The sequence below is a fragment of the Medicago truncatula genome, chromosome 1, assembly GCF_003473485.1.
Source record: "Medicago truncatula cultivar Jemalong A17 chromosome 1, MtrunA17r5.0-ANR, whole genome shotgun sequence".
Taxonomy (NCBI): domain Eukaryota; kingdom Viridiplantae; phylum Streptophyta; class Magnoliopsida; order Fabales; family Fabaceae; genus Medicago; species Medicago truncatula.
In genome coordinates, this window is record NC_053042.1 from 10,767,337 (window position 1) to 10,911,515 (window position 144,179).

The 144,179-nt window shown below is 30.4% G+C and overlaps 12 protein-coding genes, 1 long non-coding RNA gene and 1 pseudogene across 25 annotated transcripts; 9 read left to right on the forward strand and 5 right to left on the reverse strand.

Moving 5' to 3' along the window:
- Positions 1-28,679: 28,679 nt before the first annotated feature.
- LOC25482486 (uncharacterized) lies at positions 28,680-31,100 on the forward strand (annotated as a pseudogene).
- An 83-nt stretch (positions 31,101-31,183) lies between these two features.
- Positions 31,184-40,987, reverse strand: LOC25482487 (uncharacterized). Of its 7 annotated transcripts, XM_039833845.1 has the most exons (11): positions 40,653-40,985; positions 40,027-40,135; positions 37,332-37,425; positions 37,046-37,214; positions 36,488-36,962; positions 36,078-36,195; positions 34,988-35,109; positions 34,285-34,370; positions 33,695-33,804; positions 33,590-33,622; positions 31,184-33,193 (listed from the first exon to the last, which is right to left on the reverse strand). In XM_039833845.1, exons 4-11 carry the CDS (start codon positions 37,134-37,136, stop codon positions 33,131-33,133), a joined length of 1,098 nt encoding a protein of 365 aa, XP_039689779.1. In that variant the 5' UTR covers positions 37,137-37,214; positions 37,332-37,425; positions 40,027-40,135; positions 40,653-40,985; the 3' UTR covers positions 31,184-33,130. The 7 variants fall into 7 exon arrangements, 5 of the variants coding, with proteins under 5 accessions (XP_039689779.1, XP_039689781.1, XP_039689777.1 ...); XM_039833847.1 differs by having other exon boundaries at positions 34,285-34,361; positions 37,046-37,425; positions 40,653-40,987; XM_039833843.1 differs by lacking the exon at positions 37,332-37,425.
- A 479-nt stretch (positions 40,988-41,466) lies between these two features.
- Positions 41,467-44,438, forward strand: LOC112421824 (uncharacterized). The gene is made up of 2 exons (XR_003012146.2): positions 41,467-41,859; positions 42,975-44,438. It is a non-coding gene; the product is annotated as an uncharacterized lncRNA (long non-coding RNA).
- Positions 44,439-51,797: 7,359 nt separating this feature from the next.
- On the forward strand, positions 51,798-54,600 carry LOC25482488 (uncharacterized protein At1g66480). The gene is made up of 2 exons (XM_013611054.3): positions 51,798-52,594; positions 54,353-54,600. Exons 1-2 carry the CDS (start codon positions 52,019-52,021, stop codon positions 54,410-54,412), a joined length of 636 nt encoding a protein of 211 aa, XP_013466508.1. The 5' UTR covers positions 51,798-52,018; the 3' UTR covers positions 54,413-54,600.
- Positions 54,601-55,031: 431 nt separating this feature from the next.
- LOC25482489 (nicotinate-nucleotide pyrophosphorylase [carboxylating], chloroplastic) lies at positions 55,032-60,727 on the reverse strand. Its single transcript, XM_013611055.3, has 11 exons — positions 60,597-60,727; positions 60,476-60,511; positions 58,877-59,019; positions 58,530-58,663; positions 58,382-58,445; positions 58,184-58,266; positions 57,465-57,548; positions 57,210-57,362; positions 56,609-56,785; positions 55,712-55,779; positions 55,032-55,537 (listed from the first exon to the last, which is right to left on the reverse strand). The coding sequence occupies exons 1-11, from the start codon at positions 60,680-60,682 to the stop codon at positions 55,441-55,443; spliced, it is 1,125 nt and encodes a 374-aa protein (XP_013466509.1). The 5' UTR covers positions 60,683-60,727; the 3' UTR covers positions 55,032-55,440.
- A 3,955-nt stretch (positions 60,728-64,682) lies between these two features.
- Positions 64,683-66,166, reverse strand: LOC25482490 (uncharacterized). The gene has a single exon (XM_013611056.3). The coding sequence runs from the start codon at positions 66,061-66,063 to the stop codon at positions 64,954-64,956; it is 1,110 nt and encodes a 369-aa protein (XP_013466510.1). The 5' UTR covers positions 66,064-66,166; the 3' UTR covers positions 64,683-64,953.
- A 2,216-nt stretch (positions 66,167-68,382) lies between these two features.
- LOC25482491 (disease resistance protein RGA2) lies at positions 68,383-72,266 on the reverse strand. Of its 3 annotated transcripts, XM_039833859.1 has the most exons (4): positions 72,118-72,266; positions 70,277-72,010; positions 69,156-70,000; positions 68,383-68,791 (listed from the first exon to the last, which is right to left on the reverse strand). In XM_039833859.1, the coding sequence occupies exons 1-2, from the start codon at positions 72,162-72,164 to the stop codon at positions 70,333-70,335; spliced, it is 1,725 nt and encodes a 574-aa protein (XP_039689793.1). In that variant the 5' UTR covers positions 72,165-72,266; the 3' UTR covers positions 68,383-68,791; positions 69,156-70,000; positions 70,277-70,332. The 3 variants fall into 3 exon arrangements, with proteins under 3 accessions (XP_039689793.1, XP_039689794.1, XP_039689792.1); XM_039833860.1 differs by having other exon boundaries at positions 68,383-68,786; positions 69,156-72,010; XM_039833858.1 differs by having other exon boundaries at positions 69,156-72,010.
- Positions 72,267-81,423: 9,157 nt separating this feature from the next.
- LOC112418740 (uncharacterized) lies at positions 81,424-82,605 on the forward strand. The gene is made up of 2 exons (XM_024775534.2): positions 81,424-81,712; positions 81,821-82,605. The coding sequence occupies exons 1-2, from the start codon at positions 81,578-81,580 to the stop codon at positions 82,601-82,603; spliced, it is 918 nt and encodes a 305-aa protein (XP_024631302.1). The 5' UTR covers positions 81,424-81,577; the 3' UTR covers positions 82,604-82,605.
- Positions 82,606-82,665: 60 nt separating this feature from the next.
- On the forward strand, positions 82,666-83,513 carry LOC120577942 (MLP-like protein 34). Its single transcript, XM_039830036.1, has 2 exons — positions 82,666-82,753; positions 83,236-83,513. Exons 1-2 carry the CDS (start codon positions 82,666-82,668, stop codon positions 83,511-83,513), a joined length of 366 nt encoding a protein of 121 aa, XP_039685970.1.
- A 3,288-nt stretch (positions 83,514-86,801) lies between these two features.
- Positions 86,802-88,931, forward strand: LOC25482492 (MLP-like protein 28). Its single transcript, XM_013611058.3, has 2 exons — positions 86,802-87,054; positions 88,503-88,931. The coding sequence occupies exons 1-2, from the start codon at positions 86,871-86,873 to the stop codon at positions 88,778-88,780; spliced, it is 462 nt and encodes a 153-aa protein (XP_013466512.1). The 5' UTR covers positions 86,802-86,870; the 3' UTR covers positions 88,781-88,931.
- Positions 88,932-94,410: 5,479 nt separating this feature from the next.
- Positions 94,411-96,102, forward strand: LOC120575843 (MLP-like protein 28). The gene is made up of 2 exons (XM_039833863.1): positions 94,411-94,651; positions 95,283-96,102. The coding sequence occupies exons 1-2, from the start codon at positions 94,468-94,470 to the stop codon at positions 95,558-95,560; spliced, it is 462 nt and encodes a 153-aa protein (XP_039689797.1). The 5' UTR covers positions 94,411-94,467; the 3' UTR covers positions 95,561-96,102.
- Positions 96,103-101,402: 5,300 nt separating this feature from the next.
- Positions 101,403-102,661, forward strand: LOC25482494 (kirola). Its single transcript, XM_013611060.3, has 2 exons — positions 101,403-101,637; positions 101,994-102,661. Exons 1-2 carry the CDS (start codon positions 101,451-101,453, stop codon positions 102,302-102,304), a joined length of 498 nt encoding a protein of 165 aa, XP_013466514.3. The 5' UTR covers positions 101,403-101,450; the 3' UTR covers positions 102,305-102,661.
- Positions 102,662-106,025: 3,364 nt separating this feature from the next.
- LOC25482495 (leucine-rich repeat extensin-like protein 1) lies at positions 106,026-107,053 on the forward strand. Its single transcript, XM_013611061.3, has one exon. It carries the CDS (start codon positions 106,209-106,211, stop codon positions 106,668-106,670), a length of 462 nt encoding a protein of 153 aa, XP_013466515.1. The 5' UTR covers positions 106,026-106,208; the 3' UTR covers positions 106,671-107,053.
- A 1,534-nt stretch (positions 107,054-108,587) lies between these two features.
- Positions 108,588-113,656, reverse strand: LOC25482496 (uncharacterized). Of its 5 annotated transcripts, none has more exons than XM_024775539.1 (6): positions 113,459-113,656; positions 112,844-113,171; positions 111,620-111,728; positions 111,240-111,448; positions 109,836-110,087; positions 108,588-109,263 (listed from the first exon to the last, which is right to left on the reverse strand). In XM_024775539.1, exons 4-6 carry the CDS (start codon positions 111,435-111,437, stop codon positions 109,003-109,005), a joined length of 711 nt encoding a protein of 236 aa, XP_024631307.1. In that variant the 5' UTR covers positions 111,438-111,448; positions 111,620-111,728; positions 112,844-113,171; positions 113,459-113,656; the 3' UTR covers positions 108,588-109,002. The 5 variants fall into 5 exon arrangements, with proteins under 5 accessions (XP_024631307.1, XP_024631305.1, XP_024631304.1 ...); XM_024775537.1 differs by having other exon boundaries at positions 111,620-111,696; positions 112,844-113,262; XM_024775536.1 differs by having other exon boundaries at positions 112,844-113,262.
- Between the last annotated feature and the right edge of the window lie 30,523 nt (positions 113,657-144,179).

The following is a 144,179-nucleotide window of genomic DNA, read 5'->3' on the forward strand; positions in this document are numbered from 1 at the left end:
AACACATGATATGTTGATTGCTTATCTAATCCTTATCGTATCATATATTTATCCAGATCTATATTCTATTATGTCTTTATCAAATTCTGACCATCAAACGAACATGTTTGGTGTCTTATCGAAATCTTTATCATTTTTTACGATATATCTAATTTTTATTTTATTAATTTTTTTATACAAATTATCTAAATATTCTTAACTAACATATTTCTCACATTTTATACTTTATTTATTTTGACTATGCCGCTGTTTATACTTAATTTAAATCCAAATAATTTATTTCAATTAGTTTTATGTTGTTCAACCACATCTATCCATCCATCTATCTATACTATAGTATATTGACTTTTAAACTTTTTGGCTTGGATTGTGCCAATATGGTACCTCTAAATAACATATCCACCTTTTATTTCTCATTAAAATTAAGTCTTCTTCACCTTTTTTTTATCTCTTGAATAGAAATTAAATTAAATGTCAAATTCATGAGTTATAGAACATCCTCATTTTTTCTTTAAAAAATTTCACCTTACATATTTTACACTTACTTTTGAGGTAGTTTTTCCGGTGGCCCTCATCGGTGAGCTCCTTCCCCACACAACTCAACCAATATAACATCTCATCCTTATATAATCATGTTCTTCGCTTCACTCATTCTCTTTTTCACCTCACACACCTCAGGTGCAATTGATTTATAGTCTCAGGACTATAGTCAATGGTCTTTCCCCGACAGAAGGATGTGTATTGCTTTGTGGAAAAATGACCATATGCGTGGAATTATAAAGTAACTGATTGATTACTCTCTTCAAAAACCATGATGTTGATGTTCTCCTAACCCCTTTATTTGATCATGGTGTCAAACATGGGGTATGATATTAGATTCACAACATCAAACCTTGTTTCTCTGACAACTTCAAATTCTTTCATCTCATCGAGTCTTGATCATCTACTGATATGAACCTTTGGACTATTCTACGTGTTGTCGAGGTTGGCTTCTGGACGCTTTGGTGGTGGTGGCTTTCTTGGAAGGTGCTTTGTTTTTGTGGTTGGAGTCATTTTGCGAGTTTGGTGAAAATGAGTTAATTTTAGGGAAGGGTTGGTGTAGATTTTGTGGAATTGATATGAAGTCTGATGATTGGGGTAGGTATTTGGTGTTAGAACTTAGAAATGGGTTAAATATGAATATAGCTTGTGGATTTTTGGTTTAGATGAGGTATATTGATATTTTGGCAGTAACAGTGTTTTGGAAGCAAAATTTCGAGTGGGTTATTTAAAGGTTAGGTTAAAATCATGTCACGATGGGGAAAAATCACGACACGATGTGGTTGTAACAGTCAAAAATTTGAAAAGTCTGGAAAAATTGTGTCTTGATAAGAAGAATTCGTGACAAAATGTTGATAGCAAGAGAAAATTGTAATCCTGGACTTGAGAAATTGTGTCATAACAAGGTACATTATGACACGATTTTTGAGGCTGAGAGAATAATTTTATGGGCTTACAATTGTGTCACGGTTTTACTGATAGTAGCAAAGTTTTGTAGACTTGAAATTCTTACTGAATAAATATATGAAATATTTCTATAACCATCTCAATAAAAGCAACATTATAAGCTCATATTGCCTCATTGATTTCATTTTCTAGTGATACATCTTCTTTACTTATCTCAAGAGCCTTCTTAGAAGGCAGGGCCTCGAAATTAACAACTTATGGTTTCTTAGGCACATGTTTCTGTAATGATCTTTGCAAGGTTTAACCCTAAGTTTCCTATGATCTCTTTATGGATTTTCCTTATTCATGTATTTCAATTTTTTACAAATCTCCACATAATGACTAATACATTGACAATGAGTACAAAAATTAGGCAGAGTTCCATATTCAATATCAATAAAAAAATGCACAACATTTCCTTTCAACCAAAACCCTATTTATCAAATTTTCATTCAAGTCTAACTCCACCATATAACACGAACATAGTGGCCGAAGTTTCTATCAGTTCTAGCTTTGATAGTAATAAAATCAATGCAAATGAGAGTTCCAATACTACTAGAAATAGCAAAAAGGATTTTTTTTCCTCCAATATTCTTGAGAGAGACAAAAAATACGGATCCAAACCTGAGTAGAACTTTGTTATTGCATGTAGGGATTAAAGTCTTTAGACCATGCAAAAAGCTTCAAAATACCGAGATTGAAAGACCATGATCCTACAACTCTAACCTTTATGCGATCTTCAATAGATGTGAAGGTGAATTCATAAAATCCTTTCCCTAATGAGGTGATTTCCACAAAACAGACAACTTAGAGCGCAAAGTATCAATGGAAAAAGGTGACTACCCTTTTCGCCATAAGATCCTCCCATGCAAATTATGTTTACAATCTTCAAGGCCAACAAGATACTCTTCTTCAGGTATAGCTATCACCTTTCATGCATGGCTGAGGAAGTTGTCTGATTATAATATTACAAACGTTGCTAAAAGCTTGAGCGAACTTTTTTGTTGGTTTTTGGTCACGATGACAATGTTAGGAGTTTCTTGGTAGCAAATGTGGGCTTGGTAGGCATATCTGGTTGTGAAATTAGGCATGGCCAAGGTATAATGATGTTAAAGGTAGTGGTTGTCATGGCTGATGTTGGTGGAAAACGGCGGTTTAAGATTATTTTGTTACTCTCTCCGTTTTACAATGAGTGTCGTTTAAGGTTTTGCCACACATATTAAGAAATGAAATGAAATAATCATTAGATATAACATTTTTACTAAACTGCACTTACTTCGTAAGAAAAAGACAAACTTAAAGTTGCATTGAAAATTGTGTGAGATAAAAGTTGAAAGAAAAAAATTATAGTTGTATTGAAAATGTAAAGTGACATTCAGTTTAATTTTTTTTTTGTTAAAGTGACACTCATTTTAAAACAAAATGAGTAATAGGTAAGCTTAATAAACTGTAACAAATCACCTAGAAATTGCAAGAGCATATTGTTCAATCCCTCTTTCTCATATCAAAATTTATCATAGATTTCAATGTCTCTTATTAACTTTAGAGAAATATATATAGATTTTTTTCTAAGATCGAAAACAAAAATGACAATAGAACCAAAAAGTACTCGACATTGATTCCGTCATCATGGATGATTTAATCTAAAATTCAAAAAGTTCCATAAATACATCATATGCTAGATACTTCCAACAATCTTGTGAATAAACCTTTTTATAACATTCACAACATATCTTTCAATATATATGAAAATGCCTTGATTTGGAATTAAAACTTTAGAATCTAGAACTTCATTTGCTAAACTTTTTAACTTCTAATAAACTTTGACTTCATCTCCATTATGAAACTAACATGTACGTCGACGAAGAGACATATGATTTCATTTCTTTTATCAGGGAAAAGGTGCCTCAGAAGTGTGTAACTCTATAAATTGAACTTTGTTTAGTTTTAGTTACAAAAATAGCCACACAAGTGCTTTGTACATGAGATTCAATAAATACTTAATCAAATTACTTATACCTAAATGCATTTTGTGCACTTTATCATTCTTTAGCCTCAAAATTTCCTAGATGCTGTAGGCAGAATGAGGATTTTCGGTCCTTTCGAAATCTTTTAACTTGATTATTTCATTTGTGTGACAACCGTTGGTTTATCAAATCAAATGTAAGTTAGAAATCTCACTTTAGATTGAAAAGTGGATGATGAGAAATATTTGAGTCAAGGAAATCATATATCAAGTAAGTTAAAGATTTATTTAAGATGTGACGTTCAATTCTACTTATATGGTTTCTCATAGTTCGATATGATGATCCCGCAAACCACCCTCATGATCCAAAGGTGGTATTAGAGTTGAAGGTTTGAAAAACCGACCCCCTATATTGAAAGTATTCCTTACAAGCAAGTGTACGTGGATGAAAAATTTGTACTTGAGGAGGGAGAGCATATCCAAGTGAATGGATAAACTCACACTTAAGAGAGACAATATTGGTGTATGTCAAGTATGATTTAGAAGTACAACATTAAATTAAAAAATGAATCTTGAACAGCGTATTGATAAGAGGACACATGTACACAATGATTTAAGTTTTGTTTTATTATTATTAAGATTTGATATTCAATTTGATTTGTGTGGTTGCTTAATATCCAATGTGATAATATTTTCAGCTTTCATGATCCAAAAACAATGTCAACCAAACATGGATGAAGAAAGTACCTTTTCAAAATGTGGGACATAGCTTTAAATCTCGAACCGGACCGACGGGGAACCAATGGGTTTGCCGATTCGATTCACTTATTGGATTGGTTATGTTATTGAACTGCTGTAAATCGGTTCAACTCGACCAAAACCGGAATAAACCGGCAACTCGTAGGTCTCCTCAAACCGGCCGAGTCTACACTTGTCCGTTTTTTTTTTTTTTTGACAAGAAACAAGGGACTATCATATTTAAAATAAAATAAAATTTCAATTTAGCATAGGCGAGAGAATCGAACCAGCAACTATGCTCTCAATTGTGTTTCTGTTTTACTTCTTACTAGTTACAAACCCGTGCTTCACACGGGTTGTTTTACCTTTTTTCGAAAATTATTAGTTAAACATATTCGACAAAAATATGTAGTATTGTATTTAAAACTAATGTCAATATAATCTCTTACCATAAATTGTGAGTTGAAGTATATAACTTGATGTCAACTACCAACTATACTATTATGTTTATACACATCAACTTAGTTGTAAATAGAATACTATTAATATAGTAGTAACATTATAATAACATACCAAATTTAAGATATGTCCACCATGGTGGTTAATTTAAAGTACAAAACATGGTTGGAAACTAAACCAAAATATTCAGATTTTGTGATCAATACACAAGCTCTACAACACAAATTTTAAAGTACTCATGCATTACGGATTACGAAATTACATTTCCAAAACTACCTGACCATCTTCAATTCGAAAACTAACCACTCCCTCCCTGTTGTTTACTGGATGCGGACATGCTTGACATACATTTTGGTCGGCATGGATCCTCCAAATCAAAGATCAATAAGTCATTCTCCTGTAAGCCGCGGTCTATGACGAAGTCAAACCATTCACACCCAAATTTTTCTCAGCATTCCTCCTGTCAGCAGTCCTAACCTTGAAATTATATGTCTTATGTGTCTCCACATCTTCCAAAGTCATCCTTAGATATTTCCTCTTCAAGACCCTTTTGGATATTTGATTAGGAAAATGCTACATAAAATCAAAAATCAAACTGTTAACTTAGATAGAATGCTTCAGCATAATTTTTTGGAGGAAATATTTATCCGTGTGTTATTTGTTACTCTTAAAGTAATGATGATCCACGCCGCCAGCTTCTTCCACGTTGTCGACAACACCTACATTCGCTTGAATTTCATTTCCAGCTCCTACTTCATCCTCATTGTTTATTTGTTCAATCTCAGCTTCATCGTCCGAGATAATCTCAATAGGTTCCTACTTAACTTGCATGGGGAAAACATTTGGAATGTGAATTGCTCCTAGTTGTGTCAACTTATATATATTCTTCACGCCCTCGTAGTTGAGCCTAATCTTTGTTGGAACTAAAAACCCAAACTCCTCAGCAATTCTGATTCCACTACCCATATAGATCCCCATCTCATCCCTACCAAAATGTGTGACATAATCTATCCCTTCATCAGAAAGAAGCAATCCAGGAGCATTGATCTTGATCTCTCTGCGATGTTCATTGTAGTACTGGTTTCGAATACGGACCCTACCCTACATTGACATAAAAAATACATTGTTCAGTAAACATATAAGAATGTAATTTATAACATTGGTATTCTAAAAGTTGTACTAAAAAAGATAGAATATATTCAATTATCTAATTTATTTCAAGCTAACTTTATATAAATTATCACGGGTTCAATAACGTATTCGATAAAAAAATTATTCGAAAGAAAAGATGTTAAAACGACGAAACATTGTGATTCATCATAAAATACGTATGGGCTGATTAAGAGATCATATAATCAGTTTATGAGATTAAGAATTGACATAATATTTAGGATGAAAACAATTGGAAACAAAAAGGAACCAATGATGTGTGAATTATGATTACATATTATCCAAAATTATAAAAATAAAAAAAAAATAAAAAAAGAGTGTTGTTGTTGTAGAGTTACCAAAAAAGAATTGATACCCATATTTACATGAGATGAAATCAAGCAAAGAAGTAGCACCGGTGAATGAAGATAATATTGTCTAGGATTAGAGTTAAGGTGATCTGTTGAAAGTGCGGATCATGAACACCAAATCTTTATTTGGGAACGACTTGAACATGCATATTTTTAGGTGGCTTCTCTAGATCAAAAATTAGCTTATCACCTACCTCTAACATATGTTCTCGGCAAAAGTTGAACCATTGACCGCCTAAGTATTTTTCGTAACTTGCTCTCTTTGCCGTTATCAAGCGACACTTATACCTTTTTTGAGTTTGCTTGTCGATGAGTGTGATTGTTTTGCACCTTCCTTTTAGAATTGTTCTTGACACCTTGTTTGAGAAATGCTAAACAGTGAAATAACAACAATATTAGTCTAATGCATATTAACATGGATAAGACGTATGCGAATATAGTTACATATAATTTATAAAATAAATGTAGCATAACTTACTTTAAGCTAAAGAAAATGTATCATGACCTCTAATTGATCTTCCTATTATCTTCCTAAAAAGGCTAGATAAATGCATTCATGTGCATTATATGAACCTCGTTGACCAATTAACATTGTTGAAACAAATGGAAACTAAGCATTACTCCCGCATGTGCATCTATAGCTAGCACCATTTGACATTGATGTCTTCGAACATTTAGTGCAACTCTCATAATATCATCCAAATTGGTTAAGATTGAATTGAGTTGCTTTCCAAATAGTGATGCAATATGTACCGTAACACAAATTATGCACATGAAATAAAGAATAATGCAATATGTATTTTTAATTTGTGCATAAAAAAATTTAAAACATGTTTCTGCATAAAAAAAAGGAGGTCTTTACTAAGTTTATAAATTCAACAATTGGCCTAACCTGAGACAGATTGGAAAAATCGTTGTACGAAGTACAATGAGAAGAAGCCGAACTCTGACTTAAGTTTTGACTGATGCTTTGACTATGAGCTTGAGAAGTGTTAAGGTCACGACAACAATTCAAGAAACATGGTCAAAAAACAATCAAATCAGATTGTGAAATAATAAGTTCTCTAACACTGTATTGTGAAATCATAACGCAAACTTACTAAGTCTTAAACTTCCCAACAACCGGATAATGTAGGTTGATGAGCAGCCTCGAACCTGACCAATTGTTACATATATTTGAGTTTTCATTGACTACAAAATGGAAGCAAAGAACTCAAGGTAAATATATGGTAAATGATAAAGCTACAGAATATTTTTCCCATAGTGTTACATCAACTATATTCTCACTGCATAAGGAAAGATATCTTTCAGGTCATTATCAAACTTATACAAAATTCTATCATCTGATGTTGACAAATTAGAAAATAATACCTTTTATCTTTCAACACAATGTTCGTACACAGTTTCTTTCTAGTCCCAATTGACATTGTCTTGACAATCTCATGAAGAAGCCAGATGATTTCTTAAAAAAAAATTATTATTATAAATGTTGAAATTTAATTAATGCCATATTTTTGTATAAGAATACCATTTTTTTGGTGTCTTTCAAAAAGATGAGAATTTATATTATATGATATTATATTTGTTACATTGTTGGTGTCATGGAAACATATATGTTTAGTTTTTTTGAATAAGAAGATATGCATAGTTTGTTACAACTCTTCGTCTTTCCCTGCACACGCTTCTCAATGCAACTTGTACAGAACTCTTTAGCTGGCGATGGCGATGCGATGCTTACTGCTTTTGTTAGAAGATTTCTATGGCCACCTAAATCATTCATACCCCAATTGAATGTTTTTTTTTCTTTCTATTTTCCATTTTCGTGACCTGTTTCTTATCAATTGATTGAATTTTTTAAAAAAAGGTTAATTTAAGTTGGATTTGAACAATAGTAGAACTAAACTATAATTTTACTCCTAACTAAATCAGCTTGTGATTATTTGTTAGTTTTCTATGAAATTACTTTAACTAATTGGAATTTCTCTCCCAAAGCTATCATAATCTTTCTTTTCTTTGACAAAATCTTATTATGTTTTCTTTCTATTGAACCTAAATTGAGGGAAAGGAACAGAAGAGATCCTTTCTATAGAGAGAAAAATCAAGGAAGAACAATACATAGAAGAGGTAAAAAAAGCAGTCACCTATGACTTATGCAATATAGAGAGAGAACGGGATAAAGGAAATGGAGAAAGCCAATTTACTCTTAACACTCTTCTCATTTGATATGCCCTATATATATAAAATTTTTAGGCATATGGACATTTTTTGAAGAAAAGACATCTACAATTTTAGTTTTAATTAAAATCAAAATTTTATAAAAATAATCATACGCATTATGCAACGCCAAAAAAAAAAAAATTATACGCAGTAGCGTAATAAAAAAACAAACACACATAAAGTATTACTCTAAACGCTAATGTGTGTGTATATATTTGTGAGGTTGAAGAAAGAAAATAAAAATATTTGGTATCATTAAATGACAACGTGAATAAAAATATTTGTGAGGTTATGATGATTAAACGATATTGAAATTAAATATATAAGTGATAAAAGATAATAAAATTTCTTTGAAAAAAAGGTAACAAAATTAAATGGGACCTTCTTAAAAAAAATTAAATGGAAGAAAAAAAATGTATTGAAATATAATATTAAAAAATAAAAGAAAATGTTCCCAACGTGAATTGAAGAGAGATACTTGTGAAATAAATTGTCGAGAAGTAGCATTCAACAACTTTTGGCCAAAGCTCGTTCCATTCAATTTTATTCATTCAAAAAAGTACATTATTTAGTAAGTACTAAATTGATATTGTATTTGGCCTAACTTCTCCTTAAAAATGTAGAGAAGTTGAAAAAAAAATCGGGTCAAACAGTATCTTATTCGCCTACAACAGCAGTGTAGAAGCAACTGAATTTGGGAGAAAAAAATTAAAAAATAGTTAAAAATAAAAAATTGTAAAATAGTTAAAAGTGTTTAAAAATATAAAAATAGTTAAAAAAATTGGTGAGGTAGCACTCAACCAAGCAACACTAAAAAAATTATATGCATTAGCATAACAAAAAAACAGACAGACGAACATAAAATATTACTCTAAACGTTAATGTGTGTATATATTCGCGAGGTTGAAGAAAGAAGATAAAAATATTTGGGATCATTAAATGACAGCGTGAATAAAAATATTTGTGAGATTGTGATCATTAAACGATATTGAAATTAAATAAATAAGTGATAAAAAGACAATAAAATTTCTTTAAAAAAAAGATAAAATTAAATGGAACCTCCTTAAAAAATTAAATGGAATGGTTAAAAAAAAAAATTTAAATGGAAGAAAAAAAACATATTGAAATATAATATTAAAAAATAAAGAAAAGGTTCCCAGCGTGAGTTGAAAAGAGGTGTTTGTGAAATAAATTGTCGAGAAGTAGTTTTTTAAAGTAACATTCAACATCTTCTGGTCAAAGCTCATTCCATTCAATTTTATGCGTTCAAAAAAAATATTTTTTTTAGTAAGTACTTAATTGATATTGTGTTTGGCCTAACTTCTCCTTAAAAATGTAGAGAAGTTTGAAAAAAGTCGGGTCAAACGATACCTTAATCTCCCACAACGGCAATGTATAAGCAACTGAATTTGGGAGAAAAAATTGAAAAATAGTTAAAAATATAAAAATTGGAAAATAATTAAAAAAAATTGTTAGGGATAAAAATGGAAATTCATAGATCAACCTTAAAAAAAAAAAAAAACTCTCCAATTGTTAATTTACCAAAATGCCCCTTCTAGGGGCAAAATGGTAAATTTATTGGACATTTCTTTTTATGTTAGCATATAGATTTAATTGCAAAAGTTCACTATAATTCACATTTTTTTATTAATAAAACACAGAAATTCACATTTCAATTATCTTTTCTTTATAACTTTAGCTCAATGATATATTGAAAAATTATATTTAAAATTATATAAAAATATTTTTATGACTAAAAAAATACACTTGCTTGTAAATATTGTTGTGGTTAATAACATAGTTCATTTGTCAAAAATAAAAATAGTGTAATTTCTTTTTATGATAATCAGTTTTGTCCTTAAAATTATTTTTTGTATTTGATTGGTAATTGTATCATGGTCAATGGATTAAATTTAAAAAATGAACTTGTGAAATTATGTTTTTTCTTTTTACTTTTTATAAGTGCAATAATTTTTTTTAGAGAATCATCCAATGTAATACAAGATTTTTGCTATAGAGATCGAGTCAACCGATTTAATCTGATTCTTTCATGCGGTTCGACCAATGATCCAATGGTTCGACCATTGATTCAATGACCTAATACCCTTACCGAGTCGATGATCGGTCCGAATTTTAAACTACGGCCGTTTACTTCCCATATTTCTTGTTTTAATTTTCACTTTAAACTTACTAGCAAAATGACGGTCACGTCCGCTTTTCTACTATATTTAATCGTATATAGAAAAATATATTCATATTGACAATAATGTGACAAAATATATTTTTGGCAAATAAATAAAAAATAATATATTTTTTAAGCTTTAAATAAGCTCTTTTAATAGTGTCAAACATTATTCACATAAGTGTAGTTCCTATTTTAGTTGGATTATTATTTTTTTAATTAATTAACTAAATTCCTATTGTAGTGGTGTTGTTTCTATTTTAAAGGGGCTTAATATTTTTTAACTGATAATTTAAATAGTAAAATAAAAGGGTTAAAATTGTATATATAATAGTTTTTTTTTTGTCAAGTAGGCTAGTGGCTAGAGGATAGATACGTGGCAATTTAATTCTGGAGAAGTTAGGTGTCCGGGATTCGAACCCCGGCCCCTACATATAATATGTAATATCTCTAACAACTGAGTTAAGCTGACGAGGACATAAATATAATAGTTTAAATAAAGAATAAAGTTGGAAGTGAAAAAAGCACCTCAAAATCATGTGTTTTCTTTCTATGGAGGATAGATAAACATTTGACACACCAAACATGAATCGAATCATTCAATGTTTTCCCCATCAGAAATAGAATTAAGTTTGATAAAAGAGACAAGTTGTTGGTGATAAAATAATTTTTGTTTAGTGGTCATTAATAAAATAATATTTTTTATAGACATATTTTTTTAGGAGCAAATATCACCATAACGATATTCTTATAATTTATACCATAACTTTTATTATACATTGCTATTAAACTCTCTTTGAGTAAAATACATGAAAAAAGTGATAAGTTGTCACTAATAAAGTTAAACTTCATACGGCAGACAAGTTTATTTTAAAAGCAAATACGCTATACAAGTTGTCACTTATAAAATCTTCGAAGTAACTCAAATATACGCGATAAATTGTCACAAATGAAATTAACTTTGATAAAAGCGACAAACTGTCGCTGATAAAATAATTTTTGTTGAGTGGTCATTCATAAGGACGTTATTTTTTATCGACGTATTAAATAAGATTCAATGTAAAGTATATTCTTTTAATGATGTATAAAAAAATAAACATGATATCACTATAACTATATTCGTATTATTTATACCATAATATTTATCATACAAAGATATTCAACTCTCTCTAACTAAATGCATAAAAAAAAAAAAAAAAAGTTGTCACTAATAAAGTTAAACAACATCATACGACAGATAAGTTTTTTTTAGGAGCAAATACGCTAAGCGAGTTGTCACTTATAAAATCTTAGAAATAAGTCAAATATACGGGATCAGTTGTCACAAGTGGAATTAACTCTGATACAAAAGACAAGTTGTCATTTATAAAATCTTTGAAATAACTCAAATGTACGAGATAAGTTTTCACAACTGAAATTAACTCTCATAAACTTTTATTATACAACGATATTAAACTCTCTTTAACTAAAATACATGAAAAAAGTGATAAATTGTCACTAATAAAGTTAAACTTCATACGGATGATAAGTTTTTTTAAGGAGCAAATACGTTAAGCGAGTTGTCACTTATAAAACTTTAGAAATTAGTCAAATGTACGGGATCAGTTGTCACAAATGAAATTAACTATGATAAAAAACACAAGCTGTCACTTACAAAATCGTAGAAATAACTCAAATGTACGGGATAAGTTGTCACAAATAAAATTAACTCGCATAAACTTTTATTATACAACGATATTACACTCTCTTTAACTAAAATGCATGAAAAAATGATAAGTTGTCATTAATAAAATTAAACTTCATACGACATACAAGTTTTTGTTAGGAGCAAATACGCTAAACAAGTTGTCACTTATAAAATCTTAGAAATAATTCAAACGTACGGGATAAGTTTTCACAAATGAAATTAACTTTGATAAACTTTTATTATACAACGATATTAATCTCTCTTTAATTAAAATGCATGAAAAAAGTGATAAGTTGTCACAAATAGAATTAACTTTGATAAAAGAGACAAGTTGTTGCTGATAAAATAATTTTTGTTTAGTAGTCATTGATAAAATAATATTTTTTAAGGACATATTTATTTAGGAGCAAATATCACTGTAATGATATTCTTATAATTTATACCATAACTTTTATTATACAACGATATTAAACTCTCTGTGACTAAAATGCATGAAAAAAGTGATAAGTTGTCACTAATAAAGTTAAACTTCATACGGCATACAAGTTTTTTTTAGGAGCAAATAAGCAAAACGAGTTGTAACTTCTAAAATCTTAGAAATAACTCAAATGTATGGGATAAGTTGTCACAAATGAAATTAACTCTGATAAACTTTCATTATAATACGATATTAATCTCTCTTTAATTAAAATGCATGAAAAAAGTGATAAGTTGTCACAAATAGAATTAACTTTGATAAAAGAGACAAGTTGTTGCTGATAAAATAATTTTTGTTTAGTGGTCATTGATAAAATAATATTTTTTAAGGACATATTTATTTAGGAGCAAATATCACTATAATGATATTCTTATAATTTATACCATAACTTTTATTATACAACGATATTAAACTCTCTGTGACTAAAATGCAAGAAAAAAGTGATAAGTTGTCACTAATAAAGTTAAACTTCATACGGCATACAAGTTTTTTTTAGGAGCAAATAAGCAAAACGAGTTGTAACTTCTAAAATCTTAGAAATAACTCAAATGTACGGGATAAGTTGTCACAAATAAAATTAACTCTGATAAACTTTCATTATACAACGATATTAAACTCTGTTTAACTAAAATCCATGAAAAAAGGGATAAGTTATCACTATTAAAATTAATTTTCATTAGATTAGAAATTTTTTTAGGACCAAATACGGTAAAGAAGTTGTCACTTATAAAATCTTAGAAATAACACAAATGTACGTGATCAGTTGTAACAAATGGAATTAACTCTGATAAAAAAAAACAATTTGGATCTTCTAAATTCTTAGAAATAACTCAAATGCACGGGATAAGTTTTCATAAATGAAATTAACTCTGATAAACTTTTATTTTACAACGATATTAAATTCTTTTTAACTAAAATGCATGAAAAAGTCTTAGAAATAACTACAATCCACGGGATAAGTTTTCACAAATGAAATTAACTCTGATAAACTTTTATTATACAACGATATTAAATTCTGTTTAACTAAAATGCATGAAAAAGTGATAAGTTGTCACTAATAAAGTTAAACTTCATATAGAAGACAAGCTTATTTTAGTAGCAAATACGCTATACAAGTTGTCACTTATAAAATCTTAGAAATAACTCAAATATACGAGATAAGTTGTCACAAATGGAATTAACTTTGATAAAAGCGACAAACTGTCGCTGATAAAATAATTTTTGTTGAGTGGTCTTTGATAAGAACATTATTTTTTATCGACATATTAAATAAGATTCAATGTAGAGTATCTTCTTTTCAAAGATGTATAAAAAAATAAACATGATATCACTATAACTATATTCGTATTATTTATACCATAATTTTTATCATACAAAGATATTAAACTCCCTTTAACTAAATGCATAAAAAAAAAAAAAAAGATAAGTTGTCACTAATAAAGTTAAACAACATCATACGACAGACAAGTTTTTTTTAGGAGCAAATACGTTAAGCGAGTTGTCACTTATAAAATCTTAGAAATAAGTCAAATGTACGGGATCAGTTTTCACAAATGGAATTAACTCTGATAAAAAAGACAAGTTGTCATTTATAAAATCTTTGAAATAACTCAAATGTACAGGATAAGTTTTCACAACTGAAATTAACTCTGATAAACTTTTATTATACAACGATATTAAACTCTCTTTAACTAAAATACATGAAAAAAGTGATAAGTTGTCACTAATAAAGTTAAACTTCATACGGATGACATGTTTTTTTAAGGAGCAAATACGCTAAGCGAGTTGTCACTTATAAAACTTTAGAAATTAGTCAAATGTACGGGATCAGTTGTCACAAATGAAATTAACTATGATAAAAAAACACAAACTGTCACTTACAAAATCGTAGAAATAACTCAAATGTACGGGATAAGTTGTCACAAATAAAATTAACTCGCATAAACTTTTATTATACAACGATATTACACTCTCTTTAACTAAAATGCATGAAAAAATGATAAGTTGTCATTAATAAAATTAAACTTCGTACGACATACAAGTTTTTGTTAGGAGCAAATACGCTAAACAAGTTGTCACTTATAAAATCTTAGAAATAATTCAAACGTACGGCATAAGTTTTCACAAATGAAATTAACTTTGATAAACTTTTATTATACAACGATATTAATCTCTCTTTAATTAAAATGCATGAAAAAAGTGATAAGTTGTCACAAATAGAATTAACTTTGATAAAAGAGACAAGTTGTTGCTGATAAAATAATTTTTGTTTAGTGGTCATTGATAAAATAATATTTTTTATGGACATATTTATTTAGGAGCAAATATCACTATAATGATATTCTTATAATTTATACCATAACTTTTATTATACAACGATATTAAACTCTTTGTGACTAAAATGCATGAAAAAAGTGATAAGTTGTCACTAATAAAGTTAAACTTCATACGGCATACAAGTTTTTTTTTAGGAGCAAATAAGCAAAACGAGTTGTAACTTCTAAAATCTTAGAAATAACTCAAATGTACGGGATAAGTTGTCACAAATGAAATTAACTCTGATAAACTTTCATTATACAACGATATTAAACTTTGTTTAACTAAAATCCATGAAAAAAGTGATAAGTTATCACTATTAAAATTAATTTTCATTAGATTAGAAATTTTTTTAGGACCAAATACGGTAAAGAAGTTGTCACTTATAAAATCTTAGAAATAACACAAATGGACGTGATCAGTTGTAACAAATGGAATTAACTCTGATAAAAAAAAACAATTTGGATCTTCTAAATTCTTAGAAATAACTCAAATGCACGGGATAAGTTTTCATAAATGAAATTAACTCTGATAAACTTTTATTTTACAACGATATTAAATTCTCTTTAACTAAAATGCATGAAAAAGTCTTAGAAATAACTACAATCCACGGGATAAGTTTTCACAAATGAAATTAACTCTGATAAACTTTTATTATACAACGATATTAAATTCTCTTTAACTAAAATGCATGAAAAAGTGATAAGTTGTCACTAATAAAGTTAAACTTCATATAGAAGACAAGCTTATTTTAGTAGCAAATACGCTATACAAGTTGTCACTTATAAAATCTTAGAAATAACTCAAATATACGAGATAAGTTGTCACAAATGGAATTAACTTTGATAAAAGCGACAAACTGTCGCTGATAAAATAATTTTTGTTGAGTGGTCTTTGATAAGAACATTATTTTTTATCGACATATTAAATAAGATTCAATGTAGAGTATCTTCTTTTCAAAGATGTATAAAAAAATAAACATGATATCACTGTAACTATATTCGTATTATTTATACCATAATTTTTATCATGGGAGCCCCTAATATGGACCCTTTATTTTAAGGTCCATCCATGGACCTTGCAAATTGAGTGGCAATAGTGGGTGGACACACCCCTTCTAGTTTATATCGGAACATCAATTTTTTTTCCTTTATTTCTTCTTCAACTAGCAATGTACATTCTCCTTCCACGTGAATCATTCGCACAACAAATCCCTTACTCACTTTTTCTTCCCAAATTCAATTCCATCATTCACGCAATGATTTAATTAAATTCAGTGTTAACAAACTTCATCATCCAAAAGTAAGCAACATCTAAAGAAGAAATAGCACATTCTGCAACAGAGCTTTCATTGCAACAATAGCATATGGACTAAACAGAAAATGATAGGCTTCAATTTATTTTCGACAAACAGAATTGTAAATGCCAACACTATTATTGCAACCATTAACTCTTGCCAATAAAACAACCACCATAAACATCTTCACCATATAGACTTCATCCAAACCTGGAATCCAGTTTAATTGGAATAAAATTTTATTGTAGTATTTTCTCATATTAAAGGACTCGACCTTGGAAATTCTGCAAAGAGAACATCATGAATGGTGGTTCTGAAATCGGTGGGGGGAAAGGTGACCAGATATAAGGGCAGCAAATATAAGGATTTTAGAATTTTGGAGATTGACGTTCAACAAAGATTTATGAATTGCTGAAATTCGGATGACTATTTTTCTTCTTTTATGGAAACGACATACCCAAGAATCAAAATTCACATATTTACATGGAATGAAGTTGTACGGTAAGAGTTGAAGAAGAAATGGATGACCAAAATTAGGAAAGTAATTTGTTACGGTGTAAACTTGAAAGTGTATTACCCATTGTTCAAAGGAGGGTGTACAATGCATTATCCATTATTGCCGGTCAATTAACAAGGACCATGAGTGGACCTTAAAATAAGGGGTCCATATTAGGGGCTTCCTTTTATCATACAAAGATATTAAACTCCCTTTAACTAAATGCATAAAAAATAAAAATAAAAAGATAAGTTGTCACTAATAAAGTTAAACAACATCATACGACAGACAAGTTTTTTTTAGGAGCAAATACGTTAAGCGAGTTGTCACTTATAAAATCTTAGAAATAAGTCAAATGTACGGGATCAGTTGTCACAAATGGAATTAACTCTGATAAAAAAGACAAGCTGTCATTTATAAAATCTTTGAAATAACTCAAATGTACGGGATAAGTTTTCACAACTGAAATTAACTCTGATAAACTTTTATTATACAACGATATTAAACTCTCTTTAACTAAAATACATGAAAAAAGTGATAAGTTGTCACTAATAAAGTTAAACTTCATACGGATGACATGTTTTTTTAAGGAGCAAATACGCTAAGCGAGTTGTCACTTATAAAACTTTAGAAATTAGTCAAATGTACGGGATCAGTTGTCACAAATGAAATTAACTATGATAAAAAACACAAGCTGTCACTTACAAAATCGTAGAAATAACTCAAATGTACGGGATAAGTTGTCACAAATAAAATTAAGTCGCATAAACTTTTATTATACAACGATATTACACTCTCTTTAACTAAAATGCATGAAAAAATGATAAGTTGTCATTAATAAAATTAAACTTCATACGACATACAAGTTTTTGTTAGGAGCAAATACGCTAAACAAGTTGTCACTTATAAAATCTTAGAAATAATTCAAACGTACGGGATAAGTTTTCACAAATGAAATTAACTTTGATAAACTTTTATTATACAACGATATTAATCTCTCTTTAATTAAAATGCATGAAAAAAGTGATAAGTTGTCACAAATAGAATTAACTTTGATAAAAGAGACAAGTTGTTGATGATAAAATAATTTTTGTTTAGTGGTCATTGATAAAATAATTTTTTTATGGACATATTTATTTAGGAGCAAATATCACTATAATGATATTCTTATAATTTATACCATAACTTTTATTATACAACGATATTAAACTCTCTGTGACTAAAATGCATGAAAAAAGTGATAAGTTGTCACTAATAAAGTTAAACTTCATACGGCATACAAGTTTTTTTTTAGGAGCAAATAAGCAAAACGAGTTGTAACTTCTAAAATCTTAGAAATAACTCAAATGTACGGGATAAGTTGTCACAAATGAAATTAACTCTGATAAACTTTCATTATACAACGATATTAAACTCTGTTTAACTAAAATCCATGAAAAAAGTTATAAGTTATCACTATTAAAATTAATTTTCATTAGATTAGAAATTTTTTTAGGACCAAATACGGTAAAGAAGTTGTCACTTATAAAATCTTAGAAATAACACAAATGGACGTGATCAGTTGTAACAAATGGAATTAACTCTGATAAAAAAAACAATTTGGATCTTCTAAATTCTTAGAAATAACTCAAATGCACGGGATAAGTTTTCATAAATGAAATTAACTCTGATAAACTTTTATTTTACAACGATATTAAATTCTCTTTAACTAAAATGCATGAAAAAGTCTTAGAAATAACTACAATCCACGGGATAAGTTTTCACAAATGAAATTAACTCTGATAAACTTTTATTATACAACGATATTAAATTCTCTTTAACTAAAATGCATGAAAAAATGATAAGTTGTCACTAATAAAGTTAAACTTCATATAGAAGACAAGCTTATTTTAGTAGCAAATACGCTATACAAGTTGTCACTTATAAAACCTTAGAAATAACTCAAATATACGAGATAAGTTGTCACAAATAGAATTAACTTTGATAAAAGCGATAAACTGTCGCTGATAAAATAATTTTTGTTTAGTGGTCTTTGATAAGAACATTATTTTTTATCGACATATTAAATAAGATTCAATGTAGAGTATCTTCTTTTCAAAGATGTATAAAAAAATAAACATGATATCACTATAACTATATTCGTATTATTTATACCATACTTTTTATCATACAAAGATATTAAACTCCCTTTAACTAAATGCATAAAAAAAAAAAAAAAAAGATAAGTTGTCACTAATAAAGTTAAACAACATCATACGACAGACAAGTTTTTTTTAGGAGCAAATACGTTAAGCGAGTTGTAACTTATAAAATTTTAGAAATTAGTTAAATGTACGGAATCAGTTGTCACAAATGAAATTAACTCTGATAAAAAAGACAAGTTGTCAATTATAAAATCTTCAAAATAACTCAAATGTACATGATAAGTCTCCACAAATGAAATTAACTATTCTAAACTTTTATTATACAACGATATAAAATTCTTTTTTAACTAAAATACATGAAAAAAGGGATAAGTTGTTACTAATAAAGTTAAATTTTATATAGTAGATAAGTTTTTTTACGAGCAAATACACTAAACGAGTTGTCACTTATAAAATCTTGTAAATAACACAAATGTAGAATATAAATTTTTACAAATGAAATTAACTCTGACAAAAAACACAAGTTGTCACTTATAAAATCGTAGAAATAACTCAAATGTACGGGATAAGTTGTCACAAATAAAATTAACTCGCATAAACTTTTATTATACAACGATATTACACTCTCTTTAACTAAAATACATGAAAAAAATGATAAGTTGTTATTAATAAAATTAAACTTCATACGACATACAAGTTTTTGTTAGGATCAAATACGCTAAACAAGTTGTCACTTATTAAATCTTAGAAATAATTCAAACGTACGGGATAAGTTTTCACAAAAGAAATTAACTTTGATAAATTTTTATTATACAACGATATTAATCTCTCTTTAATTAAAATGCATGAAAAAAGTGATAAGTTGTCACAAATAGAATTAACTTTGATAAAAGAGACAAGTTGTTGCTGATAAAATAATTTTTGTTTAGTGGTCATTGATAAAATAATATTTTTTATGGACATATTTATTTAGGAGCAAATATCACTATAACGATATTCTTATAATTTATACCATAACTTTTATTATACAATGATATTAAACTCTCTATGACTAAAATGCATGAAAAAAGTGATAAGTTGTCACTAATAAAGTGAAACTTCATACGGCATACAAGTTTTTTTTTTAGAAGCAAATACGCAAAACGAGTTGTAACTTCTAAAATCTTAGAAATAACTCAAATGTACGGGATAAGTTGTCACAAATGCAATTAACTCTGATAAACTTTCATTATACAACGATATTAAACTCTCTTTAACTAAAATCCATGAAAAAAGTGATAACTTATCACTATTAAAATTAATTTTCATTAGATTAGAACTTTTTTTTAGGAGCAAATACGGTAAAGAAGTTGTCACTTATAAAATCTTAGAAATAACACAAATGTACGTGATCAGTTGTAACAAATGGAATTAACTCTGATAAACTTTTATTTTACAACGATATTAAATTCTCTTTAACTAAAATGCATGAAAAAGTCTTAGAAATAACTACAATCCACGAGATAAGTTTTCACAAATGAAATTAACTCTGATAAACTTTTATTATACAACGATATTAAATTCTCTTTAACTAAAATGCATGAAAAATTGATAAGTTGTCACTAATAAAGTTAAATTTCATATAGAACACAAGCTTATTTTAGTAGCAAATATGCTATACAAGTTGTCACTTATAAAATTTTAGAAATAACTCAAATATACGAGATAAGTTCTCACAAATTAAATTAACTTTGATAAAAGAGATTAACTGTCGCTTATAAAATAATTTTTGTTGAGTGGTCATTGATAAGAACGTTATTTTTTATCGACATATTAAATAAGATTCAATGTAGAGTGTTTCTTTTCAATGATGTATAAAAAAATTAACATGATATCACTATAACTATATTCGTATTGTTTATACCATAATTTTTATCATACAAAGATATTAAACTCTCTTTAACTAAATGCATAAAAAAAAAAAATAAGTTGTCACTAATAAAGTTAAACAACATCATACGACAGACAAGTTTTTTTTAAGAGCAAATACGCTAAGCGAGTTGTCACTTATAAAATCTTAGAAATAAGTCAAACGTACGGGATCAGTTGTCACAAATGAAATTAACTCTGATAAAAAAGACAAGTTGTCACTTATATAGTAGACAAGTTTTTTTACGAGCAAATACACTAAACGAGTTGTCACTTATAAAATCTTATAAATAACACAAATGTATAATATAAGTTCTTACAAATGAAATTAACTCTGACAAAAAACACAAGTTGTCACTTATAAAACCGTAGAAATAACTCAAATGTACGGGATAAGTTGTCACAAATAAAATTAACTCGCATAAACTTTTATTATACAACGATATTAAACTCTCTTTAACTAAAATGCATGAAAAAAAATGATAAGTTGTCACTAATAAAGTTAAACTTCATACGACAGACATGTATTTGTTAGGAGCAAATACGCTAAACGAGTTATCACTTATAAAATCTTAGAAATAACTCAAATGTACGGGATAGGTTTTCACAAATGAAATTAACTCTGATAAACTTTTATTATACAACGATATTAAACTCTCTTTAACTAAAATGCATGAAAAATGTGACAAGTTATCACTACTGAAATTAAATTTCATAAGATTAGAACTTTATTTTAGGAGCAAATACACTAAACAAGTTGTCACTTATAAAATCTTATAAATAACTCAAATGTACGGGATAAGTTGTCACAAATGGAATTAACTGTAATAAAAGAGACAAATTGTCACTGATAAAATAATTTTTGTTGAGTGATCATTTATAAAATAATATTTTTTATTGATATATTAAATAAGATTCAATTTAGAGTATATTTTTTATCCGCAAGTGGTGTAATCCACATATAAATTTGTTCATTAATGAAGTTGCATTTTACTTTGTGTTACCATTAATTTACCTATTTAAAATCATATATCCAATACTACTAATCTTGCTTAATGCTAAGTACCATGTTGACTCAAAAATATATTTTATAAGACTTCCCATCTACTTTGTCAAAACTTACGATGGGAACATTGCTTCCTGTTACTTCCTCACCAAGCTATCATTTATATAAATTTATGATAATTATACGTTAGCCAAATCTTACTTATTCCAAAACAAAATAGAATTACTGACAAAGAAAATTATTTTCAAAAAAGTTAGCTTTTTTAAAAAATTTGCGAATTAAATTATAAACATTGACAAAAAAACATGCATCAACGATGCAACCTGTGCGAACGCATCGCACAGGTACAGCACTAGTACATTTTAACATGTATTATACTTCTTTTTATAACAAATATTATCAACATAAATTAAAATATATATAAAAAATTCAGCACAAGTTTTTCCGTGCAAGGCACGGGTTTCAAACTAGTATGAATGTATACAAGCATTTATATAAGTATGATAAAATTTTGCTACACAAGAAAACTTCAAGTTTCCCTTCTTTTTTTTACTCCCACCGTCTCTCAAATTTCCCTCCTCGAATGAAGTAATCTTTTGATACTCAATATTAATTCTCAAATTTTACAAAATGAAAAAATCATTGAAAAAATGTTGGTCAATTTAGTTCTTTGAACTAAGGAGTGTGTATTTGATTTGGATTTCATTATCGACGATAGTTTAGAGAGTGGTGGTTTTCATGACAGATTAACTAACTAAATTGGTTGACATTTTTCGATTAAATGAATAATTTTCTGTTATATAAATTTTGGAGAACTAAATTGTATGATCTTTATGATTTTAAGAATTAAAAGGCATTCATGGCTTTTTACTCATAGTCTCAAATTTTGTATCATCCAATTTTTTTAGGTTTAATTGCACTTTTACACCAAAACAGCAGAAAACACACCACATACACCTGGAGGAATTAAAGCAAATCCTGTACCTTTCATACCACTTTTTCTTGCTGCAAACAGCAACAATTTATCAAGTAAAATGATATAATTTAAGAACATTAATTCATCTCTCTTTGTTCCATCTCTTTAGGAACATTATAAATTTATAATAAAGTAGCTTTAGGTGGTAAGTTTAAAGTTGTTCAGTCTTATACGTTGTTATGGGAAAACAACAATATGTAGAGGTTGAGAAAGAAAATAATTGAAAGATAAGGAAGTTAAAAGTGGAACTTCTAATGGAAAATTGTTGTATCAATGATGACTTTGGTCATTTATTCAAAAAAAAAGATGATGATTTTGGTCATGCTTAAACAAAAAGGTTAAAAGGACAGACACCACGCTACAATTCGATCGTAGAAGTGCAACTAAATAATGCCTTTAACTGGAGAGTACATTGTAGAAATAAATAAAGTCTTGTAGTCACACATTGTTCCAAAGAAACATTGCATACATCGACATGGTTTATATAACTGCCTTTAACCATGCCATATTCTAACTACTTTCTACACTCCTGACCCATCTCGATTGGTATGCTGTCTTATCCCGCGGCAGCTGGTTTTGGAGACATTGCCGGATTTGGAGATGGAGATGGTGACACGAGGTGGGTGCAAAATTTTTGATTGTTGCTACAGATATTTTTGCATCACAGCATTGTCTCTATATCTTTAGCCGCTGATGTCCCTGGTGCCGTAATTGCTGAGTTCAAAATCTTGTAAATCCTGAGTTTAGATTTCTTTTGGATATCACATTACTCTTCATACTTTCGTTTTGTTTTTTCAATTTTGCCTCTTATACCACCATTGTAATAAAACATTGTTCCAAAATAACTGGCACATTTATTATCCACTATAATTAATATTACTTTAATCATTCACAATTCAATATCTTCAACTTTGCATTTATGATAAGGCTTAAATATGTAAAAAGTCCCTGTAAGTTCGCGTGTTTTTGGTTTTAGTCTCTAACGTTAACCTCTGTTAGAAAAACGCTTAGTTGGCAAACGGAGTCACACGTGGCAATCGTTGACATGGCAAAAAACGCATAATTGCAACGGGATGAAATTGAAAAAACATAAACATCAAAATTGACATGGCATTGCATGGGAATGAGAAGGTTGTGTTCGATGATATCAAAGGTATCGGTGAGGTTATTGGTGTTCAGTTTAATGGGAACAATTGTAATATGTTTAAGGTTTTAGCTAGAAAAGGGAGAGGGAGAAAGGAGGGGCGGCGTGAGGGGAAGGAGGGTGAGGTTGCGGATGTTTGATGAGTGTTAGTTGGGGATTAGGGATTGTGAGGGAGGTAAGGGTGAGGGTGTGGTGATGAAGATAATTTCATGGAATGTGCGGGGGTTGGGTGGGATGGAGAAACGTAAGGAGGTTCGAGCTTTGATTCAAGATAAATGCCCTGATTTTATGTATTCAGGAAACTAAGTTACAAGTTTGTGATGGTGGTTTTGGTGCTGTTCTATGGGGTCTCCAGTTTGTTGCTTTTTCTTTCCGTCCTTCTATCGGAGCATCAGGGGGTTTGCTTACGGCATGGGATAATTCGGAGGTGGAGGTGTGGTCTACAGTTTCTTTTGATGATTATTCTTTACTCATTCATGGGCAATTTCTTAAATCCAATGAGGAATTTGATTTGTTTAATGTTTATGCTCCTTGTGATGCTAGAGAGAGGACTTTACTTTGGGATTCTTTATCTGTCCGATCATTGCCCTATAATTTTGTCGGTTGTAGAAGAGAACTGGGGTCCAAGGTCGTCTCGTATGTTGAAGTGTTGGACCGATATTCCTGGTTATAGGCAGTTTATGAGTTCTAAGTGGAAGTCTTTTCAGGTTTCTGGTTGGGGTGGCTATGTCTTAAAAGAAAAATTCAAATTATTAAAAATTGCTCTTAAGGAGTGGCACGCCTCTTATTCTCAAAATTTACTAGGGAAGATCTTGGCTCTGAAGGAGCGTTTGGCAACTTTAGACGAAAAGGGAGAATCCATGTTGTTGACGGATGAGGAATGCGCAGAGATTCATGGGGTCTCCTAGGACATTCTTTCCTTGTCCCGTCTTAACACTAGTATTTGCTAGCAGCAGTCTCGGGTTCAGTGGTTACATGAAGGAGATGCTAATTCTAAGTTCTTTCATTCTATTTTAGCTAGCAAGCGGCGTCGCAATTCGTTATGCACTATTTTGGTGGACGGGGTTGTGGTGGAAGGTGTTCACCCTATTCGTGAAGCGGTCTTTCAGCACTTTGAGAATCACTTTCGGTCGGTAGTTGTGGAGCGCTCTAGCCTGTCCAATTTACAGTTTCAATCTTTATCCGTCGAGGAGGGGGTAGGTCTCATTAAACCGTTTTCGATTGATGAAGTTAAGGCGGCTGTTTGGGATTGCGATAGCTTTAAGAGTCCAGGACCTGATGGAATTAATTTTGGCTTTATCAAGGAGTTTTGGATTGGTTAAAAGGATGAGATTTTTCGTTTTGTTTCAGAGTTTCACCGCAATAGGAAATTATTCAAAGGTATTAACTCCACTTTCATAGCCCTCATTCCTAAGGTTGACAACCCTCAGCGCCTTAATGATTTTCGTCCTATTTCTTTGGTGGGAAGTCTGTATAAAATTCTAGGCAAATTATTAGCTAATCGTTTGCGTGTGGTTATTGGTTCTGTAATTTCGGATGCGCAGTCAGCGTTTGTTAAAAATAGACAAATTCTTGAGATGGTATTCTTATAGCAAATGAGGCTGTGGATGAGGCTAAGAAACTGAAGAAAGATCTTTTGTTGTTTAAGGTGGATTTTGAAAAGGCTTATCACTCTGTCGATTGGGCTTATTTGGATTCTGTTCTAGGTCGTATGTCTTTTCTGGTTCTGTGGAGAAAGTGGATTAAAGAGTGTGTTAGTACAGCAACAACTTCAGTGCTTGTGAATGGGAGTCCGACAAATGTTCTGATGAAATCTTTGGTTCAGACTCAATTGTTTACTAGGTATAGTTTTGGGGTGGTTAATCCAGTTGTGGTATCACATCTTCAATTTGCAAACGACACTTTGTTGCTAGAAACTAAAAATTGGGCAAACATCCGTGCTCTAAGGGCTGCACTTGTTATTTTTTAGGCTATGTCTGGTTTGAAGGTGAATTTTCATAAGAGTGGCTTGGTTTGTGTGAATATCGCTCCTTCTTGGTTAAGTGAGGCGGCTTCTGTTTTAAGTTGGAAAGTGGGCAAGGTACCATTTTTGTACTTAGGTATGCCTATCGAGGGAAATTCTCGGCGCTTGAGTTTTTGGGAACCTATTGTGAATCGCATAAAAGCTAGGTTGACTGGTTGGAATAGTCGTTTTTTATCTTTTGGCGGCCGTCTAGTTCTGTTAAAGTCGGTTCTGACCTCTTTGTCTGTCTATGCGCTTCCTTCTTCAAAGCTCCATCAGGTATAATCTCTTCCATTGATTCTTTATTTATAAAAAAAAAAAAAATTAGGGGGGGGGGGGGGGGGGGAGTGAGGACCATAGGAAAATATCTTGGATAGGATGGCATGATGTTCACAGGGAGTTTGGAGGTGAGACGGTTGAAAGAATTTAATTTAGCCTTATTAGGAATGTGGTGTTGGAGGATGCTAGTTGATAGGAGTGGTTTTTGGTATCGAGTCTTAGTCGCCCGTTATGGCGAAGTAGGTGGGAGGTTGGAGGTTGGGCGGATTAGAGACGGGGGAGGTGATATTGGTGGAGGCTGGTTTGCGGAGTGTGTGTCTAAGAAGTTGGGGAATGGTTCAGACACTTTGTTTTGGTATGATAAGTGGTTAGGATCGGTCTCTTTTTGTGAGCGATTTCCTAGGTTGTTTGATCTTTCTGAGAACAAATCCATTACGGTGGCAGGTTTGTTCTCTCTTAGTGTAGAGCGGGGTGGGGAAGCATCGGAGTGGAGGAGGAGGTTGTGGGCTTGGGAAGAGGAGGAGTTAGAGGAGTGTAGGACTTTATTAACTGATGTTTCTTTCCAAGATTTTGTTTCAGACAGGTGGGTGTGGTTGCCAGACCCTGTTGAGGGTTACACTGTTCGTGGTTCATATCCAATGCTAACTACTAGGGACGTTCCTCTTAGGGATCCCGCACTATCTATAATCTGGCATAACCACGTGCCGTTGAAGGTTTCTTTATTTTCTTAGAGGTTGCTTCGTGATAGATTGCCTACTAAAGTTAATATGGTTCAAAGATGGGTGCTTGACACAGAAGCTTCCATGTGTGTTTCAGATTGTGGCATGAGTGAAACGGCGCAACATTTGTTTCTATCTTGTGATGCTTTTTCATCTTTATGGCCTCTGGTGCGCCATTGGCTGGGTATTATAGGTGTTGATACCAATGTTCTACTAGATCATTTTCTTCAGTTTATTTGGCTCTTGTGCGTTTGGGATTTATGGAACGAACATAATAACAGGTTTTTCAATAATGTTGTAACTTCTATTTCTAGGTTGTTAGATAAGGTTAAATATATGTCTTTAGCCTGGTTGAAAGCCAAAAAGGTGGTTTTTAGGTTTGGTTCAGATAGGTGGTGTTCAAGTCCCTTACAATGCTTGGGTATCGCGTAATGGTTTGTTTGTATGACTCTGTATTTGTAAAGTAGTTCTTTTGGCACACCTTGTGCTAGAAGAGTTGCTTTTGGTGGTTAATATAATTTCATTTTTGATTGTTAAAAAAAAAAGGTTTAGTAAGTTATTTGGTCTCCTAATTAATTTGAAGTTTTCATTTTCGTCTCATAACTAGTAAAACTCATGTTTTGCTCTCTCACGTTTGTCTTCGTCAATCAAATGAAGCCCCCTGACCGTTAACTTTAACCTCAAATATCTATGATAGACCAACCTAAAGAGTGGTCCATCATAAATTCTACTAATTTTTTTAATTTAAACCTTTAGATTTTATTTTAAAATGAGAACCATTAGATTACATAGGTTTATTTTATCTTACGGTTAGAATTTCTTTTTAGATCAGAACCGTTAGATTTTCTCTCCTCATTCTTCTCTTCATCCTCTCAACTCCAATGTCTACCATAAATCCCAAATTAATTTTTCATATTGAAACTCATAAATAAAAACTTCCGGAGTGTAATCTCTTCTCAGTCCTCTTAGACGTTGTTCTTGCCATCGCTCATCATTCTTGTATTGCTTCACTTCTTTTCATCGCTAAGACAAAGGTCTTTGCGTTTAATTTTAACTTCTTTCGATATACTTAATTCTCTATATGCTTGCTTGTTTAATTAAATTTACCTACTGGGTTGGTTTATTAAGCTTCTGGTTTTTAATTCATCAAAATTACTAGTTTTTAAGTTTATTTTGCCCCAACTTTAATTCGTTTATTATGTCCCAAAATTAACTGCATTATATAGCTGCTGTCAAATGCTAAAATTCTACATTTGAGAATAATTTTTTGGTTTCAAAGTGGTTCATGGGATACATAAATTCATGTCGTTCATGTGAATTTCTACATGTATTTTGGATTCCAAATTGAGTGTCTTACATTGCTAAATTTTGTATGTTGTCATGTGTATGTGTATAAGAACATGCTTCGAGTGGGGTCACTAAGGGTCTGTTTGCAGCTATAGCCTATAAGCTATCAGCTAGCTTTTCAGGTATCCGCTTTTTTTTACCAAACAGAACCTAGGTGGGGGATCAAGTAGCGAACCAATAATTGGAGAATGAAAACCTCATGTGATGCAGTCTGCTTATATCAAAACTTTTGCAGTGCAAATGGAACTTTCCTGTCGTTGAAGAGAGTTAGACAGGATAAACTTTATCGTTCAAATCCTCAAAGATAAAACTAATGTAAGGTTCAAGGTTTCTCTTCATTAATGGCATCCTTTCACAAACCTTAGATGTTCCTCCCGTCAAACTCTTTCTTGAAGCTAATCGAGGTACTTGAGATACATTCAAACATTTAGTAAAATAACTCCTACAAAATTTTGTAAAATCTTTTCCTGGTTTGTTTCTGGCCCAGGTGCTTACACGACATCACGTACTCACAATAATGCTTCATGCTTGTTATTTTGGGAAAGACATATGAAAAGACTTTCAAAATCTATACGAATTCTGTCAAATTTGGCGCCACAACTTTTGTTTAAATCTAACAATGCGGCAAGTTTGCTGCCACTGGCACCAAATTTTCAAGTTTCACCGCCTGCATTGCAGATGCTTGTTAATGATTCAGTGGGGAAGGTCTTACCCATTGCATTGAAAGAAGGTCAATTCCAATGAGCTAGCCATTACAACCCTTGTTTGGTATTCGAGGAAATGGTGCACAGTTGGCTGTTGCGGGCTATGGAAGGAATGTTGCAGCTGCAAAATATTCAGATTGGGCAAGGTCAGTTTATTATGCTACCTGAACCCGAATTAGAATAAAAGTATTACTGAACTCTTCTATGCTTTTCCTTAAATCCCAAATAAGAAAAAACAGGATATTGGTGAGTTAAGGTACAATGTCAGAAAGTTTGTATTTTTTTCTCCATTATTATTTGCTTAAAGTGGTTTAATGAGTTGTCTTGACTTTAATATTGAGGCCTTTGACACTATAAAATTTCAATAATAATTTTTCCTGCTGCTTGTAGTGCTGATGTTCATTCAAATTACTAGTACAACTTTTTTCTTCAATGCAGGATTAGGAAGACTCTGGAAAAGCTTAGACCTCCATCAGTGACAGAATTGTTGCTGTCTTATAATGGTGATCAAATACTTGAAGGTTGTGTGACAAACTTTTTTGTTGTTTGTCGCAAGGTGAGCTTATTTTATCTCAGCACAAGTTCTAAGCTTATTGTTGACAAGCTTATTTGATGCTAGAATTTTCTGTGCTCTTTCGGTTAGTAACTATATGTTTGTATTACCTCCTAAAATTTGAACCAAAAATCTGTTGCTATACGTGGTTGTATTGTCCATGCTTTAATTTCTAAAAGCCGCGTGACTTCTGAAATTTGAATTGTTTTAATGCTAAAGTTTATGCACCGAACTTTGGTGGAGATTAACAACCATACCTTTTTATTGAAAACCTTTATCTTCGATTTGCTTTGGATTATGATAAATGTCATACTGAATTCCTATTATTTGTTTGTCACGTTGATAAATAAATCAATATTTACATTTTCATTCCATTTCAAGACTATATTGGTTTTATATTCTTTTTAAAATATTAAGATATCATTTGCTTTCTTGATCTTTTGATGCTCACTTTCTCAAGGCAAAATGGTTTTGATTCTCCTGCTTTTTGTATGTCTGTTTGTTGAGACATTATATGAAATTAACTTATGCGTTGTGGACTTTATTTTATATTTCTTCATGTGGCAAACATGCACAAACAAATTTTATTGTTCATTTTTTTTATTTCATATTAGGATCGGGGTTCAGATGATGAGAAGGCTCCATATGATCATGGAAAAAAAAACTCTTTTAAAGTGCAGACAACTCCTAATAGTGATGGTGTTCTATTAGGGATAATACGTCAACTAGTGCTTGAGTATGATTCGTTTATAAATCTAATTTTTTACTACTATGTTTTTCTTCAACCAATAAGGAACTATGCCCTTTCTAGAAATTTTTAGCAGAATTTATGTTACTTACTGTGAACTATAGCTCAAAAATAATATAAAATCAGGACTTTATCCCAATATCTCATATTGCTAACAATAAGGCTGAGAACAACGCTCTTTTGTTTTTGTTGCGTTTGAATTATCTGCTGATGGTTTATGGTCTTGTTTGTGTAAATGTGAATGAGCTCATTTTTTTCGATCCCCTGCCCAATTAATACAAATTTTTAGTTTTGTTTCCTATGATAAAATTCTTAAAACTATTCTGTTATAGATATAAATCTATTGGTCAAATCCTGCTAGGTCTATAGGAGAGCCTTGCTTTCACAAATATTTAAAATTTGTCATGGCCATAGAAATGTTCACTTCAAGAGCAAAATGAAACTAGTAATGTTTTTTTTGTCAGGAAGATGTGAATGAGTAAGTCCAAAAATTATAGAAATAAAATAGACTAATTTCATATTTATATAGGATAGAAAATAGCAAGCACAAACAGGTTTTTCCCATGTGATTGGACATGATTTACACTTGAGCAGGGTATGCAGGAATCCCATTTCGAGAAGTTTCTCCATCATGGTCGGAACATTAAACTTGGGAGGAAACATTCATCAAAAGTATTTTTTTTGTCTTTTCATTTATTCATCACAAGTGTTATTAAGGATGGAATATTGCCCAACTTTGCAAAAAAGTTCTTTTGAAAATGTGACTAGCCGATGAAGCCTCATAAAAGTTGTACACTAAAATGACCTAGATCTAAATCAATGGCTGAGAGTTTTGATGCATTTATACTTTGATTCAGTCACCACCAGGGGCTGTGGTCTAGAAAAGTAACAATTCTACCTTAATAAGTTGTAATTACTTTTCCTCACAAGAATACTATTTAGTAGTGACTTGTAGATGCTAGTTGCTTAGCATTTACTGGCTTATCTACGAGTTTGGCAATTTAATTTACAATGACACTGTATTGTGAGTTCAAATATCAAGCTTTTTAGCAATCTTAAACTATTTCTTTTAATTATTTATTCTAAACAAACTTGCAAGATTTCAGTCTCTCCTTTTTTGATCTTATCTAAAACTCACTTGGCATCTAATGTCATTCCAGGTAGCTTGAGGCTTTTGCAACATGTTGATAGGATTCAGGTTCCAACAGAAGGGCAATCAGCCCATTCTAAAACGTGAAAGGATATATCATGGACAAAAAAGCAATTTCAGGTGGTAAATTTTTCTTGTCCCTGCATTTATATTAATTTTATGTTATGATTTTCTCAATTTGAATTCGGATTATCACAACATTAATCCAGGGAAATTTATGCATTACTTTCACATTTTGAATTGAGATTGGGGCAGGGAAAGAAAAATTAAACACTCATCTTCCACTATATATGTATCCATTTACAAAGTTTGTGGTCTTTAAACTTTATTTTGAATAAACTAATCACACTCATGGAGATAAAAAAAAATCTTCAAAGCTTTGACTCAATCAAGTTTTTCCTGTCGAAACGCACGTTCACGTGCGTTTAAGAGCCTTGAAACGTGAAAATATAGCATCTGTCGAAACGCACGTTCAGTACACATCCACCGCCAAACAAACATGCAATAAGTCATATCATTGCAATTATACTACCAAATTTGCTATTTGTTTTAATCAGGAAAAGGTTATGGAGAAAACGATTTTGGAAGGGTGCCCAATAAATAAAATATGTACAAGATGAAGATCCTACTTCTTTGATGGGATGTAGTTGAGCTTATTTCCTCCCCTCGTATGTTGGTTATACTGATTAATGACAACGACATAGTTTCTCGATGAGTAAATGATGAAAATGTAATGATTGTAAAAACTCTAGGAAGATATCCACTTTACTGATATGAAATCTGAACAACTTTATGAACAAGTCTGTTGTTTTATGAGCATTATTGTATATTAATCGCATATATCAGGCATCCGATCCTTTGTCTCAATTGTGAGCCGGGTTTTTTATATTATAAAATGAAAGTAAAAGCTGGACAACTGTAGACTAGAGAGCAGTTGATTATATATATAGGATAGGATCAAATGAAATTTAACACCAAATTCTAATCATTAATACGATTTTAATCTAACGGCTCCCATCAATTCATTAAGTGCTCACATGCTTGATCAAGTGACCCATCTTTTATTTTTAGAAATAATTTATTCTTCTTTTGGTTTTTTTCTAAAAATAAAATATGGGTCACTTGATCAAGCATGTGAGCACTTAATGAATTGATGCGAGCTGTTAGATTAAAAAGGTATTAATGGCTAGGATTTGGTGTCAAATGTCAAATTTAATTTGACACCTTGGTGTCATTTGATCTTATCCCATATATATATAATCAACTGCTCTATCCTACAGTTGTCCAGCTGGCTACTTTCATTTTATAATATAAAATACTCGTCTCACAATTTTGAGACAAAGGACCAAGTGCCTAGTATATGCGAATATTAATATACAATAATGCTCATAAAACAACAGACTTGTTAATAATGTTGTTCAGATTTCATATCAGTAAAGTGACATCTTCCAAGAGTTTTTACAATCATTACATTTTCATCATTTACTCATCGAGAAACTATTCCGTTGACAGTAATCAGGATAACCAACATAAGAAGGGAGGAAATAAGCTCAACTACATCCTACATCCCAGCAAAGCTCAACTACATCCTAGCAAAGAAGTAGGATCTTCATCTTGTACATATGTTATTTATTGGGCACCCTTCCAAAATCGCTTTCTCCATAACTTTTTCCTGATTAAAACAAATAGCAATTATGGTAGTATAATTGCAATGTTAGGAAATATGACTTATTGCAGGTTTGTTTGGCGGTGGATGTGTACTGAACGTGCGTTTGGACAGATGCTACAATTTGTAGCTTCTATATTTTCACGTTTCAAGGCTCTTAAACGCACGTTCGTGGTTGTCAAGCGCCAAAACAAACACATAATTAGAAACAAGAAAAAACTTGATTGAAGTCAAAGCTTTGAAGATTTTTTTTTATCTCCATGAGTGTGATTAGTTTATTCAAAATAAAGTTTAAAGCCAACAAACTTAGAAAATGGATACATATATTGTGGAATGAGTGTTTAATTTTTCTTTCCCTACCCCAATCCCAATTCAAAATGTGAAAGTAATGCATAAATTTACCTGGATTAATGTTGTGATGAACCCAGGTCCACCCTGCATTTACTCAAATTGAGAAAATCATAACATAAAATAAATATAAATGCAGCGACAATAAAAATTTACCACCTGAAATTGCTTTTTTGTCCATGATATATCCTTCCACGTTTTAAAATGGGCTGAATGCCATTCTGTTGGAACCTGAATACTATCAACATGTTGCAAAAGCCTCAAGCTATCTGGAATGACATTAGATGCCAAGTGAGTTTTAGAGAAGACCAAAAAAGGAGAGACAGAAATCTTGCAAGTTTGTGTAGAATAAATAATTAAAAGAAATAGTTTAAGATTGCAAAAAGGTTTGATATTTGAACTCACAATACAGTGTCATTGTAAATTAAATTACCAAACTCATAGATAAGTCAGTTAATGCTAAGCAACTAACATCTACAAGTCAGTACTAAATAGTTTTCTTGTGAGGAAAAGTAATTACAACTTATTAACATAGAATAGTTACTTTTCTACACCACAGGTGGTGGCTGAATCAAAGTTTAAATGCATCAAAACTCTCAGCCATTGATTTAGATCTAGGTCATTTTAGTGTACAGCTTTTATGAGGCTTAATCGGCCAGTCACATTTTCAAAAGAAATTTTTTGCAAAGTTGGGCTCTATTCTATCCTTAATAACACTTGAGATGAATAAATGAAAAGACAAAAAATACTTGTGATGAATGCTTCCTCCCAAGTTTCATGTTCCGACCATGATGGAGAAACTTCTCGAAATGGGATTCCTTCATTCCTGCATACCCTGCACACGTGTAAATCATGTCCAATCACATGAGAAAAACCTGTTTGTGCTTGCTATTTTCTATCCTATATAAATATGACATTGGTCTACTTTTATTTCTATAATTTTTGGATTTACTCATTCACATCTTCCTGACAAAAAAAAAAACATTACTAGTTTCATTTTGCTCTTGAAGTGAACATTTCAATGGCCAAGACAAATTCCAAATATTAGTGAATGCAAGGCTCTCCTATGACCTAGCAGGATTTGACGAATAGATTTATATCTATATCACATAACAGAATAGTTTTAAGAATTCCATCATAGGAAACAAAACTAAAAATTTGTATTAATTGGGAAGGAGATCGAAAAAAAATGAGCTCATCCACATTTACACAAACAAGACCATAAACCATCAGCAGACAATTCAAAAGCAACAAAAACAAAAGAGCATTGTTCTCAGCCTTACTGTTAGCAATATGCGATATTGGGATAAAGTCCTCATTTTATATTATTTTTGAGCTATAGTTCACGGTAAGTAACATAAATTCTGCTAAAAATTTTAAGAAAGGGCATAGTTCCTTTTTGGTTGAAGAAAAACATAGTAGTAAAAAATTAAATTTATAAACAAACCATACTCAAGCACTAGTTGACGTATTATCCCTGGAAGAACACCATCACTTATAGGAGCTGTCTGCACTTCAAAAGAGTTTTTATTTCCATGATCATATGGAGCCTTCTCATCATCTGAACCCCGATCCTAATTTTAAATTAAAAAAAAAATGAAGGCTTAAATGCTCTTTTGGTCCCTTAAGTATTTATTTAGTATCGCTTTGGTCCCATAAATAATAAAAGGTCCGTTTTGGCCCCTTAACTTTATTAAAAGTATCGGTTTGGTCCTTTTTGTTAATTTAATTCAAAAAAACGTTAAATTTTGATCCCTTATCTTATTTAATTAGTATTAGTTTGGTCCCTAAACTTAACATTTTTTTGAATTAAATTAACAGAAAGGATCAAACCGATACTTTAAATAAAGTTAAGGGACCTAAACGGACCTTTTATTACTTATGGAACCAAAGCGATACCAAATAAATACTTAAGGGACCAAAAGAGCATTTAAGCCAAAAATGAACAATAAAATTTGTATGTGCATGTTTGCCACATGAAGAAATATAAAATAAAGTCTACAACGCATAAGTTTATTTCATATAATGTCTAACCAAACAGACATAAAAAAAGACATACAAAAAGCAGGAGAATCAAAACCATTTTGCCTTGTGAAATCTTGAGACAAAAGATCAAGAAAGCAAATGATATCTTAATATTTTTAAAAGAATATAAAACCAATAAAGTCTTGAAATGGAATGAAAATGTAAATATTGATTTATTTATCAACGTGACAAACAAATAATAGGAATTCACTATGACATTTATCATAATCCAAAGCAAATCGAAGATAAATGTTTTCAATAAAAAGGTATGGTTGTTAATCTCCACCAAAGTTCTGTGCATAAACTTTAGCATTAAAACAATTCAAATTTCAGAAGTCACGCGGCTTTTAGAAATTAAAGAATGGACAATACAACCACGTATAACAGATTTTTGGTTCAAATTTTAGGAGGTAATACAAACATATAGTTACTAACAGAAAGAGCACAGAAAATTCTAGCATCAAATAAGCTTGTCAACAATAAGCTTAGAACTTGTGCTGAGATAAAATAAGCTCACCTTGCGACAAACAACGAAAAAGTTTGTCACACAACCTTCAAGTATTTGATCACCATTATAAGACAGCAACAGTTCTGTCACTGATGGAGGTCTAAGCTTTTCCAGAGTCTTCCTAATCCTGCATTGAAGAAAAAAGTTATACTAGTAATTTGAATGAACATCAGCACTACAAGCAACAGGAAAAATTATTATTGAAATTTTATATTGTCAAAGGCCACAATACTAAAGTCAAGACAATTCATTAAACCACTTTAAGCAAATAATAATGGAGAAAAAAATACAAACTTTCTGATATTGTACCTTAACTCACCAATATCCTGTTTTTTCTTATATGGGATTTAAGGAAAAGCATAGAAGAGTTCAGTAATACTTGTATTCTAATTCGGGTTCAGGTAGCATAATAAACTGACCTTACCCAATCTGAATATTTTGCAGCTGCAACATTCCTTCCATAGCCCGCAACAGCCAAATGTGCACCATTTCCTCGAATACCAAACCGAGGAGAAACATAAGTCTCAATATGCACATGCACATCAAAAGATTTGCTCATATTTTCATCACTCATAGTCTTATAATATATATTCAGTTCCTCCAGATTACCACCAACAAGGGTTGTAATGGCCAGCTCCTTGGAATTGACCCTCTCTTTCAATGCAATGGGTAAGACCTTCCCCACTGAATCATTAACAAGCATCTGCAATGCAGGCGGTGAAACTTGAAAATTTGGTGCCAATGGCAGCAAACTTGCCGCATTGTTAGATTTAAACAAAAGTTGTGGCGCCAAATTTGACAGAATTCGTATAGATTCTGAAAGTCTTTTCATGTGTCTTTCCCAAAATAACAAGCATGAAGCATTATTGTGAGTACGTGATGTCGTGTAAGCACCTGGGCCAGAAACAAACCAGGAAAAGATTTTACAAAATTTTGTAGGAGTTATTTTACTAAATGTTTGAATGTATCTCAAGTACCTGGATTAGCTTCAAGAAAGAGTTTGACGGGAGGAACATCTAATGTTTGTGAAAGGATGCCATTACTGAAGAGAAACCTTGAACCTGGCATTTGTTTTATCTTTGAGGATTTGAACGATAAAGTTTATCTTGCCTAACTCTCTTCAACGACAGGAAGGTTCCATTTGCACTGCAAAAGTTTTGATATAAGCAGACTGCATCACATGACGTTCTCATTCTCCAATTATTGGTTAGCTACAAGCTTGATCCCCCCACCTAGGCTCTGTTTGGTAAAAAAAGCGGATACCTGAAAAGCTAGCTGATAGCTTATAGGCTGTAGCTGCAAGCTAGCTTATTGGCCTTGCCAAACAGACCCTTAGTGACCCCATTCGAAGCATGTTCTTATACACATACACACGACAACATACAAAATTTGGCACTGTAAGACACTCAATTTGGAATCCAAAATACTTGTAGAAATTCACATGAACGACATGAATTTATGTATCCCATGAACCACTTTGAAACCAAAAAATTATTCTCAAATGTAGAATTTTAGCATTTGACAGCAGCTATATAATGCAGTTAATTTTGGGACATAATAAACGAATTAAAGTTGGGGCAAAATAAACTTAAAAACTAGTAATTTTGATGAATTAAAAACCAGAAGCTTAATAAACCGACCCAGTAGGTAAATCTAATTAAACAAGCAAGCATATAGAGAGTTAAGTATATCGAAAGAAGTTAAAATTAAACGCAAAGACCTTTGTCTTAGCGATGAAAAGAAGTGAAGCAATACAAGAATGATGAGCGATGGCAAAAACAACGTCTAAGAGGACTGGGAAGAGATTAAACTCCGGAAGTTTTTATTTATGAGTTTAGATATGAAAAATTAATTTGAGATTTATGGTAGACATTGGAGTTGAGAGGATGAAGAGAAGAATGAGGAGAGAAAATCTAACGGTTCTGATTTAAAAAGAAATTCTAACCGTAAGATAAAATAAACCTATGTAATCTAATGGTTCTCATTTTAAAATAAAATCTAAAGGTTTAAATTAAAAAAATTAGTAGAATCTATGATGGACCACTCTTTAGGTTGGTCCATCATAGATATTTGAGGTTAAAGTTAACGGCCAGGGGGCTTCATTTGATTGACGAAGACAAACGTGAGAGACCAAAACATGAGTTTTACTAGTTATGAGACGAAAATGAAAACTTGAAATTAATTAGGAGACCAAATAACTTATTAAACCTTTTTTTTTTTTGAACAAACAAAAATGGAATTATATTAACCACCAAAAGCAACTCTTCTAGCACAAGGTGTGCCAAAAGAACTACTTTACAAATACAGTCATACAAACAACCAAAACAAACCATTACGCGATGCCCAAGCATTGTAAGGGACTTGAACACCACCTATCTGAACCAAACTTAAAAACCACCTTTTTAGCTTTCAACCAGGCAAAAGACATATACGGTTACCATGGGTATTCCTTCTAAGAATATTCATCCTTCAAAACATACTACTCCTTTATTTCTTTGTCCTTTGATTACTATCATGATGCGCTTTTTTACTACTTATTTTCCAAAACTTTTACTCTTTTATGCTTTTTTCTCTTATATTTTTTAATATGATCATGATTTGCAACCATGGATGCCAACTCAAATGTTGTGGTGTTAGACAAAAAAAATAGGGGTTAAACAGTAGTAGTTATTTTTACGTTTTTAATTATTTACTTTTTGCAAGAGATGTATTTGTTTCTTAAGTTTTTTTTATCATTTTCATAATTTGCAACCATAGTTTTGCTAAATATTTATTTTGTCGGTCTTTTGACATGACAACTAACTCAAATATTGTCATGATTTCTCACGTCATAGACTCTACTTAGAATTATTTTCTGATGGTGAAGATTGTTAAAACGTGTCATGTGAGTGAAATATCAAAATCTCAACTCATTTAAAATGATCCTAATGAATGTTGAGGTTATCAATAATTTGTTGTTTTTAGTGTTCTTATACTAAATTAAAAGCGTTTCTTGGTAAAATCTAATTTCCGATTTTGATTTTTTTCTTCAATGAAACAAGACTCCTGCAATAGCTAAAAAGAGGCTCATATACATCTTTGTAAACACAATTGAGGGAATGTGTTGTCTATAATATTAATTTGTTCCACGTTGTGAAGTGTAACAATATCATATTATTAGAGACAATTTCAAGATAGCCAAAGTGTATGACTCTAAATTTACAAGGGTTGACAATAATGATTTACCATGAAATTTGTATCATTTCACTCCACGGATTGTTATTTTCCAAGAAGATTTTGACATAGATATGTTGATTGATGAATTTGTTTATATATGAAAAAATTAAACAACTTCATCATAATAATATAAACTATTAGACTAAAAGCCTATTGTTTAATCTATTCAGACATTACTTGTTAAATAATTACTATTGAAAAAAAAATAAAAACAGAGAGAATATGTTATAAATAACTTCAAGGCCAGAATTGTTGTCATAGAGCTAGAGATTAATAGCTAAGCACTTTTTGTTATTGAAATAGTCCATCAATATAATCAATTCATGAATGTTGCTAAGATTTGTTGATTCAAGATTTTCTCCCAAAATTGTATTGAAAAATCAAAGGTTGCATAAAATATATATTAGTTTGTTAATTCATTCTTAAGTTAGTTATGCAATGAAATGTAAGTTTTTCATTTATTTTAGCACAAGTTTTTTCAATTTAAATTGATTTAGATGGTTGCAAGTTGGCATTTTTTTAATAGATTCCTTTCTGTGTATATCACATTGATTTTGGGATCAAAAATCTTCCTTTTCTAATAATTTCTTTTTAAAACCCTCTTTAAATAGAACCCATTTCAATTTATATTAATCAAAATATAGATTTTCTTTTTTGAAATTTTGGGAAAATAAGATAAAAAAATGTCATAAAAATAATAAAATAGTTTTAATAATGTTAACTTGGTATAGAGTTAACTTACCTGCAAGGCTATATGTTTAACTCCTGATGATAGTGTGATGATCTCTTCGATGGATGAGACCACTACTTGCATTCACTAGGCCTTGAGGCTTACTCTAACTTTGACAAACCTGTGAAGACCAAAATGATAAAATAATTTAATAAAGGGAAGCAATGAAATAAATAAAAAATCACTTAGGAGATATGTGTATCCCCTTTGTATGTAAGGTAAACAACTACCAAAAGGAGTAGCAATCCTCTATGTTGTGATTATATGAATGAATCATTGAAGTAGCAAGATAAAAGGGAAAAAAATATAGATTTGTAAAAGTATATCAAATGTGAGAGTATTAGGAAAAGTAACAATTAAGATTCTAAATTGAATATGAGCCTGAAAGAAGTTTTTATTAAAGCAATGGGAAACAAAATTATAGATTTACGTAATTTATTATTATTATTATGTATAAAATGGGAAACATATAGCTTGCTTAATAGAGTTTTTTTAACTGAATATCACCTAAAAGAAATGTATCAATGATTCAATGGTATTGTAAATCCAATTTAAAATATAATCACATCAAATTTCATTTCATTTTTTTGGTTGTTGTTGTTGCATGTAATGAAAACATAATATGTAAAGAACTTGACCTGGAAGAAGACTCCAACCCAGAACATAATGGTGGCTAAATTTTCCGGCGCGGTAATTAATGGGAATGGTATTTGGAATTATGGTGACGATTTTTCAAAATGTTGTCTATTTGAGATGTTTAAAAGTCTATCTGATCTGAAAATAAATTTGATAGAATGATATAGGAGAAGGAATAGATGAAGATTGTGAGATTGGCTCGGTCAAAGGTTGTTCGGTAATGGATTAAGGAGGCGTGAATAGTGATTCGGCGGCGAGGGTTTCTTAGATGAAGAGAGCTCAGATTCATTGCTTAAGAGAGAGAATAAAGTTAACAAATGAAATTAGGGTTTATTATTTTGGGCTTTGTCTATTGTTGTACCCGGCCCATACTGGTTTATGCTTCAGCTTTTATTATCTATCTCACTCGCCACTTTTCTTTTTTACAATTTTCGAAAATAGTTCTAAAAATTGAAAATGTCAACATTATTTTTAAAAATACATTTTTATTCCCCTAAATAAATACATTTTTTATTAATTTTTCATTTATTTTCTCCCTATCACAATTGTTCATTAGATTAATCTTCTATTTCCTTTTTTACAATTCAAAATGGACATTAAATTTTAAAATATGAAAACAAAATATTTTCAGAAATTAATTATTACACTAATAATATATAAAAACAAAGTACTACCAAAATTACTTCTTACCTACACTTTAAGTTTTATTTTTCTTCACAATGCAGGGTTATTTTTGACAAATCCGCTGCCAAGAGTAATAGTTTTACTTAAGTACCCATACCTATTTTTTCACTATCATATTTCCTTCATTAATCACAGAGTTATTTTTGTCATTTTCAATCCTAAAAGTTGCTTTTCAGATAACACTGTCACACCACGTTCTCTTTCACTATTCTTTTCTTCTTTTCTTCCTTATTTCATTTTCTCTCACTCTCTCCCATTTCTTCTCACTCTCAAAGTCAGATTCAAAAAAAATTGAATCCATCTTCATCTTTCTTTACCCAATAACAATCACTTCTTTTTGTTTTCTGATTATGTGCTTATGATTTTGTTTATTTCTCTTTAAAGAAATTCAATTTACTTGCTTTGTTGTTTGCTTTTGTTGTTGTTGGAAAGGAAGGAAAGCACAAGAGAAGGAAATCAGGGGAACATATATATGCACCCAACAAGGAGAAGGAAAGTATGTGAGAAGGAAGAACAAATTTATGGGTTAGTACTTAGTTCAACAAAATTAAACCTATTATTATTATTATTATTATTATTATTATTATTTTAATTATGTTCATATTTCTAATAACCAAGTTGTAGGCTTGGAAACTAATTTTGTTCATGTTTCTAATAACAAAGTTGTAGGCTTGGAAAGTCATTTTGTTCATGTTTTAATAATGTTCTGTTCAATTTTAAATATGCACACCAAGTGTTTAATAAAATGTTTATGTCATATATATATATATATATATATATATATATATATATATATATGAATTTTTAATGCGAAAGGGATCACTCACAAAGTGTTTGTGACATTATCTTCAATTTTTAACTTTAGAATATTGTTATGTCTCTAATTTTTGTTTATAAGTTTTTGTGCTGCAATTGTGTTTTATAAAATTCTCACATCAATTTTACATTGAGGTAAATAATGGAAAAGAAGCTCAATGTTTGTTACTCTGAATGTTTGACATTTGAACTTTGTTTGATCTTTTGTAATTAATCAATTTAGTCAATACATTATAATTGGTGTACCAGGAATAAATGGAATCCAGCAATGCTATCTAAGTCATTTGTTAGTTTGCATAGAGGATCATTGATGCAATATTATAATTAAGTCGGGTTGATCAACTTTGGCTTCATCAAATCATATAACATATTCTAGCAGTATGACTGAATTTGTTTCTTACTTTTGACATTATTGTTTTTGCATTGAATAATTCATAGCAACATAATATTTCTCAGAGTTTTTAGGAAAAAGAAAATATAAACGGGAGATATTAGTTATAATAATTAGAGTATGGTGTAATGTCAAAGTAGTTTTCTTTGTTGATGGTCACTATTTATTTGCTTAATCTGGCGTGATCTATTGTTTTTAGTTTAAGTTGTTATTTGTTTGATTTATGGTATCCAATTTCGTAAATGAGACCCTCTTCTCTCTTAATACGATTCTTCAAAGGACATTCGTTTTATACTTTTGATTGTTGAAGATCACCTTTTGCATCTCTTGTATTAGAAATTAGAAGATCTACCACTAAGGATTTTATTGTTGTCTTTTGTTTAATAATTGACATTGCCTTTTATTGTCCGATTCTTCTTTTCCATTTTTGCAGATTTTGAAGCTTTGTCTCAGAGATAAAGATTTTTATTCGAGATAAAGAAAATGGGTCACTTATTGTCACTTTCTCATCTTTACTCTCTTATCTATACATTTATTCAATTTATTGTCACTAACTCATATTTCCTAACAATATTTAGTTTCCTGCATTTTTTGCGTGTGTAGATTTAACATGATGACTCTCTTTTTCTTCCTTTCATTTCCTTCAAATTCAAACTAATTTTCATATTTTGATTATCCTTGCTAGGAATGCACGGGTAGCTTATGAAAAGATCAAGCTAATTTTCTTACACAGATCATTCACAAACTATGCATCAAAATAGCACTTACAACTTTTATTTTTCTTTCAACTTAATCAATCATGGTTTACTTTTTGAAATACAAAATAAATTGTAAAAATTACTTTCTACTCTATCTTTTACAAACTCTTCAGATTTGAATATATAAAATAGAGTGCAGCCAGCCAAATAAATAAAAATTCATCACTTTGCAAATTAATATACTACTATGTTTATCAATTTTTCAGATCTATTAATATTAAATCGTTTATAAAAAAGTAAACATGGATATTTTTAATCCCTAAGAAAATTAAACAGATTTTGTACATACAACGTAGATATTTCGAAAAGTAGAGTTTTTTTTTTCTTTGTTATATTTGTATAAAGATAATTTCAAAAAATCAACGAAAAATGGAAGTGTGTGTCTGATCTTCATACAAAATATTTTTCATTAGAAAATTAAAAAATAAATACAAACAGATCCTACACTAAACAATAAAATAAAAAATTTCAATAATAAAACAATACAAAGTTTGAGATCCAAAATTTAATCACAAGTTTGTTGTTGATGCAGGGAATGAGAGAAGGGGGAATTTCTTTAGAATTTGATGCCCATATCAACAAATAGATTCCAATAAAGCTTACATGATCAGTCTTGCAGATTTGGTACTAAACTTTATGAAAGTCAAATCTACATGACAAGGAAGGGGTTTTATTTTTCTGTGGTGGGGAAATATAAGAAGTTGAGAATGACCCTTTTTTCAAAGTAACTCCTTAAAAAAATTTGTTTTAATAGAAATATAGAGGAAGATTAAAGGATAACAAATATGAAATTTATTTGCATAAAAGGTGATCGGAAATGGAGAGCTAGGTGGCCGGTTTGTGGCTAGAGGCTTGAGTTTTGGGAGAAATTGGAGAAGAAGGAACGAGATAGAATGAAAAGTAATAATGGAATGGAGTGGGTGAGAGATTCCCGAAAAATAAATCGGGAATAAGCCCAAATTTAATTTTATATGTGTGGGTTGAAAAGTCAAAGATGGAAAGAAATCATAAAAAATCGATTTTTTTTTATTTGAGAACAAATTGATTTGTTCTATCGGATAAAATTAGTGTTCTTATTGGTCTTTATGTGAAACAAATCTTAGTAATTAAAATCAATGACTAATATTAATTTTTTTTAATATCGTCGATATAAAATTGAGATCAATATTATCGTACACTAATCTAACTATGATTATTCATACTTAATTTTTTCCACATTGTTTTTCTAGAAATGGATCACACCAAAAAACCCGTTGGAGTGTTAACACGGGATCCATATTAGTAACTTAAATCGTTGACTAATATTAACTATTATTTTTTAATATCGTCGATAAAAAAATGAGATCAATATTATAATACATCAACTATGATTATCCACACTTCAAATTTTTCATGTTGTTTGTCTAGAAATGAATCACGAAAACCGTTGGAGTGTACAATTCAATATATATTTATTTATGAAATTTAATGTGAACTATATATTAATAAAATAGGTGATTGTATGAATTCGATATTAATCAAAATACATGAGTATAAGTATTTGTATGGGACCCGCGAAAATAATAAGTTAAAATTATCGTTTTTAAATATCATCGACATAAAAATGAGAAAACTATTATGATACTTGCAAATATAGGAAGATGAAATTTATACCCGGCACAATAGTCTAATTTGTAATGTTAATGAGTATTTTTTATGTTAACTAGCGAAAAGACGTGTAATCACGTGCACGTCTTTCCGCTCTTTTTATTGCGCTAACGTTTGGAAATTATGAACGGTGTTTTTTTTAATGAAATTTTGATTTTGATCAAGTTGTTTTTCTTTATATTAGTATAGATTAGTATTATATCTCATACCGTTGTATAATTTTTCTTATATTTTTTTAATGACAAATGATCCACAAACAAATACGGGAATATGTTAGTATATATTTATTTATGAAATATATTTTACGATAACATTATTATATAATATATTAGTAATTATGATTTTTCACGGGATGCATATTAGTAATTTTCACACTAAAACATATTAGTAAATAAAATCTATGATTATTTTTTGTTAAGAATCATGATCCTACCTAATAACTCCCTGATTCTCTTTTGGTTGACTGATTAAGTTTAATGTCTATACTTAATTATTGCCTTGTATAGCTCCTGCTAATTACATCAGTACTTGACTCTCTCTTAGTTGACTGATTTAATTTAATGTCCATATTTAATTGTTGCTTTGTATAGTCTGTGCTAATAAGCACATTATCATTCCCACATGTATAAAATATAACATCTGTATACTCCATACAATCAATAATAACATAAGCAATTATCTTCTTTTACATGGTATCAAGAGCACTCAAGCCTCTATAGCTCAAATACCCATTTTCTCCATAGTTTCTATCATGGCAGAACATGGTGAAACCTTAGAAACACCCAAAGCCTCTACAAATAAGAGCCTTACCAACAAATATGATGATCCAAGCGCTCCACTATATCTCCATCACTCAGACCAACCAGGTTTGGTTCTTGTGACTCAACAATTGTCACAGAGCAATTATCCTCTTTGGAGCCATGCCATGCTCATGGCTCTCACCACCAAGAACAAGGATGGATTTGTGGATGGATCCATCAAGAAGCCATCAACAACATCTTCCAAGGAGTACAAGCAATGGATCCGCTGCAATCTCCTTGTCAAGGGGTGGATTCTCAACACCATTTCACCTAGCATTGCTCAAAGTGTAATGTATAATGATGATGCCTCCAAGATCTGGAGTGAATTGAAAGAACGTTTCTCTCATGCAAATAACGTGCATCTCTTCCACATTGAACAAGAGATTCACGAGTGCGTTCAAAGAGATATGGGCATTGGTGACTACTACACAAAATTAAAGGGATTGTGGGATGAATGTGATGCTCTCAGTCCTCTTCCACTAAGTGACGGTAACGTGGCAAAGAAATTGAAGGAGTATCAACAAACTCAACACACCATTCAGTTTCTGATGAAACTCAACCCGGTTTATGCTACAGCTCGGGGACAAATTTTACTCATGGATCCATTGCCCCTCGTGAATAAGGTATTTTCTCTTATTATTCAAGATGAAAAACAACGTGACATTTCTTCACAAGTAACATCAGAAGCAGTAGCTTTTGCTGTCAGAAATGAGCCACCGAATTCCAATAGGAATTATCAACCAAAGTATCCACACCTCAAATGTGATCGCTGCAACCTTGCTGGACACACTGCTGAAAATTGCTGCCAACATCTTAAATGTGATCATTGTGGCTACAAAGGTCATACCATTGACATTTGTCGCAAGCTCAAGCGAGAAAATGTTCAAGGGGATAGGAAAGGTTTCTCAAACTCCCTTTCTAGAGCTAATCATGTGAATTCCAAATCTGACAAAGCTGAGACAACTTCATCATACAACCTGACTGCAGATCAATACCATGATCTACTTGAACTCATTAATCGGACAAAATCGGTTAGTGTTGCCAATCAAGTGTCGACAATGAACAACATTTCAGGTATCGCTCCTAAATATCTCACATATGGTAAGAATATTAGATGGATATTTGATACAGGAGCCATTGATCACATGACTTGTTCGTCTCAATTCTTCACCACTAGCAGTCCTGTTACTAATCGTTATGGCTATTTACCCAATCATGCCCTTGCTCAAGTCACACATATAGGGACAATACATTTTTCTAAAAGCCTCATACTTTATAATGTGCTTTGTGTCCCTTCCTTTGAATTAAATTTAATATCTGTGGCTAAATTAAATCAAACATCTTCCTGTCATGCAACTTTTACCAACAACCTTTGTTTTGTGCTGGACCAACATTCGGGGAAGACGATTGGGACGGGAATTGAGGAAGCTGGACTCTACTACTTAGATACGTCGAAGTTTGCTGGGTGTAGTTCGTTTGCTGCCATGGTCACTTCAACCAATCCTCATCTTTGGCACCAACGACTTGGTCACCCCTCCAATAAAAGCATGCATGCAATCTCTCTGTGTTCTGAACTTGTAAAGTTTCGTTCTATCAGTGATTGTTCCATTTGTCCACTTGCTAAACAAACTAGAAAACCTTTTTCCACTAGTTCTATCAATACAAAATCTTGTTTTGAGTTAATTCATGTTGATATTTGGGGTGGTTATCATGTTTCAACTTTGCAAGGGGCAAAATATTTCCTCACTATAGTAGATGATTTTTCTCGATGCACATGAGTTTATCTATTACATACAAAATCTGAAGCTAGAAAGTATTTACTTACCTTTATAAATCTAGTTGAAACCCAATTTGAAACCCGCATTAAAATCATTCGTAGTGACAATGGATTAGAATTCTCCATCCCAAACACATATCATGATAAAGGAATTATACATCAAACTAGTTGTGTCTCAACCCCACAACAGAATGGCGTTGTTGAACGAAAACATCGTCATCTTCTTAATGTAGCTCGTGCCTTACTTTTCCAAGCCAACCTTCCCAAAACCTTCTGGGGTGACGCTATCCTCACTGCCACTTACCTAATCAATCGCACTGCAACGCCCATTCTTCAAGGCAAGACACCTTTTGAGGTACTATTCCACAAACCACCGACTTATCACCACTTACGGGTCTTTGGTTGTCTATGTTTTGCCTCCAACCACCATCACAAAGCATCAAAGTTTGACACACGTTCTGTTCGCTGTATTTTCCTCGGTTATCCTTATGGTACCAAAGGTTATCGGGTATATGATTTAGCCACTGGGAAAAATTTTATTTCTCGAGATGTCATGTTTCATGAGCACATATTTCCATATACTTCCGCTGCCACTCTGTCTAATCCTTTAACACATCAAGTTCCTATTACCACTACTGTACGTCATGTTGTTATGCCATTCTTTCCTTCCCCAACACCATTATTATTGGATGACCAACAACAAACACCACCTATTGTGGCACCCACTACAGCACCTCTAGAAGCAATTATTCCTACCACCACGTCCACTTCAGATGCCGCAACTTCCGATTCTACAACCTTGACACTACCAGAAGCACCTCATAATACCCCTCTTCCTGCTCCTATACCTAAACGAAAGATACAAGCACCCAGCTACCTTCAACAGTATCACGTAGAAGTGTCCTTGCCGACTCGTTCCTTACCGTCGTCTCACTCGGTGTTGGCTGCTCCTAAAGGTATTCTTCATCCCTTGTCTCAAGTTCTCAATTATGATAGACTTTCTGCTGCCCATCGTGTTTTCACCACTTGCATATCAATTGTCAAAGAACCTACCTCCTTTCACCAGGCAGTCAAGGATCCAAAGTGGCGTCTTGCTATGGACGAAGAACTTTCTGCTCTCCATGATAACAACACTTGGTCTCTCCAAGATTTTCCTCCAAACAAGAATCCAGTGGGTTGCAAATGGATTTACAAAATCAAGTTCAATCCAGCTGGAACCGTTGAGCGCTACAAGGCTCGCTTAGTTGCAAAAGGGTACAATCAGGTTGAAGGTTTTAATTATCGTGAAACATTTGCCCCGGTTGCTAAGCTCGTTACTATTCGGTTACTACTTGTTGTGGCATCTTCGACAATTAGATGTCAATAATGCTTTCCTTCATGGTGATCTCGAGGAAGAAGTATACATGTCATTGCCTCCCGGTTACGGAAGAAAGGGGGAGACACGTGTCTGCAAGCTTCACAAGTATTTGTATGGGCTAAAGCAAGCCTCACGTCAATGGTTTATCAAATTGTCCAAAGTACTCGTTCTTGCGGATTTTACTCAATCAAAATCAGATCACTCGTTATTTGTTAGACGCCATGAAACTAGCTTTACCGCTCTCCTTGTTTACGTCGATGACATAATTTTGGCAGGAAATAATCTCCAAGAAATCGAGAGAATTAAAGCTCATCTCATGGAACAATTCAAGCTAAAGGATCTCGGTAACTTGAAATACTTTTTGGGCATAGAGGTATCTCGATCCAAACAAGGAATCACACTTTCACAAAGAAAATATGCACTTGAAATATTGGAGGACATGGGATACTTAGCAGTAAAGCCTGCCAATTCTCCAATGGAGCAGAATTTGTCTCTTAGCAAAACAGATGGTGATTTCATTGCTGAACCATCTTCTTACCGAAGGCTTGTTGGGAGATTAATCTATTTGACCATTACAAGGCCAGATTTGGTGTATCCTGTTCACATCCTCAGTCAATTCATGGACAAGCCTCGCATTCCACACTTAGAAGCTGCGCAACAGATACTACACTACATCAAGAAAACACCTGGACAAGGCATTTTTTTTTCATCCACAAGTTCACTGCAGCTGAATGCTTATTGTGATGCAGATTGGGCTCGATGTCGAGACACACGCAGGTCAACTTCAGGTTATTGTGTTTTTATTGGAAATTCCTTAATTTCTTGGAAAACAAAGAAGCAAGTCACTGTATCCCGCTCAAGTGCAGAGGCGGAATATCGTTCCATGGCATCTGTTTGTTGTGAGATCACTTGGCTACGGAGTGTTCTATATGATCTTGGAATAGAGCATCAACAACCGGTTAAATTATTTTGTGATAATCAATCCGCTCTACATATAGCCTCAAATCCGGTATTTCATGAACGGACAAAACACATAGAAATAAATTGTCACCTTGTTCGCGAAAAGGTTCAAGCCGGAGTAGTCAAAACTTACCATATTTCAACATCAGAACAACCAGCAGATGTTTTCACTAAAGCATTGAGCGTTCCACAATTTTCCAACCTTATCAACAAGTTAGGAATGATCAACATCTATTCCAACTTGAGGGGGAGTGTTAAGAATCATGATCCTACCTAATAACTCCCTGATTCTCTTTTGGTTGACTGATTAAGTTTAATGTCTATACTTAATTATTGCCTTGTATAGCTTCTGCTAATTACATCAGTACTTGACTCTCTCTTAGTTGACTGATTTAGTTTAATGTCCATATTTAATTGTTGCTTTGTATAGTCTTTGCTAATAAGCACATTATCATTCCCACATGTATAAAATATAACATCTGTATACTCCACACAATCAATAATAACAGAAGCAATTATCTTCTTTTACATTTTTACTTTAAATACATTATTATTTTCACTATGGACAAAAAAAATCACTATGTCAAACACAGCCGAGACGCGACACACGGCGGAGCCGCGGCGAAGCCGCACTACCCGCGCTGTAGCACGAGTATCTCGACTAATTCTTTCAAATAAAAAATTACGAGAACTATAATGCTAATTTCCTAAATACCACTTCTAAACATGTCATGAGGCTACCTATCAACGTGGACTACACTTTAGGAGTTCATTTTTCAATCAAACATTAACACACATACTTAGAATATTTCTTCGTTATTGGTCTCAACTTTATTCACTAATTTTGTCAAATGCTATGAGCCTATGATGAAATATTACCTAATTAGTTCAAAATTTACTTTAACTAACTTGGAAATATATAGATTATTAAAGAATAATGGAAGTTTGATTTTGAGCTAAATCACTTTTCAACTACTCCCAATTATAGAAACGAATGGTGAAATTTAGTGCGTTTCACATTTAAGTCAAATTCGATGTCATTTCACGTGCTTACAAATGGCATATATACCATAGAAATTTCTTTTGAATCTTTGAATCTCCACCTTGATTACCGTTGTAGCATCTTTGAAAAGATAAGAAAACCAAACCAAACTCTTGACATTAAAAAAAATGGCAATTGGGACCTCAATTTGAGGTTAATAGCATGGTTGTTGAAAAACAAAACATTAAACAAAGACATTGCCAATAACAAGTAGCAACTATATATGTTTTTTTTAGAGGTAGTAGCAACTATACTTGTTCTAATAATAATATTTCAACTCCTCCAATTAACAAACTACCAACTTACATTTACCCATGAGAAAAACTATGCTTGTTTTAGTTTGTATATAAATAAAGTATCATAGCATGCGGTTGTTAGAAATAAACTTCACAAAATAATTGAGATTAATTTATTTATTTTTTATAATATTTGAGATTAATTAAAAGGACTTGTTTCTCATATTAGATATATTTTTATAACTAACTGTTTGTGACTTCTAGGGAACCTAAATCCCTTAGGTGAAGCATCATATTGAATTGGATGAACATAAAAATTCGAGGTGGTCAAATCATCACACTAGATTAAGTAATTAGACCGTGAGTTTGGACACAACATCATCACTTAAAATCTGAAAACATTAAATATATAGGTCCTCTCAGTTATATGTTGTTCAAGTTCTATTTTTTCATCTAATATGGAACGTCGTACTCACACTTCTTCGGCTTGAAAGTCACACCTAATTGGTTGTTCAATTATTTTATAGATAAATAACAGTTTTTTTACTTATTTGTCCTTTAGGAAAGCGAAATGCTACTTAGTATAGTGTTTAGTTTAGGTACTTTGTCAAAAATTTGTCTGGTTTTCAAACTTTGCCTTATTTATTTGACCATGGAGCCAAAAATCTACAACAACCCATACAAATACACAACCATGTCATTATCTCACAACCACCAATTCACATGTAAATGTTGCACCTTTGGTTCTTTGTGAGCATTACCCGGAACAACAAAATTTGACTTGTTAAGTATATTGTTATCATTACTTAATAAATTTGCTAGCTCTTTAGTGCTTCAAACAAGTGAGAAACCAAACTCAAATTTTTGTTACCATATTTTGTGTAGTTTTACATTCTAATAATGGGAAATAGTTTAGGTGGAAAAAAATCCACAAAGGTGATGAAAATTGATGGTGAAACATTCAAGCTAAAGACACCGGTGAAAGCCGGTGAAGTGCTTAAGGATCACCCTGGTCTTGTCTTGTTAGAATCCGAGGAAGTGAAGCATTATGGAGTTAGAGCAAAACCATTGGAAGCACACAAAGAGTTGAAGCCAAAAAGACTCTATTTTCTTGTGGAACTTCCAAAGGAAAGTCGGGTTACAAGAAGGGTTCGTTCGGTGATTAATATGAGTGCTAAAGACAGACTCGAGAGTCTGTCTTTAGCTCGAAGGTCAGCTTCTGACCTTACGATTATGAAACCAATGAACGACTTTGAGGTGGGAAAAGAAGATTTGACGAATGGCGGGGTGAGGTTGAAAATGAGACTTCCAAAGGCAGATGTTGAGAAGTTGATGCAAAGTAGTAAAGATGAGGGTGAGGCTGCCGAGAAGATTATGAGTCTTTGCATGGCTAATGGTAATAATGATAAGAAGATGAAAAAGGAAATGCATTGGAAGGGTAGCAGAGGAGTTGGTGAATACAAAAAGGCTTATGAGGTATGATAGAAGAAACAATATAATGTTTTTGTTTGTTTTTCATTTTGAGCAAAGAGAACGGTTAATCTCCAAAAGTTATTTCCATTTTTAAAAAGACTAAACACGTTTAGTGTTTTAAAGGATAAAATATATAACGTTTTCATACAAGTTTTTGGATAAGTAGTTGGAATCACATAGGAAGTTAACATAATGTTGAATCATTTGATCGACTTTATGTTGAATCTTAAAGCATTAATTTTGTTTTTAATATACATACTAAAACTTCTTCTTCTTTTTTTTTTATAGAGGAAATACATACTAGAATTTAAGTTTTATTTTCTTAAAATATTTTTAACTTTTCATACCTCATATTATTCAAACTATCTATAGATATTACAAAAACCATTTAAAATAAAAATAATGAATACATGTGCAAAGAAGAAAGTTAGAGTTACTAACAAACACAATCTTTTTAACGCTCTCTTTTATCGGATAAAATTGTGTTGTACCATCCATCATTTCATGAGAAAAATATATCACATCAAATAAATGTTACATATCACCAAGACCCTTTGCTTATCGTGAGACAACCTATTGAACCAGGTGTTGAGACGAATTTCAAATATATCCATATAAATGTAGTTTTAATTTAAACAATAACAATATGCTATAATACAACTTGCAATGTATGTTTTGTTTTAAAAAAAAAGTGTATGTGTGTAATTTATTAGATCAACAATGGTCGACACATAACATTTCTAATATAAGTTATGACATATTATGCTGAAATTGTAGCTCTATATCAACTATTCAGAATAATTTTTCTTATCAATGATCATCTTACTTGCTTATTTGACCATCATTTAGAGAGGGAGTGGATGACGATGAGTCTATGATGTTAAATGATACTCCCTCCATTCCTTTTCTTTTGATGTTTTAGCTCTTGATACAAGTTTTAAGGAGCAATTAAAGTATATAAATATTTGTGTGTTTTTTACTTAAATGTCCTTATTTATCATTAAATTCAGATGTGATAAACCAAAGGTCACAACTACTTTAATAGTTTATTGTGTTTTCCAACAAGGGTAAACTTGAGAAAACAATAATAAATTCACTAAAACATCAAAAGTTTTAGAATATAGTTGAAGTTCTAAAACATTAAAAGAAAAGGAATGAAGGGAGTAATATAGATCGTACAAATTTTGCATAATTTAATTGTAAAGATAATATTTAAATGGATGTTTATCTTGATTCTTTTATTTTTATCAATGGAAAATTGTGCCAACTAACTTGTGACCGAACGAACATATATGTAACTGTGAAGCATCAGAAAATCATCTATATGTCCATTTATGTTTTCATAAAAAAATTGTGCCAACTAACTCGTGACATATTATTTATATATATACACACACACACTACATGTGAAGCATCATAAAGTCATCATATACCACGAATTATTATTATTCTATACATTTTCACTTAGCATCGTATATACTAACTCTCATCCTCTCCCTCTCTAAATGTTGGTCCTGCAGAGGATAAGATTCATCCATATAGATACTTTTTTTTACAATTTTTTATTTATTTAGAGTTGATTGCTATTATTAATGAAAAAGTGGGTGAGAAAATAAATACCTCTATTCATAAACAATCATGCATGCATTATCTAAACAATTTGTAGGTATTAAATCAAATCAACATGCATGATTAATGATTAGAATATATAGTTTGAACCTACTAAATTGTTTATTTTTGGATTATTATCAACACTTGCAGAGAAGAGTGAGTTTTATGCCAATCAATGAAGGAAGTTGTTCGATATCTGTAGCTTCCTAACCTTGAAGCTAAACTTGGAACCCTCACTGTTGCTGACTTGCTGCTAGTGCTAGCTATCTCCCAAAATTAATGAAATTTATAATGTTTTTTTAATGCTTAGTTTAATGTAAGAGCAATACACTTATGTATTATATGAAGAATCACATGTACTGTGATTAAAATAATTAAAACATGGTGTTTGTAAGTCATATGCACTGTTATATTTTGCTAGTTTATCTTATTTAACATTACACTTTAAATAATACTAAAATATTTGAGAAAACAATGACTTGATGCATTACTTTTTTTTTTTTAAACAACTTGATGCATTACTTATTGAGCTGCAAAATACAGTTTGAATTTGTATATTGGTCACAAAAGTAATAGTTAAAACTTTTCACTTAATCACGAGACATGTTCCTATTCATTCGTAAGTTCCATTTCATTATAAACTTTTTGTCTTACTGTGCAACTATGGAGCTTTCTTATTATATTGATATTGACTTAGTTTATTGGATCAATTGAATATATATTATATCAAATGTTGGATTGTTATAATAATTGTATCCACCACAAACTCTACAGCCGCCGCCGTCTGAACCAATTTTTGCTTATATCTTGTGATGGAAGGAGTATAAAATATTGTCCCACAAATTATTAGATGCATAAAACATTAGAACAAATAATATCTTACCATACTCATACATAGGTTAGGATAAAATCTAACTTGATTTATATCTTATCTTACTCTTATTCTTCTCTCTCTCTTGTTCAATGTTTCTGAAAGCAATGCTTATTATTCTATCATCCTAACTGGTGTAACATCACTTAGTCATTCTAGCCACCATCTAGCAAATTGATGGCAAAAAAAAGTATTTCATATCAAAGCTTCAAGCTTTCTTGTTAACAGAGAAGAGAAATCTACTAAATGCTATATATATATTATTTGAGTTGTGTTTCATTACTTCATGAAGGTCATATTAGATTTCAAAATAAGGCATATGCCGCGTAGTGAAGACCAGCAAGGAATGATATAAGAGATATCATAATCAAGCTCTTCCGGTGCGCCTTCCAACTTTAAGCGCCAATTCAGTATCAATTTTGAGGGAGATATCAAGTGCTTTCACTGAATGAGTCAAGGAACCACTGCAGAAAACACATATCAGAGCAATGAAATTTTGTAGGGAAACAGTACCGGTATGCGAGTTTCTAAAAACATTAAGACAATGAAAATGACTAAAGCAAAGCTAGTATCAAAGGAAACATCATTACGTTTTATGATACTAGATGTTATGAAGTGCAGTGGAAGAAAAACTTTACCTAGAAATGTAGGTCACTCCACTTTGCCCGATTTTATGTACTGTATCGATAGTAACATTGCCTGAAGCCTTGAGTCACAAATATGAAAAAATAGAAATTAGTTAAGAAAGTGAAGAGGAAGTTATTTAATAAAGTCATCCTCAATCAAATTCAAGATATCCAAATAATGTCTGAAATTTACCAAATGGCCCTAATAAAAAACTATTAAATAATGTAAGAAACAAACAAGTCCAATGGAAAAAGGGAGGAAGCTTTAGGAAATGGACAGTGGCCCGAAAAAATTAAAAGAAAATAACTGTTTTTATTGAAACTAAAGAGAAAATGGAGAATAACATTCTCCCCAAGAATTTCTCCTTCACAAAAAATTTCTCCTTCCAAAGAAACTATCAAATTCACAGAATGATCCTTACATCCCCTATTAATAATCCTCTCTTACTAACCAACTGACCATAACTAACTTTACCTTCTTTCTTAGCCTAATAACGGCCGTGTCAAATTGATGACAACCAAGACCATTACAGCAGTATATTTCACTGCTGCTTCAAGTTCATAACAAAATTAGTTTATTGTATAGAATGTTGACCTCAAGACATAAGGGCCACGTTTGGAGTGTAAACTCAGAATTTTAAAATATGCTTTACATATTTCTGAACAGTATTCCATTTCTGTAGAAGCTTGCACAACAAAGCACACTTGCTAGTTTCTAAACACAGAGAAACAAAAAGATGATAGAAATAAAAAACATAGTGTTGGAAAGACAGTCTTCGAGAGAATGTTACTTGTGCTCTTCATGTTTTTAAACAAAAATGACTAATTAAATCATACTCTGAAGCATTTAGTCAAAAAAGGACCAAACAATACGATACAGGTTAAAGAAGCAAATTTAGTCATGAATACCTCAGTTTCAAATCTCCCATTGACCAACCGCACAGCTTCTTTCAGCATAGATATGTCAACATCTCCGTTTGATAAAGGTACAACCATATTATCCAACATTATTCGAGTTAAAGAAGTCTTTGTTTGAGATGCATACTGTAGTACTTCTTCCACTTCCTCAAGAGTCCTAGTCTCAACCTGGGAAAAACACAACCTTACAATATTATATCTGCAGCCAGAACTAGTTCTTTACCAGCATGGACAGCCATATCACGAACACCAGATCTACAAATCCACTTGACTTCAAACCAATCAGTTTAAGATGCATAGCCATTAAATGGATGGACAGACATGTAAATGAATATGACCAATTATATAAAGCTTTGTTAGGCAGTTAGGGAAGTAAAGATGAGGTAATTCAAGGTTAAGATGGGAATTTAAGTTTTAACTACCCTGCAGATATGGCAAGTAGGAGTGGAGGAGGGGGAGTTGTTGTGAAATCTATTAAAGGAAATGAAAAAAAAAAAAAATAGGTGCAATATAGAGAGAGGGATTGAGAAAATTATTTATTAAGGATCAGGGCCTTAAAAAGAATGCGTGAAAGGATGAAAGAGAGTACTACCTCAACCTCCAATTGAAGGCTATTTTTCTCCAGATACAGGTCGACAGCTTTTAGGGCATTTGTAACACCTCCAGCTGTTGATATATGATTATCTTTTATCATAACCATGTCAAACAAACCCATTCTATGATTACGTCCTCCACCAATTAATACCTATACAAGGAAATCAACAATAGTTTATTGAGAAATTTTGATATATAAAAATACAAATAAATGGTCATTTATAAAATCAAGGAAATGGTTCAGAGTGCAGACCGCCCACTTATCCAACAAACGTAAACACGGAGCAGTTTTTCTAGTCTCCAGTATATAAGCAGGGGATGCTGCATTTGCCATTGCCTGTGAAAAACACGATATAAGAAAACAAATGATAAATATAACAATGGTAATTTCACAAATCACTAGGCCTGATGAAACGTAACACAACCATCTTTTACCCAATCTAAATTGATTGCATAAATCAACTTTTCTTATTTGTAACCGTAATTTGTTCATTATTATGTTGATAAAAAAGATGGATGAAGCAATATAATCATCACCAATCTGTCAAATTGTTAGGTGTCCTGTGTTATATTGCAACTTGAAAAGTTTTTCCTAAAACTTCTCTTAGGATAAATGTGGCACAACAGGATCAGAAATTGGATAAAATGATGAATATTTATTGAAGAATAGCCTCGGCCAGTATCCAAGAGAAACAGAACCAGATGTCAAAAATCCTGCATTGCGGACTCTCTTCCTCCTTTTAACCATTTCAATTCAATATTCTCCACGTTACCAATAATTAACTGTGAATCATTCTCAATAGCCTCAAATTCCTAGTGTAGTTGGATGCAAGGATCTTCAAGAAGGCGAAAGGCATTCCGATGGTTGAAGAGGTTGGGTGGAAATTTGTGGAGCTAACAAGAACCTTTACAAACATCACACAATATTCATTTTGAAGAAAACAGTAAAAATATTGAAGAAAATAAAAATACCTTGGTTAAAGTTGCAATGCCACTCATCCTCTGCATAAAGTTTAGCACCACCCTTTCCGCTACAACAATGTTATGTGCTCGTCCTACACACGAATAACTGAAGATTGATAGAAGCCTTTCATAAAATCAATTAAAAACTAACAACGTACTTAATTCCATTTGCTTTTGTAATTAAGTTTTCATAACAAATTATCTTACCATGAACTTTTCCAAACTGTAGTCCTTTATGGACAAAATCTCCATCTTTTTTAGACCACTCCACCTGATATTTCAAAGTAATTCTCAATGATTAAGCCACGAATTAACCACAAATATTATGATAGTGTATATGTTCATTGCTTCATACCTTTAAAGAAGGATCAACTTCATTAAATATCATCTCTGCAAGTGCAATTCCAGCAACGATGCCATCCTCCTTCGCCAAGAAATAAGCTTCCACTTCCATGTCAAATGGAATGGTGGCCAAGCATGTTATATCACCTACAGTCAAAACATTTCTTATATTCAATGTCATGCATAAAATATAACTGAAATAAATAAAATAGCACAATCAGTATTTATTTAGTAAAAGGCCAAGAGCAAAGAAAACTTTACATTTTCTAAAATAAAGAAAAAATATAGAAATAATAAAAATAAAACTCAAAGAAACAAGACAGCTATAGCATGAAACCAGAAGAAAGTTTGGACGTAAACCTAGATCCCCAGCATCTTCTGCAAGTGCCAACTTTATAATGCCCTTCAAATCATAAGTAGGATGCAAAGGAGGCTTTACTGCGAAGGACTCGTATGAGATTGTCGGATTTGTGACTTCAGTCGCTGACATTTTAACAATGCTCCTGAATTCTCACACAATTTAGAACAAATTAATCTAAAAACACACGACATCAATCCAGTCACGTGGAAATATTTCCATCTACGAACAGCAAAATGACTGTTAAATGAATTTCTACGTGTTTAATCAATTACACCTGTTACTGATTACTTAACTCAGATTGTTAGGATTCAAACACAAAGCTTGAGTAGCTTCCGCTTTGCATATTACCAAAAGATTTATACTTAAGCATTGAGAGAGAAAAAATATTCTCAACAATGTTACATTTGTTTCATCACCAAATTGCACCAGCATGAAAAATGTTGTTGATTTTAATTTCATTAAGAGTACCTGTTTACTGTATTTTTTATCATACGCTGTGTCAGATTATAATAACGACACAAGTTCTTGTTTCTCAATCTCAACGATGAAGAATGTGATCATAAAGAGCATACATCATAGAAGAAAATATTAGCTATCCAGATGCAATCATTCTAATATCCCTATAGGAAAAAAAAGAAGTTTTTTTTTTTTGAAAGAAGAAAAAAAGAAGAAGTTAAAATGCCAGATTTGGATAGACAAAACAAATTGCAATTTATAACAATATTAACAATTTGATGGGTTAAAATGTTGTTCACCCCAAAAGTTCCTAAAAATCAGTTTTATTACCATATTTTGCATTTATGTTTCCCTACTTTTGAAAGATGAGTTTGTGGCCTTGCACCTTTTGAAAAACGCCATTCGTGGTCCTTGTCGTAAATATCAAAGGGGGGCTATAATTGAATTTCAAGGACTATGAACGACGTATTTCAAAAGCAAGAGGACGAAAACAAGTCACTTTTCAAAGGAGGAACTACGAGCATATCCAATGATAAAATTTTAAGGAACCTGCTTTAGTCCATAAATGCTTAACTCAAGATTATGATACCCACTCGTTTTTCACTTCAAAGGAAGTTTCTACTACTAACGCCCTGTTTGTATAAACAACTTAATTCTCAGCTTATAGCATAAGCGCTTATCATGACAAGTGCTAATGTATAAGCTATTTTGATGAAAAAAGATAAAATAAAGTTGAATTGTTTTCCTATAAGCTGTTTTCATAAGCTGTCTTAGAGAACTTATAAAAATAAGATGAAAACAGCTTATGAACATGCCATAAGCTGTTTTCACAAGTTCTCCCAAACTCTCTCACAAAGAAGCTAATCCAAACAGACCTTAAGTTGATTAACTCTCAACAAACATCATCTCTCACTTCAATCAAAATCTCATATTTTCTTTTCTACATTTACACTAAAAAATGAGAAAAATAATACTCAAATATTACAAAAACTCCAAAACTCTAAGCAATCATACAAGTACAACTCAGATGGTAGTTGCAGGGACATTTAATTTGTTTAGCGACACAAAAATATATTTAACCTTAATTTTGAAATGGAAACTAGCAATTAAAGAACTTATGATCAGTTGAAGATTATATATACCTGAGTTTTGGTTGGCCTTGAAGTTTAAGCGAGAAGCTGTAATTAATTAATAATAAGTAAAGATAAGAAAAAGAAGAATGAATAAAGACCACACAATGTTGAAGGAGGAATGAGTAAAAACCTTAGTGGAGGTGGAAACCTAGATGTTATGTCTCTGATGAGAAATGGTTGAGGTGACAAGTAACCTTGTTTGTAGGTAAGAACCATAATCAAAGACAACAAGGAACTTAGATTTTCAAGCTGTTACTATTTGTTGGAACTTAGATTGTATTGTTGGGATCATAAGAAAAAAGCAAGGAAGATGGAACTTGATTCTGATTCTGATATCAAAAGCATTTTGTGACCCAGCAGCTACTCCACTCATTCGTTTCTTCTTTTAACAATAAAACAAAAGTTTCAATTCACTTTTCTATCATTAGTGTGTGTGATTGGTTATGCAATATTTGCAATCATCTAAATTAATTTTAGATTGATTCATTTCATAATTTTTTTTTTTAATTGAGGATATGAGATAATGAAAAACTCACACATAAATAGAAGGGTTGGAGTTTGAATCAGAATTACGACGTTAACAGCTTTGACATTTGACATTTGGATGAGGTAGGACTTGAGGACTTATAAACTTAATCTCATAAAAGTTGAATGTGAAGTGTTTGAATATATTTACCTATTGAGTGGAACCATAAATTTAAGTTTAAAAATTTCATTTGGAGTAAAAAAATAATTAGAAATTCTAGTTTCAAGGATAAATTATAAACACATGACAAAAGCATATCAAAATATCAAAATCATTTTTACATGTCTGAAAATTCGTATTCGTAATTTTATGGAAAGCCAAACTTACACTTCATTTTAATTCTTAAATGTGTGAGTTGGTTAATGTAACAAACTTATAAAAGACATTTAAAAAAAAAAAAAAAGTCTTGTTAATAATGTCCTTTCATTAGAGCACATGTTAAGACACCAAAAATAAAAATTATGTATTAGAAATTTTGTCAATTTATTTCTCAAAATTTTGAAAGAAAATTCTCAATAAATATTTACTATTTGTGGAATCCTTAACATATGCTCTAAAAGCACATGATAGTATAACTCTTAGTAACATTTAGGGATGGCAAAGCGGGTCGGCCTGTCCCGTTTAAGCCTGTAAATGTGGAACAAGACGAGACGAGTTAATTTAGATGGCAAAATCCAAAATTCCACTCCTCCCCTGTTAATAGCAGGTTGGCGAGTTAGCAACAAGTATATTTGTGTTAAATATAAACTTATAAGACAAACTAAACTTATGATGAATTATTGGCGCGCTTCACTTCAAATTTGGTATGACACATTGAACAAAAAATAAATAAAAAATAGCTAGTTGACAAGTTGGTTGGCCGCCCAACCCCATCTTAGTCCGCCCCTATTTTTTCGACGAGTTAAGTGGGGCATGCCTATTAGAGACAACGGGTTCAAAATTTTGGCTTAGTCTGTCAAAAATAGCATACTAAACAAGTCGACCTCGCGGGTTGGGTCTGTTTTGTCAGCCTTAAAAAAATTACTCAAGAAAAAAAAAATCAATCATCATTTTGTAATTTTGATATTGTGAAGACTATATTACACATCAGTCACAAATTTAGGAAAAAATAATGCTAACGATGAATTTACGTATGGAAAATTATCTATGTCAAACCTCAAACAATGGTCTAAATGATGGTATATAAGATATGAGCCCTAAATTATATGGTTAGGGGTTCGATTCTTGTCTCGTGCATATCATATTGGTTGAGAGGAGATAATCCACTTTACGTGTCTCACATATTCCTCAACAAAAATTAAACATTGTTAAATGATTGTGGAAACTTCATGTACCAATATTATGGTAACAAAAAACGATCTATGGTTAAATGAGGATTACATATTACAATTCGATTGAAAAAATTCACCCAAACTTCTCTTTTTAGAAAGAAAAAAACAATCACACAAAGTTGGTTAAGGTAGTGCTCAATTCAGAATTTCACATGTACAAAATTCTAAACAGTAAATACTCCTACTTTGTCAAAACTCAAACTAAGATAAATGAAGAGTTTAGACAAGATAGAGTTAAGTGGTGTGATTAGGGCTTAGAAGTTGACATCTAAAAGTGGATTATTTAGCTATTCATATGTTAAAGACAAAGCTTTAATGCAGCTTTGCTTGTCCCATATACTATGATCAATTAACAATTTTGATTCCTCATTGTTTATTCCACAATTATTATCGCTTTATATCTTTATTTCATAATCTTGGTCCTTTATCAAATTGCATCCAATTTTTAACAGAAATGATGATGTGGCAGTAGATTAATACGATTACCACAACCAACTCCATTACCACCACGACCCCTTCCTCTATTAGGATATGACCTTGTCAAAACTTAATTTTAAAATGTATAAGCTTGATTTACTCAATAAAAACTTTTAATTTTATGGTCAGTGAATTGACAAAATTTAACGTGCATAACAAATTGTTAGTTATTCTTCAAACATGTGTCTCATTTCATCAAGTTCTGACTTTGTGGACATGAATTTCAAAAGTCCCATTTTGTCATGTTTTCTAAAAGGGCTGCTGTTGATCTTATATTCAACTTAAAACAATGTTTTCACACACTCTATTCAAAAAAACTAATTATATCCCACTAATGAAAAAAAAAAAAACATCTTTTGATGTTTTATAAGTTTCATTAATACGGCGTTGAAAACATGTAATAAATTATACTATAACACATTTCGTTTTCACATGTTGGAATCAAAATTCAACATCCACCAATGCCATATTTAATTAACTATGCTTATATATATAATTTGATTACATTATATATTCTAGCTAGCTCCTTTATAAAGCAGTGATAGAATTTGTTTGTCTCATTTAGGAGAAGTGAAATAAAGCAGCTATGTCATATCATCATAGATTCTGTTTAAATTCATGTTTGGTTATTTTTGTTGTAGCATTGTTAGTTGTTTCAAGAGTTGAGTGTATTAAAGTTAGAGACTTCAAAAGCTTATTTGAAAATCAATTACCAAAAGGGCCTGTTCCACCATCTGCACCTTCCCAATGCCACAATAAGCTTAGCCCTTTCAAAGATAACAAAGTTTCATTCCCAGATGATTACTATATTGCTTGTCCATAGCATGTGAATGAAGACATAGTCGTGTATATGGATCTAGTTTTCTTTCTTTTCTTTCTCACTAAATCGGGTATCTTCCACATGTAACTACAAAGACTACTTCATAGATCAGGGTTTATGACTATAATGAACGACAAAGCTCTTTCCTTTTAGAGTTTTAATGTTGATTCATATCCAGAGTTGAATAGAAACAGAAGACCTCTAGTTAAGTCAGAAGCGACGAGAACCATTTCATACAACCGTTCTTTTGTAATTGTCATTCTTTTTTGTCTCTTGGATCCTGCAATTTATGAGGACAAACTCAGCTTAAGCATATGTTAGTTTAAGTTTCAATAAGTTATTTTCTTTGTGTAGTGATTATATATACATGTTCATCAAACTATGAATTTATTTTGTTAGTTTCATCTTTCACTCAACGAGCCAACATTTTGTTTTGTTACCAGCTAGAATTGGTTTATTAATTTGTCAGCTTGATCCTTTTCTTCTGATTTCTGGTCTTCAATTTGTTCCTTCCAAGAGTAAGGATCCCTTTGTATAAGAGCAAGTTTAAAGTGATTATTAGATGATATGAATTTTTTAGATATTTTTATGTGATGCAAAAACTAATTCCTGGTTTTTAAAATAGTGAAAATCATTTTTTGTTGCTCATTAAAATTCATTTTTTTTCGATATATTAGATTAGACGTGTTCGTTTTTGAAGTTCGTGTAAAAGTGACCTTAAGTCTAAAGAATTGTTTATAGAAATACTTCCAAATTATTCATCCAAAAGATGATCAAGTTAGCGATGAAAGAAAGTTGAGTTCATATTCTTTTAAAGTATGAGTCAACTTTTTACGAAGTAAACCAACTTTCATCGAAGATAAATAATATCGAACATTAAACTTTATAGCTTTGTTGATTAAATTAAAGTGGTAATTTTGAACTGTGTGCAAAAAGTTTGGCATGTAATAAAACTTCAGAGTTGAGAGGCAGAGTGGAAGCAATGTGTGCTGAATTGAATTTTAAGTTATAATATGGGGTGTGGAATGAACATGCCTCTCAGATAATTGTACAGACTTTGGAGAACTTTAAACCATGAGGCTGAATCTAATTGTTTTTAGAGAGTGAACTCAATTTACAATCATTGAAACTTACACACAGAAGTAGAGGGAAAAGTATAACACGAATGAGCATGTTCTAAAACTGTTACTTGCATATAAACAAAAAAAACAAAGCATCGGAACCACAATAAGTTTTTCCTTAGAATGTGGTATAAATAAAACTTAAAAATGATACAATTTTCACTCCTATGAACCTAACAGAATTAAGCTACCAAACACTAAACTTAAACTAATCAATTGATCTTTTTATCCATATTCTTGACAAGCTGACCCATTTGAAACCTCCAATAAAAGAAATAAGCCAAACCAAATCCAACCATAACATAAATCCAAACATTCTCATCTTCACTCTCTTTAGGTGACCTAACTTCCTCAATTCTAAAACTCTCCCTCCCTAAACTCCCCAAAACACCTTCCTTAACATAACCATACAAAACATACATCCTATCCCTCTCCCTTGCAACAACAGAAGTAGGGTACCCTTCATCACCAAGGTCAATTTTGTCATAAACCACACCTTCACTCCATCCATTGTTACTTTTTAACATCCATAATTTATTTGCCTCTGGTGAAACCACCAAAACGACACCATCACTTCTCAAAACGACACCATCAGGACATGTCAGATTTTCAACGTTGTTAAGAAGGATCTGTCTTACTGTTCCGTCTTCAGCATCAACCTTAAAGATCTTTCCTGTATTGGATTGTGCTACCAAAAGATAACCATTGTTGACGTAAGCAATACCGTTCAATCCACAGAAATTACACGGTGAATCGCGGTCCACGGGATTTTCCGTGAACCTCGCTGATTTTGAAAAGATTGAAGGTTCTCCTTGAAGGTTAATTTTCCAGATGAAATTTCCGATTGAGTTTGTGACATAAGCGTTACCTTTGAAATCAACGGCAACGTCATTAGCGAGAGCGGGTTGATCATCTGATGGGAGTAGAGAGAGGAAGAGACGGTTGCCGGTGTTGAGATCGTATGCGGCGAGAGCGTTGTAAGGAGGGAGAGGATGAACAGCGTGGATTACGGCGAGAACACGGTTGTGAAGTGAATCGACTGTGATGCCTAAAACAGTGACGTTTTCGGGGAGGGAAGTGTCGGAGATTAGGGTTTCAACGATACCGGCATCTGAGATGGATGAGATTGTGCGGTGGTTGAGGGATCCGGTGAGGAAGTGTTGATTTTTTGCATCCCAAGCGAGGGATTCGGGGTAGAGGTTTTGTGATCGGAAATTGATGAGGTGGGGAGTTCCGGCGAGGGCTTTGGTGATCGGAGATGTGAGTTGGAAGAGGAGGAAGAGGGTGAAGATAAGGGAGTGTTTGGATGAGTTGATTGACATGGTGGTGGTGGTGAAAGGGAAAGTGTGTTGTAGCGACTGAGGTTACAAAGTAGTTCTGCAACTGTTGTTGGATGTTGTTTTATTAAAGTTTGATACTACTTCAAACAAAATTTATGCTTAAAATATATTTTTGTTACTTTATCTTAATGAAAATTCGTTTTAATCATCCTCCCTTTTTCTACTTTTCTTTTTTTAAAGACTTTTCCTTTATCTTTTTTAAATCGTTTTGTTTTTAATCTTTTTTTTTTTAAAAAAAAGTTGTTTTAATTTGTTTTGAATTAAGTAGACATATAACCAAGAGCGCTTAGATGAGATGAAACATGTCTTTTCTAATTTAACCAAGGTCTTGGGTTCGAATCTAATCTTGGGCATACATCAGCGTTAAAACTCTTAGGTGCGCTTGCCGCCCATTTGGATCGCACAATGTTCGAGGGATTAGTCTTTACAGTTGCGCGCAGAGGATACCTGATTTTAAAAAAATAAAAAATAAATAAGTAGACATAACAACAAAATCTATACATTTCCTTTAAAAAAAATCAATATATTTACTCAACAAAAAAAATCCATATACGTGGATATCTGTCTGAACTTAATCTAATTTTAAGGAAAAATTATGTTTTGATTGAGTTTGAGTTTAAGTTTGGATTTTCACTGTTTTCAAGAGATGAGACGCAACACCTTAAACCTATCTCATTTATCTAAAATGATATAATTACTCTTCTTTTACTTAGAAACCAATCTTTCTTTTTTTGTGAACTTATTTATGCCTCTCATCCTTTCTCATTGTTCCAATGTTCCGCCTCTATCTCCATTCTACATTGCGCCTCCCTTTCATTCTCTCTCATTGATCGACTGCTCTCTCTTTCACGAAACCTCCATTGGCTCCACCATCACAAGGAAGTCATCACCACCTTCTTGAACTCCTCGTTGTTTTTCTTATTGTAAGTTATACTATTCCACTTTTCTTGTTTTTGCTTCAAAATCATAAGTTCTATTGAAACTCTTTTTTTCATCTCAAACAGAATATTAATCATTGTTAAGATGGATTGTTGTTGTTTAATTTTGAACTTAATTGTATGAATGATTTTGACCCCTCAAGTTTACCTACTTTGTAATTGTGTTTATTGACGGCAGGCGTGGTAAGGGTATCTGATCCCAACGTAAATTTGTTGGGTGCATACTTGAGGTTCAATTATTCATCCATATCAGGTATCTTTTAAATTTTAAATTTTAATCTATAGTCCTGCACACTTGAGCATATATTAGCATCATATCCAATTGTTCTTTAATACTTTGTTATCATCAAAACTTTAGAGACATTGTACAAATCAAATTTTGTTTCAACAATCCCCCCATTTTTTATGATGACAAACACAAGTATTTAGTCCAAAGGTTGAGGTTTGTAAACTCCTCATAAGTCTTATCTAGGTTAATTAAATTCCATTTTAATCGATAAATAGCGTATCAAAGCCAAAGAGCATATCATAACCAGAGCCTGGTTAGCTTACGTAAGTTGGTTAAAAGAATTTCATACTAGACCAATCAGAGTCTTATTAGTTTTTGACTTAGCACAAGTTACTTAAAATTTGAAAGCAATAAGTTTTAAGTTCCTTAACTTTTTCAAAGACTGAGAACTCAAAAGATAATATTAGACATTTTCCGAACATATTATGTAGAGAGTTTAAGAGTTTAGGGAGGTGATAATTGCTTCAGATTGTATCTTTGAGAATATAGTGGTGGTCTCTTTAATACACATACCTCTTTTTTTAGATTGTAATTTATATATACACTCACAAAGTATTTCTTGTACTTTGAGGTGTTTTTTTAATGAACTTGTTACTTGTCCTTTAAAATATTGGATTCAAAATACAAAATTATTATTCATAGATTTCAAGTATCCACCAATTATTAGAGCTAGAATTGTCAAATAAGCTCCAAACTCTTAAGCATCTTAATCATAGACCTCAACTGAAAAGAAAAAATCGACCCCGATTCAATCTTAAGTATAATGTTGATTTAGATGAGTGAATATATGATAAAATACGAGACACAAATGAATATATTAAAGAGAATCGATTGATAAAAGAAAAATAACAAAATCTGTGGTCTTCTAATATGATAAAAAGAAAAAAGATAGATGATAAAGCTAAAACTCATGTCTATCCACCGGTTACAACTCAACACAAGAAGACTACTCATAGAACATTTCTAGAGTAGATTTATCAGACTCTTATATTAATTTTAAAAAGCAATAAAAAAAGTGCAATAGCATTGTATGACAAACTAAGACATCCTAACTATTCCCTCAAAAAAATAAAAAAGACAGCCTAACTATGTTGGTATTTTTTGGCTGTCATATATAATTAATTTGTAGTACTCTATAAATATTATTAAAAAAAATATAAAAAATACAAAAGTACTTGGGAACTAGACCAAAACAAAGGTCAAAATAAAAAAACGAACACCCATGATCTGTCTCCTAAAAAACCTTAAAAAAAAAAAAAAAGTACAGAACAAACAATAAAAACAACAACAAAGGAAAGAGAACTCTTAACAAAGAGAACATTTGATCAATCAGCCTCTCATGAGCAGATACAAAATAATATTAACAAAACAAGCTAAGAAAATTTACTAATAATCATTCAGAAAACCAAAACTTAAATATCTAGAGCAGCCATCTTCACGCATCTACTTCAGTCTTCCATTTCTTTTTATCGAGCAAGCTTAGCTTCAAACAAGCACACATTTATTCAGTATGAGAGAAGAAGAAAAAAACGCTAATATAAAGCATAATGCTAGATATATAGATATAACAGGATTTCGTGAGTGCCTTCCCGAATGAGTTGGCAGCTTCTCATCCCTTTGATGTTATATAATCGTTTGACTAATCACTACATAAAAAAAATAAAAGAAACGCAACCCTGTTTTTCCGGCTGTTAGCGATTTTTATTGGATAAACACTATTTCGGGAGCACTTCGTGGCAAAATCTCTCTAGATATATAGCACTTCTCATAAAGTAAACTAGTACAGCAACAAACATTAAAAAGTGTTTCAATAAAAAATAATGGAGACCAAAAATAAGAGTCGGTACCTTTCTCATGCCAATAAAATTTTTGTAAGACTATGTTTGGGATGTGAGCGATTTTAGGCCCGGTTGCACTTGTTTCTCTCAAACATTCCTCAATTAAGAGTGGACATTCAATGATTTCTAAGGTTTTTAAGTTGGTAAGACGAGGCATTTCTTTAGGCAGCAATGCCAAATATCTGCAATGGTACACCGTAAGATGCTGAAGTGATGAGATGTTGCATATCCAATCTGGTAATTCCTTAAGGTCAGAACACCATGTAAATGTGATTTTTTGGAGGGAACGAAGACAATTGGGGTCATTTTTAAACCACATTTCAATTACTTGAAATCCTTGACTTGAAAGATTGTCAAAGTCAAGATCCTCGAGAGAAGTAAGATTTTTAAACCAATCCTTCGGAGCTTTTTCCATACCCATAATGGTTTCATTAATTTTCAAGGATTTGAGCATGGAAAGAGGAGGGAAGCCAATCGAATATTGTGACTCTGCTATATTTAGTGTTGCTTCCAATATCTCCGCACTGGACCTCCTTAATACTAATATCTTAATGTTTGGAAAAGTAGGCATGTAAGTCAACATGTAACATCCACTAATTGTCAGTATAGAAAGACAAGGAAAATGAGGCAACAAGAGATGATGTGAAGAGTTAATATCATTCAAATCATCTCCCATCCTCCTCCATCCCCTCAGCTTGTAACAACGACTAAATTGTAAGCTCTCCAAAGATGGGAAGAATGAATCTGGGAGAATAGGATCTTCATAATAAATGCACTCCAATTCTTCAAGCCAAATTAACTGAAGTGACTTAAGGTATGGAAGACGTTCCCACGGTGGGAGATATCGGCAACCACTACAAGAATTAAGAGATATTTCAATTAAATTTGTGAGTGGAGAAAGCCAATTGGATAAAATCAGAACCTTGTGTTGTATGCTCAATTTTCTAAATCTAGATGGTGTCTTGTCTCTGAAGGTCGAACGATATAGCTGAAGGTGTCTCAAATTGATTAAATTTGAAACAACTTTTGAAACATTTTCATACAATAACAATTTTATTGTCTGCAAACAAACAAGATTGCTGATAGATTTGGGAAGACTTTCTAATACATCACACTTTAAGGTAAGATACCTTAAATGCTTCAATTTTTCAATGGAATTGGGTAGCTTGCTATGATGACCCACCAACTACAAGACGCGTAAGTAATTGAAATTTGAAATAACCGATAGTTCCACTCCACCCTGTTTATTGCCTTTGGAATCAAACACAATCAAAGACCGCAATCTACTTGAATCCAACGATTCCAACCTACAAAAAGCATCACATACCACTGATACATGCAGAGGTCTTCCTAGACATCTTTTTTCCTTACTATTCAAGTAACAAAAATCATTGCCAGCTACTTCTGTTGCAAGATCATGCAATAAATCATGCATTTTAAAACCAATTACATCACCATCGTCATTCAATTTTGCATCTTGGAAGAATGAATTCGTCAAGAAAATATTTACAAATTGATTACCAACATCTTCCATGCATTTCCCCTCAACTGAACAACCAAGATAACCTTGTGCCATCCACATTTGAATTAACTCATCCTTCTCAAATTCCCAATCCTTAGGAAATAAAGAGCAATAAGCAAAACATTCCCTTTGTTGAGGTGACAAGTTATGGTAACTCAATTTTAGGACCGGCATGATGCTATTTTCATCTTCGCATAATCTCCATAAGTCACCTTGCAAGACATTGTTCCATTCAATTTCTTTACTTTTACTTCGTAATATGCCTCCCAATGATCTAATTGCCAATGGTACTCCTTTGCACTTTTTCGCTATCTTCTTACCTATTGATTCAAGATCCTGGTTTACTACTCCAACGGAATCATCCCCAAAGACAATCTTCTTCAACAAACCCCAAGATTCTTCTGAAGTCAAACCTTTTAAAGTATAAGGGTCATCTACACGCATTGTGTGTGCCACGGTTTTCTCACGAGTTGTCACTACAACCTTACTGCCTTGAGCACCACACATCAAATAAGTCATTAACTGATCCCACTTTTCAAAACTCTTATTCCAAACGTCATCCAGAAGTAACAAGTATCTCTTACCAGTTAAATTTTCACGAAGCATATTTTGCAAGTTGTCCAATGATAATGTGTCATCAATTTTGTTCTTGGTTAATGACTCCAACATGTTCTTCAGAATAGTTTTGACGTCAAAGTTATCAGAGACACATACCCACATACTCTTCTCAAACAAATCTTGCACTTCTCTATCGTTGTATACCAATTGAGCAAGAGCCGTCTTCCCTAAACCACCAATACCAACAATAGCAACCAAGGAGACATTCTGATTTTCATGTGATTGCATCAACAAACTTATAATTTTCTTTTTATCATATTCTCTTCCAATGATATTTGATTCTAACACAAAAGAACTAGTTTCCCTCCTTACATCGTTAGTTTTCTCAACCACTACAACATTTGAGTTAAGATTCAACCCAGACATATCTTTCACCACATCATTAAAACCTTTTTGTATTTTTTCAATCTCTAGAGCCATTTTACGACAAAAAACAGCTTTGCTTAAAGAGAAAGAATGAAGTACCTTTGTTACTTTGTTCTTATGAGCTTCATCCCTTTTGCGTATCATATCTTCAATAAGAAATTCATCTATCAAATCATCTGCAGCAACAAGCACATCTTTGAGCCTTGTAACCCAGTTTTGTACACAAAGACTTTTCTCTTGTTTGTTCTCAGCATCAAGGAGCACAGCTCTGATGGATTCAACTGTCTTCGTAAGGCTTTCTAATTCATCTTTCACATTATTAATCCGTCCAAATTCACGTAAGGCAACAGAAGCCAACCTATGAAAAGAAAAATGTCAGCAAACAAGCTTGTATATATATATATATATCGTTGGTTTAACTTTAAAAGAAGAAAAAAATTGATAAAGGGTTGAAAATGAATTAACCCGTTAATGAGGCTTTGAGCAACACCGTATGGAATTTGTTCAGCCATCTTTCAAAAACGTAACACAGGGAAATTAGTAGATCGAAAGATTGTAAATTTGCAGAGCTTGAGAGTGGAAATGAAGTTAGGAAAATCCAAACATAATTATATTATGGACCAACGAAAGGGACAAAAATATAATTACCTCTCAAAATAATCTAGTGGTGGGGAAACAAGTCGCTTCGGTGTCTGCATGAGCATCACAAGTGTCCTCATAAAAAAAAATGTAAGAAACCATGAAAATAATATCCTAAAGGTGAGAAAAACACAAGAATCAGGGTTGAATTGTGTTAGTTTTTTCTTCGTTTTCTTCTAAGTTGAAAACACTGATTAGAAGTATATAAAATTCTACTTCTGGAGTGATGTTCAGAACTAAATGCAGCGGATAAAACAGAGAGAGAAGAAAGACACAAATCAATTATACATGTTCCTTCCACAAACCGGAAGTAGTCATGTCCCCCTTGCACTTTCAAGGAGAGTTCACTAAAAATGTAATATCTGATTACAACTGTTCACTACTAAACTTAGCAAGAGACTTCAAATTACTCAAGCACAACTGCAAGAGATTTCCTATGCTCCTGAACACAATCAAGAGACTTCTAATGCTCAAGCACAACTGCAAGAGACTTCTATTCAAACAGAATTACACAGAAAATTGTTTGAGGTTGAACACTTGATATACAATCAGTGGTGTTCACAATACAAATCAGATACAAACTCTTAAGACTCTAGAATTTCTAAGATATGAACTTTGATAAGAAATTCTAAGTGAACTTTTAATGGAGAACATTTTCAGTAGAGTTTTGGCGCTTTCAAATTGTTGTTGAGTCTTGCCATTCTCTAAGTCTTCACTCCTTTATACAGAGGTGTGAAAGAGACGCTGTGAATTGTCAGCACATCAAAATAGATTCGTTTGAGCTTGGCCAATCACCAATGATCTTTTGTCTGATATGGTTATTGTCCTATGAAGGATCAATTTCAAATTCATTCCAAGTATGAAGGAACAATGCTGCAGGCAGAGCTGTTATTCTTGTCTTGTAGCAGAGACACAAACTGAGTAGTGAAGATAGTGGTTGTACACTTCGTACAATTGTACTTTGTCAATGCTCTTCAAAGAACAATCATCCAATGCTTTCAAATCCTTTCAAAATAGTTGTTGCTTCACTCTTCTGATTTTCTGCAATGCTTAGACGAGATTAAATCCATTGAACAACCTTTTGAAGCTTTAAGTCTTGCATCTCCTGATGAACTTCAGCTTTTGATGATCTTGCTTCTGATGAACTTGCTCCTGATGACGTCATCACTTTAGGAGCACTAAACTTCAAGAGCACTTCTCTTCAAACGCTTCAAGCTTCCTTTTGTTGATTCCTTAGCTCTCTTTTGTTCTTTCAGAACCTAATAAAGATATCAAATTTTTGTCTATGGTCATGTACACTTTAACAAATATTAGCATATTCAATTGACAATTTTTAATACCTTGTTATCATCAAAACTCTTAAAGGGTAATGTTAAACACATTTTGTTTCAACATATTCTTTCAGTTTCAAATTATACGACATTTTGGACATTTAACACGTATTAAAAAATGAGGCTTCTATGGTGCCCTTAGAAAACTAACTCTTTTGAAAAAAATTATTTTGTTTAGCTAATAGTATAACTGCCGATGTTATGTGAGTTAGTGTCCTGCTGGTGGATCACTCTAAAACTAAATTTTGCTTTATTACACTTCAGTCATCATATAAAATATTAAGAGAAATTTCAATCTTAGTGCACAAATGAGAATATATGTTTAATTTTGATTTAATTAGGGACACAATTGCAATAAGTAAAAATATAATGACACACACTATAGGCAAATGTTCAATACACCATATAATCTGATGTGGCATGAATTAAATACACAAATGCTCAATGATTGACCATTTAACTTCACTAAAAATGTTATTTAAGGAGGGTGCTTTCATCGATAAATACTACTATCTCCGTCCCTAAATAAAGGACCATTTTGGTCAAATCACGAGAATTAAGAAAGTTGGTATTGATATTAATTTTGCTTGTAATTATTAATGTTTAATTTTTACAATTTTATCTTTTAAGAGAGAGGGCGTTAACTTATGTTTTCAACATAATATTTAATGTCGATCGAAGAAAAAGATATAAAATAAATAGAGTTATCTTAGTAAAAAAAAATTAAAGTTGTTGAAAATATCAAAGGAGTCTTATAAAAATGGACTTTTTTTTTCAATCGAGTGTTATAATTAGGGACGAAGGTAGTACATAGTTTTTTTTTTGAAGGAGGAAATAGTACATATTTTTGTGTGGGAAAGAAATATTATGAGTTGTTTTACAAAATCGTCTTTAATAAATGATATGGAAATGATGAATGAAATAATTGAAAGAAGATAGAGTAATAGATAGTTAATGATATATAATAAGAAAATTTTATAAAAGCGATATTTTGTCAAAAATACTATAAAACGACATATAATTTAGGACAATTTTTTCCAAAGCGACATATAATTTGGGAAGGAGGGAGTATTCCCTAGGTTTTTTTGGATAAAAGGCAAGAAGTAGGGGAGGCATCAAGGAGCCCAGAGACATCCCAACTAGGTTGGCACCCCACTGGAACTCCTATCCTATACCGACTACTCCATATATATTAAAAAGAAAGGTAAAATATATATATACAAAGAAGGGGGACTAGGCCGTTACCTTTAAAAGAAAAAAATGAAAAAAGGAAGCAATAAAAAATCAGAAATCTTAGGGAAAGCGGTAATTAGGCAAGCCATTTCTATCCTTAGAGAAGTCGAAAGCCAACATAGGAGGTAATTTGTCAAACCAAGCAGTGTCAAACAAGTTGATGACATTCTGTCATTACTCTTTTAGTAGACATTTTTCATGTAATTTTAGGGGTTATTTATTGTAATTCATGGAGTTGCAAGCTACAAAAGAACAAGAAATTGAAGTTTGAAGAAGTCAGAATCGGCCACCGATTTTTGCTGCTGATTTTCTCCCTTTTGATTCGACAAAAATCGGCCCCCGATTTTGCCAGACTGGGCACACGTTTTAACGCATTCGGCCACCGAATTTTGGACTCGGTGGCCGATTTTGACAGGCTTATAAATAGAAAAGTCCGTTTTCAAAGGGAGGGTTCACGATTTTAGAGAGAAAATGCATATTTGGATGTTCACGATTTTAGAGAGAAAAGGCATATTTGGAGCGGAGGCTTTGAAGATTTGGTGGGAGACCATCACAACTCATAGTCAATTATCCAATACATATATGAATCCTTGATTTTATGTGAGTTATCTTGTACTGTAGTTATGAGTAACTAATCTCTTTATGGTTAAGCTTGAGATGAATCTGATGTAATCCTATGGGAACCCTAATTTGTTGAACTCCTTTGAATATCATTGAAAGTCTAGTTTTAATTCATATTACTTTATGTTTTATGCTTTTTGTATGTTTATCATTGACTACTAACCCTAACTTTATGAATATGCAAACTGATCTTAGAGATTAAATGACCACTAACCCTGGCTTTTGACTCTGATCTAGGTAATAAGTTTAACCTAAGTAATCAAGCTAGAGATAGATCATTATTAGGTTATGACATAGGGATTAACGTTCTTTTAAAACCTCCAACGGTTTCAAATTCACTTAAGAGATTAAGGGGTTGTCACATGCGGGGAGAATTCTAGGTCAAGAGATTGGGTAGAATTACTTTGTTAATCTGTCGTTAAACTAGATAATCATTGCTTGAATTAGGAGTGCAAGTTACCATAGGAGAACTTCAGAGGATTCGAAGGTCTTAACCATACTTCTCTCTAATATTCTGAAAACCAACTTTTATTGTTTTATTTACGTTTATGTTACAAAACAACTCAACTGCCTAGGGCAATCAATATAAATTTATACATCCTTTTTGATAAAGAAATTGCCGAGTAGAAATTAACAACGGTCCTCGTGGATACGAACTTTATTACTACTTCGATAGCTTTTGGTACACTTGCCAAATATCTATCACAAGTCATGTCCGAGGAAGTCAGCCAACGGTTCCGAAGACGGAAAGGAATGAGATTTGTGTCCTTGAAAGCAAGAACAGGCGCAGATGAATCACTTTCCACCCAGATATTCCAGTAAATAATCTTCATTTGGAATTAGGTTGAGGACCCTGGGAGCGGGTTGCATATGTTGCCTTTGTCGCCTTCTTCTTTTGCGACTTTGATAAATATGGAGTAAAAGGGACCTCTGTCGATGAAGCATTTTACAAAGAATCTTTCAGCAGCTCCATCTCTTTCTGTAACACTGGATCTACCGGGTCATCTTCCCTTGCCATAATATTTCGAACATTCGGAAAATCAGATGCCAAGGTTAGAATAGGTACCATGTCGTTTCGAACAACCGGAGAGCGGACTATATCATCTGAAACATTCTGAAGAGGCATACTGAATGATGTGCTAGAAAGTGCAGTAATTTGTGGGGAATCACCTGTTTGATTCTCTTCATGAACTTCTGTATCAACAAACGTAACCTCCTTGTCATTGGTGCCTGTACTAGTATTCCCTAGGTTTTGTTCTTAATATATATATATATATATATATATATATATATATATGGGGCTGCTAACTTACTCCCACCTAAAAACATGAAGGAGTAAGTTAGCAAGCCTACTCCCACTTGATTTTTACTAAAAAACCATTCTTTATTATTTATTCTAGTGATACTCAAAGGTTAATTTTGTAAATTTGTTTTTAAACATACATCTACGTTGCTACAAAATTCATCAACGCTGTTTCTACGTGAATCATTGTTGTCGTAATAAAGCCTTGAAGGTTTTTCTAGTAAACTAGTACAACCCTTGAATTTGTGTTCTATTTTAATTATATGTCAGCATTCACATGAAAGCAAAAAGAAAAAAAAGAAAAAAAAAAGACATTACTCTAATTCATTCCCACCAATTCTAAATTATAGTATGAATAAAAATAAACATTGAAACTCTTAACCAAAAAAATACAGTAGTGATTAATCGAAATGATCTATATACACTTACACTTATATTAAAAGAAATGTCCTATGGATTTACCATTTTGCCCCTATAAGGGTCAATTTGGTAATCTACTTATTGGTTAATTTTTTTTTTTTGAACTATGACCTATGAATTTCCATTTTTGCCCCTAACCAATTTTTTTAATTATTTTCTAATTTTTATATTTTAAATAACTTTTAATTATTTTCCAATTTTTTTATTTTTAACTATTCTTCATTTTTTTTCTCCCAAATTCAGTTGCTTCTACATTGCCGTTGTGGGAGATTAAGTTATCGTTTGACCCGACTTTTTTCAAACTTCGCTACATTTTTAAGGAGAAGTTAGGCCAAACACAATATCAATTAGTAAGGAGAAATGCTTACTAAAAAAAGTACTTTTTTGAACGCATAAAATTGAATGGAATGAGCTTTGACCAGAAATTGTTGAATGTTACTTTAAAAAACTACTTCTCGACAATTTATTTCACAAACACCTCTTTTCAACTCACGCCGCAAAATCTTTTCTTTATTTTTTAATATTATATTTCAATATATTTTTTTCTTCCATTTAACTTTATTTTTTTCAACCGTTCCATTTAATTTTTTAAGGAGGTTCCATTTAATTTTATCTTTTTTCAAAGAAATTTTATTATTTTTTTATCACTTATATATTTAATTTCAATATCGTTTAATCATCACAACCTCACAAATATTTTTATTCACCCTGTCATTTAATGATTCCAAATATTATTATTTCCTTTCTTCAAACTCGCGAATATACACACACATATTAACGTTTAGAGTAATATTTTATGTTCGTCTGTCTGTTTTTTTGTTACTAATGCATATAATTTTTTTAGTGTTGTTTGGTTGAGTGCTACCTCACCAATTTTTTTTATTTTTTTTTATCTATTTTCCAATTTTTATATTTTTAAAAACTTTTAACTATTTTATAATTTTTTATTTTTAACTATTTTCCAATTTTTTTCTTCCAAATTCAGTTGCTTCTACACTGCCGTTGTGGGCGAATAAGATACCGTTTGACCCAGGTTTTTTTTCCAACTTTTCTACATTTTTAAGGAGAAGTTAGGCCAAATACAATATCAATTAAGTACTTACTAAAAAATGTACTTTTTTTAATGCATAGAATTGAATGCAATGAGCTTTGGCCAAAAGTTGTTGAATGTTACTTCAAAAATCTACTTCTCGACAATTTATTTCACAAGTATCTCTCTACAATTCACGTTGGGAAGCTTTTCTTTTATTTTTTAATATTATATTTCAATACGTTTTTTTCCACCATTTAAATTTTTTTTTTGAACCGTTGCATTTAATTTTTTTTAAGGAGGTCCCATTTAATTTTATTACCTTTTTTTCAAAGGAATTTTATTATATTTCAGAATTTGATTTCATTGTTTTTGACTATGTTTCTTGAATTGTTGTCGTGACCTTAACACTTCTCAAGCTCAGAGTCAAAGCATCAGTCTGAACTTAAGTCAGAGTTCGTCTTCTTCTCAATGTATTCGTACAACGATTTTTTCAATCTGTCTCAGGTTAGGCCAATTGTTGAATTTATAAACTTAGTCAAGGTCTGCTTTTTTTATGCACAAACATGCTTTGAATTTTTTTACACACAAATTAAAAATATATATTGCATTATTTTTTATTTCACGTGCATAATTTGTGTTAGGATACATATTGCATCACTATTTGGAAAGCAACTAAATTCAATCCTAACCAGTTTGGATGATATTATGAGAGTTGCACCAAATGTTCGAAGACATCAATGTCAAATGGTGCTAGCTATAGATGCACATGCGAGAGCGATGCTTAATTTCCATTTGTTTCAACAATATTAGTAATATGCATTAGACTAATATTGTTCTTATTTCCCTGTTTAGCATTTCCCAAACGAGGTGTCAAGAACAATTCTAAAAGAAAAGCGCAAAGCAATCACTCTAATTGATGACCAGACACAGAGAAAATATAAGTGTCGTCTCATTACCGCCGAAAGAGAAAACTATGAAAAATACTCGGGTGGGCAGTGATTCAATTTCTACAAAGAACGTGTGATGGAAGAAGGTGGTAAGCTCATCTTTGATTTCGAAAAGTCACCGAAGAACTTGCATGTTCGAGTTGTTCCAAAGTAGATCTTTGCTGGTGAACTATTTGAACTTTTACTATTTTGACGCATCATTTTGGACTGTAATCGTAAACTATCTTGACTTTGGGATGTCATTTGTTCTTTTCATTTTATCTGATGTAAGTATTAGCAAAAATCCCTTTTTGGTTAGTCTATGACACTTGCAGTCTTTTTTATAAACCTAACTATTATGTAACGTTAATCTGCACATTTATAAAGGACAACAGTTTTCCGTAATTTATAAGATTTCTCCTTCAAAACTAAATTTTAAAAAAATACGTTATTCAACCCGTGCGAAGCACGGGTTTGTAACTAGTTTTAGAGGGAAATCGATACGATGAAATGAGGGCAAGAACCGATACTTTAAAATGGTTGACGTATCGTATCCCCTGCATCCTGCACCAATATCTGCCCGATATTTTTTGATACGTATCAGAAGAGTATCCGAAGATTAATTTTTTTTTTTAAATAATTATCCGATACTTCCGGTACGTATCAGAAAAGTATCTGATAATTATCCTGCACCTATACCTGCCCCAATAATTCCCAATTAACGTTAAATAAAATAACTTAACTCCTGAGTATGGTGCTTCTTTTTTAGATCGATATAGTATAGCACTAAAAATGTTTCTTTTGGATATAGAATATCACTTATGGTGCTTTTTTTTTGGAATATATTGTGTATGTAATTGACTAACCGTCAATTTTTATTTATATTTATGTTGATGTGCTACGAGTCTGGTTTCTTTTGTTTGTTAATATATTTGCATATTAAAAAAATGATTATAATTATATTGTACATTTAATTATATAATTTTTTTTATTAACGTATTCCGGCCGTATCGTATCTTGATTTTTGAAATTTTTTCATATCAGCGTATCAGTGCAGTATCGTATCTCGTATCCGGACTTGACAGCTAGTGATTAATCGAAATGATTTTAGAGGGAAATCGATACAATGAAATGAGCCAAAAACTGTTTGTTAAAGATGGTTACATGGTTTGATGTAAATAAATAACCTGCATAACCTAGAGCTACACGACAAATAGCAAACTGTTACATGATTTTTAATTTGAAAAAATATTAAATTTACAAAATTACATAATGATTTGGGTTATTGGTAAATAACTACCGGGAGTATGCTTGCTAACTACTCATTCATGTTTTTAGGTGGGAGTCCTTCATGTTTTTAGGTGGGTTTTTAGCCCGGAGTAAGTTAGCAGATATATATATATATACACATGAGGTTTGCTAGAAGACACCCACTAGTTTTTATGTGAGAGTGTTTTAACAAAGCTACACCTTAGGGTGTATTTAACCACTTTTTAGTTATTCACTTGCTATAACACACCTTCTAAAAAATGAGTGGGTGTATTCTAGAAAATGTCTATAAGAGTTGCTAACATACACCCACTTATTTTTTAAGAAGGTGTGTTTTAGCAACATTCACCTTAAGGTGTATTTAACAACTTTTTAGTTATATCTTTGCTAAAACACACCTTAATAAAAACTAGTGGGTGTATATATATATATATATATATATATATATATATATATATATATATATATATATATATATATATATATATATATATATATATATATATATATATATATATATGGTTTTGCTAGAAGCCACCCATGAAGGTGCCTTATAGCAATCCACACCTGAAGGTGTGATTTCCACTTTTTAGTTATAACTTGGATAAAAGGCACCTTCATAAAAATTAGTTGGTGTCTTTTAGCAAATGCTTATAGAATAACTTGTTAATAAAATATTCATAAAATGTGTCTTCTAGAAAAACTCATATATATATATATATATATATATATATATATATTCCCTATGTTTTAAGATGAATATCACTCCCTCATTTCCTTTTTTCTCTCTCTGTCTCAAAATAATTGTCTCTTTAACGAATATTAAAAAAAGTTGTTAGATTTATAAATAGATATTAAAAATAATTGTCTGAGATATGTGTAACTATTACAGAATGTAAGTACCATTTGTATATAAATGTCATGTTGATTTTTTATATTCCAAAATAATTGATAATATTAATAATAGTAGTGCTTACCGGTTTTTTTAGTGACAGCATTGCAGGAAAAACACTGTCATTACTCGGTTCGTAGTGCTTATCGGTTATGTGTGAACGAACTCATTGACGTGTCACATCTTCGCAGGTCGGGCAATTGGTCTGGAATTTGGAGACTCAAAGTTCCACCAAAAGTGAAGAACTTGGTTTGGCATATGTGTCGAGGTTTTTCGCCCACCCGGATTAGACTACATGATAAAGGGGTTCATTGTCCAACTGACTGTGTAAATTGCAATTTTGGTCAGGAAGATTTTGCTCATCTGTTCTTTTCATGTCCCTTTGCGATTCAAGTATGGACAAGGGCCGGTTTATGGACTGATATTTGTTTTTCTGTTGCTTCTGCTCATATGGCTGAAGAGACTATTTTTTCACTTATGCAAAATCTCTCTACTGTGCAGGCAAAACATATGGTTATGCTATTTTGGAGTTTATGGAAACGCCCTAATATAATGGTTTGGGAGGATGTTACGGAGTCATGTGCAGATGCGATTGAAAGAGTTAAAGTTATGCTAGATGATTGGGAGTTCGCTAACAGTTTGCGAACAGATATGCAGCTCGCAACTCAGCCTGCACCACACGGTCTGCAGCAACAGGCTGCTGCTGTGAACAGATTAGCTGTTGTTCTTGCGGCATCTGCTACTGCTGAACCGCAACAGATCAAATGGCAGCCCCCTGCGAGTGGTCGTTTGAAATGTAACAGTGACGCGGCTTTTTCTATACCCCATAACTGCATCGGTGTTGGCATTTTCTTGCGAGATGACGAAGGAACTTTTGTCCTTGCCACAACTGTGAACTTTGAAGGTGTGTACTCTGTTGAGGTGGGAGAAGCTTTAGGTTTGTTCCATGCTATTCAATGGTTGAGTGATATGCAAATGGACAACATTGATTTTGAAGTAGATTCAAAAATCACGAAAGATGCTTTTATTGCTAGACGAGATAATATATCTGAATTTGGGCACATTGTTGAAGCGTCTCGTTCTATGTTTCATTCCAAATTTTCTAACTCTCGGGTGGAGTTTGTTAGGCGACAAGCCAATGTGGTAGCTCATATTCTCGCTAGAGAGACCACATTAATAGCTAGTGCCGTAGTTTATTATGCTATACCCAACTGTATTGAATCTTCGATTATAAATGAAAGACTTAAATATGCAAACCGTCCCTGTAATTTGAGCGCATTTTGATTTTCGTCCCAGTAAAAAAAAAAAATTAATTACATCCCTGTAAAACAAATTTTGTTTTAAAAATGTCCCTGGCCCCACTTCATTGGCGATTTGGCAAGGTTTTGGGACACGTGGCAGTTGCACGGAGCACCACGTGGCATAAGTTGCACAGTCAGCAACTGCCACGTGACCTAAAACATTGCCAAATCACCAATGAAGTGGGGCCAGGGACATTTTTAAAACAAAAAAAAAAATTTATAGGGATGTAATTAAATTTATTTTTTTTTGCAGGGACGAAAATCAAAATATAATGCGCTCAAATTACAGGGACGGTTTGCATATTTAAACCAAAAGGAAATGCTATAAACACCTTTTCTTAAAATAAAAAAAAACTATGAAACAGTGTTCCCCTAAAAAAAAATCAGATGGTTAGGTGTTAAGAGCAACTCTCAGTCTCATTTTTTTATGGTGAACCACGATAAAAAATTGTTCAATTAAAACTATATAAGCGTGCTGCGAATGTTTGGTCTAGCATCATTTTCATATTCAATAAGCAATCTAAAAATGTTTGGTCTAGAAGTTTTCTCTAACTTCTATTTATATATTCTTCTATTCAATCAACTTTGATTTTAAATACGTGCGAATCCATGCAGAAGGAAAAAAACAAAGTGCTAAAGAAAAAGTTGAGACTATAGATGATGACAATAAGGTAATTACATATAGCTTCTTTGATGGGGAAGTGGGTGAGAGTTACAAGAGTTTAAAGGTAACATTACAAGTGATTGATAAGGAACATGGTGGTGGGATTGTGAAATGGACATTTGAGTATGAGAAACTAAAGGAGGATATTACAGGTCCATCTCCTGATTCATTTTTGGAATTTGCTGCAAAGGTCACAAAAGATATTGATGCTCATCTTATCAAGGAATAACAATTACAAGATGAACAAAGATGAAGATGAAGTGTGTTTGGTTAGAGTGTTATTGCTTATAAAACAAACTTTGCTTTCAACCAAAAAAAAACTTTGGTGTGATAGATCTGTTTAGTTTTGTGTGAGTAAATTTCTATGTTTGGAATTCGGATCCCCAACATTATATTTTTTATTTATGTTTTCGGGTGTGAGAGTCACAAATGCTTGTTTCTTTTAGTAAGTGTTTAATTTCAGGTGAAGCCTACGTTATCCTCTCTTGTTTAGAGGGTAATTTACCCTCTCATGATATCAACCAATCAAAATGTAATATACATAGGTAACATTAAATGTCAAATAAATGAGTAGATTTTTTCTAAAAATAAAAGAGTTAATCTTAATTATATTTTTTTGAAGGAGAGTTAATCTTAATCATCAGGTAACTTTTAATTTTTTAAATTTTTTTTTTTTTAAACAACAAATGATTTAATTTTTTATTTTTATATTAAGGTGTTCAATCTTAATTAATTTACACTACAAAACTTATAACAAATAAAATTTTACATCAAATTTCTTTCATCTGGATGTCCTTAAATTCATCATTTACATTCATAAAATTTCTTCCATTCAAGAACCCCGAACGTGAGAACAAAAATATCTTCTTCTTTCAAATTTCTTCTTCTTTATTCTTCCATATTGATCAATTTTTGTTTCTTTTTCATCCTTCTTCCCATTTTGATTGTTCAATTTTGTCGTTCCAAATTGCCGTAATTTCCAATTATCGTGAGAATTGTCATTGTTTTTAGAACCGCGTCAGGTATCGTGACTTTTTTTTTTTTTATTTAAGCAGCCAACCTAATAAAATCTGTTAACACGCATAGACCTGTCTCACTATCAGCAAAAGCCTTTAAGTCCAAATAAAAGAACAAAAGCCTCATCACATAACCATTTCAGTAACAACCAAAAAAATGCTAGCAAACACCCACAACATCACAGCGGCAACACCTGCTAGCAGCCCCCAAAGTACAACGAATGATTTACTCAATTGTTATAATTAACTACCTCACAACCAAGAAAAATCAAATCAAAAAGAAAAATCAAGTCATCATACCTGACGTTGAACTGGAAATAACAACAATTCTCACGATATTTGAAATCATGATGATTCTCACGAAAATTGAAAAATGCGGCAGTTGGGAACGACAAAATTGAACAATCAAAATGGGAAGAATAAATTTTATGAATATAACTGATAAATTTAAGGACATTAAGATGAAAGAAATTTGATGTGAAATTTTAATTGTTCTAAGTCAGTCCTGTAGTGTAAATTAATTAAGATTGAACACCTAAATATAATTAAGGCAATATTACATTATGAGTCATTTATCTTATTTATTTGTAACACTTTGGTCCTTTGTCTTTATTTTTTTCCCGTTTAGGTCCTTTATCTCTCTTAAAAGCACATATACATCTTTTTTTGTATTTTTTATTTATTAAAAATACATAATTTTATTTTTGAAAAATATATTTTTATTAAAACTGAAAAAAAATCCAAAAATATGATGAAGATGTTCATCATCTTCATCTTCTTCCTTTGAATCTTCATCATCTTCTTTAAATAAATAAAAAAATTCTACTAAAATATATCTCAAAATATCGTGAATTAATGTTATATTCACCTCAAATCTTATTTTAAACATAAAAATCAAAACCTTAATTTCACAAATGTTGCAAGGCGGATGGTGGAGGCTTAGACTTTACGAAAGTTAAGATTGTTCTGGAAACAACAAAATTGATGTGTAAAGTTGCTATCAATTTTGGGGTTATTTTTATGTCGGACTTGAATATTGAGTTAGATAATAATAATAATAATAATAATAATAATAATAATAATAATAATAATATACAGCGTGACAATTTATATAATTTTTTTTTTTTTTTGTGATGAAACTAAATTTCTTTCTCTATAGGTGTTTGATTTTTGTGTTTAAAAGAAGATTTGAGGTGAATATAACATTAATTCATGATATTTGAAGATATATTTATGTAGAATTTTTTTTGATTAAATGAAGATGTTGAAGATTTAAAGGAAGAAGATGAAGATGATGAACATCTTCATCATATTTATGGATTTGTTTCATTTTTAATAAAAATATATTTTAAAAAATAAAATTATGTATTTTAATAAAAAAAAATGTGAAAAAGGATGTATATGTGCTTTTATAAGAGATAAAAGACCTAAGCGGAAAAAAATAAAGATAAAGGACCCAAATGTAACAAATAAATAAGATAAAAGATCAACCATACAAAGAGGCTGGACATCACATCTTCATCTAAAAACCTTAATCATTTGTGACCTAATTGATCAAACCACTCCAAAATTCATTTGGAAAGGTTCTAACAACACCGACATCAACCTGGTGGGTTGGCAAAATATAGCTAAGCCTAAGGTTTGGTGAAAACTATGAATTCCTATAGCTCAAGATATCAATATCTCTCTCCATGACAAATAGTTTGGGATATGGTTAAGGTATCTGACAAATTGCAGGTTCATGTTCTATTTAACAAATATGTCTTTGGTGCTCCAAGGTCTCCCAAAAAACAATTGTAAATTGATTACTACCTACTTTGTACGAAATGATAAATGATATTTGTAAATTTATTGGGTTAACTCTCTATTTAACAAATCCATATTTTTATTTTTTTTTTTATCTTTCTTCTTATAATCAAATATCATTTTCATCTCCAGAACATCAAATTTCTTCGTCTGTTTCATTCAACATGTGATCTTCATTTTCTTCGTTCCATAATCGAATCCTACTTCTTCATCAAGAGATATGGTAGACTTCACCATTTTAGTTTTTTCTTAGAATCAATTACCATTTTCATCTTAAGAACATCAAACTTCTTCATCTCTTTCGTTCAACATCTAATTTTCATCTTCTTCATTCTAGAACTGACTCATACTTATCATTAAGAGTAAATTACCTCCAATTCATGAAAGGGTAACATAAGTCTCACCATAGTAGATAGTAACTCTTCGTGAACCACGATAATCATTGTCCAATCAATCCTATGTAAGCAAATCTTTGGTCGATCATCATTTTCATATTCTATTACAAATCTAAAAATGTCAACTTATATATCTAGCTGTTTTAATTGTGATGTCCAATAACAGATTGTATTTTATAAATTTCAATCAATAATTTTCATATTTCTCAATCAGCTGGATCTTGCTTGTGGATGGAGATCTTGGACTATTCATTTTATAGTCAAATTAATCATCACAATTAATCTTCTATTTAAGGGAATGTATTTCCACCTGATGAGTAACACCTATATAGTTTTATATATCTCTAAACAATATTAGAGAGTTGATACATGGCTTTAAGTGGGAAAGTGGAGACTGAAATAGAGATTCAAGCATCTGGTGCTAAGTTCTATAATATATTTAGAAAGCAACTAGAACATCTTCCTAATATCGCCACAGAAGTACATGGAGGTAAAGTGCATGAAGGTGACTGGGAAAATATTGGTTCTGTCAAGCACTGGGAATATACAATAGGTAAAGTGCATTAAGGTTGTTATGTTTCATAGTTTTATTTCAATAGGATTTTTATATGATGTGAGAAATCTGGCACACAAAACATGAGATAGTTGGACCATTATATTTTCAAAACAAATAAAAGTCAAAATTGATGGCAATCCAATGCATATCCGGGTTATGATCTCTCCATTTATAATTTTCTCCATTTGTTCCATTTAAAAAGATAAAGATACATAAATAGTAAAAAAATAATAATTAATGATAGTGGAACCCAATTAGATATAGGACTCATCACCTATTTTATGTGTTTATCTCTTTTTAAATTGCATCTTCCATTTATTTTTATAAATGGAGAGGATCTTTACCAGAATATATCAATAAAGCCACCCTACACTTTATTTTTACAAAAACAAAATGATATTCGTTCATTCAAATTGATAGAGTATATCAGATGCAAACATCGCTAAAAACGTAAAGGGTGAAATTGCGAACAAACTCACAGCACCCAAGTTAATAGAATACAACAGCAAAATGCCTACAAATAAAATGATAAAACCTAAGTCACCGAAATACTCATGCTTCTGGATCTGCAATGTTGACGTCCAAATCATTGATTGGATTTGTAATTGACTGATGTCGATCTTTCAAAAGGAAGTAAACGAACACCGCGACAAGACGCACAATCAAACGCCGCATAAGACGACGAACAACACAACGCCGCACTTAGACGACTAAATCACAAAAAGCACAAAAGGAAACACTTATATGTAAAAACCACTTATTTAGATTGAAAGAAAATAGGAAAAAAAGATGTAGATGGGTGATTCTAGGTCAAAAAATGATCTAAAACCACCCTTCCTCGATGAATGAAGGAGAAAGAAAGTTTAGAGAGAAATTGGAGTTTCTCTCCCTAAAAAACTAGTGCCGTCGACCACCCTACACTCTTTTGTTGATGTTAATATACTTTTCATGTTTAGATTATAAGCAAAAATAACTTATTCAAAATTTTAGCTAATTGTATAATCGAAATTGTCATTTATAAACACTTGCTCAATGTTGCACAAAAAAAAAACTTGCTCAATGAGAATAAAATATACACTCTTTTTTCTTTTTCTCCTTTTATTTTTAATAAAAAGTTTCCTTTGCTTCTAATAAAAATGGTATTTCAAAAATAACATCAATAAATATGATAAATTAATTTTATTTTTTTTGCAATTTTAACCAACATATTTGAGTTTTTTTATTTTATTATTGAGATTGGATAGTGTGTGTCTATATATATGAGAAAAATAATAATTTGCCATCACTAAATTTTAACTTCCTAACATTTAGATTTCTGCCGCAAAAACAATAACCTAGATTCGAAAATAAATATGTTTTGTTTACCGTTGGTCTCTAATTTCTATTTATTTATTTATTTTCCCTATCAATCAACTCTGATTTTAAATACTTGTGAAACCTTGCAGAAGGAAGAAAACAAAGTGCTAAAGCGAAAATTGAGAATATAGATGATGACAATAAGATAATCATATATAGCTTCTTTGATGGGGACGTGAGTGAGAATTACAAGAGTTTAAAGGCAATATTACAAGTGATTCATAAAGAACATGGTGGTGGAATTGTGAAATGGACTTATGAATATGAGAAGCTAAAGGAGGAAATTGCAGGTTCATCTCCTGATTCATACTTGGACTTTGCTGTAAAGCTCATAAAAGATATTGATTCTCATCTTGTCAAGGAATAGCAACAAAGATGAACAAGGATGAAGTGTGTTTGGCTTGAGTGTTATTGCATATTAAATAAACTTTTTGGTGATGAATGTGTTTTATATATGGTACTAGACTCTGTTTATTACATGTGTTTATGATATTTAATTAATTAATAATTTGTCTAAATTTGCGGGAGAATATAATTAGAATTATTTTACAGTCATTAAAATAAATTAAACAACAGTAACTAAACAAGTTGTATAAATTTGTCAAAAAAAAAAAAAAAAAGTTGTATAAATTGAAATGAAAAATTTTGTTTTGTGATAGCAGGGTAATGAGACCCTAGATGTGATTTAGATGTGAGCTCGACAAAGGTTAATCTGGTCCTATGTATCTTTAATGATCTTAGAGAATTAGAGCTACCTTTTTTTGTGTATATTTATCTCTTCAAAAAAAGGATACTAATGGTAGGAGCCACAACCCTTTTTTTTTTTTTGTGTGTCTCTTTCTAAATGATAATCTCCATTTGTTTTTATAAATGAATATGTAGACATGGCAACAATACCCGTTCCATGGGTCCCACCCAGTGGCGGATCTTAATAGAGACCCATGGGTGCCATGGCATCCCCTGGGTTTTCAATATATACCATATTAGGCATATTATTTTAGTAAGTTTACAGTTGGCGCAGTGGTAAGCTAGTCTTACAGTCCCCCAGTGGTCGCGAGTTCGACACTCTTGCCAACCCTTTTTTACATTTTTCTCTCGTATTTACATTTTTTATTAAAAAAAACTGCTAGCAAGGATTCGAACCCGCACCCACTTGGTAATTTCAAACAATTTAAACCACTACTGCAGGTGATTATTTTTATCTATTTCTTGAAACGGATTTACATATATTTCATGGTAGTTTGGCACCCCCAACAAATTTACTCAAGATCCGCCACTGGTCCCACCCAGACCCATTTCAATTTGACGGGTTTTTTCCGCTTTGACTGGGTTTGGGTATGAGTTTAAGTTTTTCCCGATTTCAAAACACGGGTATGGGACGGGTAACGGGGTTATAGATATCCACCCCGAACCCATACTCATACCCGTCTCAAATGTAAAAAAAATATTTTTTTACCCCTTTTTATATAAATAGAAACACAACCCTAGATCATGTTATGTTATTTGGTTTAATAATCCACATGTTACAAAAATTGCCTTTAATTTTTAAAGGAACAACCAAATCATTATAATAAGGAAATGTTAAAGGGAACATAATGCTTTACAAAATTGTCATTGGGGTTGAAAAAAAAGCTTTTTCTTATTAAAAAATAATTCACTGCGGGTACGGGGTGGGGATGGGAACCCTGAACCCGTCGGAGACGGGTATGGGATCCCCGAACCCGTCGGAGACGGGTATGGGGTTCGATTTCTCATCCCCGTTGAATATGGGTAAGGTAACGGTAAGTATATAGAAATAGGGTATGGGGATAGGGAAGGTAAAACTCGTCCCCACCCCGCCTCATTACCATGCTTATGAATATGACCCTTACTCATTATTTTGATGACAAAAGTGCTACTACGAGATAGTATATCAGAATTTAATATCTAATAAATTGAAATCGATAGCATCTAGATTGTTCTTTCCTTGAGATGGCTCCGAGAGAACATCTTAGTTTGAAGCTTCCTCTAATGTCGGTCACGCGATACATTCTAGCCATCTGCCTGGTTAAAGTATCCAAGCATAATTCCATTAGTTTGGAGATTCCTCTAATGTCGACCTCGCGATATAAAAAAATTTAAGAAGCATAAGAGATTCGAGAGTGACCCTTGAAAGTTTAGTTTTTTCCTAATTTTATTTCTGGAATATTTTTCGTAAAATAATTTAGGGACTTTATTATTGTCTCTTTGACGCACAACTGAAACTATAACTAACCCATAGTAGATAATGTCATTTTAATTATACTTTTATAACCCGTAGTAAATAATGTCATTTTAATTATATTTTCATATTGTCCCTCAAAAAATTATATTTTTATATTGAGTTAATTTTTTTTAATAAATTACTTATGTTTTTATTTATATTAGTCTTAAATTGATCGATTTTAGTGTTTAAGTAATTTTTTTTAGGAATATTGTTTGAATCACTATTAGGCGTAACTAACCATAACAAGTTAAATAATTCATCTCACTATGACTAATTAACCAAATTTTACTTGACCAATTTTTATTTTTTTTACCAAATTTTATATGATTAATTGATAAGGAGTTATTCATTATCTTTTTTTAGTCTGTATATGAATAACCAGCTTGTTGGTTTTTTTTTTTCTTCTTTCTAATTGATTATCTTAGTGAGAGTAAGACTAACTGATTAGAAGGAAAAATTAATTTTCATCAATTGTAATAATGATTACCAATAGTATTAGAACAAATAACTATTATCAATAGAAGTTTTGTGCAGTGGGGGTAGCAAACTCGTTCTCTCGTGAGAATGTTTTAATAGATTGGAGGCCTCCTATGGAGGGTTGGATTAAGTTGAATACAAATGACTCTTAAAATGATAATGGGGAAGCAAGGTGTGGTGTTGTGATTTGAGGGAGTGATGGTGAATGGTTAGGTGGCTTTGCAAACAATATTGGTATGTGTATTGTGTATGCGGCAGAGCTTTGGGGTGTGGTTGAAGGTGGTTTATGCGAAATATCATAGATTAATACTTATATTTTGAATTTGTTTTTAGTCTATAATATTTCAGTTTAATGGCTATAATTTGATTTTGTAACTTTAAACGACTGAGTTTGAATTCCATCTGATTAATTGTTATATGGTCATTAATGTCACTACTATTAATAAAATTTGATTTTTTTTTTTTTGTGAAAAGGCATATTAAAAAGAAAGTATTAGTTAATATCAACACACGTGAAATTATATGTTTTAATGTCTCAAAAAGAATTGATCATAAAACTTTTGAGAAAGAAACACACTCTATAGTCTCCAAAAAACAATTATAAATTGCTTACCAACTACTTTGTATTTTGTGTATGTTTGAAACCAAAATAGAATTGACGAAATCACGGTGCCTTCATAATTTTTTCTTAAACTAGGATTATGATAAATTTACTATCAATTTAAATCAGGGGCGGATCCATGTTGGGGCAATGTGGAGCTATAGCTCCACAAGTCCACATGCTTTTTCCTTATTTTATTTTTTATAATAGATGAAACGCAGCAGTAGAATATAGAATTTTTACAGTATGTTTCATGCTTGAGATCCACAAAGTTATTTGCAACTTTTGATGTGAACAATTAATAAGGGTGACTGAGTTTTATCCAAATAATTTTATAGATGTGTCGAAAGTGGCGTTACGCACTCAACTTAATAATTATGTTACATATGTTCGATCTGACCTAAAATTTGCTAAGTTGAAAGGACTTTCAGATCTTTGTGGAAACAAATAAGTGCAACACATTTACTATAGTTTATAAACTTTTGAAGTTGGTTTTGCTCTTGCCGGTAGCAACTGCAAGTGTTAACGTGTTTTTTCAGATATGAAAGTGTTGAAGAGTAACCTATGTAACAAAATAGGTGATCAGTGGCTAAATGACCGTCTTGTAACTTATATATAGAAAGATATGTTCTTTTAACAATTAGCAACGATTTCATTTTAACTCATTTTCAACAAATGGATATATAGAAGGCGATGATGTCATTTTAGCACATTTTCAACAAATAGATATAAGACGATTTTCATTGTAATGTATTGTATCAAACAATATTATTTCTTATTTTTAATATAGTTTGCATTTTTTTTTATAAGGAAATATAGTTTGCATTATTGTTTCTTTAAAATTTTAGCTTCGCGTGTACCTAAAATCTGGATCTGCCCTGATTCAAATATACATTTTGTTTTTCTGAAACCCAATATCGTTTTTGATTTGGTATGTTCTGAAACCCAATAACTTGCAGACCATTCCTTCAATTATTTTAATAATAACTTTTTTAATTTTAATCCTTTGGATATATTTCTAAAACAATATCCTATCCTATCCTATTATATCAATTGCGAAAGAGATGTTATTGCTCTTAAGTGCACTTTGAACGCAACATAGGTCATTCATTGGAGTGTGATTGCAAGAAGGAAGCTTGAGCAAGGAAACCCCAGGTTAAAATACCATACACCAAGCTTTGACATTTAAAGCGCTTAGATTATTTTATTTTTATTTTAATTTTAGGTTATAGAGCACGTTTCGTCTCTTTTTATAAGCACAAGTTTCACTAATATTAAAGAAAGTGGGTAATGTAAATAATGTGTATATTTTATGTATAAATATTATAAAATTGTCTTTTGTCAATAAATGTATTTATAATTGATTTTTTATATTCGAAAGTAAAGTAGTAATATTAATTAGGGTTATCTCTTAAAAACAAAATTGGGGTATGTTTGAAGAAGAAAAAAAAACAATGCATCTAATAACTTGAAAGATGATGACTTATATTAAAGGATTTTTTTTTTTTTAAAAAAAAAAAAGCTTATAATTAGGGACGAATAGAGTGTTAGAGAAGAGAGAGAAATAATTCGCAGTATTTTTCATTTGGTACAAATGAAATATTTTTTATTTGAGAAATTATATTAGTATAACCATTTTAAAATAACTTTCTCTTCTTTCTTATTTTGGAACAAAAACAATAGGGAGAATATGAGAGAGTAAAAATACAATAAGAATATGCAAAAAAGAAAAAGTCCATTTAATTGTTTTAAAATAAATGTACAAATATCATTTATCTTTTTGTTATAGTGTATCTATTTTGCAATTAAAAGACATTGTATTCGAAACATGGTAGTGTTAATAAACGGTAACTCAATGGGGATAATTTTGAATAACATTATATCTCTCTCTTCTACTTTTTAAACTCTAGCCTTCACAACTTCTCTTCTTGATGTATCAAAGTTTTTGACTCAAAATCACTCATCCAATTTTTATTTTTTTTTTCATTTTTGGTTAAATAAGCGAGTTTAACATATTTTCAATCTTATTTTATTTGTTTTTGTGATTTCGTCATTTTTACACGATTTTGTTTGTTTTGACTTCCCGTCTTTGTGCGGTGTGTTTTTTATTTCTTGTCTTAGTGTAATGTTTATTTGATTTTGGTTGAAAGATTAACTTTGAGCAAGTGGATATTTGATTGATGAAGATTTGATTAGCTTTTATGCTTTTAATATAGATATTGTGAGTTTGTTCACAATTTTATTCTTTTTGTTTTTAGCGATTTTGAATTAATATTATATTGATGTACTCCATCAATTCGAATGAATGAATATCGATTATTTTTGTTTAAAAAAATAGATAGTAACTCTATGTCTCTATCTCGCAAACCACGATAGACATTGTCCAATCAATATTATGTAAGCAAATCTTTGGTCCATCATCATTTTCATATATCTATTAGCAATCTAAAAATGTCAACTTATATATACAGCTGTTTTAATTGTGATGTCCAATAATAGATTAAATTTTTATAAATTCCAATGAATTATTTGTTTGATTTCAATCAATCATTTTCATATTTCTCAATCTGGAACTTACTTGTGGATGGAGATTTTGAACTATTAATTTTATATTCAAATTAATCATCCCAAGTCCCAACTAACTTCTATTTAAGGGAATGCATTCCCCCTTATGAAGAACCTAAACCTATATTCTTTTATATATCTCTAAACATTATTAAAGAGAAGAGACATGGCTTTAAGTGGGAAAGTGGAGGCTGAAGTAGAGATTCAAGCACCTGGTGCTAAGTTCTATAATATTTTCAGAAAGCAACTAGAACATCTTCCTAATATCTCCAATGAAATACATGAAGCTAGAGTGCATGAAGGTGACTGGGAAAATATTGGTTCTATCAAGCACTGGGAATTTACAGTAGGTAATTAAGGCCGTTATGTTTCAAAGTTTTACTATTTTATTATTGCTCATGAAAGGTAGAATACATCAATGAGCGCACAAAAAAGATTATATTGAAAAGTAGGGAAATGCTAACTTGTGTCATCAAGACATAAGTTAATGAGTCAAAAATGGAAATAATTTATTGTAATTAATGAATGCATTTGAAATTAATTTTTTTACTTTTGATTAATTGAATGTACAAAATTCAAGAGCACAAGTTTGCATCACCCTAAATTTTTAGTATTAATGACCCTTCCAACACTCTTTTGCTGATGTTAATAAACTTTACATGATTTGATTATCAGCAACAACTTTAGCTTGTATTATCAAAATTGTCATTTATAAACACTTGTTCAACAATGTTGCACATAAAAAACTTGCTGTATTAAAATAAAAGATTAAAAGAATTATTAAGAAAATAAAATATATACTCTTTTTTTCTTTTTCAAGTTTCATTTTTAAATAATTTTTTTCATTTGCTTATAAAAAAAACAATGTATTTCAAAAATAACATCATTAAATTATTTTTTTACATTGGTCTCTAATTTCTATTTATTTATTTTCCCTAATATCATGGAACTCTGATTTTAAATACTGGTGAAACCCTACAGAAGGAAGAAAACAAAGTGCTAAAGCAAAAATTGAGACTATAGATGATGACAATAAGATAATCATATATAGCATTTTTGATGGAGAAGTGAGTGAAAATTACAAGAGTTTAAAGGCAATATTACAAGTGATCCATAAAGAACATGGTGGTGGGATTGTTAAATGGGCATACGAATATGAGAAGCTAAAAGAGGAAATTACAGGTGGATCTCCTGATTCATACTTGGACCTTGCTGTAAAGGTCACAAAAGATATTGATTCTCATCTTGCCAAGGAATAGCAACAAAGATGAACAAGGATGAAGTGTGTTTGTCTTGAGTGTTATTGCATTTTAAATAAACTTTTTGTGATGAATGTGTTTAATACAGTATTGGTATACTTCTAATTTTGGGATTGAGATTCCTTGCTGCCAAGGGGTCCCACATTCATACATTGTGAAGATCGATAGTTTTTCGATGAAGATCAGATAGTCCATAAAATGCAGTTCTTATGGTTTATTTTATGATTAAGACATCAAATTTGAATCTTGATTGTTCGATCCAGATCAAACAACCACCGATGTTCCAATTGTGTGAATACGGAGAAATATTCATATCGTGGTAATTGGAGACAGAAAAGGAGTTTACTCTTATGTTGTTTTATGTTTTTTCAGTCACAAACATGCTTGTTTCTTTCAACAAAGTCACTCATTCTAGTTTGTGATGGAATAGAGTCTTGCTGATTTGATATATTGTCATTTGATGTGTATAAATGGCTACTGTGTGCTTGTAAAATGTTTGATTTAAATAAAAGATTGCTCTAGCTCTTATGCAAACTCCTTAATACACTACTATATTGGCTAACATATAAATGAGACTCATTAAATTATATGTTAGAAATTATGTGCTAGAATGCATTTTGTCTTCGAGATCTATGTATTCATAAAACATCTTTCTGAATGAAATTATTTAATGATGTAGGGGGATGTTTATAAGGAGTTTTTTTTTTTTAAACATCAAATTTCATTTAACAACCAGATCCCTGCTCAAGACGAATAGAGACGGGTAAAACTGAGAATACAAACTAAAAACGCCGTACAAAGTCGGAACACCCAAATATAAACACCTTAAAAAACACCCTTGAGGACAACACCCATCAAAATACATGTTATCACTTAAAACAGACTCCTTCACGAAAACGACATCTGAAAAAACGATATCCAACCACCCATCGTCACTACTCATCCCGCAAGAAACACCCCTCAAAAATAAACTCTCAGTCCTCGATACCAAAGCAGAGCCGCACCCGAAAAGCTCCTATCAGAGAAAATCATTCAGCTTCCACCACCTCGCGACCTCCGAACCACCGAAAAAATCATAAAAAGCCCAAAACCAAACTTGAGCCAAACAACTGACTCCCGATCTCGAAGCAAAATTAACCGGCCCACCGGAAACCAGCACACAAACAGTAAGACAAACCACAAGATAGGCGGGGGTGCAAACAACGATCAAAAGGAAAAGGCTCAGCTCAATGGGACCTGCTCCCTCCAAACACCCTAAACACCTTAACAACCCCAAAAATGCAAACAAGGGTTAGTGACGACGAAACCAAGACCCAAGTAACAGAGGCAGCCTCCAAAAGAAATCACCCCCAATAAACACTTGCCTCCTCATCTACAACAACATTAGCCACCCCCTAATAAAGCTTCCTAAAAAATGAACACACAGTGACCTTAGGATGGTCTTCCAACGAGCTTAATGACCCAATTTTAGAATTTTATTTATTTAATTGCTTTATTAATTATTTAATTGTATGGTGTGTTATATTTGTTGGTTAATGGGGTTTTGGAGATATTAAAGGTATTTTTGTAATTTAAGGAGTAAGGGTAATTTTGTAATTTAGGGTGAAGTGTATTTTAGTAATTTTGGGTATGGAGAGTTAATTAATGAAGATAGTAATAACTTGGGTAATTAATAGAATAATGGTGTGTGTGAGTAATAGTGAGAGTTTTATTGAAGTAATTGTGTGGTGACAGGGATGGCAATGGGTACTCTATGGATAGGGTACTACAATGCCCTTCCTCGTACCAACATTTATAAAAAATACTTGTACTCGAGCCCATATTCTCGTGGGCAACAACTTTAGTGTCATTCTCCATACTTTATGAGCACCTTAGTGCTCATACCTGCACTCATTACCCGTACTTTAATTATGAAAAGACAATAAAAATATCACAATTGAAATAAAACTATGGTTTAATTTTTTTTCAAAAAAATTCAAAATAGTACGAATCGTAGTATTTAACAAAATAAAAAATATCCTTCAAAAATTGTATACCAAAAAGAAGGACCAGCTATTGTATTTAGTAGTTTTTAGGTTTAGGCTTAGACTTAAATAGCTAAATTAATTAATTAATTATACATCAAAAATAAATAAATTATCTATCATATTATATAAATATGTATATACGGGTTGCGGGGTTGGACAGTATAGTACCCTTACCCGTACCCTTACTTATTCAAATTTACAGGTAATACCCAGACCCATACCCAGACTCATGAAAGCAGAGCTTTACCCTACCCATTGCAGGTATTTGTTGCGGGTACCCATCGGACCTGGGTCCAATTGCCATCCCTAAGATCCCTACACTAATGTGGAGAAAAAATTGATCTGTTTACCGATTGGTTGAATGAGAATGCATACACATTACACGACACCACCAATCACCATGACACAAGATTGCAAGGTAAAACTATGAAAGTTATAATTTTCTTAAATGAAAATTTTGACATATTGCTATTAACACCACCATTTTCATACACCATCCCGTGAAGTAACAAAAATTGGGCCAAACCCAACATCCCTCGTCAAACCCTTCTCCTATGCTCAGTTAGTCATCTGTGATTTTCTCATCTCAAACCCTAAAACAAAGAGCTCATTCCCTTACCATCGCCACCGCATCAATACAAAAACAATATGCAATGCGTAAATCCGAAAAACAAATACAACATGCATCGAACCGAAATCAAAAGCAAACCAAGCATGATAGATTCAAATTCAGTTGATTCTAAGAATCTTCAAGAAACTGGTAATAACGAAATATAAATACAAAAAATCACAACAAAAGATGATATTCAAATAAATTATGCTTCAATACTCTCTAAGATTATGAAATATTGATCGCTAATGATATAGGTGAACCATCTTAAGTGTACATTTATTATTGTTTAGAAAGTGGTCTTCCAAAAGATTTAAAGTTTCTCTCCCTCTTTTTTTTCCTTTAAATTTTCAAGATAGATTAATACAATACATGTACTAAAACAATGCAACCTTGCTTATTTGGTCAACCAAATAATCTAACCTAATGTGACACCCGTGCGTTCACACATAGTTGTTTATCATCGAATATGACCCATTTTTCAATCTTCTCTTTTATTGAATATGTTTGGATAGAAATATAGAGAAGGTTGAGGAGATAGAGAAAACATGGTTTGTTTGTCGAATCAAGGCATATCTCATCGGCAGCGGAGGAAAATCGACTACAGCTGTTGGCTAAGGGAGAGAACACTTATGTGATTTAGTGTTTCAGAAGAATGAAAATGAGGGTGATAGGAAAGGACCATACTCGTAAATTTATACATGCACATACAAATAAAATTAATTGGATTTAGTAAAAATATTAACACATATAGAATAAAATTAACTTTTAGGAATTTGTGTTATTTCTGTTAATTAAGATATTTCTGTTACATAAAATATTAGAAATTCAATGAAAAAGTTAAATAAAATATTTAATAGATAAGATCAAAAGTTTGTTGGGATATTTATGCCAATTCAAATATTGGTTAAAGAATAGAAAAATAATAAAAATATTGCGTATAAACGTGAAAGTTACACGTGGCATAAAAAACCTTACTTTATATATATATTATTGATTGATTGATTGATGATTTATAGTTGAAGGGTATCGTATGCAATTTGTTGACATATTTCTGTTACATAAAATATTAGGAATTCAATAAAAAATTCAATGTAAAAATATTTAACAGATAAGATCAAAAGTTTGTTGAGATATTTATGTCAAATTAAATATTGGTTTTAAAAAATAGAAAAATAATAAAAATATTGCAAATAAATGTGAAAGTGACACGTGACATTAAAACTTTACTTTATATATATACTATTGATATTGATACTATTGATTGATCGATTGATCATTTATAGTTGAAGGGTATCGTTGTAATTTGTTGAGATATTTCTGTTACATAAAATATTACGAATAGGAGTTCAATAAAAAAAAGTCAAGTAAAATATTTAATATATAAGTTCAAAAGTTTGTTGAGATATTTATGTCAAATTAAATATTGATTTTGAAAAATTAAAAAAATAATAAAAATATTGCGACTAAACATGGAAGAGACACGTGGCATAAAAATAAACCTTACTTTATATATATATACTACTGTTTTTTTTTAGGGAAAGATATATATATATATATATATATATATATATATATATATATATATATATATATATATATATATATATATATATATATATTGACACTATTGATATTTATAAAAAATATTTAAAAAGATACATAAGTTAATGATCGCATCTATTTTGATGATTTTTTATTTTTCTTTTATAACAAGGTTTAGAAGGAATATATAGTAACCATCTACGTTTTTTTTAAAGAGTAACCATCTACGTATCTTTTTTTCGATCCACAACATTGACTTATCTTAAAACTTAGGGGTGTATAGGGTTGAGTTAACTCGAAAAATTTGGTCAAATTCATCCAAAAAAAAAAGTGGGTTGGGTTGGGTCATTGGGTTGGTATGATGTTAAGAAATGAAAAATACATAAAAAAAAATAACGGATTTCGAAGAAAACCAAACCCAAACCCAATAAACACACTTACCCAATAATACCCACATTTTAATTTTATTTTCATTGAAACAAAAGAGAATACTAAAAGTTTTGGTCATAAATCAAGTCTAATTTTCGAAATTGACACAAGGTATCAATATCTATCATCTATATTGAAAATTAAAGCATGCTAGAGTTACAAATTAGGATGTTGCACTTTTTGATTATTTTGATGCTAATGCAATTTTATGTCATACAATTTTAGTTTGTTGCAAGTATTTTATGATGAAATATATTATTTAATATTATCATTTATTATTTTATGATGCTAAAATATATTGAAAATAGGTTACACAATCTTTTTTTTAAAAAATAAAAAATTTAATTAACTTTTATGAAAAAATACTGGGCTCATTATTTAGTCATTTAATATTATCAAAAAAAAAAAACTGAAAAATAAGTTGGGTAATCCAATACCCAACCCAACCTAACAATGTAACGGGTGATTATTTTAATTCAATCAAACCAGAGTATCTTATATAGTTCGAATCTTAGATTTGATTAAACTCAACCAAACCAAACCGATCTACGTACACCCTTGTTAAAACCTACTATTTAAATTGTAGTATAACTAATTTATTGCAAAAGTTTTATAAAAAAAATTCTCCAAAAATCATTTTTCTTTAATTCATTTAGGATTAACATCTAGGGACGTGGGACGTGTATTCGAAATATGGTTGGTAGTTGGTACGTGAATCACAACAAACATTGATGGTCGAATCAATATTATGTCAGCTAATATTGGTCCAACATTATTTTCAATTTTTTTTTTATTAAAATCGGTGATTAGAAATTCATCTTAATAAATAAGAATTTAGAGTTTGAACTTTGCTCTTGTATATTACAACGTCTTTTTCACAATTGTATTATTTTATACTCAGTTTACTCTAGCAATTTTAAAATGTCAATTTTAACCGAGCAATTAAGCTCAAATGGTAAATGAGTTTTATTAAGGATAAATTGTTTAGAAGAACTCGAGTTTAATTTTTAGATGAAGTAATTTTTAATTAAGTTATGTTTACTTCATGGCCGAACTCCAAACTATTGTAAGTTGTAACCCCTTTCTTTAAGAAACCTGAGAGTTACCGCAAAAAAGAATGTCAACTTCAAAAAAAACAAAAAATCTGTAAATGTCAACTTATATATACAGCTGTTTTGTGGTGTCACATTAATAGGTAAATCTTATATATTTCAATCAATTATTCTATATATTCTTTGATATCTCTACATTATTAGTAGAAACATTAGAAATCAGAAACATGGCTTTAAGTGGAAAAGTGTTCACTGAAATAGAGATTAGAGCACTTCCTGCTAAGGTCTATAATATTTTCAGGAAGCAACTTAAAAAAATTCCTGATATCTCCCCAGATCAAGTACAGGGAGCTAGATTGCATGAAGGTGGCTGGGAAAATGTTGGTTCTGTCATTCACTGGGAATATACAATAGGTAATTAAGGTTTGGTATGTTTCATAGTTTTTTTTTTTTTGGTTAAGTAGCCTAACGGCTACAGAAATTCACCTTAAAGGTAAATAAGTAGGGTGTCCGGGGTTCAAACCCCAACCCCTGCATATAATATACATTATCCATGTACATAATATTGCTTTGTCATTTCGTCTATTTTACAACAAAAAAAAATGTAGATACACGTGAAAAATAAATAATTTATCATTGCAAAATAAATGAATCACTAATTTTGACATTTTTTAACACATAGTTTCGAAATTAAATATGTTTTTGTTTGTCTCTAATTTATTTTCTATATATCAATCAACTTTGATTGTAAATACTTTGAAACCCTGCAGATGAAAATGAAGAAAGTGCTAAAGTTAAAATTGAGACTATAGATGATGAGAATAAGGTAATCACATTTAGCCTCTTTGATGGAAATGTGAGTGAGAGTTACAAGAGTTTCAAGGGAACATTGCAAGTGTTTGATTGCGAATTAGATATTAACGAATATGGTTCACTTGTTAGATGGACTTTTGAGTATGAGAAAGTAAAGGAGGATATTATAGGTGCATGTCCTGATTTATACTTGGACCTTGTTGCAGAGGTCACAAAAGATATTGATTATCATCTTGAATTGGAATTGGAGCAAGATGAACAAAGATGAAGATAAAGTGTGGTTGGATAAAGAGTTATTGTTTATCAAAACGTTTTTGTGATTGTGGGTGCATTTTTTTATGGCCAAAAGTTATTTGAATTCGTTTTTCTAAATAATTTGTTCTTGACTTACGGTCATTAGGAAAATCATTTGGTTTGTTGTGATGGATGAGTTTGATTGCCTAAGTGAACTTCTATTTTTGTCTCTAATGTTGACAAAATATATATTTCATATTAGTTTTCCATTTTCATTAAGGAAAACATGAAAAAAGATAAAGGTTGTTGATATATGTTTTGTTGGGGTGAGGTATATGCTACATTTTGAGATTTAAAAATCTTTCCTAAGTTAACCACTATTTGTAAGAAATTCATTATCAAAAGTTTTTTTTTTATCAAAACATATAACTTCAATAGGATAATTAGTCTAATCCATCCTATCCAGAGTGATTTTTCCTCCTAACCTTAGATGGACTTCCTTCCCATAAGACTTCTTTTCTATAATAACATAGCATTTTTCTTTCTAAGTTTGGTGTTTTGAACACCTACATTGGTCTTTTTTTTCTTCAAATATTTCTATTTTATGAAGACTAATAGACAGCAAGACAAGTTTATTTTAAGGTTTTGAATATATCCCCTTTCATACAAGAAGAATAATATCGTTGAATAGCAAGACAAAAGAAAGAGTTGTTGGATAGAGATTGTACGATGTTGTACTACTATCCGTTGTCTTATTTTGTTTGCGCATGATTTCTTTTAGATGAAAGACTTTTTAAAGAATCACTTCATTGCACTTAAAAGATCATCCATATGTTATTAAACCAAAGCTTACCACTTGATCTTCAGTTTGATCCTTTCAAAGGATCGTTGTAACTAGATGATTGCTTTGATTTCTTCTTGTATCAATCATCGAGAGGATATCTTTGCTTTTTTCTTGTATCAATTATCCAGATGATAGCTTTGATTTCTTCTTGTATCAATTATCCAGAGGATAGCTTAGGTCAGACGGTTGAAACCGTACTTTGACTTTCTTTTATGCTAATCATGCAGAGGATCGTCATATCCAGACGATAGCTTTGATTTCTCTGTATTATTTACTTATCTAGAGGATACATTTTACACATACGGTGTTTTCCATTGATTTTCCGTTGACTAGAGTCTAGAGGATTCGTTGTTTCCCTTCTTTTAGACTTGATCAACATTTCTTGTGGTTGGAATTCCTTTAGACCAAACAAAACTATTTTTTTGTCATAGTATACATAGTATTACTATGCCCAGAAGATTTCCCTTTAGTTTTCTCTTGTCTTATTAAATACCTTCACACTTAAGAATCAAATTGAGGTATAAGTACTATTCATTGGAGTAATTAGTTATTTGATTTGTTTATCAATGATACATGATAAACAAACCGACAGAGCCAGCAGGGTATATCATTGTATAATTTGATATACTATGGATATAATTTTCTTATGAGCAGGTAATAATATGGATATAATTAATCATTGTTAGTGTTAACTTTTATGATTGTACAGGGAGGATGTTCCTATGCAAATCAAACGAACCTTCCAAATGTAATTTTTTAATTAAAAAGGTATCGGAAAAAGGTGCTCACAAAAATGGGACGGTGGACTCTCCCTTCCAGATGCTATAAATCCAACTGAAATATTCGTCATTCTTTAAATAAAATAAAAATAGATAATTTGTAAGAAAGAAATAACTATAAAAACCGATTGGTGTAAACATTAAAAGTTTTGACATGACATTTTCGTTAAAATTACAACCTAATTTTCATGAAGGTTTAATTTTCTAAAATATGAGATCTAACTATCTTATCTATTTAACTTGTTTGAGATTTGAGATGAGAGCAGAAAAAAGTTCAAATTTAAGTGAAGAAAAAAATACTAATATACTAATATAACAACAAACATTTTAATTAAAATTGATATCAATTTTTTTTTTCTTTCTAATCACATCAACAAATTAATATTGACATAAATTTTGAAGATGATTCAATTTCAGCTGACATTTTTTGACAAGAGGAAGTAATAGAAAATACAATTCGTTTCGGAGGTAGTTTCATTGTCGTGACAAACTCTAACTTGTCAAATTTCAGTGCATCTGTTATTCATGACATGTTCCTACAAAGGCCCAACGAACAATGAATTTTTTAAGTGAATCATGAGCTAACATGGCTCGGAACAATGAGATTGTTGATTTGGACAAAAACACAAGTCAACCATTTCGATTGATGGTCCCAAGAAAGAAGAAGAACAAGAAGAAGCATTCTGAGACAAGAAAAGATTTAAGGTGGTGTTTCCAACCGTTCGCCTCACTAGTTTGCTTTTTTTTTTTTCTTCTATTTGTTTTGATTTTCTCTTGCTCTTATGGAGGATTTTGGTTTTGTCCGCCCTCTTCTTTACACTTTTCTCTTTCATTTAATATATGATTGTGATATTGGAGTAGGAGGTCCATTTGCATCTCATTTTTCCCTTAAAAAAAGTAGTGTATCTTTATATTGCATTGGATGCCACATCAATTTGTTATTATGTTTAAATAACAAACTCAATTAACACTACCTTCTTAGGCCCTAACAATTGAGACAAAACTAAATTATAGTATGATAATAAGGAGAATTAGTTGGGATAATAAGAAGGTTAATTCAATAATAAGCAAGTGATGTATGACTTTGATGACTCAAAAGCTCCAAATGCGGGTAATGTCGTAAGGACCACGCCAACCCTCATGTCCCCTTTTGTAAGGGTAGAAGATAAGCCATGACAAGGGATGAGCCTTACAATTAGGATCAAATATAATAATAATTAGCATCCATCTTATGAGTCAATTCTATGGACTACAACCAAACATGTGAGAACAACGTTTGTGACTCTCATACTTGTCATTATCTCTTCACTTTATCTATTTTTTTAATCATCATATGTATAATATAAATTTGTTCCATTAAATAATTTTAGGACAAGTGTACTTTCATATTTGCGAATTATACAAATTCAAATTTTATTTATTTTGTTTCTAATTTTCTTATTCTAAGTTATGAAACGTATTTTCATAAAGAATGATTATGATTATGAAAGTTCTTAAATTTTAGAATACTATGGTCAACGATTTTGCTTACTATATGTTTTGCTCTGAAAACCATTCGTAGAATGCCCATATACCCTCCACCATAGAGGGATGGACCATGTGAAGTCATGGAATCTGCACGAAACAGAATATGCAAAAAAGGGTTCAAATTTCATTTTTCACTTTAAAGAAAATGAGTTGTTTTATCATCTTTTTAGATTGGATTCTAACAGTATGGTGTATCAACGCTTAAGTTGATTTGTATCTTATAAGGATGTAAGTTCAACTTTTAATGTCGGTATATAAAGATTTTGTTGATGAATAATATGTTAATGCATCTTTCAACGTTCTTAAGAAGTATTTTCGATTTTGTTTTTTAACATATGATCAGAGAAGCTACGCAAATAGAATATGGGGTAATTATGTGTCAGAAAAAAGAAAGAATGTGGGGGTTATTTCTTATTTGAGCCAAGATTATAACCTAATTGTGCCAAAATTCAACCACCAAATGAAGCCAAAATCAAATTATTGATATTGAGGTGTGAAGGAATGTGGATTTATGCGCATAATGGACCCCACATTTTACACCAGCCACATGCTAATGGAGTTCACATTTCCAAAAAAGATAGACCTCTCCAATAAAGGACAATTAGAACAAGTGTCCCTCACTCCAATTTTCTCAAAACCATAATTAAATATACCTAAACCCAAAAGTCCCTTTTACATATACATACTTTACATTTTCATATGTACCTAACAACTTAAGAAATCCTTTACTTTCCTCATTTTCTTCTAATCCTTACACAATTCTCACATCAATTCCCATCAAAACAATCATGGATCCTCAAAGTAAAATTCCGCTAAGAATTCTCAATTTGATCTTACTACTTGTGTGTGTTACTCTTCCAATTAATGCTATGGAATCAAGAAAGCTTGTTGAGAAGTGCACACCATGTGGTGACACTCCAATATATTCACCACCTCCAATAATATACAATTCACCACCACCACCAATTGTGTATCCATCACCACCACCACCATCTCCGTCACCGCCGCCAATAGTATACTATTCACCACCACCACCTTCACCTAAGAAACCTCCCTCGGCAAATTGTCCTCCACCACCATCATCACCATCATCATCATCATCACCATATGTATACATGACTGGACCGCCGGGGAACCTGTATCCAGTTGATGTGAATTTCAGTGGATCAGGAGCAACCCCCAACGGCCGCGCGAGTTTTGCTGGATTCTTGCCACTTTTGGTTTGTTTGTTGAGCCTTCTAGTCCTTTGATGATTAGTTTGAGGTTGAAGTACTCAAAAAATGAGTAGAAGAGAATACATATATATAAGGTAAGAGGCAAGAAAAGCTAGTGCTCAAAATTTAGTGTTTAACATGTTCCATATGCTTTGGTTAAATATGTGATCCCAATTTGTTGATCATACAATGTTTATTTTCATTTCTACGTATAGTATCTTTGATCCAATAAATCTTATGTACCATAGAGAAAGTAATAAATTTATGTAAGTCTTTTTTTATGACATTTGCAATCTTTTCTTGAGTTTGTCTGTAAATTTTGATTAAGATTATGTGCAGATTAATTCTGGTTGAACTAAATATCAACTGTTGGATTGATTGTTCATGTGCATCCAATTCAATCAAATCAGTTTGATCGAGATTTCTTATTGCATTTAATTATTTAGATTGAATATAGAAGCAGAAGAACTGTACATCCAGCAAGTTATTTGATTTTCACGTCATGTCATTAAGTTATATTGCTTTAAAAAAAAAATTGCTTAGTGTTAACATTATCATAGAGCTGACTAATAAGTAATCACTTATGTTCAGTATAAAAAAAAAAATAACAATCACTTTTGTAATAAAGAATTTAGTGTTTCATGTATTTTATTTGTTTTGTTAAAAAGAAGCAAATTATATATTTTTAACTTAGTCAATTATTAACAGATGATGTGTAAAGAAATATCTTGACTAAATTTTTGATTAAATTAGTCTTGAAATTTGTTGCCCATGTGAATGAATTGTCATGAATGCATGTCGAATTGTCGATCACCCATCCAACTTAAGTCAATTGTACTTTTCTTTTATTGGATTAACATGGTATGCTCACAAATCACAATGAAGATTGAAAACGTATCCAGATTTTATTTTGACTCAAGGAGCTGTATCCAGACAGGAGCATTGCTATTATTATTTTATGTTAATGTTAAGATAAAGATAAAAGGATAATGGGGATTCACACCCGGACCAAACGTGTGTGTACAATTTTTTGCAATTATAGAGATGGTAAATGTTTAGATGAAAGCTGAGTTTGGTAAAATTACGATGACAAGTCATTTCATTAAAGATGTTAAATTTACCGCCAATCGAAACATGTGCTTAAACGATTCTTTTGAGATATCTAAACTACAGCATTTACGAATCACTCTCTCAAACGGTGACCTTCAAACAAATGAGTTGCGATCGAACTCATGACTTTATACTCTAATAGCAGTGTACAATTTGTTGTTGATCATTAGTCAAATAAGTGAAAAATCGAACAGTTAAATTCAAGGATAAGAAATAGAATATAATGATAGAGTCACCCTCTCTCAACGTGATGTAGAGCTGAATGCTATGAAGACAATACAGTCACTGTACTACTAAAAAGCAAGGGACCCAACACGTATGTTCCAGAAACCATTAGTTTTGTTTTTAGTTTCATATTGTTCTAAAACTCTCGTTTTCAAATTCTGTATCTTCCAACAACCTTATCACACTTTTCAACCAAGAAAAACACAAGTTGTGCACGGCTCTTAGGTGCCTAAATGTCATAATCAATGAAGTATTGCTAATGAGGGGTTAAAGTAAATAATTTTAACAAAATGTTTTGGAAATTAACTTTGATGTATAGACCAGAAACACAAAAATTGTGGTTGCTCTTGACTAAGAATCAAAATCTTTGCATTACACAACTTCTGCAACTTATAACTATTAGAAATAAAACTAAAGTGAACTTATTCTTAAATGAATGTTCACTTCTATTGTTAAATGAAATTTTACAAGACATGTTAACCTGTCCTCCAGAAATTGGACGTATGAGTACCCTTTTGTGAGCTACAAGCGCAAATTATTGCACTCTTTAGTTTATAACAGCAGAATAAGTACTACAAAAGTGTTTGCTTTAAACATTAAAATTCTAGCAACAAAGAGTGATACTACGATACTAATTACTTGATACATCAAAGAAGGAAAAACCTCCGGACTTATTGAATACTTACGAGAGAGATTACATTAACCTCACCCCCAAGAAACCAGTACGGACTAAAATTAACAAAATGTCGAATACATGTTCTGTCATGCCCCACTAGACCAACCACTTGAGGCTAGAATGATACTAAAATTGTTCATAGAGAAGCAGATCAAGTTCATACAGAATAACCTTGGAAGTTACAACTGCCCTTGCTATATAACAATCTGAGGGCAAAACAAATGCAAGGAAAGGCAATACACTTATACACTGTAAAACATTATGATACAATACAATGTCTAGAGAGCATCATTGAGCTCAAGGTAAGAAAACTAATGAAAGGAAGGACAATAGAGGATCCTACAAAGTCTGTAAAAGTTATTCATCCGCATCTGATGCATAGTAATTCTTAACTGCTGTACGAAAATCCTGAGGATCATACCACCATGTTGGGGTATTCAAAATGGCCTTCTCCAAAAAGTGCTCATCGGTGATTTTCCTCCGTTTTGTACTCTTGTACAATTTTCCCAATCTTACCAAGATACGCTTAATTCGACTAGTCTTACCTAAGCCAACTATAAACCTTAAAAAGTCAAAAATTGTCCTTAGAAGCTCCTTGCCCATGATGAGATAGATATACTGGAAAAATAATGTAGAGCTTGAGCATTAAGAAATAGTCGTGTTATTTGAACATCAAAATTCATACGCTATATAATGCACTGTGAGCATTTATTTCTCTGTTTCTCTTACTTTTTATCTTCTATAATAGACGCATATTTGAATAATACACACAAAAATCAAAAGACACCAAATTTGACATCAAAATTTTTATGAACAAAAATAATTTCTCTTAAGAAATGAGGAATGGCCTATATTCTATCAACTCTGTTAATCATGTCAAGGGTAACTCGTATCATAAGTTTGCATAAGAATATATTCCATGCTCAAAAGTCTTCTCATATACCGGAAGGACTTCAATAGTTAGCTACAACTATCAGTGATTTAAATTCTATTAATGCAGTTTAATTCGAAAGTTTTGTTCCATTAATCAGAAACATTAACTATAACCCTTTTTAGCATGGCTACTTCCATTTAACTTTCTCCTTTGCGTTTTCAAAATTCAGAGTTTTGCACACAAAATAAAGAATGCCAGATGAGTAATTTACTTGTCCACGTATACTACACATAAACCGAAGAGAAAGAGAGTGTACCAGAGATAGTAAGGCACCAGATGCGAAAATAGTTTGGCGAGTGTCATAGCTTTCTTCATCATCAGATCCACCAGGGCCATTGGGACTGCCACCACCACTCCCACCTTCTCCTCCTCCTCCTCCTGGTGGCTTTACTCCACTTCCACCATTGTCTAAATACTCACCTTTTTGAATTTGCTTCCGTAATACTTCTTCTATTGGTTGTCCCTTAAATTTGTCCATTGCATTTGTAATAGATTGCCATGGGGAATTCTGAATATTATTACATTTATAATGTTAGCAAAATGTAGAAATCATTGTTAATCTTTCATGTTGCATGCCAACGTTTTAAAAACCAAACAAAATCAGACAGTTCAATTGGTACTACTGTTCAGTTATTTTGGCGGTTTTGTCGCATTTTCATCTTAGTTCGAACAGTTTAAACTTTAAATCAATTGAACCATTACTCAGAGGTCCCTCCGGTTCAACTTCTGGTCGGTTCTCAAAACATTGTTGCATACCCTAGGTTGTCTATTATAAAAATTTATCCCTTTCAATATTTGTACTACAGAATTTCCTAATAAGACTGGGGGATTGGGTAGCTCAACTAGTTTGAGCTAAGGGATAAGTAGTTGAAGTTCCTGGGTTCAAACCAGGATGAAGGAGTAAATATTAATCTAACAACTAATTACTAACATTTTCGATTTAAAAAGAAAAAGAGTTTCCTCATAAGACCTTGTTTGTATAAACAACTTAAATTGCATCATATAACATAAGCGCTTATCATGATAAGCATATCTATATGATCTATTTCTGTAACAAAATAGAAAATAAAGTTAAAGTGCTTTTGTGTAAGCTATAAGTTGTTCTCATCAGCTACATTGGAGAACTTATGAAAATAAGCTGAAAACAGATTATAAACATGTCATAAATTGTCTTTCTCCCAAACAGTCTCACAAGTGCTTCTTTAGATCCTTTTTGCACACTCATGATTAAAATCAAAAGGATCGACCTAGAAGCACAAACACAAAACAAACCCACACATGATACTGACGCATCCACATCAACACCCATGATAATTTGAGAAAATAACATAATTTAATGTAATAACATCTGTCAATGTGTGTCCGACATAAGACACGCCATCAATTAGAAGTGTCGGTGCTACATAGGCATCGACTAATATTTACCATCAAACTAACAATACAACAACAACAACCAAACTTTATCTCAAATTAAGTGGGGTAGGCTACATTGATCAAACTACGTCAAAATGTTCTGTATAAACCATATTTCAGTCCAACTGATTAATATTTAAGTCTTTTCTAATAGTTTCTCTTACAGTTCTAGACATTATTTTCCGACAAAATATATCAAAATAACAATAAGAAAAAAAATTATAATTAAAAAAAAAAAGTAGCCTACCTCATCACTATTTTCTGACATTCCTTTTCCACCAGCACGAAGAGGTTTCAAAGATTTCAACCCAAATAACGGTTTATCTCTTATGCTAATACTCCGAATCCGAGGGAAAGAGTTTACAATACTCTTTTGCAAAACACATGATTTAGAATTTTTCACACAAATTCCAAGCTGAAATGCAGTAACTTGAGCAGAATTCATTTCTACAAAATCTACAAAAATTCATATATTCAGATTTCAATTCATTTGCACCGCGTAATCGCTGACTTTTTCAGCAGCGATTACTGCGGCAGGAAATTGCGCTGGAATTGTATCTTCAAGCGTGGTTAAGGATAGGGACAGAAAAATTCGAAAAAATGAATGAAAATGAAATGTAAACTAACCTGGAGGACTTGTTCAATGTTTCTGGCGCCGACGGGAAACTCCGGCAACGTTTTCCGGTGAGATAAGTTCAGTGCAACTGCAGTGGCGGAGCCAAAAATTTCTTAGAGCCTGGGCAAAAATTTAATCGCAAATTCAAATGTGACATAGTGCTTATTATTGTAGTATGTTGACTTAATTCTTTACAACCACGTATAAAGAGTGCTATGCTAAAATGTGTAATTTTTCTAACTTATTCATGAATGTTGTAACAAAAAACGCAGCTAAAAAATGATAGAGCTACATGACAGCAAAGCCCCCCCCCCCCCCCCCCCCAAAAAAAACACCTACATGACAAGCTAAAAAATGCTGCTGTAACAACTTAGCCAAATAAAAGCATCACAGTTCACACAAACACACCAACAGGCCCAAAAAAATACTACAAATTGGTTATAACAATTATGCTATATCAAACAATCAGCAACGTTTCTAATTTATTCACACATTCATGAAAGTATTTAACTTGTTTTAGACTATTTACCAGCAGTGACGGAGCCAAACAAAAAAGTTTGGGGTGGCGGGCATCCCGCCAACAAAATAAACCAAAATATATAAATCATATTGCATACAATATATTTAGGTCGTAATAAACCGATCGTTCAAAATTTAAACTACATAATATATAAACTAACATACCTATAGATGCATTTTATGCTTTCCGAATGAAATTAACAAAATATATATTATCACAGGTTCTACTGTCAGAGTATCCTAACACATCTAATTACATCAAATATTATGTAAATTATGCAAAGAAAAAAAGTACTACAGTTTCATTGTTCTATTGTCACAGGTTCATTATAAAAAATTATGTAAAATATTATCACAGGTTCTACTGTCACAGTAGCCTAACACATCTTTGTTTCATTGTTTTAAAACTACTACACTCAGTTTCCATTGCTTTCTGCTTATTATTCTCTTTTAGGAAAAAAGTTTTGCATCAGATAGCATGAAAAACAAATTGAAACAATAAAATAGTCTTCAGTTGTTAACAGATTTAGATGAGAAAACAATGTAGTACTGTTATCACTGGATATTACAAGCTTATGGCATCAATTTGATAGAAAAGAATGAGAAATTTTAATAACCCTAAAAACAACACAATGGAAATCAACTAAAAAACATATGTAATCATCAAATCAGAATCAGAATTGAAGACAATTACATTCAATTTCACATTAACTTACAAGTTACAACAATTAGGGTTTTGTTGTGGAGAGAGATGTCTCTAAACTGAAGAATCGAAACAGAAGATGGAGAAGTATGCAGCGGTGATGGATGGAGAAGGAGGAGAGTGGTCGCGGCTCACAAGCGGTGGTGTGGTGGTGGATGTAATGTTAGGTGGCTTGCTTTGGTTGGGAGAAGAATAGAGATCACGTTCTCAGATGAAAGAGAAAGGGAAAGAAGAAATGAACCTGAATAGGAATTCTGCAAACTAATTCTGGCGGTGGCTCCCCTTCCCAACCCCAGTTCCGCCACTATTTACCAAAATTTGAGCCTCTTGAAGTAAAAATCCTAAGAAATCCTTACATTCTCTTCAAGTTATTACATTGGACTTGATCAACTTATACAACAGTAGAATCAAAATTCTGAAATTAACAATTCTCTTTGGACAAAGAAAGAGAAGAATTAACAATTCTAAATTAGGGTTTGGGAAATCAAAATTAGGGATAATCAATAATTATAAATTGCAGTTTTGAATTTAAATAATCAACTCATTGATTCACTCCTTAACAAGCATCAACATTCAGGAACAAAATAGAAGTATAGAACAAATAACAAAGAAAAAACATGGAACAAACCTGGAGGAAGTGAAGAGGAGAAGGAATGAAAATGGAGACTAAGAGTTGAGAGAGGAAGAGGCGCAAATTGAGAGAGGGAGAAGCAAATGATATGAAACTGAATTGAGATTGAGTCACTAAGAGAGGGAGAGTCACGATAAGTTAGAGAAGGAGAAGACTGAAAAATAGAACATTTTTACACGCTGAACATTTGCCTCAATTTTGCCCATTTTTTTATTTTTTTTAAGTAAAGAATATGGCTATTGGGCTGGGCTTCCAACATAGAAAGCAGCTGGGGGGTGTAATCGCCCATGTGCAACTGTATGCTGTTTCTGATACGAGGCCAAATCGGCAGCGACTGCATTTTTTGGCTTTCAAAAGGAAATGGATTAGGCTTTGCGGTTAGGGAAATTTTACCCTATATCCCAACTTTTATACCTTCACCCTAACATTTTACATAAACTACCCATTTTACCCCTATTATATAAAAATTAGCAAGAATAGGATTTTTTCCGAGAATTTGTAAAAAAAAAAATCCAAAAAGTTTTATGAGTTTTTCAGAACAATAAATATAAGTATTCCAAAAATACATAGTTAAAATATAGGGGTGAAAATCAATAAAAAAAGGGGTAAAATTGGAATTTTTTGTAATTTGCAGGGGTGAAAGTACATATGCTGGGTCTAGGGTAAAATTTCCTGCGGTTAGAATATAGATTTATTTGGTACGAGCTAGTTTATCTTATTTATTTGTAAGACAGGGACTCGTTAATAAAGTCACCAATTTTTTCATTATCTTTTTTTATAGTTATCTGAAAATAAATTTATATTTTTCTAAAAAAAAATCTAAAATTAAAACGTAATAATTTCATCATCTTCAACCAAGAGAACTCATGTCCACAACCTAAAAATTTAGATTCTTTTTTTTTTTTTTAAGAAGGTAAAATAGTCCACCCAAATTGGTACCGGAAAGAATTGAACTTGAGACATTGAGGAAGAGCACACTCTCAAATCCCTAAATTCATTTATTTTAATCTTTTATTAAAAAAAAATCCTAAAATCATTCATTCATCATCATTTTATTTCTCAAACATTAGATTCGTAAAAACCCAAAACAATTCATCTTCATTATCAAATTTTAAAGTTTCTAATAAAATTAGAAATCATTCTTGAAATTTCATATCTAAAAATTAGCAAGATCTCTACATTATCATGTGTTAATCATTCTTCCTCATAAATATAAATGAATAGTTTTTGGTCACATACATATAAAAGTGCATTTTTTCAAAATACTAAATCATTGTATTATCAATTTTATTTTTATTATTAAAAAAATAAATTTGATGTATATGTGTCCAAACACTATTCATTTATGTTTGTGCCCATATTAGAATTTCTCGTTTTAGATTGAGGAGTGGACAAGTCATATACTTTACAAGTTGAAGAATTAAACTTTCTTAAAAAGTTATGGATACTAGTGTGCAATGAATTGGTATTTATTAATCTCTTATAAATGAATGGAAAAATGAATGTGATTTCACATCGTAAAAATATTAACATTGAAGTCAAGATGTGGTCTACAAAAAAAGTAAAAGACTTGTTACAAGTATACGAGGATATGGGTCTGACAAGTGTTGTTAGCACAAATAAATATACATTTGTTGTATGCAGAAGGTGTTGTACACAAATACCACATCCCATGGCAAAGTATGCCCTTCTCTATGTTTTACAATTATTGTCATGCAACAATTTTCTTTAAATACTGACTTTCTTATGCGCTTATTCTACAGTTCTTAAAGAATTCTATCAACTTCGATAAAGATATTACATTAAGATTGTACCCAAAAAAAAAGATATTACATTAAGAGAAAGGTAAATTTAATGTGGCAATTAATATAATTTTGTGCATGTTTTGATTAATGTATAAATTGATATGCAAGTTATGTTTTCCGGCATAACTACTGAAAAAATTTGACGCCGAAATAAATGTATTGGTTAACAAAGTCGCGTATGTGTTTCACCATTTAAAGTAAAACTTTGTTATGGCAACATATAGAGGAACGAGTTGTAAGGAAACGGTTGAAGACTCTAGCCGTATTTTTTTTATTCCTTGAGTACAGAAATTAATTTTTGTATATATATTAAGGATTTCTTATTTCTTATATATTACATTATTAATTGTTACTATGTGGAATACGAACGTGAGTTGTGAGAGGTCTTCGTGTGAAAGTCGTTAGGAAATAGGAGAGTAAATAAAATAAATATGAATTTTTTTTTTAAATAACGTTTTCACATGTGGCATAACACATCATTAAATAAGTCCAAGTGGCATCCCAATGTCATCCTTGTTTCAATGACACGTCATCATATTCTGATGACACGATTAAAAGAGAGTTAAAATATGAAGAATTCAAAAGCAACATGTATATATAAATGAAGAGAATTGTATTTTACATATTACCGCTGAAAAGTTATTCCCTTACTTTTATATAACAATTGACCATCACTTTGACATGGTAAATAAGGCTTGACATTAAATAAAAAATTATGACATTCAATAAATTTGTACTTATCTAAAAAAACAGCAATAATTTGTTGCTTGTTATATAAAAATAATATTTTTACCGCTTAAGTGAAGTAACAACTCGATCATTGCTTCAAAGTGGTTCATCCAAATTAGGTTTAGTCATAATCTACGTAAGATAACAATTATTAACGATTACATGTAAACTCTTCCACCATGATTAAATTGAAATTAAATCAACAGATCAAGTAACAAACTCTAGTATTTAAGATAGGGGTGGGAATAGGCCAGGCCAGGCCAGGCTTTGATAGGCATGAGCCTGGCCTACGAAAAAATTTACAAGCCTGAGCCTGGCCTGTGGCCTATTATAGGCCGTTTTTCTTGGCCTGGCCTGACCTATTTAAAAGCCTGGACTGGCCTGAAAGCCTATTTACAGGCCTACTTCATATTAAGGCCATCAAATAGTTCATTTGGCCTACTAAATAAACTAAACATGCCTTAAAGCCTACTTAAAAGCCTATTTAACAACAAGTAAATTTTAACTGGATTAAAGCCTACTTAAAAGCCTATAACAACAAAGCCTATTTAGGGACTAATAGATAGAGAAAAAGATGTTTATATTTTTAATGTATGCAATTATTTTAATATAAAAAATAATTTTTAATAAATACGTATTAATAGGCCGGCCTATTAGACTTAACAGGCTTTTCTGGAAGCCTAAACCTGACCTATTTAACTAAACAGGCTTTTTAAAAAGCCTAAGCCTAGCCTATATACTAAACAGGCCAGGCTAGGCCAGGCCAAAACAGGCCAGGCCGTAGGCCCCTGTAGGCCAGCCTGGCCTATTCCCAACCCTAATTTAAGAGATTAAGATAAAACATTGTTTTATAATTGATCTATTGGTGGATAAGTTTATTATGAGATTTTAAAATAGTATATAAATAGTATAAAAAATGAAAATTCTATGATGATGATTTATATAGGCATCATAGATTCAATTCAACATTAGCATAACATTTGTCAACAACCACACAGAAATATTTTGTCAAAAACCACACAAAAATGCTATAAATTAACAAAAAATAAAACAAAGTAAAAATATTCAAAATATAATATTATTGTATAAAAAGACAAGCAAAATGAAACAAAAAATTTCTTAAAAAACGACATGTATATAAAGATAAAAAGATTTGTATTTAACATATTACCGCTGAAAAGTTATTCTTTTACTTTGATGTAACGAATGACTCTCACTTTAATGTGGTGACTAAGGCTTGACATTACATAAACAATTACGATATTGAATAAAATAATACATATCTAAAAAATAACAATAATTTGTTACTTACTATATAAAAATATTATTTTGACCGCTTAAGTGTAGCAACAACTCAATCACTGCTACAAGGTGATTCATCCAAATCATGTTTAGTCATAATCTACATGAGATAACAATTATTATAGATGACATTTAGTGTAGGAAAATAATAAACTTTTCCAACATTAATAAATTAGAGTTAAACCAATAGATCAACTAACAAATCTAGTATCGAAGAGATTAAGTAAAATTTTGTTCTTAAATATATTTATTGGTGGAGAAGTTTATAATGAGATTTAAAATTAGTACGTAAATAATAATAAAAAATGAAGATTTTATGATATGATTTATATAGACATCAGTAAATTCGATTCAATATACAAAACATTTGTTAACAATATATATACTAACAAATCTATATAAGCGCTTATCATGATAAACATATCTATATGATTTATTTCGGTAACAAAATAGAAAATAAAGTTAAAGTGTTTTTGTGTAAGCTATAAGTTGTTCTCATTAGGTCTGCAAAAAAAGTAAAAGACTTATTGCAAGTATACGAGAATATGAGTCTGACAAGTGTTGTTAGCACAAATAAATATATATTTATTAAATGCAGAAGGTGTTGTACACAAATACCACACCCCATGGCAAAGTATGCCCTTCTCTATGTTTTACAATTATTGTCATGCAACAATTTTCTTTAAATACTGACTTTCTTATGTGCTTATTCTACGGTTCTTAAAGAATTCTATCAACTTCGATTAAGATAATACATTAAGATTGTATCCAAAAAAAAATTACATTAAGAGAAAGGTAAATTTAATGTGGCAATTAATATAATTTTGTGCATGTTTTGGTTAATGTATAAATTGATATGCAAGTTATGTTTTCCGGCATAACTACTGAAAAAACTTGATGCCGAAATAAATGTATTGGTTAATAAAGTCGCGTATGTGTTTCACCATTTAAATCAAAACTTTATTATGGCAACATATAGAGGAACGAGTTCTAAGGAAACGGTTGAAGACTCTAGCCGTATTTTTTTTATTCCTTGAGTACAGAAATTAGTTTTTGTATATATATTAAGGATTTCTTATTTCTTATATATTACATTATTAATTGTTACTATGTGGAATACGAACGTGAGTTGTGAGAGGTCTTCGTGTGAAAGTCGTAAAGAAATAGGAGAGTAAATAAAATAAATATGATTTTTTTTAAATAACGTTTTCGCATGTGGCATGACACATCATTAAATGATTCCAAGTGGCATCCTAATGTCATCATTTTTTCAATGACATATCATATTCTGATGACACGATTAAAAGTGAGTTAAAATATGAAGAATTCAAAAGCAACATGTATATATAAATGAAGAGAATTATATTTTACATATTACCGCTGAAAAGTTATTCTCTTACTTTTATATAACAATTGACCCTTACTTTGACGTGGTAAATAAGGCTTGACATTAAATAAAAAATTATGACATTCAATAAATTTGTATTTATCTAAAAAACAACAATAATTTATTGCTTGCTATATAAAAATAATATTTTTACCGCTTAAGTGAAGTAACAACTCGATCATTGCTTCAAAGTGGTTCACCCAAATCAGGTTTAGTCATAATCTACGTAAGATAACAATTATTATCGATTACATGTAAACTATTCCACCATGATTAAATTGGAATTAAATCAACAGATCAAGTAACAAACTCTAGTATTGAAAAGATTAAGGTAAAACATTGTTTTATAATTGATCTATTGGTGGATAAGTTTATTATGAGATTTTAAAATAGTATATAAATAGTATAAAAAATGAAAATTCTATGATGATGATTTATATAGGCATCATAGATTCAATTCAACATTAGCATAACATTTGCCAACAACTACACAAAAATATTTTGTCAAAAACCACACAAAAATATTATAAATTGACAAAAAATAAAACAAAGTAAAAATATTCAAAATATAATATTATTGTATCAAAAAGACAAGCAAAATGAAACAATTTTTTTTTAAAAAAACGGCATGTATATAAAGATAAAAAGATTTGTATTTAACATATTACCGCTGAAAAGTTATTCTTTTACTTTGATGTAACGAATGACTCTCATTTTGATGTGGTGACTAAGGCTCTACATTACATAAACAATTACGATATTGAATAAAATAATACATATCTAAAAAATAACAATAATTTGTTAATTACTATATAAAAATATTATTTTTACCGCTTAAGTGTACAACAACTCAATCACTGCTACAAGGTGATTCATCCAAATCATGTTTAGTCATAATCTACATGAGATAACAATTATTATGGATGACATTTAGTGTAGGAAAATAATAAACTTTTCCAACATGAATAAATTAGAGTTAAACCAATAGATCAACTAACAAATCTAGTATCGAAGAGATTAAGTAAAACTTTATTCTTAAATATATTTATTGGTGGAGAAGTTTATTATGAGATTTAAAATTAGTACGTAAATAATAATAAAAAATGAAGATTTTATGATATGATTTATATAGACATCAGTAAATTCGATTCAGTATACAAAACATTTGTTAACAATATATATACTAACAAATCTATATAAGCGCTTATCATGATAAGCATATCTATATGATTTATTTCGGTAACAAAATAGAAAATAAAGTTAAAGTGTTTTTGTGTAAGCTATAAGTTGTTCTCATTAGGTCTGCAAAAAAAGTAAAAGACTTATTGCAAGTATACGAGAATATGAGTCTGACAAGTGTTGTTAGCACAAATAAATATATATTTATTAAATGCAGAAAGTGTTGTACACAAATACCACACCCCATGGCAAAGTATGCCCTTCTCTATGTTTTACAATTATTGTCATGCAACAATTTTCTTTAAATACTGACTTTCTTATGTGCTTATTCTACGGTTCTTAAAGAATTCTATCAACTTCGATTAAGATAATACATTAAGATTGTATCCAAAAAAAAATTACATTAAGAGAAAGGTAAATTTAATGTGGCAATTAATATAATTTTGTGCATGTTTTGGTTAATGTATAAATTGATATGCAAGTTATGTTTTCCGGCATAACTACTGAAAAAACTTGATGCCGAAATAAATGTATTGGTTAATAAAGTCGCGTATGTGTTTCACCATTTAAAGCAAAACTTTATTATGGCAACATATAGAGGAACGAGTTCTAAGGAAACGGTTGAAGACTCTAGCCGTATTTTTTTTATTCCTTGAGTACAGAAATTAGTTTTTGTATATATATTAAGGATTTCTTATTTCTTATATATTACATTATTAATTGTTACTATGTGGAATACGAACGTGAGTTGTGAGAGGTCTTCGTGTGAAAGTCGTAAAGAAATAGGAGAGTAAATAAAATAAATATGATTTTTTTTAAATAACGTTTTCGCATGTGGCATGACACATCATTAAATGATTCCAAGTGGCATCCTAATGTCATCATTTTTTCAATGACATATCATATTCTGATGACACGATTAAAAGTGAGTTAAAATATGAAGAATTCAAAAGCAACATGTATATATAAATGAAGAGAATTATATTTTACATATTACCGCTGAAAAGTTATTCTCTTACTTTTATATAACAATTGACCCTTACTTTGACGTGGTAAATAAGGCTTGACATTAAATAAAAAATTATGACATTCAATAAATTTGTATTTATCTAAAAAACAACAATAATTTATTGCTTGCTATATAAAAATAATATTTTTACCGCTTAAGTGAAGTAACAACTCGATCATTGCTTCAAAGTGGTTCACCCAAATCAGGTTTAGTCATAATCTACGTAAGATAACAATTATTATCGATTACATGTAAACTATTCCACCATGATTAAATTGGAATTAAATCAACAGATCAAGTAACAAACTCTAGTATTGAAAAGATTAAGGTAAAACATTGTTTTATAATTGATCTATTGGTGGATAAGTTTATTATGAGATTTTAAAATAGTATATAAATAGTATAAAAAATGAAAATTCTCTGATGATGATTTATATAGGCATCATAGATTCAATTCAACATTAGCATAACATTTGCCAACAACTACACAAAAATATTTTGTCAAAAACCACACAAAAATATTATAAATTGACAAAAAATAAAACAAAGTAAAAATATTCAAAATATAATATTATTGTATCAAAAAGACAAGCAAAATGAAACAATTTTTTTTTAAAAAAACGGCATGTATATAAAGATAAAAAGATTTGTATTTAACATATTACCGCTGAAAAGTTATTCTTTTACTTTGATGTAACGAATGACTCTCATTTTGATGTGGTGCCTAAGGCTCTACATTACATAAACAATTACGATATTGAATAAAATAATACATATCTAAAAAATAACAATAATTTGTTAATTACTATATAAAAATATTATTTTTACTGCTTAAGTGTACAACAACTCAATCACTGCTACAAGGTGATTCATCCAAATCATGTTTAGTCATAATCTACATGAGATAACAATTATTATGGATGACATTTAGTGTAGGAAAATAATAAACTTTTCCAACATGAATAAATTAGAGTTAAACCAATAGATCAACTAACAAATCTAGTATCGAAGAGATTAAGTAAAACTTTATTCTTAAATATATTTATTGGTGGAGAAGTTTATTATGAGATTTAAAATTAGTACGTAAATAATAATAAAAAATGAAGATTTTATGATATGATTTATATAGACATCAGTAAATTCGATTCAGTATACAAAACATTTGTTAACAATATATATACTAACAAATCTATATAAGCGCTTATCATGATAAGCATATCTATATGATTTATTTCGGTAACAAAATAGAAAATAAAGTTAAAGTGTTTTTGTGTAAGCTATAAGTTGTTCTCATTAGGTCTGCAAAAAAAGTAAAAGACTTATTGCAAGTATACGAGAATATGAGTCTAACAAGTGTTGTTAGCACAAATAAATATATATTTATTAAATGCAGAAGGTGTTGTACACAAATACCACACCCCATGGCAAAGTATGCCCTTCTCTATGTTTTACAATTATTGTCATGCAACAATTTTCTTTAAATACTGACTTTCTTATGTGCTTATTCTACGGTTCTTAAAGAATTCTATCAACTTCGATTAAGATAATACATTAAGATTGTATCCAAAAAAAAATTACATTAAGAGAAAGGTAAATTTAATGTGGCAATTAATATAATTTTGTGCATGTTTTGGTTAATGTATAAATTGATATGCAAGTTATGTTTTCCGGCATAACTACTGAAAAAACTTGATGCCGAAATAAATGTATTGGTTAATAAAGTCGCGTATGTGTTTCACCATTTAAATCAAAACTTTATTATGGCAACATATAGAGGAACGAGTTCTAAGGAAACGGTTGAAGACTCTAGCCGTATTTTTTTTATTCCTTGAGTACAGAAATTAGTTTTTGTATATATATTAAGGATTTCTTATTTCTTATATATTACATTATTAATTGTTACTATGTGGAATACGAACGTGAGTTGTGAGAGGTCTTCGTGTGAAAGTCGTAAAGAAATAGGAGAGTAAATAAAATAAATATGATTTTTTTTAAATAACGTTTTCGCATGTGGCATGACACATCATTAAATGATTCCAAGTGGCATCCTAATGTCATCATTTTTTCAATGACATATCATATTCTGATGACACGATTAAAAGTGAGTTAAAATATGAAGAATTCAAAAGCAACATGTATATATAAATGAAGAGAATTATATTTTACATATTACCGCTGAAAAGTTATTCTCTTACTTTTATATAACAATTGACCCTTACTTTGACGTGGTAAATAAGGCTTGACATTAAATAAAAAATTATGACATTCAATAAATTTGTATTTATCTAAAAAACAACAATAATTTATTGCTTGCTATATAAAAATAATATTTTTACCGCTTAAGTGAAGTAACAACTCGATCATTGCTTCAAAGTGGTTCACCCAAATCAGGTTTAGTCATAATCTACGTAAGATAACAATTATTATCGATTACATGTAAACTATTCCACCATGATTAAATTGGAATTAAATCAACAGATCAAGTAACAAACTCTAGTATTGAAAAGATTAAGGTAAAACATTGTTTTATAATTGATCTATTGGTGGATAAGTTTATTATGAGATTTTAAAATAGTATATAAATAGTATAAAAAATGAAAATTCTATGATGATGATTTATATAGGCATCATAGATTCAATTCAACATTAGCATAACATTTGCCAACAACTACACAAAAATATTTTGTCAAAAACCACACAAAAATATTATAAATTGACAAAAAATAAAACAAAGTAAAAATATTCAAAATATAATATTATTGTATCAAAAAGACAAGCAAAATGAAACAATTTTTTTTAAAAAAACGGCATGTATATAAAGATAAAAAGATTTGTATTTAACATATTACCGCTGAAAAGTTATTCTTTTACTTTGATGTAACGAATGACTCTCATTTTGATGTGGTGCCTAAGGCTCTACATTACATAAACAATTACGATATTGAATAAAATAATACATATCTAAAAAATAACAATAATTTGTTAATTACTATATAAAAATATTATTTTTACTGCTTAAGTGTACAACAACTCAATCACTGCTACAAGGTGATTCATCCAAATCATGTTTAGTCATAATCTACATGAGATAACAATTATTATGGATGACATTTAGTGTAGGAAAATAATAAACTTTTCCAACATGAATAAATTAGAGTTAAACCAATAGATCAACTAACAAATCTAGTATCGAAGAGATTAAGTAAAACTTTATTCTTAAATATATTTATTGGTGGAGAAGTTTATTATGAGATTTAAAATTAGTACGTAAATAATAATAAAAAATGAAGATTTTATGATATGATTTATATAGACATCAGTAAATTCGATTCAGTATACAAAACATTTGTTAACAATATATATACTAACAAATCTATATAAGCGCTTATCATGATAAGCATATCTATATGATTTATTTCGGTAACAAAATAGAAAATAAAGTTAAAGTGTTTTTGTGTAAGCTATAAGTTGTTCTCATTAGGTCTGCAAAAAAAGTAAAAGACTTATTGCAAGTATACGAGAATATGAGTCTAACAAGTGTTGTTAGCACAAATAAATATATATTTATTAAATGCAGAAGGTGTTGTACACAAATACCACACCCCATGGCAAAGTATGCCCTTCTCTATGTTTTACAATTATTGTCATGCAACAATTTTCTTTAAATACTGACTTTCTTATGTGCTTATTCTACGGTTCTTAAAGAATTCTATCAACTTCGATTAAGATAATACATTAAGATTGTATCCAAAAAAAAATTACATTAAGAGAAAGGTAAATTTAATGTGGCAATTAATATAATTTTGTGCATGTTTTGGTTAATGTATAAATTGATATGCAAGTTATGTTTTCCGGCATAACTACTGAAAAAACTTGATGCCGAAATAAATGTATTGGTTAATAAAGTCGCGTATGTGTTTCACCATTTAAAGCAAAACTTTATTATGGCAACATATAGAGGAACGAGTTCTAAGGAAACGGTTGAAGACTCTAGCCGTATTTTTTTTATTCCTTGAGTACAGAAATTAGTTTTTGTATATATATTAAGGATTTCTTATTTCTTATATATTACATTATTAATTGTTACTATGTGGAATACGAACGTGAGTTGTGAGAGGTCTTCGTGTGAAAGTCGTAAAGAAATAGGAGAGTAAATAAAATAAATATGATTTTTTTTAAATAACGTTTTCGCATGTGGCATGACACATCATTAAATGATTCCAAGTGGCATCCTAATGTCATCATTTTTTCAATGACATATCATATTCTGATGACACGATTAAAAGTGAGTTAAAATATGAAGAATTCAAAAGCAACATGTATATATAAATGAAGAGAATTATATTTTACATATTACCGCTGAAAAGTTATTCTCTTACTTTTATATAACAATTGACCCTTACTTTGACGTGGTAAATAAGGCTTGACATTAAATAAAAAATTATGACATTCAATAAATTTGTATTTATCTAAAAAACAACAATAATTTATTGCTTGCTATATAAAAATAATATTTTTACCGCTTAAGTGAAGTAACAACTCGATCATTGCTTCAAAGTGGTTCACCCAAATCAGGTTTAGTCATAATCTACGTAAGATAACAATTATTATCGATTACATGTAAACTATTCCACCATGATTAAATTGGAATTAAATCAACAGATCAAGTAACAAACTCTAGTATTGAAAAGATTAAGGTAAAACATTGTTTTATAATTGATCTATTGGTGGATAAGTTTATTATGAGATTTTAAAATAGTATATAAATAGTATAAAAAATGAAAATTCTATGATGATGATTTATATAGGCATCATAGATTCAATTCAACATTAGCATAACATTTGCCAACAACTACACAAAAATATTTTGTCAAAAACCACACAAAAATATTATAAATTGACAAAAAATAAAACAAAGTAAAAATATTCAAAATATAATATTATTGTATCAAAAAGACAAGCAAAATGAAACAATTTTTTTTTAAAAAACGGCATGTATATAAAGATAAAAAGATTTGTATTTAACATATTACCGCTGAAAAGTTATTCTTTTACTTTGATGTAACGAATGACTCTCATTTTGATGTGGTGCCTAAGGCTCTACATTACATAAACAATTACGATATTGAATAAAATAATACATATCTAAAAAATAACAATAATTTGTTAATTACTATATAAAAATATTATTTTTACTGCTTAAGTGTACAACAACTCAATCACTGCTACAAGGTGATTCATCCAAATCATGTTTAGTCATAATCTACATGAGATAACAATTATTATGGATGACATTTAGTGTAGGAAAATAATAAACTTTTCCAACATGAATAAATTAGAGTTAAACCAATAGATCAACTAACAAATCTAGTATCGAAGAGATTAAGTAAAACTTTATTCTTAAATATATTTATTGGTGGAGAAGTTTATTATGAGATTTAAAATTAGTACGTAAATAATAATAAAAAATGAAGATTTTATGATATGATTTATATAGACATCAGTAAATTCGATTCAGTATACAAAACATTTGTTAACAATATATATACTAACAAATCTATATAAGCGCTTATCATGATAAGCATATCTATATGATTTATTTCGGTAACAAAATAGAAAATAAAGTTAAAGTGTTTTTGTGTAAGCTATAAGTTGTTCTCATTAGGTCTGCAAAAAAAGTAAAAGACTTATTGCAAGTATACGAGAATATGAGTCTAACAAGTGTTGTTAGCACAAATAAATATATATTTATTAAATGCAGAAGGTGTTGTACACAAATACCACACCCCATGGCAAAGTATGCCCTTCTCTATGTTTTACAATTATTGTCATGCAACAATTTTCTTTAAATACTGACTTTCTTATGTGCTTATCCTACGGTTCTTAAAGAATTCTATCAACTTCGATTAAGATAATACATTAAGATTGTATCCAAAAAAAAATTACATTAAGAGAAAGGTAAATTTAATGTGGCAATTAATATAATTTTGTGCATGTTTTGGTTAATGTATAAATTGATATGCAAGTTATGTTTTCCGGCATAACTACTGAAAAAACTTGATGCCGAAATAAATGTATTGGTTAATAAAGTCGCGTATGTGTTTCACCATTTAAAGCAAAACTTTATTATGGCAACATATAGAGGAACGAGTTCTAAGGAAACGGTTGAAGACTCTAGCCGTATTTTTTTTATTCCTTGAGTACAGAAATTAGTTTTTGTATATATATTAAGGATTTCTTATTTCTTATATATTACATTATTAATTGTTACTATGTGGAATACGAACGTGAGTTGTGAGAGGTCTTCGTGTGAAAGTCGTAAAGAAATAGGAGAGTAAATAAAATAAATATGATTTTTTTTAAATAACGTTTTCACATGTGGCATGACACATCATTAAATGATTCCAAGTGGCATCCTAATGTCATCATTTTTTCAATGACATATCATATTCTGATGACACGATTAAAAGTGAGTTAAAATATGAAGAATTCAAAAGCAACATGTATATATAAATGAAGAGAATTATATTTTACATATTACCGCTGAAAAGTTATTCTCTTACTTTTATATAACAATTGACCCTTACTTTGACGTGGTAAATAAGGCTTGACATTAAATAAAAAATTATGACATTCAATAAATTTGTATTTATCTAAAAAACAACAATAATTTATTGCTTGCTATATAAAAATAATATTTTTACCGCTTAAGTGAAGTAACAACTCGATCATTGCTTCAAAGTGGTTCACCCAAATCAGGTTTAGTCATAATCTACGTAAGATAACAATTATTATCGATTACATGTAAACTATTCCACCATGATTAAATTGGAATTAAATCAACAGATCAAGTAACAAACTCTAGTATTGAAAAGATTAAGGTAAAACATTGTTTTATAATTGATCTATTGGTGGATAAGTTTATTATGAGATTTTAAAATAGTATATAAATAGTATAAAAAATGAAAATTCTCTGATGATGATTTATATAGGCATCATAGATTCAATTCAACATTAGCATAACATTTGCCAACAACTACACAAAAATATTTTGTCAAAAACCACACAAAAATATTATAAATTGACAAAAAATAAAACAAAGTAAAAATATTCAAAATATAATATTATTGTATCAAAAAGACAAGCAAAATGAAACAATTTTTTTTTAAAAAAACGGCATGTATATAAAGATAAAAAGATTTGTATTTAACATATTACCGCTGAAAAGTTATTCTTTTACTTTGATGTAACGAATGACTCTCATTTTGATGTGGTGCCTAAGGCTCTACATTACATAAACAATTACGATATTGAATAAAATAATACATATCTAAAAAATAACAATAATTTGTTAATTACTATATAAAAATATTATTTTTACTGCTTAAGTGTACAACAACTCAATCACTGCTACAAGGTGATTCATCCAAATCATGTTTAGTCATAATCTACATGAGATAACAATTATTATGGATGACATTTAGTGTAGGAAAATAATAAACTTTTCCAACATGAATAAATTAGAGTTAAACCAATAGATCAACTAACAAATCTAGTATCGAAGAGATTAAGTAAAACTTTATTCTTAAATATATTTATTGGTGGAGAAGTTTATTATGAGATTTAAAATTAGTACGTAAATAATAATAAAAAATGAAGATTTTATGATATGATTTATATAGACATCAGTAAATTCGATTCAGTATACAAAACATTTGTTAACAATATATATACTAACAAATCTATATAAGCGCTTATCATGATAAGCATATCTATATGATTTATTTCGGTAACAAAATAGAAAATAAAGTTAAAGTGTTTTTGTGTAAGCTATAAGTTGTTCTCATTAGGTCTGCAAAAAAAGTAAAAGACTTATTGCAAGTATACGAGAATATGAGTCTAACAAGTGTTGTTAGCACAAATAAATATATATTTATTAAATGCAGAAGGTGTTGTACACAAATACCACACCCCATGGCAAAGTATGCCCTTCTCTATGTTTTACAATTATTGTCATGCAACAATTTTCTTTAAATACTGACTTTCTTATGTGCTTATTCTACGGTTCTTAAAGAATTCTATCAACTTCGATTAAGATAATACATTAAGATTGTATCCAAAAAAAAATTACATTAAGAGAAAGGTAAATTTAATGTGGCAATTAATATAATTTTGTGCATGTTTTGGTTAATGTATAAATTGATATGCAAGTTATGTTTTCCGGCATAACTACTGAAAAAACTTGATGCCGAAATAAATGTATTGGTTAATAAAGTCGCGTATGTGTTTCACCATTTAAATCAAAACTTTATTATGGCAACATATAGAGGAACGAGTTCTAAGGAAACGGTTGAAGACTCTAGCCGTATTTTTTTTATTCCTTGAGTACAGAAATTAGTTTTTGTATATATATTAAGGATTTCTTATTTCTTATATATTACATTATTAATTGTTACTATGTGGAATACGAACGTGAGTTGTGAGAGGTCTTCGTGTGAAAGTCGTAAAGAAATAGGAGAGTAAATAAAATAAATATGATTTTTTTTAAATAACGTTTTCGCATGTGGCATGACACATCATTAAATGATTCCAAGTGGCATCCTAATGTCATCATTTTTTCAATGACATATCATATTCTGATGACACGATTAAAAGTGAGTTAAAATATGAAGAATTCAAAAGCAACATGTATATATAAATGAAGAGAATTATATTTTACATATTACCGCTGAAAAGTTATTCTCTTACTTTTATATAACAATTGACCCTTACTTTGACGTGGTAAATAAGGCTTGACATTAAATAAAAAATTATGACATTCAATAAATTTGTATTTATCTAAAAAACAACAATAATTTATTGCTTGCTATATAAAAATAATATTTTTACCGCTTAAGTGAAGTAACAACTCGATCATTGCTTCAAAGTGGTTCACCCAAATCAGGTTTAGTCATAATCTACGTAAGATAACAATTATTATCGATTACATGTAAACTATTCCACCATGATTAAATTGGAATTAAATCAACAGATCAAGTAACAAACTCTAGTATTGAAAAGATTAAGGTAAAACATTGTTTTATAATTGATCTATTGGTGGATAAGTTTATTATGAGATTTTAAAATAGTATATAAATAGTATAAAAAATGAAAATTCTATGATGATGATTTATATAGGCATCATAGATTCAATTCAACATTAGCATAACATTTGCCAACAACTACACAAAAATATTTTGTCAAAAACCACACAAAAATATTATAAATTGACAAAAAATAAAACAAAGTAAAAATATTCAAAATATAATATTATTGTATCAAAAAGACAAGCAAAATGAAACAATTTTTTTTTAAAAAACGGCATGTATATAAAGATAAAAAGATTTGTATTTAACATATTACCGCTGAAAAGTTATTCTTTTACTTTGATGTAACGAATGACTCTCATTTTGATGTGGTGCCTAAGGCTCTACATTACATAAACAATTACGATATTGAATAAAATAATACATATCTAAAAAATAACAATAATTTGTTAATTACTATATAAAAATATTATTTTTACTGCTTAAGTGTACAACAACTCAATCACTGCTACAAGGTGATTCATCCAAATCATGTTTAGTCATAATCTACATGAGATAACAATTATTATGGATGACATTTAGTGTAGGAAAATAATAAACTTTTCCAACATGAATAAATTAGAGTTAAACCAATAGATCAACTAACAAATCTAGTATCGAAGAGATTAAGTAAAACTTTATTCTTAAATATATTTATTGGTGGAGAAGTTTATTATGAGATTTAAAATTAGTACGTAAATAATAATAAAAAATGAAGATTTTATGATATGATTTATATAGACATCAGTAAATTCGATTCAGTATACAAAACATTTGTTAACAATATATATACTAACAAATCTATATAAGCGCTTATCATGATAAGCATATCTATATGATTTATTTCGGTAACAAAATAGAAAATAAAGTTAAAGTGTTTTTGTGTAAGCTATAAGTTGTTCTCATTAGGTCTGCAAAAAAAGTAAAAGACTTATTGCAAGTATACGAGAATATGAGTCTAACAAGTGTTGTTAGCACAAATAAATATATATTTATTAAATGCAGAAGGTGTTGTACACAAATACCACACCCCATGGCAAAGTATGCCCTTCTCTATGTTTTACAATTATTGTCATGCAACAATTTTCTTTAAATACTGACTTTCTTATGTGCTTATCCTACGGTTCTTAAAGAATTCTATCAACTTCGATTAAGATAATACATTAAGATTGTATCCAAAAAAAAATTACATTAAGAGAAAGGTAAATTTAATGTGGCAATTAATATAATTTTGTGCATGTTTTGGTTAATGTATAAATTGATATGCAAGTTATGTTTTCCGGCATAACTACTGAAAAAACTTGATGCCGAAATAAATGTATTGGTTAATAAAGTCGCGTATGTGTTTCACCATTTAAAGCAAAACTTTATTATGGCAACATATAGAGGAACGAGTTCTAAGGAAACGGTTGAAGACTCTAGCCGTATTTTTTTTATTCCTTGAGTACAGAAATTAGTTTTTGTATATATATTAAGGATTTCTTATTTCTTATATATTACATTATTAATTGTTACTATGTGGAATACGAACGTGAGTTGTGAGAGGTCTTCGTGTGAAAGTCGTAAAGAAATAGGAGAGTAAATAAAATAAATATGATTTTTTTTAAATAACGTTTTCACATGTGGCATGACACATCATTAAATGATTCCAAGTGGCATCCTAATGTCATCATTTTTTCAATGACATATCATATTCTGATGACACGATTAAAAGTGAGTTAAAATATGAAGAATTCAAAAGCAACATGTATATATAAATGAAGAGAATTATATTTTACATATTACCGCTGAAAAGTTATTCTCTTACTTTTATATAACAATTGACCCTTACTTTGACGTGGTAAATAAGGCTTGACATTAAATAAAAAATTATGACATTCAATAAATTTGTATTTATCTAAAAAACAACAATAATTTATTGCTTGCTATATAAAAATAATATTTTTACCGCTTAAGTGAAGTAACAACTCGATCATTGCTTCAAAGTGGTTCACCCAAATCAGGTTTAGTCATAATCTACGTAAGATAACAATTATTATCGATTACATGTAAACTATTCCACCATGATTAAATTGGAATTAAATCAACAGATCAAGTAACAAACTCTAGTATTGAAAAGATTAAGGTAAAACATTGTTTTATAATTGATCTATTGGTGGATAAGTTTATTATGAGATTTTAAAATAGTATATAAATAGTATAAAAAATGAAAATTCTCTGATGATGATTTATATAGGCATCATAGATTCAATTCAACATTAGCATAACATTTGCCAACAACTACACAAAAATATTTTGTCAAAAACCACACAAAAATATTATAAATTGACAAAAAATAAAACAAAGTAAAAATATTCAAAATATAATATTATTGTATCAAAAAGACAAGCAAAATGAAACAATTTTTTTTTAAAAAAACGGCATGTATATAAAGATAAAAAGATTTGTATTTAACATATTACCGCTGAAAAGTTATTCTTTTACTTTGATGTAACGAATGACTCTCATTTTGATGTGGTGCCTAAGGCTCTACATTACATAAACAATTACGATATTGAATAAAATAATACATATCTAAAAAATAACAATAATTTGTTAATTACTATATAAAAATATTATTTTTACTGCTTAAGTGTACAACAACTCAATCACTGCTACAAGGTGATTCATCCAAATCATGTTTAGTCATAATCTACATGAGATAACAATTATTATGGATGACATTTAGTGTAGGAAAATAATAAACTTTTCCAACATGAATAAATTAGAGTTAAACCAATAGATCAACTAACAAATCTAGTATCGAAGAGATTAAGTAAAACTTTATTCTTAAATATATTTATTGGTGGAGAAGTTTATTATGAGATTTAAAATTAGTACGTAAATAATAATAAAAAATGAAGATTTTATGATATGATTTATATAGACATCAGTAAATTCGATTCAGTATACAAAACATTTGTTAACAATATATATACTAACAAATCTATATAAGCGCTTATCATGATAAGCATATCTATATGATTTATTTCGGTAACAAAATAGAAAATAAAGTTAAAGTGTTTTTGTGTAAGCTATAAGTTGTTCTCATTAGGTCTGCAAAAAAAGTAAAAGACTTATTGCAAGTATACGAGAATATGAGTCTAACAAGTGTTGTTAGCACAAATAAATATATATTTATTAAATGCAGAAGGTGTTGTACACAAATACCACACCCCATGGCAAAGTATGCCCTTCTCTATGTTTTACAATTATTGTCATGCAACAATTTTCTTTAAATACTGACTTTCTTATGTGCTTATTCTACGGTTCTTAAAGAATTCTATCAACTTCGATTAAGATAATACATTAAGATTGTATCCAAAAAAAAATTACATTAAGAGAAAGGTAAATTTAATGTGGCAATTAATATAATTTTGTGCATGTTTTGGTTAATGTATAAATTGATATGCAAGTTATGTTTTCCGGCATAACTACTGAAAAAACTTGATGCCGAAATAAATGTATTGGTTAATAAAGTCGCGTATGTGTTTCACCATTTAAATCAAAACTTTATTATGGCAACATATAGAGGAACGAGTTCTAAGGAAACGGTTGAAGACTCTAGCCGTATTTTTTTTATTCCTTGAGTACAGAAATTAGTTTTTGTATATATATTAAGGATTTCTTATTTCTTATATATTACATTATTAATTGTTACTATGTGGAATACGAACGTGAGTTGTGAGAGGTCTTCGTGTGAAAGTCGTAAAGAAATAGGAGAGTAAATAAAATAAATATGATTTTTTTTAAATAACGTTTTCGCATGTGGCATGACACATCATTAAATGATTCCAAGTGGCATCCTAATGTCATCATTTTTTCAATGACATATCATATTCTGATGACACGATTAAAAGTGAGTTAAAATATGAAGAATTCAAAAGCAACATGTATATATAAATGAAGAGAATTATATTTTACATATTACCGCTGAAAAGTTATTCTCTTACTTTTATATAACAATTGACCCTTACTTTGACGTGGTAAATAAGGCTTGACATTAAATAAAAAATTATGACATTCAATAAATTTGTATTTATCTAAAAAACAACAATAATTTATTGCTTGCTATATAAAAATAATATTTTTACCGCTTAAGTGAAGTAACAACTCGATCATTGCTTCAAAGTGGTTCACCCAAATCAGGTTTAGTCATAATCTACGTAAGATAACAATTATTATCGATTACATGTAAACTATTCCACCATGATTAAATTGGAATTAAATCAACAGATCAAGTAACAAACTCTAGTATTGAAAAGATTAAGGTAAAACATTGTTTTATAATTGATCTATTGGTGGATAAGTTTATTATGAGATTTTAAAATAGTATATAAATAGTATAAAAAATGAAAATTCTCTGATGATGATTTATATAGGCATCATAGATTCAATTCAACATTAGCATAACATTTGCCAACAACTACACAAAAATATTTTGTCAAAAACCACACAAAAATATTATAAATTGACAAAAAATAAAACAAAGTAAAAATATTCAAAATATAATATTATTGTATCAAAAAGACAAGCAAAATGAAACAATTTTTTTTAAAAAAACGGCATGTATATAAAGATAAAAAGATTTGTATTTAACATATTACCGCTGAAAAGTTATTCTTTTACTTTGATGTAACGAATGACTCTCATTTTGATGTGGTGCCTAAGGCTCTACATTACATAAACAATTACGATATTGAATAAAATAATACATATCTAAAAAATAACAATAATTTGTTAATTACTATATAAAAATATTATTTTTACTGCTTAAGTGTACAACAACTCAATCACTGCTACAAGGTGATTCATCCAAATCATGTTTAGTCATAATCTACATGAGATAACAATTATTATGGATGACATTTAGTGTAGGAAAATAATAAACTTTTCCAACATGAATAAATTAGAGTTAAACCAATAGATCAACTAACAAATCTAGTATCGAAGAGATTAAGTAAAACTTTATTCTTAAATATATTTATTGGTGGAGAAGTTTATTATGAGATTTAAAATTAGTACGTAAATAATAATAAAAAATGAAGATTTTATGATATGATTTATATAGACATCAGTAAATTCGATTCAGTATACAAAACATTTGTTAACAATATATATACTAACAAATCTATATAAGCGCTTATCATGATAAGCATATCTATATGATTTATTTCGGTAACAAAATAGAAAATAAAGTTAAAGTGTTTTTGTGTAAGCTATAAGTTGTTCTCATTAGGTCTGCAAAAAAAGTAAAAGACTTATTGCAAGTATACGAGAATATGAGTCTAACAAGTGTTGTTAGCACAAATAAATATATATTTATTAAATGCAGAAGGTGTTGTACACAAATACCACACCCCATGGCAAAGTATGCCCTTCTCTATGTTTTACAATTATTGTCATGCAACAATTTTCTTTAAATACTGACTTTCTTATGTGCTTATTCTACGGTTCTTAAAGAATTCTATCAACTTCGATTAAGATAATACATTAAGATTGTATCCAAAAAAAAATTACATTAAGAGAAAGGTAAATTTAATGTGGCAATTAATATAATTTTGTGCATGTTTTGGTTAATGTATAAATTGATATGCAAGTTATGTTTTCCGGCATAACTACTGAAAAAACTTGATGCCGAAATAAATGTATTGGTTAATAAAGTCGCGTATGTGTTTCACCATTTAAAGCAAAACTTTATTATGGCAACATATAGAGGAACGAGTTCTAAGGAAACGGTTGAAGACTCTAGCCGTATTTTTTTTATTCCTTGAGTACAGAAATTAGTTTTTGTATATATATTAAGGATTTCTTATTTCTTATATATTACATTATTAATTGTTACTATGTGGAATACGAACGTGAGTTGTGAGAGGTCTTCGTGTGAAAGTCGTAAAGAAATAGGAGAGTAAATAAAATAAATATGATTTTTTTTAAATAACGTTTTCGCATGTGGCATGACACATCATTAAATGATTCCAAGTGGCATCCTAATGTCATCATTTTTTCAATGACATATCATATTCTGATGACACGATTAAAAGTGAGTTAAAATATGAAGAATTCAAAAGCAACATGTATATATAAATGAAGAGAATTATATTTTACATATTACCGCTGAAAAGTTATTCTCTTACTTTTATATAACAATTGACCCTTACTTTGACGTGGTAAATAAGGCTTGACATTAAATAAAAAATTATGACATTCAATAAATTTGTATTTATCTAAAAAACAACAATAATTTATTGCTTGCTATATAAAAATAATATTTTTACCGCTTAAGTGAAGTAACAACTCGATCATTGCTTCAAAGTGGTTCACCCAAATCAGGTTTAGTCATAATCTACGTAAGATAACAATTATTATCGATTACATGTAAACTATTCCACCATGATTAAATTGGAATTAAATCAACAGATCAAGTAACAAACTCTAGTATTGAAAAGATTAAGGTAAAACATTGTTTTATAATTGATCTATTGGTGGATAAGTTTATTATGAGATTTTAAAATAGTATATAAATAGTATAAAAAATGAAAATTCTCTGATGATGATTTATATAGGCATCATAGATTCAATTCAACATTAGCATAACATTTGCCAACAACTACACAAAAATATTTTGTCAAAAACCACACAAAAATATTATAAATTGACAAAAAATAAAACAAAGTAAAAATATTCAAAATATAATATTATTGTATCAAAAAGACAAGCAAAATGAAACAATTTTTTTTTAAAAAAACGGCATGTATATAAAGATAAAAAGATTTGTATTTAACATATTACCGCTGAAAAGTTATTCTTTTACTTTGATGTAACGAATGACTCTCATTTTGATGTGGTGCCTAAGGCTCTACATTACATAAACAATTACGATATTGAATAAAATAATACATATCTAAAAAATAACAATAATTTGTTAATTACTATATAAAAATATTATTTTTACTGCTTAAGTGTACAACAACTCAATCACTGCTACAAGGTGATTCATCCAAATCATGTTTAGTCATAATCTACATGAGATAACAATTATTATGGATGACATTTAGTGTAGGAAAATAATAAACTTTTCCAACATGAATAAATTAGAGTTAAACCAATAGATCAACTAACAAATCTAGTATCGAAGAGATTAAGTAAAACTTTATTCTTAAATATATTTATTGGTGGAGAAGTTTATTATGAGATTTAAAATTAGTACGTAAATAATAATAAAAAATGAAGATTTTATGATATGATTTATATAGACATCAGTAAATTCGATTCAGTATACAAAACATTTGTTAACAATATATATACTAACAAATCTATATAAGCGCTTATCATGATAAGCATATCTATATGATTTATTTCGGTAACAAAATAGAAAATAAAGTTAAAGTGTTTTTGTGTAAGCTATAAGTTGTTCTCATTAGGTCTGCAAAAAAAGTAAAAGACTTATTGCAAGTATACGAGAATATGAGTCTAACAAGTGTTGTTAGCACAAATAAATATATATTTATTAAATGCAGAAGGTGTTGTACACAAATACCACACCCCATGGCAAAGTATGCCCTTCTCTATGTTTTACAATTATTGTCATGCAACAATTTTCTTTAAATACTGACTTTCTTATGTGCTTATCCTACGGTTCTTAAAGAATTCTATCAACTTCGATTAAGATAATACATTAAGATTATATCCAAAAAAAAAATTACATTAAGAGAAAGGTAAATTTAATGTGGCAATTAATATAATTTTGTGCATGTTTTGGTTAATGTATAAATTGATATGCAAGTTATGTTTTCCGGCATAACTACTGAAAAAACTTGATGCCGAAATAAATGTATTGGTTAATAAAGTCGCGTATGTGTTTCACCATTTAAAGCAAAACTTTATTATGGCAACATATAGAGGAACGAGTTCTAAGGAAACGGTTGAAGACTCTAGCCGTATTTTTTTTATTCCTTGAGTACAGAAATTAGTTTTTGTATATATATTAAGGATTTCTTATTTCTTATATATTACATTATTAATTGTTACTATGTGGAATACGAACGTGAGTTGTGAGAGGTCTTCGTGTGAAAGTCGTAAAGAAATAGGAGAGTAAATAAAATAAATATGATTTTTTTTAAATAACGTTTTCGCATGTGGCATGACACATCATTAAATGATTCCAAGTGGCATCCTAATGTCATCATTTTTTCAATGACATATCATATTCTGATGACACGATTAAAAGTGAGTTAAAATATGAAGAATTCAAAAGCAACATGTATATATAAATGAAGAGAATTATATTTTACATATTACCGCTGAAAAGTTATTCTCTTACTTTTATATAACAATTGACCCTTACTTTGACGTGGTAAATAAGGCTTGACATTAAATAAAAAATTATGACATTCAATAAATTTGTATTTATCTAAAAAACAACAATAATTTATTGCTTGCTATATAAAAATAATATTTTTACCGCTTAAGTGAAGTAACAACTCGATCATTGCTTCAAAGTGGTTCACCCAAATCAGGTTTAGTCATAATCTACGTAAGATAACAATTATTATCGATTACATGTAAACTATTCCACCATGATTAAATTGGAATTAAATCAACAGATCAAGTAACAAACTCTAGTATTGAAAAGATTAAGGTAAAACATTGTTTTATAATTGATCTATTGGTGGATAAGTTTATTATGAGATTTTAAAATAGTATATAAATAGTATAAAAAATGAAAATTCTCTGATGATGATTTATATAGGCATCATAGATTCAATTCAACATTAGCATAACATTTGCCAACAACTACACAAAAATATTTTGTCAAAAACCACACAAAAATATTATAAATTGACAAAAAATAAAACAAAGTAAAAATATTCAAAATATAATATTATTGTATCAAAAAGACAAGCAAAATGAAACAATTTTTTTTTAAAAAAACGGCATGTATATAAAGATAAAAAGATTTGTATTTAACATATTACCGCTGAAAAGTTATTCTTTTACTTTGATGTAACGAATGACTCTCATTTTGATGTGGTGCCTAAGGCTCTACATTACATAAACAATTACGATATTGAATAAAATAATACATATCTAAAAAATAACAATAATTTGTTAATTACTATATAAAAATATTATTTTTACTGCTTAAGTGTACAACAACTCAATCACTGCTACAAGGTGATTCATCCAAATCATGTTTAGTCATAATCTACATGAGATAACAATTATTATGGATGACATTTAGTGTAGGAAAATAATAAACTTTTCCAACATGAATAAATTAGAGTTAAACCAATAGATCAACTAACAAATCTAGTATCGAAGAGATTAAGTAAAACTTTATTCTTAAATATATTTATTGGTGGAGAAGTTTATTATGAGATTTAAAATTAGTACGTAAATAATAATAAAAAATGAAGATTTTATGATATGATTTATATAGACATCAGTAAATTCGATTCAGTATACAAAACATTTGTTAACAATATATATACTAACAAATCTATATAAGCGCTTATCATGATAAGCATATCTATATGATTTATTTCGGTAACAAAATAGAAAATAAAGTTAAAGTGTTTTTGTGTAAGCTATAAGTTGTTCTCATTAGGTCTGCAAAAAAAGTAAAAGACTTATTGCAAGTATACGAGAATATGAGTCTAACAAGTGTTGTTAGCACAAATAAATATATATTTATTAAATGCAGAAGGTGTTGTACACAAATACCACACCCCATGGCAAAGTATGCCCTTCTCTATGTTTTACAATTATTGTCATGCAACAATTTTCTTTAAATACTGACTTTCTTATGTGCTTATTCTACGGTTCTTAAAGAATTCTATCAACTTCGATTAAGATAATACATTAAGATTGTATCCAAAAAAAAATTACATTAAGAGAAAGGTAAATTTAATGTGGCAATTAATATAATTTTGTGCATGTTTTGGTTAATGTATAAATTGATATGCAAGTTATGTTTTCCGGCATAACTACTGAAAAAACTTGATGCCGAAATAAATGTATTGGTTAATAAAGTCGCGTATGTGTTTCACCATTTAAAGCAAAACTTTATTATGGCAACATATAGAGGAACGAGTTCTAAGGAAACGGTTGAAGACTCTAGCCGTATTTTTTTTATTCCTTGAGTACAGAAATTAGTTTTTGTATATATATTAAGGATTTCTTATTTCTTATATATTACATTATTAATTGTTACTATGTGGAATACGAACGTGAGTTGTGAGAGGTCTTCGTGTGAAAGTCGTAAAGAAATAGGAGAGTAAATAAAATAAATATGATTTTTTTTAAATAACGTTTTCGCATGTGGCATGACACATCATTAAATGATTCCAAGTGGCATCCTAATGTCATCATTTTTTCAATGACATATCATATTCTGATGACACGATTAAAAGTGAGTTAAAATATGAAGAATTCAAAAGCAACATGTATATATAAATGAAGAGAATTATATTTTACATATTACCGCTGAAAAGTTATTCTCTTACTTTTATATAACAATTGACCCTTACTTTGACGTGGTAAATAAGGCTTGACATTAAATAAAAAATTATGACATTCAATAAATTTGTATTTATCTAAAAAACAACAATAATTTATTGCTTGCTATATAAAAATAATATTTTTACCGCTTAAGTGAAGTAACAACTCGATCATTGCTTCAAAGTGGTTCACCCAAATCAGGTTTAGTCATAATCTACGTAAGATAACAATTATTATCGATTACATGTAAACTATTCCACCATGATTAAATTGGAATTAAATCAACAGATCAAGTAACAAACTCTAGTATTGAAAAGATTAAGGTAAAACATTGTTTTATAATTGATCTATTGGTGGATAAGTTTATTATGAGATTTTAAAATAGTATATAAATAGTATAAAAAATGAAAATTCTCTGATGATGATTTATATAGGCATCATAGATTCAATTCAACATTAGCATAACATTTGCCAACAACTACACAAAAATATTTTGTCAAAAACCACACAAAAATATTATAAATTGACAAAAAATAAAACAAAGTAAAAATATTCAAAATATAATATTATTGTATCAAAAAGACAAGCAAAATGAAACAATTTTTTTTTAAAAAAACGGCATGTATATAAAGATAAAAAGATTTGTATTTAACATATTACCGCTGAAAAGTTATTCTTTTACTTTGATGTAACGAATGACTCTCATTTTGATGTGGTGCCTAAGGCTCTACATTACATAAACAATTACGATATTGAATAAAATAATACATATCTAAAAAATAACAATAATTTGTTAATTACTATATAAAAATATTATTTTTACTGCTTAAGTGTACAACAACTCAATCACTGCTACAAGGTGATTCATCCAAATCATGTTTAGTCATAATCTACATGAGATAACAATTATTATGGATGACATTTAGTGTAGGAAAATAATAAACTTTTCCAACATGAATAAATTAGAGTTAAACCAATAGATCAACTAACAAATCTAGTATCGAAGAGATTAAGTAAAACTTTATTCTTAAATATATTTATTGGTGGAGAAGTTTATTATGAGATTTAAAATTAGTACGTAAATAATAATAAAAAATGAAGATTTTATGATATGATTTATATAGACATCAGTAAATTCGATTCAGTATACAAAACATTTGTTAACAATATATATACTAACAAATCTATATAAGCGCTTATCATGATAAGCATATCTATATGATTTATTTCGGTAACAAAATAGAAAATAAAGTTAAAGTGTTTTTGTGTAAGCTATAAGTTGTTCTCATTAGGTCTGCAAAAAAAGTAAAAGACTTATTGCAAGTATACGAGAATATGAGTCTAACAAGTGTTGTTAGCACAAATAAATATATATTTATTAAATGCAGAAGGTGTTGTACACAAATACCACACCCCATGGCAAAGTATGCCCTTCTCTATGTTTTACAATTATTGTCATGCAACAATTTTCTTTAAATACTGACTTTCTTATGTGCTTATTCTACGGTTCTTAAAGAATTCTATCAACTTCGATTAAGATAATACATTAAGATTGTATCCAAAAAAAAATTACATTAAGAGAAAGGTAAATTTAATGTGGCAATTAATATAATTTTGTGCATGTTTTGGTTAATGTATAAATTGATATGCAAGTTATGTTTTCCGGCATAACTACTGAAAAAACTTGATGCCGAAATAAATGTATTGGTTAATAAAGTCGCGTATGTGTTTCACCATTTAAAGCAAAACTTTATTATGGCAACATATAGAGGAACGAGTTCTAAGGAAACGGTTGAAGACTCTAGCCGTATTTTTTTTATTCCTTGAGTACAGAAATTAGTTTTTGTATATATATTAAGGATTTCTTATTTCTTATATATTACATTATTAATTGTTACTATGTGGAATACGAACGTGAGTTGTGAGAGGTCTTCGTGTGAAAGTCGTAAAGAAATAGGAGAGTAAATAAAATAAATATGATTTTTTTTAAATAACGTTTTCGCATGTGGCATGACACATCATTAAATGATTCCAAGTGGCATCCTAATGTCATCATTTTTTCAATGACATATCATATTCTGATGACACGATTAAAAGTGAGTTAAAATATGAAGAATTCAAAAGCAACATGTATATATAAATGAAGAGAATTATATTTTACATATTACCGCTGAAAAGTTATTCTCTTACTTTTATATAACAATTGACCCTTACTTTGACGTGGTAAATAAGGCTTGACATTAAATAAAAAATTATGACATTCAATAAATTTGTATTTATCTAAAAAACAACAATAATTTATTGCTTGCTATATAAAAATAATATTTTTACCGCTTAAGTGAAGTAACAACTCGATCATTGCTTCAAAGTGGTTCACCCAAATCAGGTTTAGTCATAATCTACGTAAGATAACAATTATTATCGATTACATGTAAACTATTCCACCATGATTAAATTGGAATTAAATCAACAGATCAAGTAACAAACTCTAGTATTGAAAAGATTAAGGTAAAACATTGTTTTATAATTGATCTATTGGTGGATAAGTTTATTATGAGATTTTAAAATAGTATATAAATAGTATAAAAAATGAAAATTCTCTGATGATGATTTATATAGGCATCATAGATTCAATTCAACATTAGCATAACATTTGCCAACAACTACACAAAAATATTTTGTCAAAAACCACACAAAAATATTATAAATTGACAAAAAATAAAACAAAGTAAAAATATTCAAAATATAATATTATTGTATCAAAAAGACAAGCAAAATGAAACAATTTTTTTTTAAAAAAACGGCATGTATATAAAGATAAAAAAATTTGTATTTAACATATTACCGCTGAAAAGTTATTCTTTTACTTTGATGTAACGAATGACTCTCATTTTGATGTGGTGCCTAAGGCTCTACATTACATAAACAATTACGATATTGAATAAAATAATACATATCTAAAAAATAACAATAATTTGTTAATTACTATATAAAAATATTATTTTTACTGCTTAAGTGTACAACAACTCAATCCCTGCTACAAGGTGATTCATCCAAATCATGTTTAGTCATAATCTACATGAGATAACAATTATTATGGATGACATTTAGTGTAGGAAAATAATAAACTTTTCCAACATGAATAAATTAGAGTTAAACCAATAGATCAACTAACAAATCTAGCATCGAAGAGATTAAGTAAAACTTTATTCTTAAATATATTTATTGGTGGAGAAGTTTATTATGAGATTTAAAATTAGTACGTAAATAATAAAAAAAATGAAGATTTTATGATATGATTTATACATACATCAGTAAATTTGATTCAGTATACAAAACATTTGTTAACAATATATATATTAACAAATCTATATAAGCGCTTATCATGATAAGCATATCTATATGATCTATTTCTGTAACAAAATAGAAAATAAAGTTAAAGTATTTTTGTGTAAGCTATAAGTTGTTCTCATCAGCTATATTGGAGAACTTATGAAAATAAGCTGAAAACATATTATAAACATGTCATAAGTTGTCTTTCTCCTAAACAGTCTCACAAGTGCTTCTTTAGATCCTTTTTGCACACTCATGATTAAAATCAAAAGGATCGACCTAGAAGCACAAACACAAAACAAACCCA

Coding starts and splice junctions, on each gene's coding strand:
- LOC25482489 (XM_013611055.3), bottom strand. CDS start 60,682: ATGGTTCTTACCTACAAACAAGGTTACTTGTCACCTCAACCATTTCTC. Junction 58,664..58,876: donor AGAAGATGCTGGGGATCTAG/GTTTACGTCCAA, acceptor TTTTGACTGTAG/GTGATATAACATGCTTGGCC. Junction 57,363..57,464: donor GTTTGTTGGATAAGTGGGCG/GTCTGCACTCTG, acceptor TTCCTTGTATAG/GTATTAATTGGTGGAGGACG.
- LOC120577942 (XM_039830036.1), top strand. CDS start 82,666: ATGTCCCTGGCCCCACTTCATTGGCGATTTGGCAAGGTTTTGGGACAC. Junction 82,754..83,235: donor CACGTGGCATAAGTTGCACA/GTCAGCAACTGC, acceptor GAATCCATGCAG/AAGGAAAAAAACAAAGTGCT.
- LOC25482494 (XM_013611060.3), top strand. CDS start 101,451: ATGGCTTTAAGTGGAAAAGTGTTCACTGAAATAGAGATTAGAGCACTT. Junction 101,638..101,993: donor TCACTGGGAATATACAATAG/GTAATTAAGGTT, acceptor GAAACCCTGCAG/ATGAAAATGAAGAAAGTGCT.
- LOC25482492 (XM_013611058.3), top strand. CDS start 86,871: ATGGCTTTAAGTGGGAAAGTGGAGACTGAAATAGAGATTCAAGCATCT. Junction 87,055..88,502: donor GCACTGGGAATATACAATAG/GTAAAGTGCATT, acceptor GAAACCTTGCAG/AAGGAAGAAAACAAAGTGCT.
- LOC25482495 (XM_013611061.3), top strand. CDS start 106,209: ATGGATCCTCAAAGTAAAATTCCGCTAAGAATTCTCAATTTGATCTTA.
- LOC25482488 (XM_013611054.3), top strand. CDS start 52,019: ATGGGAAATAGTTTAGGTGGAAAAAAATCCACAAAGGTGATGAAAATT. Junction 52,595..54,352: donor AATACAAAAAGGCTTATGAG/GTATGATAGAAG, acceptor CAACACTTGCAG/AGAAGAGTGAGTTTTATGCC.
- LOC120575843 (XM_039833863.1), top strand. CDS start 94,468: ATGGCTTTAAGTGGGAAAGTGGAGGCTGAAGTAGAGATTCAAGCACCT. Junction 94,652..95,282: donor GCACTGGGAATTTACAGTAG/GTAATTAAGGCC, acceptor GAAACCCTACAG/AAGGAAGAAAACAAAGTGCT.
- LOC25482490 (XM_013611056.3), bottom strand. CDS start 66,063: ATGTCAATCAACTCATCCAAACACTCCCTTATCTTCACCCTCTTCCTC.
- LOC112418740 (XM_024775534.2), top strand. CDS start 81,578: ATGTGTCGAGGTTTTTCGCCCACCCGGATTAGACTACATGATAAAGGG. Junction 81,713..81,820: donor CATGTCCCTTTGCGATTCAA/GTATGGACAAGG, acceptor TCTACTGTGCAG/GCAAAACATATGGTTATGCT.
- LOC25482491 (XM_039833859.1), bottom strand. CDS start 72,164: ATGGCTGAACAAATTCCATACGGTGTTGCTCAAAGCCTCATTAACGG. Junction 72,011..72,117: donor GCTCAAAGCCTCATTAACGG/GTTAATTCATTT, acceptor TTCTTTTCATAG/GTTGGCTTCTGTTGCCTTAC.
- LOC25482496 (XM_013611062.2), bottom strand. CDS start 111,437: ATGAATTCTGCTCAAGTTACTGCATTTCAGCTTGGAATTTGTGTGAAA. Junction 110,088..111,239: donor TGTCAGAAAATAGTGATGAG/GTAGGCTACTTT, acceptor AATAATATTCAG/AATTCCCCATGGCAATCTAT. Junction 109,264..109,835: donor CTGGTGCCTTACTATCTCTG/GTACACTCTCTT, acceptor TTATTTTTCCAG/TATATCTATCTCATCATGGG.
- LOC25482487 (XM_039833843.1), bottom strand. CDS start 37,136: ATGCCAGGTTCAAGGTTTCTCTTCAGTAATGGCATCCTTTCACAAACA. Junction 34,371..34,987: donor ATACGTCAACTAGTGCTTGA/GTATGGTTTGTT, acceptor ACACGTGTGCAG/GGTATGCAGGAATGAAGGAA. Junction 33,805..34,284: donor GGAGGAAGCATTCATCACAA/GTATTTTTTGTC, acceptor ATGTCATTCCAG/ATAGCTTGAGGCTTTTGCAA.